At 35.5% G+C, this 142,005-nt stretch overlaps 12 protein-coding genes and 1 non-coding gene across 22 annotated transcripts; 8 read left to right on the top strand and 5 right to left on the bottom strand.

Moving 5' to 3' along the window:
• Nucleotides 1-19,586: 19,586 nt before the first annotated feature.
• Nucleotides 19,587-22,165, top strand: LOC113695597 (cytokinin dehydrogenase 1-like). The gene is made up of 5 exons (XM_027214723.2): nt 19,587-20,364; nt 20,656-20,783; nt 20,872-21,132; nt 21,228-21,490; nt 21,577-22,165. The coding sequence occupies exons 1-5, from the start codon at nt 19,704-19,706 to the stop codon at nt 21,896-21,898; spliced, it is 1,635 nt and encodes a 544-aa protein (XP_027070524.1). The 5' UTR covers nt 19,587-19,703; the 3' UTR covers nt 21,899-22,165.
• On the bottom strand, nt 22,104-27,264 carry LOC113695598 (uncharacterized). Of its 4 annotated transcripts, none has more exons than XM_027214725.2 (3): nt 27,064-27,221; nt 24,159-24,258; nt 22,104-22,898 (listed from the first exon to the last, which is right to left on the bottom strand). In XM_027214725.2, exons 2-3 carry the CDS (start codon nt 24,187-24,189, stop codon nt 22,510-22,512), a joined length of 420 nt encoding a protein of 139 aa, XP_027070526.1. In that variant the 5' UTR covers nt 24,190-24,258; nt 27,064-27,221; the 3' UTR covers nt 22,104-22,509. The 4 variants fall into 4 exon arrangements, with proteins under 4 accessions (XP_027070526.1, XP_027070525.2, XP_071911586.1 ...); XM_027214724.2 differs by having other exon boundaries at nt 22,300-22,898; nt 27,056-27,264; XM_072055485.1 differs by having other exon boundaries at nt 22,300-22,898; nt 24,159-24,196; nt 27,064-27,172.
• A 4,580-nt stretch (nt 27,265-31,844) lies between these two features.
• Nucleotides 31,845-44,566, top strand: LOC113695382 (uncharacterized). 2 transcript variants are annotated; one of them, XM_027214462.2, is made up of 11 exons: nt 31,845-34,884; nt 35,115-35,354; nt 37,753-37,882; nt 38,293-38,445; nt 38,571-38,797; nt 38,883-38,952; nt 39,521-39,727; nt 41,195-41,433; nt 42,835-42,913; nt 43,004-43,147; nt 44,135-44,566. In XM_027214462.2, the coding sequence occupies exons 1-11, from the start codon at nt 32,111-32,113 to the stop codon at nt 44,306-44,308; spliced, it is 4,437 nt and encodes a 1,478-aa protein (XP_027070263.1). In that variant the 5' UTR covers nt 31,845-32,110; the 3' UTR covers nt 44,309-44,566. The 2 variants fall into 2 exon arrangements, with proteins under 2 accessions (XP_027070263.1, XP_027070264.1); XM_027214463.2 differs by having other exon boundaries at nt 31,873-34,884; nt 38,317-38,445.
• Nucleotides 44,567-47,995: 3,429 nt separating this feature from the next.
• LOC113695385 (eukaryotic translation initiation factor 3 subunit E) lies at nt 47,996-53,464 on the bottom strand. The gene is made up of 8 exons (XM_027214465.2): nt 53,078-53,464; nt 52,195-52,349; nt 51,392-51,619; nt 51,177-51,298; nt 49,783-50,002; nt 49,180-49,322; nt 48,464-48,601; nt 47,996-48,335 (listed from the first exon to the last, which is right to left on the bottom strand). The coding sequence occupies exons 1-8, from the start codon at nt 53,283-53,285 to the stop codon at nt 48,233-48,235; spliced, it is 1,317 nt and encodes a 438-aa protein (XP_027070266.1). The 5' UTR covers nt 53,286-53,464; the 3' UTR covers nt 47,996-48,232.
• Nucleotides 53,465-60,710: 7,246 nt separating this feature from the next.
• Nucleotides 60,711-66,519, bottom strand: LOC113695383 (eukaryotic translation initiation factor 3 subunit E-like). Its single transcript, XM_027214464.2, has 8 exons — nt 66,135-66,519; nt 65,252-65,406; nt 64,450-64,677; nt 64,235-64,356; nt 62,836-63,055; nt 62,233-62,375; nt 61,178-61,315; nt 60,711-61,049 (listed from the first exon to the last, which is right to left on the bottom strand). The coding sequence occupies exons 1-8, from the start codon at nt 66,340-66,342 to the stop codon at nt 60,947-60,949; spliced, it is 1,317 nt and encodes a 438-aa protein (XP_027070265.1). The 5' UTR covers nt 66,343-66,519; the 3' UTR covers nt 60,711-60,946.
• A 310-nt stretch (nt 66,520-66,829) lies between these two features.
• Nucleotides 66,830-71,300, top strand: LOC140009554 (uncharacterized). 4 transcript variants are annotated; one of them, XM_072055481.1, is made up of 6 exons: nt 66,830-67,142; nt 67,457-69,158; nt 69,261-70,359; nt 70,494-70,577; nt 70,681-70,874; nt 70,961-71,300. In XM_072055481.1, exons 3-6 carry the CDS (start codon nt 69,603-69,605, stop codon nt 71,021-71,023), a joined length of 1,098 nt encoding a protein of 365 aa, XP_071911582.1. In that variant the 5' UTR covers nt 66,830-67,142; nt 67,457-69,158; nt 69,261-69,602; the 3' UTR covers nt 71,024-71,300. The 4 variants fall into 4 exon arrangements, with proteins under 4 accessions (XP_071911582.1, XP_071911581.1, XP_071911580.1 ...); XM_072055480.1 differs by having other exon boundaries at nt 66,832-67,142; nt 68,765-69,158; nt 70,467-70,577; XM_072055479.1 differs by having other exon boundaries at nt 66,832-67,142; nt 70,467-70,577.
• A 6,859-nt stretch (nt 71,301-78,159) lies between these two features.
• Nucleotides 78,160-78,231, top strand: TRNAT-UGU (transfer RNA threonine (anticodon UGU)). Its single transcript has one exon. It is a non-coding gene; the product is annotated as a tRNA-Thr (tRNA).
• A 407-nt stretch (nt 78,232-78,638) lies between these two features.
• Nucleotides 78,639-82,554, top strand: LOC113697535 (alpha carbonic anhydrase 4-like). The gene is made up of 7 exons (XM_027217197.2): nt 78,639-78,920; nt 80,577-80,794; nt 80,929-81,035; nt 81,210-81,312; nt 81,454-81,615; nt 81,721-81,774; nt 82,338-82,554. Exons 1-7 carry the CDS (start codon nt 78,818-78,820, stop codon nt 82,410-82,412), a joined length of 822 nt encoding a protein of 273 aa, XP_027072998.1. The 5' UTR covers nt 78,639-78,817; the 3' UTR covers nt 82,413-82,554.
• A 2,596-nt stretch (nt 82,555-85,150) lies between these two features.
• Nucleotides 85,151-88,731, top strand: LOC113696470 (alpha carbonic anhydrase 4). Its single transcript, XM_027215880.2, has 7 exons — nt 85,151-85,485; nt 86,368-86,591; nt 86,675-86,781; nt 86,935-87,037; nt 87,746-87,907; nt 87,997-88,050; nt 88,553-88,731. Exons 1-7 carry the CDS (start codon nt 85,395-85,397, stop codon nt 88,625-88,627), a joined length of 816 nt encoding a protein of 271 aa, XP_027071681.2. The 5' UTR covers nt 85,151-85,394; the 3' UTR covers nt 88,628-88,731.
• A 2,829-nt stretch (nt 88,732-91,560) lies between these two features.
• On the bottom strand, nt 91,561-95,195 carry LOC113697329 (calcium-binding protein CBP-like). Its single transcript, XM_027216908.2, has 5 exons — nt 94,542-95,195; nt 92,532-92,578; nt 92,253-92,428; nt 92,121-92,139; nt 91,561-91,957 (listed from the first exon to the last, which is right to left on the bottom strand). The coding sequence occupies exons 1-5, from the start codon at nt 95,095-95,097 to the stop codon at nt 91,853-91,855; spliced, it is 903 nt and encodes a 300-aa protein (XP_027072709.2). The 5' UTR covers nt 95,098-95,195; the 3' UTR covers nt 91,561-91,852.
• A 6,723-nt stretch (nt 95,196-101,918) lies between these two features.
• Nucleotides 101,919-114,908, top strand: LOC113695483 (chromatin-remodeling ATPase INO80). The gene is made up of 23 exons (XM_027214600.2): nt 101,919-102,276; nt 102,566-102,656; nt 102,926-103,307; nt 103,746-104,181; nt 104,343-104,543; nt 104,705-104,815; nt 105,292-105,719; nt 105,879-105,987; nt 106,072-106,152; nt 106,276-106,448; nt 107,196-107,321; nt 107,609-107,770; nt 107,862-107,919; nt 108,484-108,714; nt 108,848-108,994; nt 109,845-110,402; nt 110,497-110,754; nt 110,870-110,977; nt 111,815-111,909; nt 112,000-112,156; nt 112,782-112,979; nt 113,115-113,270; nt 114,222-114,908. Exons 1-23 carry the CDS (start codon nt 102,229-102,231, stop codon nt 114,498-114,500), a joined length of 4,593 nt encoding a protein of 1,530 aa, XP_027070401.1. The 5' UTR covers nt 101,919-102,228; the 3' UTR covers nt 114,501-114,908.
• A 747-nt stretch (nt 114,909-115,655) lies between these two features.
• Nucleotides 115,656-120,905, bottom strand: LOC113697059 (S-formylglutathione hydrolase-like). Of its 2 annotated transcripts, none has more exons than XM_027216490.2 (7): nt 120,614-120,905; nt 119,410-119,527; nt 117,821-117,868; nt 117,375-117,571; nt 116,950-117,048; nt 116,795-116,860; nt 115,656-116,114 (listed from the first exon to the last, which is right to left on the bottom strand). In XM_027216490.2, the coding sequence occupies exons 1-7, from the start codon at nt 120,758-120,760 to the stop codon at nt 115,935-115,937; spliced, it is 855 nt and encodes a 284-aa protein (XP_027072291.1). In that variant the 5' UTR covers nt 120,761-120,905; the 3' UTR covers nt 115,656-115,934. The 2 variants fall into 2 exon arrangements, with proteins under 2 accessions (XP_027072291.1, XP_027072292.1); XM_027216491.2 differs by having other exon boundaries at nt 116,042-116,221.
• A 6,658-nt stretch (nt 120,906-127,563) lies between these two features.
• On the top strand, nt 127,564-132,141 carry LOC113695267 (probable glycerol-3-phosphate dehydrogenase [NAD(+)] 1, cytosolic). Of its 2 annotated transcripts, none has more exons than XM_027214293.2 (6): nt 127,564-127,718; nt 128,438-129,095; nt 129,792-130,013; nt 130,762-131,009; nt 131,507-131,646; nt 131,842-132,141. In XM_027214293.2, the coding sequence occupies exons 2-6, from the start codon at nt 128,438-128,440 to the stop codon at nt 131,963-131,965; spliced, it is 1,392 nt and encodes a 463-aa protein (XP_027070094.1). In that variant the 5' UTR covers nt 127,564-127,718; the 3' UTR covers nt 131,966-132,141. The 2 variants fall into 2 exon arrangements, with proteins under 2 accessions (XP_027070094.1, XP_071911579.1); XM_072055478.1 differs by having other exon boundaries at nt 127,605-127,718; nt 128,376-129,095.
• The last annotated feature ends 9,864 nt before the right edge of the window (nt 132,142-142,005 follow it).

Below are 142,005 nucleotides of genomic sequence, written 5' to 3'. Positions count from 1 at the left end.
TATCATTCAAGTCTCAAGAACTGTTCCGACAAGAATCATTGAACCTAAACCTATCTAAGGTATCTAGGCTAAGGAAAAAGATTGCAAATATTATATGAAGTGAAGCACATGGTCGTCTTTGCATTTCTTCAGATATTGATGTGGAAAGACAACGACTACTCATCAGCAGATCTACACATCTATGCGTGTGCGTGTGTGCGTTTATGGGAGATTGGCCACCGAAAGTCCTGAAACAACGACTTGTTGAGGCAAGGGTTCTTTCAAGCGTGCCCTTGAAAAAGCCATTTTCTGAGGACACCTTTTCCTGAACTATGAATCAGCATAGGCTTATCTTGTTCATACCTTTAGATACTAACTTCATGATCTCTCTCTGTGTGTGTGCGTGTGTGTATATATATATATATATATACACATGATTGACACATTAAAAAGGGTTTGATAAATAGCTTGATTGCGTTCATCTGTTAACTAACTTATAATGAGTTGAGTGGTTCAAAATCTTATTAATATGATGTCTAGCTATAATTCTTTGACAAATTGATATGGGGTATTTTGTCGACTTTTAACACCTCCTCTTACACGGGACTTGATATTGGACAAGAGACTGAATGAATTAATTGACATGAGCTTGAGGTATGGTAAATAAAACCCTAGAACATTCGATCCGGGATATTTCATCTTGTGCGTATCTTAAGATATTAACTTCACGATTGATAGCTAGATAAAAAGATACCGAAAATGAGTCTTTTTGCTTTTTGGAGAATTTGTGTAGTTTAGGCATTAGTGTACCTTAGCTAGCTGGAGATGAGACATTTGATGCTTGATTGCTTAAATGTATTTATTCATCTATTATTATTATTATTATTATTATTATATATTTTATTATTTGATCTGATCCATGAAATTCACATGTTTCAAAATGACTGAAGGACATTGCTGCTAGAAAGTTGGTTTGTTAGGTACATATTGACTACTATCTTTGCATAGTCAGATCAAGCGGTTCAATTATTCTATGTTTGGTGCTGTTGGTTGTATTCTTGTTGCTTTTAGAAATTACAATAGTTAAAGCGGAAATAAAATATGAAATCTGATGCTAGATATATATAACGCAAGTGCGGTGCAACCCTGCAAGAATTAAAGCTTGGAATCAATATTTGTGTAATTTTTGTAGTAAATATGAAAGTTTGGTGTTTGTTTACTTTCATGAAAACTCTGGAATTCATTATTGTGTCTGTTCCGGATTGTGTATTAATTCTAAAAACGAATGATATAGATCACATAATGATTTTCAATCTTTCATTGCAACAAAAACAGACTAAAAACATGAAAATAAGATAAGCATGGGACATTTCAACTGGTTTAATACGAGACTGATTAATACATGCACAAGAAATGTATACTTAGGTTCTGTTTGATAAAACTGAATCTGAATTCTGAAATCTGAATACTAAAATAATTAATTTGCTGAATTTTAATCACTGAAAAGAAATATATAAATGTCTGAATTTTAATGCTAAACCTATTTATACTGTTTGATAAACATTTATAACCGAATGCTTAATAAGTCAAATTTGACAATTTTGCCCTTATATGTTTTCATCCAAAAAAGAAATAGAACCTATAAATTAATTATTTTAAAATTATTGTTAGGTATGTAAATGACAATATTTATTTTTTAATCAAATTAATATAAAAGATGAAATATATTATATAAGGAGTATGACGAAGATGTGAAAGTCATTAAAAAAGGAGAAAAGAGAAATAGAAAACCCTTAGATAGAGAATATCAGGTTGTTTAATTAGATAAGAATTTTGAACATAATTAACAAACAAGGGTAGATTTGGTAGATAAGATAAGGTAGTTGAAGTAATTCTATTAATTCTTATTAGAATTAAGCATTCAGTTAGGATTCTTGTGCTGAAAAAATACATACAATTTCAGCAGATGGATTTTCATTTATCAAACACTCAAAACATCTGAATGTCTGAAAAAGTTTAGTTTCAGCACTTTTTAATGTTATCAAACAAACCCTTAATTGTATCGAAGTAAAAATTGACTCCTTCATTAGAATTGCAATTCATGAAGCAACATCAACTGCATCAAAAATCAATTGGAAATGGTGTTGAATATTATGTTCCTGATTCATATTCTAAGGGTCACACTCAAATTGCCAAATTAGCTATTCTTTTTGGAGGACCAATTTAGTGAAAGATTGTTTGGCAGAAAGTAACCCCAATTTGGCAATTAACTTTTGACTACATTGTATTTGATGTAACTCTCATTTCTGGCTGCATCAATTATTCCTCATTAGTTCCATTTAAGTAATGCTAGCATAAAACTTTTTTCCTCATTCTATTATTGCTATAACTGACAAACAAATGAAGAAAAAAAATCTGCTAGTATAAGATAATTGATTACCACAATGTTACTTTTAATTTGCTCCACCCCCAAAACAATCCACAAATATAATTTGCTTCTGATTGTTAGAAAATAAAAATGATAGTTTATAACTCAAATATTCAAAAACGCCTTACTTTACTCATCATTGATATTCCTAATTATTTTTCTTCTCTAAAATGGTAATTAATATAAGACATAATGCTTCATCATATATAAACAACTAAATTCTAACCACTTAGGTACAGTGGTGTTGAACCCTCGTATAGGGCTGGTTTCCAAAAAGGCTTGTTTTACTCATTCCAGATTTTCTCCATCTTCACTAAAACCAGAAGTCTTGGAAAAAAAAAACAAAAAGTTTTGTGAATGGCTCTACAAAAGGTGTATAAATTAGACTGAAGAGTTGGAGGTAGACATTAAAGAACTTGCATGATATCTACGTATGAAAAAAAAAAAAAAAGAGTTTTCTGCATCTACACAAGTTTCTGTTTTTAATTTGGGTTTTAACACATAAATGTGAGTTTTTTTTATTTGTTTATTCAATTTGACAAATTTAATCGGCTTCTTGAATCTTAGATGGCTATAGTATAACCTTGCTTCTATGGAATTTTAATATTTTTAAATAATTTTTATGAACTATTATTTTCTTTTGAAGATACTCAGATTCATATGTAACACAAAAGACTCCACCAAAGTTCTATTTCATAAAAGTACTATTACTTGACAATATATACGCATTAGCCCTCTTGATCATATGATTTTCCAAAGCCAAAAAAAGCAGTTAAGATCATCTCATGCAAGAACTTACTTTCTGATCTGGTTATCTTTACTTTGATAAATGTATCTTCGAAAATGGAATACAGAAACATGCGTATGGAGAAACTAGTCATCTGAGAAATATTTCTCTGGGTAATTAATCAAAACCATCACATATATATAAGTAAATGTTGAGTTTCGCTTTTATGTCCAAAGACATCTCCTATTCTTAGGCTCTTCAAGACTATATGTAAGCATGTAGACAGACCAGGAAAAAAGAAAAAGAAAAGAAATCAACCCATTTATATATTGTTCATATGTACATTATTTTCTTTTTGAGCATATATAATATCCTGAGGAATTCACAAGTAAATTTAGGATGTCATCAGAGGTTTTTTTATTTAAAAAAAAAAAAAAAGTTCTGCAATACACATTTTTCAGCATGACTCATGCTGTGGAACTTGTGTTATTACCTCATTCATTCAAGTTCTGTGCCTAAATCTTTTTTTCTCAAATGACAGGATATAAAGCCTGCATGCTTTTAAGGTTGGTGCAGTGGTCAAGACACATGATGTTCTATGTCATGACAAGTCATGTCCTCATAGGGAATAGACTATTCCAAATAGATTTGCAGAAGTTTTGACAAATTTTGATAGCCCATCATCTAACAACTTCCTTGCTTTCCCTTCTGAAACATTCAATCCACTTCCTGATTGTAAAATGCAAGTTTTAGTTCTTCAAAAAAAAAAAAAAAAAATTGCAAGTTTTAGTACTAGCTACTTAGGCATGTTAATCAGATACTGTTCTAGTGAAAATACTCAAAGAAAATGTCAAGTTCGTAGGGTCCGTTTGTTTCGGGTGAAAATGTTTTCCAGGAAAATATTTTCTTAATTTCTCGTGTTTGGTTGCACAAAAGTTACTGAAAATATTTTCCTATGTAAAATATTTTCACTCATCTTATGGAAAACAACTTCCCTTCCAAACTTACTGAAGTTGTTTTCCGAAATGCATGCATCCCGCCTGTAACATGTTCCAAACTTACTGAAAACATCTTGTAGTATGTTCTTTTTTTTTTTTAATGTAAACAGGAGGATTCGAACCTAAGATCTCTTCCTTACACTCCCTCCCCCCTACCACCCAACCCAACCCAACCCTCCCCCTAGTATATTCAAAATAAAAAAAAACCTCATCCTACTCATCCTATGCTAGTAATTAATTATGTATAATAGGGACATTCTTTTTCTAGAGAAACTTTCAGCAGTGAGAGTGCAAGATATATGTCATAATAAGCATTGCATGTGATTGATATTTGACACTAAATGGCCAGCAATTTGTTTATTGCTTAAGGAGATATTTTTTTATTCATATATACATTTCTCCAAGATTTTTTAAAGTTAAACAATGAGATAAATTTTCTTATTTTGCATGGGAAGAAGTATGTAGTTATAATGTGTATAAAGTTAAGATAGAGATAAAAGTGAAAATATTTCAAAAGTTAAACAAACACCAGAAAAATAAAGTAAAAAAAATATTTTCAATAAGCTAACCAAACACCTGAAAATGATGAAAGGGAAATGATTTTCATGGAAAATTACTTCCACGGAAAATATTTTCCTAAGGAAAATATTTTACTTCCAACCAAACAGACCCGTAATGTTCTCAATATTGATGCAAAGTCACAAAATCACATAAAATTATTGGACTTAGCCAACCCCTAAGGCATTCATTTGATGCCCATCTCAAAACATATATACATGAATATCACTCGGATTGAGAATAGTGATACAGCTATATATGACTTTTTAAACGCAACTACCGAACTTCAACCTGAAACCATAGATATAATGTAATTTTCAAGAAGTGTAAGAAATGATAATAGGATGCTCAAATTGGGAGCGATTAGAGTTTGCATTTTGTGTTATTACTAGAATATAATTGCGTGCTTAAAAATCACTGGCTGCAAAATGATTTTAAATGTGCAGTACAAACTTGCTAGTTTCAGCTTGTAGAAGGATATGTGGAAGAACTTCTCGTCATCCTTCAATGAAATGATTGCAGTTTTTACTTGAAAAAATATAGCGCTTATGATATTCTCTTTCACTATCTTGATGCCTTCTCCAATTGTTTGCACAAAAACAACGATTTGGAAAGGGAAAACGTAAAATCAAAGAAGGGTAAAGTGCATCAATGGGGCACCAATAATTTATCTAGGGGAACTTCTGTCATTTCTCAGAAACTCTCTAATGCAAATTTGAAGTGACAAAATAAAAGAAGTGCAGTTGGTAAAATGAAACTTTAGATAGCATGTGAGCAAGATTTCTGAGAAATACCAAAAATACTTCAAAGCTGAGCGTAATTGTGTATCTCAAGTGCAACAACCTCCGCAAGAGATAAAGAAGGTAAAATAAAGAAAAATGTCAAAACGATATATATTTAGAAGTTAAATCTGTGAAGTATTACAATAAAAGATAATTTCAGTCCACAAAATCAAGTTTTGAAATATTTTGACAACCATGCATGGGTGATTGACAAGATATCTTTTTTAGTAGTGAAATAAGAACTCGAACTTGAGCCTTTTACTTACGCTCCTTCCTCCCCCTTCCCGATACCATCCAACCATTTTTTCCTCCCCTTTCCCCCCGCCTCACCCCAAAAAAAAAAAGAAAAAAAATGTCAATTCACATGCCCTTTGGATTTTTTATTTTTATTTTTGGAAAATTCACCAATCCTTTGAGATGAGAACTGAAAGGATTGTGTGCAAAAGTCACCACCAAACTTTGCACATTTGAGCAGAAAAAATGGAACCTCAATCATGCCCTAAAATCACTAAGTGGATGAGGAACGATCTGCCTATCTAGCCTGGTGTAGAGTACTTATCGTTTCTCTTGACTTTAAAACCAAATTCTTGCAACAAAAAAGCCAGCAACTAGCACATGGGCTATGAGCCTATGACAACGAAACTCACTTACACTCCCAAAATGCATAGTTCCCCTTTCAAGTTAACACACTTTTTCTAGGGCTTAATGATCATTTGTTCAAATCTCTGTCTTTCCTTTCTTGATCAATTTGCTGATCATTCATTGGTGGCTGTTCAAGTGAGCCATCTGTGAGAAGGATTCAGACTATGTGCATATATACCTAAATTGGGTAGCATAATTGGACAAAACAAGTTTGTGTTTCTACCTAGCTCCAAAAATGGTTTTGGCCCTCTTTTGATATGGACTCTTTATCAGCTCCGCAGTACCACTAACCTTGTTGATTTGACTCCAAAACCAAAAAGGTAACACGAAGAAAGGAGATTATTGATGAACTTAGCATGTGGACTTGACCAAATTTTTTATCCATAATTCAAGTCTGTCATGTATATTACCAACTGTACATTTTCTTTTTTTCTTTTTTTTTTTTAAAAAGGAAAGCTAATTTTCTGCAATTCAATTTTGATACCTCGACAACATTACATCAAAATAACTCGTTACCTAACATTGTAAGAAAAAAAAATCTAAGTATTTTATCCCAATTCAGTTCATATCTATCTTTTTTGTCATGCTTATATGCTACTTTCTCCATTTTGCATATTAGTAGTCACCACCAGACTAAAAATTATACTTTATACGTGCATTTTGCACCATGAATTATCCTTCATTTGCATCTAATCCCATCAAAATGTATTCTAATTACATGCATGTAGTGATCAGTAGCTTGCACCAGCCCCAGTTTTGCTGGAGTTTATCTATAATGCTTGCAACATGAATTCGCTAATGCAAATTACATGCATGTATCCACTCATTGATCTCTGCATTGGTTTATCACAAATTTTGACCTATTGCAGCCATGTCGAACTAATAATGTCCAAAATCAGCCATTTTTGCCTCCAAATAGCGTTTGCAACAAACACTTAACTACAGCTGATATATATAATTTGTAGACAATAGGATTTGGGATTCTTTGTGATTTCATCCCTCACTATAATACCATTCCACGCCCCACTAGGCAACCATTACGTTAGCAAACATGTAATTTTCTGCTATATAAATCGTCTGGGATAGACTTTGTTTCTGCCAAATGACGCAGCCAACACTAGTTGCGTCCAAAGTCCTGAACCTCATTAGTGAATCGCAGTAAACGTGCTAGCTTGTTGCATCCATTATTCCATGCAGGAAATTGATCTGCAATTTGAGCTACTGTTATTCTTGTATAGTATTCTGTCCCAAAAGTGGAATTACATTTGGTATGCAGAAGAAGGCGTTGCATTCCATTAGCTTAAGATTTATCCAGACTGTCTAAAAGGCGTTGTTTTAATGTGGTCCTGGCTGCTTTTACCTTTTGCTTTTATGTATTCAATTTAACAAGAAGGAAAGATTATGGACAAGATTATGGACACGTTCAACAATTTGTTTACTTTTCAAAGTTTTCAAAAAGACACATAATTTCCTTCATGAATGTTAAAGAAAGTTAAAGCAGATGAGAACACAAGGCGCCAAACAATAATTTCAGAGGGTACATGCTAATCTTATTTTGATAATTAAGCAGTTAATTTTTCTTTAAAGCTAAAGTCACTTGGTCCCTAATGTTTACTTTAATCTAACATTCAACAAAATAACTAATATACCTTATTCATTCATTGATCCGCAATATGATTCTTCACTAATGCACCCAATAAGGCAAATGGTATTACCACACTTGAAAAATTTTAATGCCACAGAAATTCTAGTATTAGCTGTGACATATACCCTTCAGTCAACCTTCATCATCTTAAAGTAAAATTGATCACTTTTGAGAGTAGTTAAGCAAGTTTGCTATGACATTAAAATTTTTAAGCTTCTTTCAAGTAGACAAAGAAACCATTCTCTTTTAATAGTCTTCAAATGACTGAAATCTTACATGACAGATTAATGAATGTGATATACCTTTATAACTAACAATTTCTGGCGTTATAGTTAGGAGCTGGGCACTTGTCAATTCAGTCGTAATGTCTACTAGTATATATGTTTCAAATTGTAAGCAAGCCAACCAATACAACGTTGACAAACAAGGAGGAAGCAGCATAAAATGTTGACAACATGAGCACTCTTTCATAGGTACATGCAAAAAGAGGTCCCTCATACTAGTATTTGGCTATGGACAAATGGACATGATTGAAGTAGAATGTAAGTATGTTGGGGAACAAGATAAGAATATCAATTCCTACCTTTTATAATTTCTGGTTTAGCCTCATTTGCCTGTTCCCTACTTGCTTTCTATTCCTTTAATTCTTCGGGGTTGAAAACAAAAAATAATCCATGTAAAGTTCAAAAGCCCCAAGAAAATCAATGCTATGTGGTCATGGTGTGGCTATTTTTGCCTGACAATTTGGACCCATATGCATAAATTTCTCCTCGTGATTGGTTGGAATTCAAAGTTCATTAAACCTGCGAATGTCACAAAAGATACTCAGATAATGTGGCCCTCAATTTGTTAATGATACTTAATTCATCGATGTTTAATTGCTTGACCTAACTCACTCAGTCCTGTACTCTTTGTTTCCTTTTGCCCTCAGACAAATACTAATGGCTTGAGCTACCTGTCATCACCTCCTTTTTAATGCCTCTTCACCTCCAACAGGCCAAGCAAAAGTCTGCAATTTATGTGTTGTCAGAAATAAAAACAAGTGTTCAATTAAGTTGATCAAATGTATTTGGCCTGTCCCCTTGCAATTTGAATTGCAATAGAGGATGATAATCTCTCCGTCTCATTGAAAGTGCCATACTTTTCATTTTGGGATGTCTCACAATATTTGTAATCTTACCAAAATCAAAGTTACTTTTGATCATTTTTCGAATATTATCTCCACTTTTATTTAGATTTCATACTAAATTTAAATTTGAAAATTGAATTTTTAAGGATAATTTTGGAAATAAATCCACTAACATTACCGTCAAACCCTTATTTTTTTAAAAAAAATTGAAATTCTGAAATGCGGTAAACAATTTGGGATCGAGGGAGTAATACATTTTGGCATTCACCATTGGCAAGGAGATATGTGGCATTGCATTGCGTAGGGAGAAAAGAACGGGACACCGATACAGTCACCAACTTTTAATATCATTATGGGCTTAAGCACCTTTAACTCGCAACTGATCATTTTCTATACCAAATTTATCCTCATCCGTAGGCTCACCACCCACAATCCATCATAGTGAAATTTACCCGTCCCTTTTCAAATAAACCTTGTTTCTTGCACCCCTTGCAAGTTTTCTTTCTTTTAAGTTGGCTTTTCTTCCTGCAATTAGAATACGGTTCCTTTTTGTAATTTTTTTGAGGTATTGTTTGGATTACAGCTTTGTAATAAAAATTTTTACTTTTTTTATGAACATATTTTTCAATCACCTTTTTATCTTATATACATTAAATCATTACAGTATATTTTTTTCATAAGAATAAATAACAAATTGCATTTTCCTCCATATTTCTCGATAATTTCTCATACCAGAAGGGAAAAAAAAAGAAAGAAAACCAATTGTTATTAATAAGAAATGAAGAAGGAAGCCAAAGATGGGGTAAGTTTGGTATGAAGAAAATGATGGCTTTAGGGTAAGATAGGGTGTATACATAGCGTGTGTGCAGAGCTGTTAAACGAACCGAGCTGTTCGGTAGCTCGGTTCGTTTCGGCTCGTTCGTGTTCGTGAAAGGCTCGTTCGAAATTTTAAACGAACCGAGTTCGAACGAATTTTTTTGTTCGATTAATAATCGAGCGAACACGAGCATGTTCGCGAGTTTTAACGAACATTCGCGAACATGCTAAACGAACGTTCGCGAACACGAACATGTTCGCGAGTTTTAACGAACGTTCGCGAACATAGACATAATTATCATTTAACAAATTTTAGGGTTAATTTTATGGCTGGACTTTTATATTTAGAGGGCAAATTTCTTTGTTTTATTTGTTATTTTTATGTTAATGTTAGTTATATAGTTAATGAATAATAGAATTTAGTCACTTAGTGCTTTAATTATTTTTTAGAATGATTAATAATTTGCATGGCATATTTAAGGCATAAAATAATTTGGATTCGAGCATTACGAACATGTTTGCGAACAGCTCGTTTATGTTAAACGAGCCGAACTCGAACTCGAACTCGAATACGAATTTTACTTAACGAACCGAACACGAACACAGGTTTGGAGTTCGAAAATTAACGAACGAACACGAACGTTGTTCGAATTGCTTAACGAACAGAGCTCAAACATGAGATACTCGGTTCGATTCGGTTCGTTTACAGCTCTACGTGTGTGTATTAGTATTACTTGAAACTCGATTAAGTTCAATATATATGCTTTTGAAACTCGCATATATATATAGATTTGTCTTAATTAAGTTCAAACTCAATTAATATGATAGAAGTTAAGCTTAAATATTGACCGATCGAGCAAACTCAAAAGTAACTCGATTTTGCTGGAGTGGTTTGCACCCCTAGCTAGCTTTTTTGTAAGCAGACAACATAGTTAGTGTGCATGTCGACATAGCTTACAAAGTAGCTATCTAAGGCAAAATCAAACATCCATTAGTACTGCACAAAAGATAATATAAATGACAAGTACTAATGGGGCTCATGTTTCCTCTTTGTACACTTATGCGACACCAGTACATCTTCATTGAGAGGCAATCCAAGAAGATCTTTTTAGTGTTTTTTGCTATTTGATTTTTGTTAGCTCGGTCCAATATGCAATGAGCTAAAAGCCACAAAGTTAGAATAAAATTCTTTTATTAATAATATTAATGATCTCTGTGTGGAATAACAACAACTGGGCAGGCTTTATTCCCAACTCAAATAATGAGACGAGTGAATTTGGGTGCAATTGAAGATACCAAATATTGAGGTGCACAAGAGGAGAGACCTTTTAGCCCTTTTCTCTGCTTTTTTTAATCATACAATGTGATGCATGCAAATGAGAAGATTGGTCGTGATTACTTGAAAGTGCTCAAATAGGGAATTTTGTAGATATTGAAGATCCAAATATGGAAAGTAAGCCTGCCCATGAGATAGTTCAGCCACAATTTAACGTTCAAAAACACAATTGTTGCAATTCAGAAGCAAATTGCCTCTCTTATGATAATGCTCTTTCAATAGGGTTTTTACAAGTGGCACTCAGCTTTGCACCATATATACCAAATCCAAAAAGATAAGAGCATATTGGTCAAGCTAGCGTATATATTTTACAGTGTACAAATTAATTGTTCTTTTTTAGCTTTGAGGACATTTTAGGTGAAGCATTTTACCTAGTGTACGTGAAGATCAAGATAATACAAGAGAAAATTGTGGGGATAATCTTTAATTGCCCAAAATATGTAGATATACATATCTCTATTTCAAACAAGAAAATAAATAATCAACACATTTGATCTATCTCATTTTAAAATATCCTTGAGATTTATGCATACGATTATGTGCACGTACTATTAGTTCTTCTCTTCTGTTTGAAACCTGAGGAACATAGACCTTGATTGTATAAGTTTCTTTAGAGATTTCTATGTAACCTTTTGTTTCATGTCTTTTACTAGTTCTTGGATTTATTAATTACAACACTTGTCTCATTATCTCGTGGTATTTTTTTTTTTTTTTTTTTTTACTTAACACGAAACAAAATTAACCCTACTAAGTGACAGGGAAAAGTTTGATTAACATTGAGTGATAGAAGATTTCGTTCCCCAAAAGCTGTAGAAAATTCGTAGCCACGAATGAGTGCTTTGTTTGCTGTTCCATGACCGGAAGAAAAGGTTATAATTTCCAATCTAAGGCTAGCTAGTTGGCTAAAAAGTCGTCATGTTTGAGATATAAAAATGGTCATTAACATTCAGTATATAATTAAGCAGATTGGATCCTGTCGTTGCATATTGCTGCAATGAACAACAGCCAATCAAGCCTAGCTGCTAGCTACTTGATAGGGTGACCTTTTTTATCGTGGTCACACAATGATGTGAGCTGATCAAAATGGACAACCAAGGCACAAGGACAAGAAAGATTTTGGAATTTCATAGGTTGGTACTTTTATCGGATAGTATGTGTTTGACTAGAAGATTATTTGGAAGACTGTTTGAAGTGATACTGTGATTTTTTTTTTAATGACGGAATGCATGCGAGATAAAACGTGATTAGAATACCGTTTAAGCCTTCTTTTTGACAACCATTTTTTTTACGTTACCCGCGCTCTATACTCGTGTTCTAAGTTACGCCTGTTAATTAAGCAAGATGCATTTCGATTGGAAAGCATATTTATGATATAATTAAATAATTTTTTTAAAAAATAACATGACATGATATCCAAACAAATAATAAACAATGAAAAATGTAAAACATAGGAATTGAATTTAACATGCTATAATGGTCAAATTAATGGTAACAATGGCAATTTCTCATCATTAATTATTAACCATGAACAACACCTCAACATTAATTAATTAATTAATTACTTGACATGCTTCCACGATTGTATTTTTTAGTTTCCGTCTCTGACTCCTTCAAGATTGTTTGCTTTGAAGCATGATTCATCGAAAATTGAATATTTATTTTTGGAGATAAAGAATTAGCTTAAAAGTTGATGAACCGGCCGCTTCTACATGTAATTCATTTGACTTTCATTGCTAATATTATAGTATTCCTTTCCTCTGTACTATATATATTATTTACTAAAGAAGAAAACAATTACGTTTTTAATTCACCAATACTTTAAGTGAAAGTCTACAATCTGATACTGTTCCCAATCTTCATCCCTTAGACCAAAGAGTGGCACCCCTATTCCCCGTCAGATCACCTCTTCTTTTCTCCGCAGTGGATTCAATCATGCAAAAAAAAGTCCCTATTCATTGGTACCATTTCAGGAAGTTAAGATGATGACACCTAGATACAGGGCAAAAGGACTGTCCCTGGACAGTTCACAGCCAAGATTTGATTAAAAAAATTGTACGGTCCAGATTTTATATTGTATCTCGATTTTAACAATATGTGTGGAACCCACAAAATTTTGTTCTAACAACGCCGTGTGCAAAATACACATAATTGCTAGGAACGGTTCCTACCCGTGGTCCATGATACCTTGTTAATTGGCATCAACAACCTTTCTTTTTTTTTCTTCTTTTTTTTTTATCTTCACATTGCCTGCTAAGCTACACATTTTCCCCAGGCAAAAGTAAGATGTCAAATTGTAGGAAGTAGTCTAACATTTAGAGGGCTTTCTTCAAAGACTTTGTTCAATGCTTTTTTCAGTTCACGTGTTAACTTGCATAAAGATGCTTTTTCTTCATACTATCATAGATAAGGTGAATATATTACTATCTCAACAACAAGGTATATAAAAAAGCAACCAAAAAGAATCTAGGTTGAGGGTAGACTTCAAGAAGTTGGTCCCTTTGTACAAGTTTGATATATTGATATCTATACATGTGAATATTTACAAAAAAAAAAAATATTATAATCAAGATGGCTTGCAAATAACTACATTGAGAATTAATTAGAAGTCCTTTATACTGCATATTAATTTGTGGAGGATTTGTTCTGAAATTTGACGAGTAAAGACTTTTAGCTTTTGATGGTTCGATGTTGTTTGGCTATGATCAATAGAAATGTGACCAAGAGGGTATATCCTTGTACCATATATACATCTTTAAATCTTCATTTACTCCATTTTTGTTGAGTAGCAGGGTCTATGAAAAGGGGAAGATCTTAGGGCAATTATTGCCCACGGTTACTAGAAAGTCGACACCATACCTTGCCTGCCGCACATGCATGCTCCTCTTTCTGAAGACCAAAGGGAGTACGTGATAATCAGAACTCATGAGAAAGAAAGTCCCCTCCTTTCTGTTTGCATTTCATAAATTTTGTTTCTAATGAATTATGGATGCACACCAATTATATATGGTAGTAAAAAGCAGATTGCCTCTGTGTAAAACACTTCTTGAGCTATCATGTCATAGCAAAAGCAGAATGGTCCTTCAATAAAAATTTTCGGACCAAATTGGTCCCTATACGGCAGTGCAACCAAGAGAATACAAATCTTATCACCACTTTTGTGCAACTATTTCTTGAACACTTCGCCACATAGGGATCAATTTGGCTCAAAAATTTTTATTGGAGGACCATTCTATCCAATTTCTTAAGCTAGAGAGCTCAATGTGAATTAGTAAAATAGTTCAAGAACTAACTATTTGGAAAAATGCATTGATCCGCTTGGAATGCTATTTTCAGGAGTTTTTTTTATGAAAAAATATACTGCAGCGATTTGATGTATATGAAATAAAAAAGTGATTGAAAGATGCGTTCACGAAAACTGTAAAAATTTTTCTGCAAAAAATCACAATCTAAACTTAAAATATTTTCCTACGAAAAATCACGATCCCACCGCGATGCTTCTTTGTCCGGAAGGCAACAAGTACAACCATTCTACAAAAGTGTGTAACACGTTGAATCGACCATAACTTATAGTGAATTAACTTGTACACTATTACATAAATGTAATATTCAGTTAGTGTTAATAATCACCCGTACATGTCAGTTCTGTTTTAAGTTACATGGGGTACAGTCCAGACCGTAGTTTGTACCATTGGCCCGATTGTGGCTGTACTAGATCCTTATCCTCTTTGCCTTACTCCCACAATGTCCTTTTTCAACCTTCAGAATTCTATGCAAATTTTAGAAGTGGTAAAATTTTCACTACCCATAGCAATAGTAAAAGGAGTAAAATTCATCATGCAAGAAACAGCAATGGTATACACATATATTAGATATAATTATGCTTTCTTCTGTTTCTTTTTTTTTTTATATACTTAAAAGTTTAGTAGGTTCCATTCTAATCACCACCGTGAGTCAGAATATGCTTTCGAAATCACAGATCGTTTGCAGATATAATGATGCTTTAAGAATTTAGAAGGAGCATCATAAAGTGTTCATCATGAGTTGTTATTGCTGCTAAAGATATAATGCTGCCAAATAGAAAGAGGATAAGTCAACAAAACTTTAACAAAATAAGGAAGCAATCGGAGTTTTAAAAGAGGATTATATGCATGCTTTTGACGACAAAATTTTCTAGTAGAAATACTTTAATTGGAGAGGTCAAGAGGTGGCCAGCAGGCACGATGAAATGAACCATTTTATTAGCATATTCAAATGAAGCAATTGAACACAAATGAAGTGCACCGAAAGAACATTGAAATTGAATAATGCTTAAAAATAAAAATTGGCCTCCAAAAATGGCTGCAGATTCAAATCAATGCATTGCAAGTGCTGAAGAAACAGAAGAAAATGGAGTAATAATTTCCACAATAGTCTTTTGTTGGACAAAGAAAGCAACTAAAAGACTTATATAATGCAGAATAATTTTGGGGGTTGTCCCAAGTGCTGGAATCCTAGACTCCAAGACCAATCGAGTTGATAGGCTATCTTTTTTAGTGTTTCCCCCATTCAAACTGTCATCTTCTTGTCCACTTCCATTCCTTCTTCATTTTTTTTTCTTTCTGTGCCTTCAACTGTCAAAAGCCCCGATGGAGGGCCAAAGACCACAGGCCCCTACATGATCACCAATGCAAACACAAATGTCATCTTGAATCAAATTGTTTCATTTGACCAAAGATCCTACCACGTCTAAGGCGCTCAAGATATATGTTTAATTAAAAAAGGTAGTTTAATTCATTCGTCAAATATAGACCATAATGGTACGTAAGATAAGTTAATACTATCATAACTACAATATCCATATCTATACTATATATAGCGAGAGAGTCTCTTCTTTGGTGTAAACAATTCATTATCACTTAATATTATTATAAAAAAAATTCCCTCTAATTTAGTTTTCAAACTACTCGAGTTTTTTCTTTTTATCTACCACTAGTATTTTAAGAATTCAATGATTATTTTGTTACCAAGGTTTGTATCCAACTCCATGAGCTACCAGAACAATTAAGTATGGTAATAGAAATTGGTAACCTTTCATGTATTTATATCAGAAAGAGAGTCTTACAAAATAAAATAGTAAACATGAACGAGAATATTAATGTAACAATAGGTACTCGAACCAGAAGTTCAAGCTCAACGAGGGCATGCAGAGCTCTTGTTTCTTGCTCTGGTACGTGTTTAGCATTCTTTCTTTCTTTCTTTGTTTCTTCGCCAATGGCTAGAACATATTCTTATGCTACATTAATTGTTTCAATGTCTCTATTTATTCTCTACGGTGCAATTATTACTGACAATTATAAAGACTCTTGATCCCTACCAATTGGTATGACTGCATATGTACATACCTAGTTGAAAAATATTTTTCTTACAAACTCACAAATTCGCGCCCACGCACAAATGTAGAGCTGCAAATGAGGTGAACTGAGTCGAGTTTTGGCCTAATCAAGCCAAACCTTAATTTAATTTATCGAACTCGAACTCGAACTCGAACTCGATGAGCTGATAATTTTGAAACTCGAACTCGACTCGAATTGAGCCGAGCTCGAGTTCGAAAAAATAAAAATAATTATTTTATTTTAAAAAAAATAAATACAATAATATTTTTTAATAAATAATAAAATATTAAGGATATTTATGTAATTTTACTATTAAAATAAAAAATATATATATATATATATACTCGAGCTCGCGAGCTAACGAACTTAATATTTTGAATTCAACTTTGACTCGATCAGCTCGAGCTCGATTCAGGCTCGATATTGATCGAATTCGAGTTGAGCTTGAATCGAGCTCGCGAGCGGTTCGATTCGTTTGGATCCCTGTATGTATATATGTATGTATGTATGATCAGAATAATTGATGCCAGCTTTGTGGGAAAAAACATATTTATATGTTTTTTTTCCATCTTAGATGTGCATTTATAAAAGAATGGAGAGACATTTTTGGGAATATGCTAATCAGATGATACTATCCTTAATCCTAACAATACAAGGCAGACTTATTCTTGAATCACTGTCCTTACCCATAGTGGTTGAAATGAATGGATTTGTATGATTAACCGCCACTATTATTAATTATATAGACAACTATTCTTTTCTTGCTTACGAATTACAATATACATTTGTCTGCCAGAAATTTGTCAAATGTTAAACATGTCAAGATTCCTTGGTAGTTTATAAGCCCTTTGGGCTTAACTATACGTCACAAGAAAGTATTTCCTCAGGTTTCTTTAGAACTGCATTAGTTTTTAAGAATTAGATGATCATCCACCAATCTCGTACCACTTCCTAAAAACTGGCTTTATACAGACAACAAAAGAGACCGTCATAAGTAAAAAAACAAGGCAACCTCCACAAAAGTATCCTTAATCAAGCAATTACCCTTTGAATTTTTTTTTTTTTTTGGGAACTGCATTTAACCAATCAAGTACATGTAATGAAAGGACCATACCTGTCAAGAGCTAAAGACAATAATAGTTACAGAAAAACACCATGATTGTTAATAGACAAAGCAGCTTTTTGAAAGATTTTTCTGGTTTTGAACATGCCAAAGTAGACAAACTCCAGGCAAGGTAAACGTAGTTAAATTACCTTCCTGCTGATTTCTTTTTTCTTTACTGTTATCCTTTGATGAGTACGATATTTTGTTGTTACTGCTATTTGGTAAATACCTTTCTCTTGAGTCTTTGGCTATGTAGAGTTGCTCCACATTAGTTCACAATTTCTTTTTCGACATTATGAAAGTGAGTGTTGTTGCATTCAAATCCCTTCATTCAATGCCCTCAACTGGCCTCCTGGTTCCCAGTTTCAGGATTGAAACCATGTTCTGATGGAGGTTTTACGCAAAGAATATTCCCAGACTAGTCAAGGATGCAGGCATAAATTATAGAAAAAAGCAGACAAATTCATCTGAATGTCTTGCACACCAAAAACAGAAGCACAAGGTCAACAAAGCCAGTATTCTGTCATATTGCAAACTTGCCGAACTTTCCTATCCTGTGTCTCATTGTATATGCTAATACAATACAAATCTCTAAAACAGATGGCTCATTACAAAATGTTTTTAAGCCGAATAGTTGTCTCCGATTCCCATTTTCTGTCAAATATAAAGAATGTGTTCTGGTTTAATCTTCTTCTTCATTCATATGATAAAGTGTTACTATCACAGTGTAGTTGCAGCCAATCTGACAGACTTTTACCCCACACCAATTAGGACTTTCTTGGAAGTTTTCCAAAATCTAAAGGGGCAATCTGGGGTTGTCCTTGAATAGGATTTGATTTATCTGGATGGTAACCATCTGAATGAACAAGCATCTCAATCAACATTTATGTTTGGAATATAAGGAAGAAGAATGTGGACCTTACTCAGGCCATTGATGGAGAAATCAACTTATGATCCCATATCCATATCTCAACTAAAGATCCCGTGTCTATATCTTGGATGATGCTAATTCCCATAAACAATGTTACTCCAAAAAAAATGAGACCCTCCAACAAAGTGAAATAATTATAACCCTTTGAAGGAATTATGAACAGATTCAGCACAGGACCACCACCAAACTTGAACTGCATGGCACGTAGTAGGGGCCGCACCATCTTTTGCTCTCATAAGAGGAACTTACTAAATCCATTCTGAAAAAAATCTGACACTCCTACTACATCTAGCTGCAAAGCCACCAGCTTGACTTAAAAGGAAAAGGGTTTTTTTTTTTTTTTTTTTAAAAAAAAAAAAGAAAGAAAAAAATAATATGAAAAATCAAATAAATCACTGTTCTCCACAGGAAAATAGAGGTCATAATTTTGCAAGATAATTAGTAAAACAGTAAGTAACGAACCGAGTGTACACTTAATCACTGGTTTAAAATTTAAGTATTTGAGAATAAAAATCACAAGAATATCCAGAGATATCCCACATCTCTAATGTAGGACAAAATGTTGGCCTGTGTGTGTAACTTAGTAAGGGGAAAAAATGAGAATTGAGAAGTCAAAGTTGTTTAATTTTATTCAAAGTGGGGACAAAGCAACCAGAAAATTAACTATTACTGTACCACTATTACTATCAATGTCCATTGCACATAAAATAAACTTGACTTTATGGTTTGTGCTGCTACATGGACACAACATACAGAATCGTCCTCAACCAAAACTGAAGTCACAAGGCTTACCAAATGTGCGCAAAGCGGCTGTTTCCATACTAACTCAGATATACCAATTTTTGCTCGATATGGGATAAAGCCCCAAAAAAGTTTTGATGAGTACTTAAACTCAACAAAGTTTGCTGCAACTCTTGCGAATATTGAAAAGAATATACAAGATCCTCTTTTCCACGGAAACTTTTCATACCCAAAAGAGAAACCAATGGAAATTCCAAAACACCCCATTGCAAATAATGGATGGTACTGATAGGCACTTTGGCCAATGGCTTCTGTTGGAGGTACATCCCTGCTTTTTCTCTACCTCTCTATATATTCTTAAGTCTCTCTTCACTTTGGCTACTCTCCACATCTCTCTTAGGAAGCAAAAGAAACACAAACGAAAGAAATCAGCTTCTCTACTCCTTCCAAAAACCTTTGCCCTTTGCCTCCCTCCTCTATCTTCAAAGGTATAGAGATATTTTTAGAGGTCATCATGAGTTCCTATGCTAATGGCTTGCTCAAATGGAACAAGATTTTCCTCGCGTCTCTCATACTTCTATTGACCAGTTTTACAATGAACAAGAATCACCTGTCTTCTAAACAAACTCTTGCCAAACCTACTGCATCTTTTCAATTGGGTTCCTCGACCATCCGTTCATCACTGGAACATTTAAAACTAGATGGGAATGTCAGTTTTGATAGCATAGATCATGCTGCAAAAGATTTTGGCAATAGATATCATTCTCTCCCCTTAGCAGTTATGCACCCACAATCAGTTTCTGATATTTCCTCCACCATAAAACTTGTCTTTGCTATGGGAGGCTCTTCAGACATCACTGTTGCTGCAAGAGGTCGTGGCCACTCCCTGGCAGGACAAGCACAGGCCAGAGGAGGAGTGATTATGAGTATGGAGTCGCTTCGGCACCCAGAAATGCGTTTTTACCCCGGGAAGATGCCATATGTTGATGTTTCTGGTGGTGAACTTTGGATTAACATCCTGCATGAGAGTCTTAAACATGGGCTAACGCCGAAATCCTGGACAGACTATCTTCATCTCACAGTTGGTGGCACCTTGTCTAATGCTGGGGTCAGTGGCCAAGCATTCCGGCATGGACCACAGATAAATAATGTCCACCAACTAGAAGTTGTCACAGGTATGTTCTTGCAAGCAGTCTTATTTGCTCTTAAAGACTTCTACGACAAAACAGGCACAAGTTACCAGTCTACACCGGGCTATCATATCTGATTTAGCTTTAATGCTGAATTGCTGATTGAGTTTCCATTCCTAGCACTCCATGATTTCATTGTATTAAGGTCATACGATGGATGCTTAATATTGTGCATCGTCCAACCAGCCCTTAAATATTCTCTCTTTACAAATACTTAGTCCTAGTGTGTGAAAAGCACGATTTTTCGGAAAGCCTTGACAGTGATTGCTTTTGTAGGTACAGGAGACGTGGTTAGGTGTTCAGATGACGAGAACTCCGACCTGTTCCATGGAGTTCTTGGCGGATTAGGACAATTTGGTATTATCACACGAGCAAGAATTGCTCTTGGACCAGCTCCGACAATGGTAAGAATCTTCACTATCGTCGAAGATCTTTCCAAGACTACCACTATAGGTTCGTTCATAAATTATATTATGTTATCTCTTGTCACAGGTAAAATGGATAAGACTGTTGTACTCAGATTTCTCCATATTCACCGAGGATCAGGAATTTCTGATATCTTCTCAGAACTCTTTTGACTACATAGAAGGGTTTGTGATCATAAACAGAACTGGATTGGTCAACGACTGGCGATCTTCTTTCAGTCCGAAAGACCCTGTTCGTGCCAGCCAGTTACAATCTGAAGGAAAAGTTCTATTCTGCCTAGAAGTAGCAAAATACTTGTATCCAGAAAACAACTATGACGTAAATCAGGTAACACATTTCTGAGCCCATACTTCCAGAGAGACACCAAATATGTGGTTATCTCAGTATGTTCACAATGACCGGTTACGACGCCTATCTTGCAGAATATTGAGACGATATTGTCAGAGTTGAACTACATTCCTTCAACACTCTTCCAATCAGAGGTCCCTTATGTGCAATTCCTGGACAGAGTCCATATCTCAGAGATGAAACTCCGGAAAAAAGGTTTGTGGGAGATTCCTCATCCATGGCTGAATCTCCTAGTTCCTAAGAGCAAGATCCATGACTTTGCAGCAGGAGTGTTTGGGAACATTATCAGAGACACTAGCAATGGCCCGATTCTCATCTATCCAGTGAATAAATCCCAGTACTTTCTCCATTCACAACCTGATAGATCTTTTGAGAACGATGTTTTGATTCTCTGAACTAATATCACGTGTCTGTGCATTTCAGGTGGAGAAATGGAACATCAATGGTCACCCCCGAGGAGGATATTTTCTACCTAGTCGCATTCTTGTCCTCTGCCATTCCATATTCCACTGGAAAAGATGGTTTAGAACACATTCTCAGCGAAAACAAAAGGATTTTGAATTTCTGTGCAAGTACTCAACTTGGGGTGAAACAATATCTGCCCCAGTATAGCACACAGGATGAGTGGAAAGCTCACTTCGGCAAACAGTGGGAAGTCTTCAGCCGAAGGAAGTCCACCTATGACCCTTTAGCAATCCTTGCTCCCGGTCAGAGGATTTTCAAAAAAGCAGTTGCCTTTCAGTGACAATGACCTTAGGATGATTGATTAGAGCTTTTGAAGTGGATAGAGTACAAGACATGATGCAGGGGTAAAGCTTATGTGTGCCTAGCCCTCTCCAAACCGCACTTTGGCAGGGGCACTGTGCACTAAGCTTACCCCTTAACATCTTGAGGCAAATAGGGTGCTAACCATCAACGTGTAAATAATCTTGTAATTTTGTACAAGAACCTCAGCAAAGGAGCAGTGACTATCTACCTTGTATTAATAAAGAGCGCATCAAAGCACAGATAACATCTGAGCATGAACCCCAAGCTAAATTAGATTCCCCTAACAAAAAAAAAGAAAAAGAAAAAGGGAGCCTATGCGCTCTAGCACATTACAAAAAGGAGACCCAGATGAGACCAAAACAGACTGAGAAACAAGTGTGGACATAAAAGCATTTTTCTGAATGATTAGTATATCTTTTCCAACCATAACGATAAATTCATTGTTGCTAGAAAGCAAATAAGATGTTTGAAGAGAAAGCGGGTCAGGGTTGCATGAACACCATGTACACAAGTAATCACCAGGAACTAGGTCAGGTGTAGGAGAGTAAGCACCACAGTAACTCCATATGACATGCCACAGCTAGAGAATTACTTCTGAGATTCCGTCCAGCCCAGGCCAGGTCTGCTGGTCTCTTTCTGTGGTTCTTCATATATACGGGCATCAAGAATAGAAGCTTCAAAGTCAGTGAAGTCACTTGCAACAGGAAGGAAACTATTTATATCATCTCTAGCTCCAAAGCCCCCTGCCTGCATAACATCTTCAGCTGAAATAGAAGCCTCCATGTTTACTTCCCCTGGAGTTTCTGTATATGCCGTAGGTATATCCTCCTTTATATTTTGCCCAACTTCATTCTCTGCTCTGGAGACTTGCGGATTATCTCTTTGGCCACCTTGTTTCTCTTTTGAACCTTCTACTGTATCCAGCTCTAAATGAGCAGATCCAGCAACCTGACTTTTTGTGCTTTGGTTAGTACTACCTGTTGCATTAGGATTGCGATCAGGTTTAGTTCAAGAGGAGATAAGTGTGTGCAGCTAATCTTAAAGGGTTTAACGTCAAATGCTAGTTGTAAAGTTGCAGAATTATAATCAATTAGATTAGCAAAAGCTGGAACCAGACAAGGCAAGGTAATTAACAACCGAAAATGGCACCATGCAGATGCCTGAAAATGAAAAGAAAATTATGAAGCTGATTTAACAATTGTTTGTAAACTTAACTGCAGTCCTAAAATCTCTGAGAATCATGGATCCACAAAGAGTTTGTCAATTAAGGTTGAAGCAAAATTGTCATATCAGGCCGAAGTCTATGGCTACCGAAAATAGTTTAATGTGCAGGCTTCCGGTCAGTTAATATGAACAGCTGATGAAGTTGAGACTATAACATTCCAGCAATCGCAAAAATCAAAACCAGCATAAGGGCAGCTTTACAGCTACCAAAGCGATACTGTATTTCAAATATGTCCTGGTTCATTCTTTGCTTTAATTTAAATATTGACCAAACAGAATGTCGAGCCTATGAAGACATTTAAGGACCATCAATTGCTCACTTGCTAAAGTTCAAAATAGCTATGTTGCAGCTGATATAGCTAAGTCTTACAACATGGGAGTACTTAACATCAGCTTCTGATCTAATCTGCTCTGCCCACAATTGTCAATTGATGACACTTCCTATGATCAGAGTCTTCCCCATTAGCTTAATTTCTTGGTTGAAAAGGATCTTTTCCAGAATCAAATCTAGTTACTCGTTAGTCAAAGAAACAATATCATTAGACAAAAGTTATCAACAGTTTTTGAAAAGAACCTGTCAGACGTTTACACCTGTTAAAACAAAAAGGCCAAGAACAGATACTAAAACTACGAAATTGTATCTGAAGAACAATGACATCCAATAAGAATATAAAATAGTAAATAAAAGCTAAGTATTAGTTCATCAAGACAATGTGAAGTCAATATCTCAACCAACCAAGACTATTATCATGCTTTTCACACTATTATTGTCAAGGGTCCATGAGGAATAAGCTTCATTTTCAGATTCAGTATTTTACCTCCCTAACTTGAGACAACCAGCTTTACCAAAGTCAGAAAGCAGATTTCCAAAGAAAATTTGCCTTTCCGTTGAACAATTTTATAAAAGAGAAGCTGTTCGATGTATGCGAGAGAGAGACAGATAGAGAGAGAGAGAGGTGAGGAGGTATAGAGTGGAAGTGAGTCAAATAGGAACCTCATAGAATAAGTATTACCTTCCACATCTCTGAAGGAGACATGCTCCATGGTTGATCTGTACTTGCAGAAGAAAAAGGGACACGATCCTAAGTTACTTTCACTCGTCCGTATGATGTACTTCATAACCAGGAAAGACAACAGAAATTGTTAAATAAAGCTTATCATCAAACGAAAAACTCTTAATCGAAAGAATTAACAATATATTGAAGACAAAACCAATGGCATCAACCTATGCCTAAATGCATGAGTCGAAGTAACTACCAAGGTATCAATGAAAAGTTTCAAGGATGCGGGATTAATAGGAACATACTCAGTGTAAAACAATTTTCTGGCAGTTAATTATGCACAGAGTATACATAATCAAGCAGGTAAAAAAAAACTGATCACCAAATGCAATGCAGTATGAATGAAACTTCCGAATCCTTTTAAGACAAATGGTGACTTAAGAGACATAAAAGTTTTCAGTAGTCTGGAAAACATATGATTTGGCTTGCTTTATGCTGCAACTCTAAAATTAAAATTGGATGTGATGTGGTTGGACAAGTTCCCACTTTTTCTGAAGCAACTCAACAACTAGCTTTCGTTGTTTCAGATTATATGTCTCAAACAACTTTCTTCTTTAAAAGTAGAGGTAATCTTCAAATTTTTTCATGTTCTGAGTTATCCAATGCTTTTAGTCTCTCCTTTGAATAACTTCTCCTCCTTATTTTATTGAAGTTCGGTTTTAGGAACTAGGAGATCTCAATTTCTCCTTCAAATAGCTGTTTGTCCTTATTCATTGGAATTCCATTTTAACTCTAGGAATTCTTTAGGCTGTATCCTTAGGAAATACTTTTCCATTTACACCTGTTTGCTTTCAGTTTCAATTAGTCATCTTAGAATTCCTCACTTTCGTTATGATATTCAGTAGTATTTTTGGATATCTTGTGCATTGAGTAAATGAGCATGGGTTCTTTCATATTGGCATCCCTAGTCCCCCTTCTCTAGTGCCTCAAATGGACTTTCCTTGGTCTACAAAAGCACTAAAAAACCTTAAAATATGTATCATCTCTATGCATCTAACACCTAAAAAAAGTTTGGGAGTTAAGAATTTTGAATCTATGTACCTTTCCCTATCATGAGTTAATACTTTTAATTAAATGCATTGACATGTGAGAGGAACTATGTTACAATTTTAACTATGTCAAAGTGCTAGCTAGGTCGCAATAATGGGAGACTTATCTCCATTAGAAAGCCTTCATTGCTTTTATCTTGATCATATCGTGTACGGATGGAGACATCAGTTTTGAAAAGCAAAAGGACATAGAAACTGTGGTAGGCTTGTCATTAGTGACTGTTTTTGTTTATCCTTATATCTTCATGGTATTGAAACCTGTATTCACTCAAGTTAAATCCGCCATTTCGCGTGGGGAGAGCCTTCAAGATGAAAAAACTTCCAGAAGTGTCAAGCTCATGTTTTGTTGTGAAAATGCTCTATACCTGCCAGTGGGTGTTTCATGTTAGAAAGCCCTCAATCATGGTCTTGCAGTCTGAAGAGATTGTCCATACTCATTTGAATTTGTTTTGCTTAAGAGAACATTGGGGTCATCCCTAGCTTCAGAAAGGAAACGAAAAACTGCTTACATCTGATTACAGGTTTGATCTTTATGCTTGTTCTTGATTCATTCTTAAAAACATGTCTAAACCAACCATGTAATTATCATGGATTTGCCATACGTACCATTATAGTATTAGTAGGTTTTGTTCAAACTTCTATTCAGTTTTTGGCAGGGACTTTTAGAAATAATTCTCAACGACCTGATCATTGCAAATTGTTATACAACATTGAAGAGGACAGGAATGTTGTAACCAAGAGAATTAGGTGGTGTAACACTATCCAATACTTTGACTATGAGACTTGATCATTTCTTTGCTGGGATGATATTAAGTTTTTAGTTTTTCCCATTTTCTTTCAGTTTTCCCTTAAAAAAAAAAGACCCCTTATCTACAATTCAGTAGATAAAATGAGAAACTTCAAAAGAAGAACATCAAAAGCAACTTTAAAACTACTCATATGCCACAAACAAACAGAAATTTGAATAAAAAAAAAAGATCTAATTAATGCAAAATCTCCTTCTTCATCTACAACATTTCAACTTCAAACTTCACTGGCTCTCTACACAAATGGACAAGCCAACAGCAATATTTCTTCCCTCTTTTGCTGACAGTAAAATTTCTTGAATGCACAGAAGGGTTTTTTACCAAAATGAACGTGCAAAAGCAACTCAATATGCTTAAATAATGTTTCAGTTAACCAATTGGAATGAAACAAGTTTCGGTCTAAGGATCTGAAAGAGGATCTGCAATCACCTAGAACTGATATTGATTACAGCTCCCTAATTCCATTACTCACATTACTTGTCACTTAAAAATACTAGCACTTCTCCCATACAAAATCAATTATACAAGCTTTTGAATTGTTTTAGTCCCTCAAGTTATTTGACAAATCTCTATCCAAAGTTACTTCTCTGGAGCATGAAGAATCAAAAAATGCTTCTTCCAGAACATATGTGGATTAAAGAAGTTAAAAGGACTAACATAAAAATACTAACTTCACAGAATCACAAGTTTGTCAAACTAGTCAAGCTACTCATTCCTACAGTGGCAAACATCAGTTTTAAAAGCAGCTGTTGCCAATATCACTAACACCCTTCATTTTTCAGGAGCTTATTGCAACTTATAAACGCAGCTACCAAATATATCAATTTGAAATCAATTCAAGAAAACAAATTCTTCCTCCAATATTGACAACACAGAAGAAAAACAACCAGTCATTCAAATGATCTCATTATATATATGTATCATGCATAGGACTGTATTGAACATGATCCCAGTAAAACATGGCGAGAATTAACAAGAAGGGAAAAGTAAGTACCAACATACACTGGAAGATAAAAGAATGCTCTGCCAGGCACTGTTCTTGGAAACTCCAGGAAAATCTGCAAAGTTCTACAACTTTTTCACCCGAATTTTCAAACATGTATGATAGTGTGATTTTAGAGGTGTTGCAAAGTGCAGAAAATAACGTGTATGAGACTTGTGTATGCCACGTTACACTGGCGTTCCATGCCACGCTGCTGATTGCTGATTTCTCATCAATTCTAGGAGTTTTTGGTGCGCAGGCTTGATGGGCTCTGGACTATATTGTCGGCTCTATCTGCAGGAATGTTGAGCCTCCTCCGTTCGAGTGATTGGATGATAATCGGTTGCAAGATGGGTGTCTTGGACAATGGGCTTTATGTGTAAGTCTAATGGACTTAAAAGCCGTGCCATTAAGTCTCTGGACCCAATAACTGGTTTAGTCCTAGTTTCTAAATCCCCATGGATGTGCATGCAGGCTCATTTAAGTGTTTTGGACAGTAGATCATTCGTAAATATTTATTTGTTTGCATTGTCAACCTATTTTTTAATTATATTTTCATTTTACATATATCACATCAAAAAAATATTATAATATTTTTTTTAAACTATTCCAAATAATCTACTATCCAGACACAAAATTCACATGCCGATATTCTAGGAAAGCATAGTAAATGCCTAAAAAAAACAATACTCTAATAGATATAAACCGTAACAAAATTATGTAAATCTAGTTTTGGCCTTCAACTCACGTAAAAATATTCAAGTCTGCTTGTTTAATAAAGTAGTTTGATAAAACTGAAATCTGAAATCTGAAATTTGAATCCATTAAGTTATTAAATTGTTAAATAGTAAATATAATACATTTGAGTGCATATCACATTCAGTGATAAGTTATTCACTTATCACTTAATTTTTGGAGTAAGTTTTGTTTAGAAAATTCAGTGCCATTTAATTAATTCAGATATTCAATTTTTGATTATCAAACGGTCTGAATATATTAAGATATGAATCCATTAAGTTTAAATATTGAATTGAGTTATTAAACAAGGCCTAAATCTCCGCTTTTTTTTTTAACCCTTCCGCCTCTCACTGCACACTTTCTATACAATCAATTGCGGGATTTGACTAGTTCAAATCGCCACTTAATTGTCTCCAACAATAATAAATAAAACTATGTAAATCTCGTTTTGGCCTCCAACTCACCTAAAGAAAATTCAAGTAGGCTTGTTCAAATCTCCACTTAATTGTCTCCAACAATAAAGAGGTTCTAGTACTATTTGTAAGGCAATGTATTAATTCGTTCAAGTATTGTGTAATACATGATAAAGAATTTGAAAAAATAGGATTGTGAAAGACACTTCAAATTTAGAAACAATTCTTAGCCACTATTTTTTCTGCGTGTATCGCCATTTTATCCCTTGTTCCTAAAATAAAGGCATTTTTACCTCTTGATTTGTAGATATTGTTGCCTATTTCTAACATGTCTGGCGATACAAAATTAAAGATTGAGAGAGTTGCAATACATTTGTAATTCTCAAAATTCTAGCATCTGTTGTGTTAAAATGTGGTTAAAATGTGTTTAAACTTTTTCAAAAACATGTTTCTCAAACTCATCCAAGTAGAGCGTTATTGAAAAATTCACGTGATATGGCTAAAATCGTTATTAATATGTAAATTGGGTCTACCAAATTATAAGGTTGGTTTTTTTTATGAACAGTAAAATCCATTAGCAAATTGTTAGAAAATGTCTAGCACAAATTGATTTACATCTCTGCCCTGGTAGCATATTAAACATACACTTGAAATAATAGATCTGCAATTTAACAACAGATACAACAGATATGAATGATTTTGAATAGATTTGAAAATACAAGAAATCTTTAAATCGTTTTCTAATAAGATAAATTGCTGAAGTTTCCTCCCGTGCATGTTTCAACCGCCAAATCTGCTAATCAACGATTTCAAACTCCAATAATGATGATAAGGTCTGTTGAGATAGTCCCAAAACTCAAACTCTACCTTTGACAACCAAATCTGAAATAAATTGAGATCAAATAATAAAATAAGAATAAAAGCAGAAAATTCTCACTAGACACTTTTAGGAACAAACAAAAAATTCTTACTAGAAATTCCTAAGAGAAATAAAGGACTTTTATTAGGAGAAACAAATGACTCTTACTACAAACCCCCTAAAAGAAATTTTATTAAAAAACACGATAAAATGAAATTCATAAGAGGGACACCATGGTCTCCCGCCTGAAGAGGAAAGCCTTCTGAGAAAATGAGAAGAAATAGAAAGAAATGAGAGGTAGAAAGAGAAAATTGATGCATAAGGATAAATTATAGGGTTGGTAATCACAGAGTTGATTGCAACAGATAATTGAAGTTGCAAATTTGTTCAACTCTAATTTCAATTGCAGAGATTAAAGCATGCAATTCCCCTTGAAAGAAAATGTGAAATTGTGCCAATTGTTTCTACTAGATATAAAGTTAAATGAAAATTCTGTCTATATTACCATTGATTTTATTTTGAACCTCAATTTATGAATTATAATAATGTACTATCCATTTTTGGATAAAAATGACAATTTCATTTCAATTTCTACACTAATAGTAGTAAATGCATCAAATATGACACGAATCTATATAGATTTGAAAATTAAATGATGCAATAGATCTCTAAACCTGTTATAACACTACTACTAACCCATTCATTCTGCTTTCTTTCTACGCTCAACTTTCTCTCTATTGTTCTTCTTCCATATGAGGGAGATATTGATTTCAAGTCAAGATCTCCTTTCTTCTCTGTTTTTTTTTTAATGTTAATAAAACATTTCCTAAGATATCCTAGCGAGAGTTTTCTCCTTTCTAGTGTTTATCCTAGTATTTATTAGTGATCTCCTATATGCTGTCCCAATGGAAGTTTTGTTTAGAGTTTTGTTGTTTTTTTTTCTCAAATCTAAGAGTTTTTCGGATCTATATATTAGATCTGAAATTTCATGGATCTTCTAATTAGATGCTAATATCAGTTTTGAACTTGAACTAGTTTGATAACATATTTGAGGGAATAGACATGCATAGATATTTATGGAGCAATTCGTGTAATTGATCATATCTGATGGTTTGCTATTCATAGTATAATCTTTCTCATTTTATAATTTTGTTAAATCTAATGATTTTCAAATCAGATATATCTATGACTTTTTTTTTTTTTTGAGGAAGGTCAACTACATTAAAAAGAAGAAAAATATTACAGAGAACAACTGGAGAATAGGAGGGATAAGAGTCTACCAAAATAAGCAACGTGTTCTTTGTATTTTTCAGATTAGATATATCTGTTTGTGACATGTTCTTTATATTTTATGCCATTAGTACAATTTTTTTTGTTAAGCAAATTATGTTGGATAATTTATAACTAGTTTATTACTAATATTGGCTTCTTTTTTTATCCAAAAAAAAGATACAATAGATATGAAAAACTATAAAGTTAATCATAACGTTGAAACTTCAATAATATCTTCCATCAGATGGATGTCACTACAATTCAACAAATCCGTGTCCATGTCTTTAATCTCACCAACTTAAAAAAGATGAAAAGCGAAAAACACTTTTATAAGAATATCGTATGAGAGAATAAAATTCCCACTAGAAAAATTTAGAGGAGAAGAATTCAAACTACACAATCCTAATTTATAAATTGAAATAATTTTAGAAACCTTCCTTGAGGTTTTTTTTTACTAACCTCTCTAGAGATTTATAAAATTACATTGACCTTTCCTGACAATGTTGTGGACCCAATTACTTACATCATATAGGGAGAATTTATTCATATACCCTAAGACATTATATCTTATTAGAAATTAGTATTTGACTATTGAGTAATTAGAGTACTAATTAATGAAAACAATTGTTAGAAATTTCTTTAATGGTGAACAGTGACTTACAATTACAAAAGAACCAATTGATATACCAAATAACGCCATTTTGTGATTGATAGAACCTCCCAATGACAAAAAAAATCTCATATTAAGAGAGGTTAGTGTGTTTATTTTACTAATATAATCGTTAATATAATTTTTGTTGCTTATTTGTGTTATCTAATATATTGAATTGTTGCTTATTTGTATAATAAATGTATTTTTGACAAATAAATAATATATTGAATGTAAACTTTTTGAATAGTTGAACGTGCATGTTAATTATTTCCAACATTTAATTGTTTTCACTTTTTACGAGTACAACTTTTTTATGGAATAAAAGTTTCATTCTCTTATTAAAGTATTTTTTTAATATACCCTAAAACTTTTTTATGGAATAAAAGTTTCATTCTTTGTGACATGTGAGGGACTATGAATCAGATTATGTAAAAATTTGATTTGATAATTTTGCCATTAAAAAATGATCACATGCAAGTCACGTGGTGGATTCCGACCAAAAACTAGTCAGAAACCTAGGTAGAGACCAAATTTGGTCAATGTGAATTTGTAACAGACGTAAACTTACACTTTTAAAAGTGATGGGCGAAAAAAATCATCTTGTAAAATATGAGGAACGTTTCGAACGATTTTCCCTTATTTTCAAAACTTTTTAGATTAGTATAATTTTGCAAATTCCAAGAAGGCTGGTTAAATTGTCAGAAACCTCCTTGAAATTATCCCTTACGAAAATCCTCACACATTACTCGATTTTCATTAATTTCGTGGACTGAACATTACAGGAAAAAAAATGTGACTCTGTAATTTTAGTTCGAAATTCCCGGCGCAACGTTAACTTTCCACTCCCGGCCACGTTTTCAAACTAATACCTCATATTCCTTACCGTTCTCTTTCACACACAGCCGCTCTCACCTCTTTTCTCTTATTTCTTCCTTCCAATCAAAGCAAAGCAATTTCCTCCAAGAAAAACACCACTATCTGAACTGAACTGGAATTCCCAGAATTCTCTGAAGAAGCCCCAAATCTGCGACCAACAGAACCTGGAAAACTCGTTGCCACTCCCTAGAAAATTTTATTCCTGAAAGTCGTTATGTTGCCGGAACCCTAGAATATTTCCACCAGTAATCGTCACCATGTCTCCAGCAGCTGCAGATGTTTCACATCCAGTTTCCACATCACAACCCTTTTCTCAAAACCCTAACCCTAGCTTCCCGGGCAGCAATGGTCCGTGCCAACAGCAATCAAGATGCTTCAATTTTGATGATAAGGATTCTGGTAATTGTGATCTCAGCTTTGATTTCTCTAAAAAGGGTTCGGATTTATCAGGCCAGCAGAAGCCTCCGAGGATCAGGGTTCCGGTGAAGAAGAAACGGGGAAAGTTAACCAGTTCTGAAAATAAAGATTTTGGAAATGTATTGCGTCCGGATAGCTCAAGTCGGGCTAATGAAGCTAGTGTAAGTAAGACTAGTAGTTGTGATTATGTATTTAATGCTGGTGTTGAAAGTGGGAAAATGCGTTTTGTTTTTGGTGCTAATTGCCCTAATGTGTGTAGCTCCGGGTCGAATTTAAAGAATTTGGATGAGGGTGTTGTTTTTGGAGCTAATAAGACTCCCTTACCGTCGAATTTGAGTAGTGGAAATGCTGGTTCTGTGATTGGAGCTAATGAATGTAGTTCAAGTTCGGGGTTGAGTGGTGGAAATGGAGATTCATTGTTTGGAGCTAATAAGAGAAGCTCAATTTCGAATTTTGATAATGGAAATGGAAGTTTTGAGTTTGGAGCAAGTAATGATAGGCCAGATCAAGAAAATCGAGGTGTTATGTTTGGAGGTGAAAGGAGTAGTTTGCCGCCAAATTTGAATATGTTTGAAGCTGATAAAATTAGTTCCATAGCAAAAACGTATAATGGAAGTGTAGGTTCTGCATTTGGTTCTACTGAGAGTGGATCGACTTTAAAATCAAGTTTGGGAAATGGGAATGCTTTATTTGGTGCTAGTGGAAGTAACTCAGCAGTTAACATGAGTTTGGGAAAGGGGAATGCTGAATTTGTTAACATTTCAAGTGACTTGAAATTGAATTCAAGGTCAGGGCAGGGAAATGCTGTATTTGGTGCCAATACAAGTGAATCAACATTAAGTTCAAGCGGGGGAAGTGGGAGTTTTTTCTTTGGTGCTAGTAAAAGTAATTTAAGTTCCACACCAAATTTGGAGCAAAGGGAATTTAGCAGAACAGCGGGACAGTCTGAAGCTGATGAGTCTAAGATATTAGATAATGGTAGTGTTGTTTTTGGTGTAAAGCAAGGTGAGTTGGCTTCGGATTCCGGCGTGAAGCAGAAAAGTTCTAGTAACACTAGTTCCACGCAATCAGCTGCTATTGATTTTGGAAAATTTAGTAATACAGGTTTTGTATTTGGCACTGACTCGAAAGTTGGTGGGAAAGAAGATCGTCCTCGTTTTGAGCCTGGGGCTAAGCAAAATGCTTCAAAATCTAATGCAGAGGCGGACAAGAGTAAAGTTAGAAGACGTACAAGGAAGTTGGACTTTGTTGCCCGGAGCAATAAAATTAGAGACATGGGAAATGAGTTTCAGAAAGCTGACGTTAATGGTGTATTTCTGTTTGGTAATAGTAGCAAGGAGAAACCTAGTTCCAGTGGAAGTAATAGTAATAGTCATGAGACAAACCGGTTGGATGGAGAAAGTGCTGAAAGTGGCAATGCCTCCATGAAATTTCCCTCTGATGCTATCATGTCCAATTTTAAGTTTGTGATTGGGAGCAGTTCCTCTCCTGGTAGTGCTGTTTACAAGATCCCTCTGTCTAAACTCTTTGACGAGATGAAGGGCTTGAACATAGACAACACTAAAGGTATAAGTGGTACTGACAAGGTCAAAGTAGTTGATGGTAATTCATCTTTCACTACTGGTAACTTGTTTGTCTTTCAAAGTAAAGGCCAGACTTCTAATCAGACATCGGATTCGACTGAGAAGGTTTGCAATGGAAATATTCCTCCTCAAGACCAGACAGCATATGATTCCGATCTTAAAAAAACATCGTTCTCATCTTCAAACTCATCAAGTGCCACCATTCATGTCCAGCAAAATGGATTTGGTTTTGAAGCACCTCCTGCTCCTAAAATTGAGAATAAGGCCAATCTTGGTGCTACTACCACACCTGTAGGACCAGATGCATGTTCCAGAGAATTTAAGAAGTGGAATACAAATGAATCTTATTCTTTCGGGACAAATCTATTTTCTGGGTTAGGGAAAAAGTTAGAATTCTCTGCAAATAGTAGATGCTTGAGGGACAAAAGATCGAAGAAGACAAGGGGGAAGTCCAGGCAGCCAATTCTGGCCAAGCATTTGACTGAGCAGGATCGTATGTCCAAAGAAAGCAGTTCCCCTAATAATTTTGAGTCTCCTGGATGTTATTCACCAATGGATTCTTCACCTTACCAGGATACTACAGCTAATGCACGGGGTTCTTCACACACTTCTACTGGGACTGAAAATAAAGAGGAAAATGTCTCTGGTGCAAGACAAGGATTTGATATCAATGAAGTTGACAAGAAATCTGGAAAACAGGATAATGTCAGTTCTAAAGTTTACTGTGATGACAAATCATCTGCCACTTCCTCTGCCCAAGATGGCTTATCAGCAATAAAGCGTCAATACAGGAAAAAATACAAGTTGAAAGTTGGTGATGGGCTGAATAGAAAAACTACAGTTCAAAAATCTGATTCTTTTTCATCCTCGGTTCAGTTTTCTCCAAATGCTTCCAATTCATCATGCATGGGTAAAGCACAGGTTCAAAGTGGAGTTGCTGCAAAGCCTCATAATAAACCTGATGGACAATGTGCTAAGCAGGATTCCACTGAGGGTGTCATGCATGAAGAGTGTGAGCAGTGGCGAATGAGGTGCTTCTTGAATCATTATAAATCACCTTTTCATGTCTATGAAATGATTGACATATTCATCTTGTCCAACCTTTTTCTTCTGCTACAAGATATAAATAATCCATGTCCATTTTGATCACTGATCCATCCTTTTTTATTGCTCATTTTTTTCTTCCTTTTGGTTTTGTGCTGTATGTTCCCAAGTAGTTTCATATGAATGTCATTTTTGAAATGTATCTACTTAATGACAGGGGAAACCAAGCCTATAAGAGTAGGGATCTGCACAAAGCTGAGGAATACTATACAAAGGGCATAAATTCCATTAAACATAAAAATGCTTCCGGGTTCATCATTGAACCGCTTTTGTTGTGCTATAGCAACCGTGCAGCGACGCGAATGTCTCTTGGAAGGATGCGAGAAGCCCTGGAGGACTGTAAATCTGCTGCTGCTTTAGATCCCGGATTTCTCAAAGTAAAACTAAGAGCTGCAAAGTAAGGCTTCTCAGAAGTGCTTGTTTCATTCTTCTTATGGATCACTTTTTCCTAATATTCATTCTTAAAATGTAATTGGTATTATTGGTTTTTTTTGTGTTGTTGCACATAAATTCGTGTATCCAGTCTTGCATGTCTGAACTTACATAGATACTTTTGTCTTAATTAAAAGTTGATAACTTTTCAAAAGAGGTCCATTTGTCTTGTGTTCTGAAAGCCCCTAACATGGACCAGTAAGATCAATGCCCTTAATTCTGGAGCTTAATGAAGTATTTGTGGGTTTAACTTAGTTTACATTTTAGTTAAGGCTTTGGGTAATGTAGCATAATACCATTAGCAATTGATGTGCCATGTTTTATTGAAATATCTGTATGCTTAGTTCTGCCACTGCATTCTAAGCTTTCATAAGCTGACAGAGAATCATTAAGAATAAATTGGTACTCAGAACAGGATTGAGATGGTATTTTTAGGTTTATATTATATTGTCTTGTTGAGTAATCAGTTTTTAAAAGGTTTCATGTCTTATGTGCATGGTTTTGGTTTTTATTTGGGTGATATGAGGAAAAATCCACTGAAAAACCTAGCAATGGGCTTGTGTCCATAGTTTTCAGCTGCCGTGTTTTGCCGTTTTGCATCCGTTGCTGAATGGCTCAAATAATTTTCATTTACAGACTCTGAATAAACTCTTTCGTAGCAAATCAGTGTATGGGCTAAGAAAATTTAATAAATTAATGTCTAAGAAAATATTAAGGACTAATCAACATCTATGTTAAGGAAATTTGGTGTCCAAGTTAAACAAAAAACTTAAAGGAGTTTACTGCAGTGATAGACTTTAGCGAACTTACCTAGGACGGTGCCTCTTTGCCAGATTATGGGAATCAAGACTAAGGACTAAAAAGGTTTCCTGCAAATGATAAATCTGTGCCTCATTGCCAGTTTTAAGGAAATCAAGATTCCTTAGTTGAATTGTATTGTCTGCAAAATTGGCTCTGATAAATTGAATCTTGGCAAACTAGCACTTCAGCGTTGAAGGATCTTAGACCCAGGTTTTTCTTATTGTAGTTGATTGTGGCCACTTGTCTTGCCCTGGTGTTTTACCGTGTAAAACTGATAGAAGAATGATTGTTTCATCCATTTGTTGACCTGTGGCTTATGTCTCAGATGGTTGGCTGCAGAAATGCACAAAACTGAAATGTCGTGCTTTATGCCTCTTCAAGCATGGAAATTGAGCGTATTATATTATAAGGGTTTTAAGTCCGTAAGTCTTAAACTTAGAATACTTTGTGGTTAAGAGATGGTCCTCCTCTTAACTGACTAAGTGCTTGCTTTTTTAAGATAGCCATGTAGACTGGTAGTTGCTGGATAATGGATACAATGTTCTTATTTCATAGCACTGTTGTATCTCTGTAAGATCTGACGGAGCTCATCTTATTAGAAGCTTGTTTGAGATAAATTTACACACGAAACAGTCTTAAGCTTATTGCATACACGACATTGTAACTACCATTTGTTCTTTAATTCAGTTGCGCATTTGAGGTTTACTGTGGATCTCTGTTATTGAATTGCTAAACGAGCATTCTTTATATTATGGCCAGGGGTAAGGCAGATTCCTCACTGTTCTTAGTTTATTGATCTGGTAGATCATCACTGGGGATAAGGTAAATGCTGACAGATGTTTGTGGCGGTCTGAGTGAACTAGGGGTAATGACTCATATCTTGCATCGAGGGGAAGCACTTATCTGTAAATGATCTCAAGCTTGCTAGTTTATGAGCCTAGTCATAGGATTACCTCTTAGGGAAATCCCAAGCATTGAGGTTGCATCATGCTTGTAGTTCTACCAGCAATCAACCATCTGATAAGTTATTCCTGGGTTTTGGCCAAAAAATTCCTCTGTCAATGATTGACGAGTTAGTTGATTGATTGCCTTTTGTCTCATATAATTCTGTTGTCCATCCGATGAGTTGTCCTATGAGATTTTGCAAATTCCTTGCTGTCGATTGCGAAGGAGGTAGTTAACTTATTGCCCATGTACTTTTCCTGTTGTGGCAACACTGAGACATAAATGTGCATGTAGAGGAGCTGCAGTGTGATTATTTTCAGTCACCCTTCAGATTATGTATGACACTCGTAGGTACAGGTTGATGGAGATATTTGTAAATATTCTATAATTAGAAAGGTGTTACATTTGAACCTAGTCTTGAAGAGAACTAGGATGACCTGCTAATGAATGATGTTTTTTTACACATTCGAGTTACATAATTGGGAAGGCAAGGGTTAGAACAGGCTAGGGAAAAATATTGATTAATCCTGATGATGTACTTGAATATTAAGATGGTGACTGTTCAATTTTTTTGTATTTGTGCTAGTAATTCATTGTTTAAAAATTGCATCTTACAGTTGTCATTTATTACTCGGCGAATTCCAAGAGGCTATGGAATACTACAATAGTTGCTTGGAGTCTGGGAATGATGTATGCTTAGATAGAAGAATTATAATTGAAGCTGCTGATGGTCTACAAAAGGCACAGGTAACATATATTTTCTTGTTCGATGGTACTATTTTATGTTTTGGCTATAGCATACAAACTTCATTAGGTATTCTTTCTTCTTTTCTTTCTGAAAGAGAGGGGTGGGTTGTAATGATTATGGATGGTGGATATATGTGGTGCTTTTGTTTGTTTGGTGTGTTGATTATTGAAAGTCAGAAGAAAAGCACCACAGTTTAGTGAACGGAAATTTGGAGCTGTATTTATCCCTTTTATTCTCTCTACATGATGCAAGATGTGCTTTCTAGTTGTGTACATTTGCATTATCCATGTTCTCTTAAGGGCAGGAAGAGTGGGTGTGCTCTCTATTTGTTTGTGTTTTCAGCGATACAGTTGTATGTTTCAGATTACATTCCCATATCGTATTAAGTAAAACTTTTTAACCCTTGCAGAAAGTGTATGATTATATGTGTCAGGCTGCTGAACTTTTGCAGCAGAGAACTTCTGATGCAGCAAACTCTGCTCTTACTAAAGTTGGTGAAGGTTTATCAATAAGCTGTTACTCTGAAAAACTACTTGAAATCAAAGGAGAGGCTCTCTTCCTGGTTTGTTGCTTCCCTAATACGTGATTTCCTTAGGCCTGTTTTACTTTGTAAATTGTGTATTCTCATGATATTGCTAATTTGTAATTTGGCCTTTACATTCGCTTATTTGTGTATTGTGTGGTTAGTTGCGGAGGTATGATGAGGTGATTGAACTGTGCGAGCAAACTCGTCTTACTGCTGAAAAGAACTTTAGTGCTATTGACCTTGCAAATGATGATGATACTCAACGTACAAACTGTGTGAGCCTATGGAGGTGGTGCTTGATGTCCAAGTCTCAGTTTCATTTGGGAAGGCTTGAAATGGCTCTTGATCTGATTGAAAAACAAGAGAAATTAACATCCACAAGTTACAGGTACTTCTGAATTTTTATATAAGAGATTTTCTTTTCCAGTTTTATGATTAATATTCTGGTGGTTGGTTTGACTTGCATTGTTTAGGCCTGCAAGTGTGAATTGCGGATCCTCTATTCCTCTTGCTGCTGCTATACGTGAACTTCTACAAAGAAAGGTACGCAACCTTTCACTTTTGGTTGTTTCCCCATCTAGACACTAATTTCTTTTGCTTAGAATTATAAGCTGTTTCTTTTTCACAAATATAGAAAAGGAAAATGTTAACAATGTTTATTCTGGAGACCTCGTTTTGGTGGATATTTTTTTTTTTAATGGGGGCTGGGGGGAGGTTCCTAGTTTTTCTTTTATACTGGAGACATAGAAAATGCCAAATGTCACTTATTCTTCATATTGGAGACTTCTTCTAGTTATTCTTCTTTGAGTGGTAGCTTCTGAAGGCGCTAGGAGTGCTCTAAATGTGAATTACTTCTGGTGTTAATATCAGCAGAAATATGTACTTGATCCATCCTTCATTTTGATAAGTATGTTAACCTCTTTGATAATTTTTGTTTGATTCAGAATCTTGGATGGAGTTGGCTATGGGTTTCCTGTGTATAATTGCTTAATCATGGCTTTTCGTTACTTTCTGTCTTTAACTGATTGAGTTCTAACTGACTTGAGTACTTTTGAATGATATGCAACCAAACATGTCTGAAAATTTTATACCCATCTCGTCTTAACAATAGAAAGCGGGAAATGGAGCTTTTCAATCTGGGAAGCATGCAGAGGCTGTAGAGCACTATACTGCTGCTATTTCAAGTAGTGTTGTCTCACGTCCTTTTGTGGCTATTTGTTTCTGCAATCGAGCTGCTGCCCACCAAGCACTGGGTCTGATTTCTGATGCCATTGCTGATTGCAGTCTAGCAATAGCACTTGATGAAAATTACTTGAAGGTTAGCCTTTTTTAAGTTAGGCTAGGATATAGTCTTTTATTTGACCAAAAAAAAAATTACAGTTATTTCTGTTAGTTCTCTTTTATCCTGGCGTCTTTTCCTGGCTGTTTTTCTTGTTTGAGAAATATGCTACTTGATTTTTGGAGTAGAATTATGCTACTGGCTTTTCAGATTTGCTTGACTATGATTGAGATCACTCCGATGATGCATATTGTTTGTCAAAATTGCTGTATTCTATCGCTTAAATTTCTCCTGTAGTTGATAAACATAGGAGGTTAATATCTTCATAAGAGGTATTAATAATAAAGTCTTAGAATGCTTAATCAGCCAAATAGTTGTTCCTACAATGCTGAATTTTGTAAAAGACCAGCTTAGTACTGCTTGAACTCTAAATGCTAGAGAAAGGTTTGCTTCTAACAGCCCTTTCCGTAGCTTTTAGAATAACAGAGTCTGGACTTTACATCTTATTTTGCATGTGGAACAAGTTAGTCACTTAGGCATGGTACTGCTACATTTATATTCTCTTATTAATTGCTAAAACAATTACATGATTAGCCGTTTCAATTTGAGATGTCAAATTGTTACTATCGACCAAACCTTTTTTTTAATAAAAAAAGGGTAAGGTGGGATGGCACACTCAATATTTGTAATGCAAGAAGAAATTAAGAACATACAAAGAAGCAGAAGGCTGCTGCAATGACATATAACATTAGGATCTATACTATGATTAGCTGTGGTAATTGCAGTCAGCAGATTGCTCCAAAGCTGTGACTATGCTGTCAGCACCTTTATCCGTATTTTTCTCGAACTTCACTCTGATATCGAAATATTATAAATTCTTAACGTGGTTAATCACTTAAAAGGTTATGGGAGTTGATGCTTATCATCTCTAGTTATGCTCCAGGTTCTCATCTTTCGTGAACTTGCACTCTAAGATTAAAATGTTGTTGGTTGTTTAAGTGGTTAATCGCTTAAAATAATTAATGGCTATCATTTTTGGTTATTCTTGAGGTGCTCCTTTGTTTTACCTATCAACCTCGGGATCCCAAATGTTGGCAATCGAAAAGTTGGGATTCCAAGTTTTACATCTGTGCTTCATTAGATACACTTGTCTTTCAATGTGTTTTGTTTCAGTCAGTGGGTTTCTTACCTAGGAAGATTATGGGAGTTGATGCTTATCATCTCTAGTTATGCTCCAGGTTCTCATCTTTCATGAACTTGCACTCTAGATTACAATGTTGTAGGTTGTTAAAGTGGTTAATCGCTTAAAGGTTAAAATAATTAATGGTTGTCATATTTGGTTATGCTTGAGGTGCTCCATTGTTACCTATCAACCTCAGGATCCCAAATGTTAGACAATTTAAAAGTCGGGATTCCAAGTTTTACATCTGTGCTTCATTATATACATTTGTCTTTCATTGTGTTTTGTTTTAGTCAGTAGGTTTCTTACCTAGGCAGATTTTGCAGGCAGTTTCGAGGAGAGCCACTTTGCATGAGATGATTAGAGATTATAAACAAGCAATCACTGATCTCCAGAGTCTTATATCTCTTCTAGAGAATCAATCACAGGTAAAGGCTCAATCATCTGGGAAGCAGGATGGATCAAATGAAAGCAACCGGAAGGAGCTAAAACAAGCTCGCCAGCGTCTTTCCTTAATTGAAGATATGGCCAAGAAAGGAACTCCCATGGATTTTTACCTCATACTGTGAGTTCTTTTTGTTTTACCTAAATTTTCTTCCTATTACAAATGAAACCTCTCTCTTTATTACATGCACACATGCATGCATTCATATATATATATATATATATATATATATATATATATATATATGTATGTTTTGGGTATAAATATGCAGAGTCTCTTGAGACGTTCAGAAATCTTTCCTTTACCATGTTCCAGATATTTTTCAATTTTGCCTCAATAAGCTTTTATTGTTTTGTATTCCTTTTACCTTGTGGCACTTCTCGGGTCTAATAAATTAAAGGATTTCCCACGAAGCCCCAATTTACTTTTGTGTGGAAAATGTTTATGCAAGTACAGAAAACACATCCTAGAAATTTATGTAGTTGCATGTTCTAACTAAATGGAGAAAACTACAATTAGACTGCCAAGCCCAAATTGGAGGTTACGGCATCTCTTCATTAGCACGTCACATGGTAGATATTTTGCAGCTTTAAGCTCACTTGCCTTTTTCAAGGTTACAATAAATTCCTAAATCTTCTGCATGCTTCATTGTTCAGATCTTGTGGATCAGTAAGAAAGTTGCTAAAGTGGTTTGTTGCTTGGTCTTCTAAAACTAAAGGAAAGCGGCATGGCCCAATTTACCCATCTTGTATTTTACACCATCTTAGAAAGAATTATGCTTCCTTCTGCTCCACCGTAATACTCCTGAAAAGCTGTGAGAAATGGCAGTGTTTAAGATTCTTATGATGTAAATGGTGGTGTTGTAGATTCTAATCCAAGCAAATGGAAACGTTAAGAAGAATTATGCTCCCACAGTCGCTTGTAGGATATAAATGGTGGCGTTTTAGATTCTATAGAATGCAAATGCAATAATATCACTGAGAACCTATACACTATATATACACATATCCTCAACCATACTGTTTATTGGCTGGAAATTTCATCTACGTATCATTTGTGCTTCTGTTGAAAGACATCCAATGACTTGTCCGCTTTGGTGAAAGATCTGTAACTTCATTTCCAGTAAAAAAAAAAAAAAGATTTTTCATTATGTTTCAAATGCACCCCAAAAGAAAAAGGCAGTTAATTTGTTCCTTGCCAAATGATTTTTTGTAGCAGACTTGTGTATATTAGTGTCTTCTTTTATTTTTGTATTTTGGAGGTCAACTTTTAGGTGTAGCCCGTGGGGGTGGTTATGTGTATCTTCTTGTCTCAGTTTGTGTCTCCTGATGTTGCCTTCAAAATTTGAGTCTATAAACCCCAATTTGTAGGTGTATCCTGTGGGGGGTGCTTATGCGTATCTTCTTGTCTCAGAGTCTGCGTCTCCTGATGTTGCCCTCAAAATTTGAGTCTATAGACCCCAATCTTCACCTAGTGATGCTTGCATGACTCTTTGGCACTTAATGAGTTCTTCACTCACAGGGGAATTAAAGCATCTGATTCGGAATCTGACATCAAGAAGGCATATCGAAAGGCTGCTCTTAAGCATCATCCAGACAAGGTCTTCAAGTCATTCTGTTTTTTCTTTGGCTGCATATTGGTTGGAGGATTAGTATTTTCATTCATCTGCTAACTTTTTGTGCTAATATAGGCCGGCCAGTACTTGGTAAGGAGTGACGCAGGAGATGATGGGGCAGGATCATTGAAGGACATAGTTGAAAAGGTTCATGAAGATGCTGACAGGTTATTCAAAATAATTGGTGAGGCATATGCTGTACTTTCGGATCCCAACAAGGTAGGCCACTTCCATATATATTAGATAAGCGTGCTTTGGACTGAAGTTTGTCTATCAGTAGTATTCTCGTGAGATCTCTTTTCAGCAGTTCTATCGTTTCCTGGAGAAACTGTTCTTTCATATCCTCAGTCTCCTTTCAAATGGTAGTGGCCCAATTTAAGTACACAAGTCCAGATGGCATTATGATTTTAACTAGATAGGTGTCCTTATATTGAAGGATCTTTATATATGTATAATATTAGGAAGGGTAGAAAATCTCAGCGGCCACTAAACAATTGGTCAGATCATCTTTTGGCCATCAAACTATTTTTGGTTAGTAATTGGCCACTAAACAACTTAATCAGTAAACTTATGACCATTTAGTCGATAATTGCTCTTAATCTGTAAAATTAGCAGTTAATCTGTGAAATAGGGTTGCGTAGTTGTTGGACAACATTACCCCGTACTTTGTCACGTGTACAGCTAATTTCACAGATTAAGAGCAATTATCGACTAAATGGTCACGGATTTACTGATTAAGTTGTTTAGGGGCCAGTTACTGACGAAAAATAATTTGATGGCCAAAACATGATCTGGCCAATAGTTTAGTGGCTGCTGAGGTTTTTTGCCCTATTAGGAATGGCTACTCTGCTGCACGGTAGGCATAATTGATCCTTATGAAAAAGAATTGTGAGATTCAAGATTTACCATCTTCAGGAGCCTGCCTAGCATGAACTTGTACATTGTGAGCTATAGCTGGTCTATAGATGATGATTGAATGCAAATAGTGTCTATATACCCTGCTACCTTTGGTAAAAATTTAATTGCAGAACAGTTGGTGACATAAAACCTTTGGAATAGTATTATGATGTTCAGAAATAGCACTTACGCACATGCTTTGGAGGGCAAAGAGCTTTTTATCGAATTATTGTTCTAAGTAACCAGTTATCAGGGCTGGTATCTTTACACTTTCATGCCGAATAACTTACACCACTATTGCTTGTGCAGCGGTCGGATTACGATTATGAAGAGGAAATTAGGAATTCTTACAGTTCTCCATATGATAGAGGGCACTGGTCTGGGAGGCAATCTAATTTTTCCAGTTCGTTTGAAAGAAGCAGAAGCGGGCGATCTTGGCATGACACATGGAGATCATATGATAATTCACATTCTAGATGGTAAAAATGCAGTGAAAGGCATCTTTGATATCCAATCAAGTTGATTCAGGGGTTGAGGATGGTTGACAACATCAATAGCTTGGAATCATTGGACTTGATCATCATACAAGGACCAAGGTGGTGGTAGTCTGAATTTGGATGTGGCATCGTCTTGTATATTTTTATACTAGAATTCTGACCTGTTAAGATTTCATATCAAAATATTAAAATTATTGTTGTTGAAAAAAAATTTATTTCAAAAGAAGAGGTTAAAAGGTGAAAATAGTATCTCACTTTTGCTGCCAATCTCTATGAAAACGTGTTACTTAAAACAAAAGTAAAGGACAACAAATTTTTCACTAATGGAAGGTATGCAATGGCACGCTCACTAACTTGGAAAATTTCTTAAAAATTATTGTCACTTGCCTGTGAAAATTTGTCCCATCTTAAGAAGTTCATTTCTTTCGTCATGTTGTACCTAAGAATTTAGTATATTCTCAAACTATTTATGATTTTATGAATACCAAAAAAAATTAAGTTGTACCTATGGTATTAGTATTAGATAGCATTTTGTTAAAATAACTACATTTAAAAAAAAAGGAAAATAAAACATCAAAAATAAATAAAGGATACCCAAATAATATAACAAAAGGTCCAAAAGATAAAGTTAAACACATACGTCATTACCTTTCTTCTGGTTTCTTCTTGGCTATCTATCTCATGCTTTTAACTGAATTTTCTTGCTGTTCTCCCCTTTCCTTTTGCTATACTTTTCTAATCCCCTTACTCTTACTCGTACTCCCGTCTATTCCTCTTCCCTCACCTTTGTCTTATCTCTATGTTGATCCATCCCCCATACCTTATGGATAGCTTTGTCTTTACCCTTATGTCGACTCATCCCCTCTACCCTATAGATGTATTCGTGTGGCTTTACTGTCATTATAATTTCTATATTTTATCTTATATTTTTTTATAGGTGTAACACTGATAATGATTTTAAGTAATCATTCTTTTAAACTTTAGTATAAAAAAAATTGAATGCGAAATAATGTTACAAATTGCTTTGATTTGTTGAACTCATTTCTCCATATTTGATACTATATAAATTCTAAACTAATTGCTATTGCTCCTTTATAAAAAATGTACTATATGTGAAAAAATTAAGTAAACTAACATAGGAAATAACCATTTTAACATCATAAATTGATAATAACAATTCATCATTTTCTAACAATAAAGGTCAGTCATTTCGAGACTTTCTATTTACACTTAATAAAAAAGTGATGTATAAAGAGTCCTGATAATAAAACTTGGGTTTAATCCCAATAAATCCCTTCAAAAAATATTTTTTCCTCGCATTACCCCTTGAATATTTTATTGAACTAATTCACTCAATGTTCTTTTACCATTTTCCCAATCATGTATAATTAGATCAGGGAGTCCAATTTCTGGCTGCATGGTGTCGTGAATTGACCAAATTATGCATAAGTTTTTAATTACTAAAATTTTTAAGTACTTACTCTTGATGAAAAATTTTCTATTTGGCTGCTAGACCCAATTGTAACTCATTGTAAAATTGAAGAAATAGTACAGGTAAATTGGTTCAATTGAACATTGGAGGGAAAAAGAGAAGAGGGGGCAATGTAAGGAAGTGGCACTTTCCAGGAGTTTTATTGGATTCAATTCTAACACATATAATATGAGCAACATTAAAAAGAGCCTCTACCAATGAACTATCAAGAAAGGTCACACCTGCATGCAAAAATTCCTTTCAAGGCATAGCATTTTGTATTTTAGCCTCTAACTTATCCTTTTTTTTTTCTTTCAAAATAAAAAAAACACTATTTTTTTTGTTTATACATTGAAATTGGTACCGTACATTTAATCTCTATCATTCAATTAAAAAAATACCCCATCTTCATCACTAAAAGCGCATTTTGCACTTTATCTTCTAACATTATCTTTTTTTCCTTTCAAGATGAAAAAAAATATTTTTTTTATACATTAAAATTGGTACCATACATTTAATCTCTATCATCCAATTCAAAAATACTTGTTCTCCATCATCCATCATGAAAAGCACCCTGTTGTTACCTCTGTGATAAGAAAACTAAAGTGTCTTGTATTGAAAAAAACTCTTACATCTTCGATTTTCTTTTATTCAAGTCGGCCTAGTAAATTGAGAAAAGCAATCGGGTAGATATTAAAGAGGAGCTGATCTTGTTCATCTCCTCCTCCTCCTAATAACATGAAGAGTCTTATTTATAACTGCCTTAGTCATCATGAGCTCTTCAATCCCTGAAGCACACACAAACCAACAACAATGATGATGCTGCTAATCACACCACCAACAACAAAACCAAGCAGCTAACAACGGCCCCGTGCTGTAAAGGATAAAGTCTTGCGGTTGCAGGGATTCCTGCTTTGAATTGTTGTGGATTCTGGCTTTTTAATTATGTCTGGTTATGTAACCTGTGCTTTTGTTAACTTTGTCACCAGACCAGGACAAGAATCCAGGCATCAAAACCTTGTCCATGTCGGTGTCTCATCTGGATTCTGGACGTGTTCAGTTCCCATATAATATAACAGCAAATTGGACAACAGGAGTAGAGGTTAGCAAATCCTAGTGATGAAGGGACGGACTCCAATGCCATGATTCTGAGGTGCCCCGGCCGTGTTCTATGATTTCAACGAGTTTCTTTGCATGAAAGAAGTCCCGGCTTTTCATCAAAGTCCAAGAAACCAAACAACATCATTCATTGCAGAACCAACCAAAAAGCATGGTTACAACTTACAGGATGGTCTAGGCAGCAACCAGCTTGCTAACGTAATTCTTGAAGATTTGGGGTGATGGAGTGGTGGATTTCCATTTCCACGTCAAGCTAGGGGTTGCGGAATCATGACAACCACTATAATATAATGGGACCAAAATATTTCTTCTTTGTGGTACTTGATTTACTTGTAGATTATCATTGATTTTTACAAATAATCTTTTTTTTTTTGGTATTTTTTTGCTGTAGGCATGCATCAATCTCGGTACTCGATTAATTTTTATATTAGGGGTACCTACAAATATACAATGCATGCCATAATACCCCAGACATGGTGTTAAATTCATACTTCTTGTGCCGTCGTAAGGTTGATTTCTCCAGTTTTAGAACGTAGACCAAAGGGGCAAAGTGACGGATCCTCCAGTTTAACTTTTGCCTAATCATTACATAATATTTAGTAAAAAAAAAATGGTTTAATTTTAGTCTGAACGTAAAATTTTGTCAACTCATATGACTAATATTCACAACTATACTAAAATTGTACGAGTTTGCTCCAAAAGTTATAAGAATTATACAATAATTACGCTAAACTGTCAACTGGAGAAGTAACTCTGATTCTAAAACTGAGAGGGCCTAAAGGAAAAGGCTTGATTGAAAGTCAAACAAAAATTCTCACATCACCAGCAAATGTCTCTTAAAAATTGAACCTGAATCTTGGGCACTTCAATAATGTTTCATAACTAGGTAATATAGGTGTTATCATCTTTAGATTGTCACCAAATGAAATAATACTATAGTTGAAGACTGAACAACCCACAAATCAAAATATAGATCAGAGTCTATGATTGTCCCACACCAGGGCAACCTTTATGGCCACTGATCAACTGGCCTATTCTGAAGAGAAAATATTGCTAGGGGAACACGAGGACTTTAGACATTAATTGATTGAATGGTACCAACATCAAATTTGAAAAATTCCAGTTGTGACAATTGATAATTAAGGATGTATATTGCGAGCAGTTGTGACTAATAACCGGAAGCAGCTACACAGGGTTTACGAACTTCCAACTGCCTTTTAAGGAAAGAAAAGACATTGGATACATTAAGCATTTCAACAAGATCCAAAACTCAGCAGCTAACAAGACTTAACTCAAATGTATCAGAAATTTAGACAAGGCTCAGCGAGCTGCCTGCTGTGTTTGAGCGTGTTCCAAAAGTTGACTGACTAACTTGGAAGTACGCCCGGAAAGAGCTTTGGTATGGTCAATGAGCTGCTCATACCTGCAAGGAGGCAAAATAATGAGGTGATAAGACATGGTCATGAAAACTTAAAAAGGAGATGATAAAAATCGGTTGAAAGCAGAAAAAATATACGCATCAGAATGCTAGTCTTATCTAGCAGAACTTACACATTAGGCTGGTTTGGTTCCATCAGAACGGTTCCTGTCTTGGAATCAATCTTGGCATCAAGTTTCGAGGTTCTAATAAGATTCACTATCCATCTCTCCGCTTCCTCATAGTTCAAATTTAGCTTCTCAGCAAGTACTCTGCCACAATTAACATATGAAAATTGGAAGAAAAAAAAAAAAGAAGATGATTCAGAATCCATCAGAGATTAAAACAAACAGATGCAACTCGAAAAGCAACTGATCATGAGATTTCTTTTCAGAACACTCCAAGGTTCAAAACTCTCGTTCAAAGCACACATCAACTGCACAAGAGTCTCAAAATAAAACATTATAGGTGGAAACCCTCTCCTCTTTCGGTTATTGTAACAACCACAATAGGAGGACAATGTTGACTTCCGAATTGAAGGTGAAAAGTCAAAGTTCTAAAGTTTTCTTCCTAAGTAAATCATCTGTGAAGTCCCAATGGCTACGACCACCAACCAAAACAAGTATAAAGAAGAAAGCAAAACGCATTGCAAGCATATATATACGCTACACAAAAACGTCACTACTCTAATTATCTAAGTATACAGTGCAAACATTCATATCTTCATAGTAAGACGACAGTCATGGAGATAGACACAAGATAGGGAAGCATGGAGCATGGGAAAGAACCAACTTAGGGGTCATGAACTCTATTAATCAAGTGAGAACAACAATCAAAATCATACACATACCCCATGTCAATCCGCTGATGAATACGGCAGTAGGTCTCAAAGATAAAAAGCCGTGCATTTTCAAGAAACTCATCTCTCAGTGGAACTGACGCAAAGTTGCCTTCCTCAGCCCGTTTACCAAGGAATGGATCATTTAGAATAACCTGCATGTAGCATCTACGTCTGTGAAAAGCATATTAAGAGTAGCTGGGTAACTGATATACACATTCTTGATGTTGAACTGCAACTTGACAACATTACAAATGTAAAAGAGATCATTAAATTAGTTTAAAGATCAACTTCCGGGAGATATTGAAAATAAAAGTTGCCCATTAGAAAACATATCCACATTGTGTTTTGTCTTTTCCTAGAATGAGTTAGCACCAGTCATGCCAAGTCAAAAAACAAAGACAACTGATAAATCAACCACCGATAATAGGTAACAACCCTAAATGGCCTAAAGCCTGAAAATATAAACATAAAACAAGTAGTTGATATACTTGTGCAAACATTCCCTTAAAAGCACAATGACAGACAAGTATTTGATAAACCATATTAATAATAGGAAACAAACTTAAGACGACCGACAATAACAGGATACCACATGGTGTATGCAATACTTACTTCTTCACACTCTCTCATCTTTTGTTGAGCTGCATCAAAGTCATATTTGACGTATACACATGCCAAAAACTCTGTAATGGGATCCTCATATGAATACTGTTCTTGCTGAATAACCTTTATAAAATCTTTGAATTGAGGTCTTCTCCTTTTGTTAACAACAAATGCAGTAGCCAGATAACGTAAAAGATGGGGAGCACTTGTTTGGATGGCATTTAAGTACCTGAAAGAGAATGCTTCATGATCAATGAACCGCTCGACGAGAACACAAGTTAAAGTACAAGGAAATAAGAACTTTCAGCACCAATTTACTCAAGGATAAAAACCAAAAGACTTCTCTGAAAGTCGATGTCCATTAGTTACCGCATTGTAGTTAAAACTATGAAATTAACCAGCTATTCTAACACCAAATATTACTCAAGGAGGTAACCAGCATGCTTTTGTCCATGCTAGTCAGAGTTAACCAAAAAAGCAAGGATTAACTTGCATGTTTTATTTTTGACAAGACAGTAAAGCTATCAATTTTAAAATATATTTAGACATCATCTCATACATGATCATGAAACACAGGATGACCTTTTCCCTTTTCTTTCTTCTTCCTCTTTTTTTTTTTTTTTAAATAAGATTAACGAGGCCAAACCTTGAGATGTTTTGGATTTGCCTATTACGATATACAATTGTCATGAGTCGAGACACAAATATTTCTTTTCCATAGGCCCATCAAAAAGAAATCCTCAAAACAACAGGCTTCAGCATATTTGATAATCTATCATTTTAATGGAGCTGCAGTGGACTAATAGAAAGGCCCTTTGATGGATACCTAATCCGCTTAAAAGGAATTCCTAAGCCCATGACATGCAATAAGATACAAAAGAGGAGGAAAATTAAAAAGTTCAGTTGGGACATCAAAAGATACTGAGACATTTAATTATTATATGAGGAATGCAAATACCCTAAAAATCCAGGTACGAAAAAAAAAGATGGCTGACATTATTCAAGAAAGTCTTTAGTGACAGCAAGGACAAAAGCAAACCCCTCCCAAAAAAAATTAATCTGTGTGCCTGTGGTGACTCTTGTTTGTATACATATTAAAAAAAAAAAAGTTTTCCTGTACAACGGCCCATATAGATATGTATACATATCAGGTCTGTCTTCGTAAATGTTGAAACTATAAAACTTTATCAGGTCTGTCCTTGCCAATAGATTGACCAGTCGAGCAACAGCCATATACTTCTATAAGCCACACATAAAATTCAATGATGTAAATTTCACACTTATCAGCTTGACAACTCAATTAAAAAAGAAATAGAAAACATAGACATGTAGCTAAAACACAAAAATTTAGCTCATATTGCAATACTAGTAAATAAAAGCAACAAAAGCTAAATCTGTCATACTTGTCCTGATTAAATAGGTCAATGATCTGAGTTCTCCCATTGTCATGGTTAAAGAAGATGAACAGACTCCAGTGCATTAGCCATATTCTGTTCTGAACTTGATTCAAAGGAGATGAGAAACTCTGCATGATAAAATAGCCACATCTATAATCAAATAACTACTAGTCAAATCAACCAACATGTACAAATAATGCTTTGAAATCAACAATCTATACCTTTGAGTCAATGATTTCCTTCACACGGTTAAGTTCCTCAAGTGCAATGTCCCAATTCTGCATGAGGATTTCAGCCGCTAACTTCCCCCATAATGCACTAAGGCTTCTTTCACTGTTTGTGCACAACGTCCTGTACAGATACAGATAATCAGCAGCACCAGAGTAGTTTCCACATTCAAACTGAAACTTGGCATACTGATACAATGCCTCTATTTGTTCTGGACCAATCTGTAGGACAATGTGCCAACAACATTGATTATTAGGGATGGTAATAAATAAACTTCTTCACATTAAGAAAAAAAGGCAAATGGAAAAGTAGGAAATATAAATCTACTTTTTGAAAAAGCCACTTGTTAGGCGAATATAAATCTCATTAAAATGCACTGACCCAGCTGCCCACACCCACACGCACGCACAGAGAAATAAAGAGAAGGAAAAGACATTCACAGCCACAAATTATCTGCTTATGCTTTTATCTCCAGAAGTCAGTGATATTTTTGATTCATTGATGATTGACCATAAAAGCAAGCAGTCCATTATAATGAATGATCATTGAAAATTATATCAAATGTACATATCAGTCAAAAAAGACATTCCATGCTATATACTCATCCTATCAGTCAGAAACGAAATCATCTTCAGCATGTGTCCCAGAATTGCTCTTTTTCCTCTGTTTGTTCACCTTTGATTTCCAAACCAAGTAATTGCATTCCAAATATTATAACGCTAATTACACTTCTGTACACGGTACCAGCTACAGAATGTAGAGAAGAGGATCAAAATCATCTGAAAAACAAAAATACCTGGTACCGTTCATTGAGCATCTGGAGATTATACTGCTTTTCAGCCCTTAACTCCTGATATGCGTTTTCATTCTGCAAAAAACTAACCAAAGGAGATGCTCCCTCCTCCAATGCTTTCAATCTAGCGACAACCTCAGCTCTCCTGTCCACCATATCTGAAAACACCAAAAGTTTATTCACCAAAAAAGCAATCTCAAACAAGCATTAAAGAGTATGCACTGATGACCAATAAATTCCAACCATGAACTCTATTAATCGTATACACATGCACGCAACTGCAGCCCCCTCACAAAACCAGATATAGAATATAAAAAGGCAAAATATGATATCCAACAGCAGGCAAATCCCAAAAAAAAAATCCCAATTACTGATTACGTCAAGTACAGTAAAAGGACCTTGAAACCACTGAAAACAAATGGGAAGCAAGAGAGCCCGTGATAGTGGCAGCCACCCTTTCTTCAGAAGTATTATTTTTCCTCTATATTTATGTCAAATCCCAGAAAAAATCCTTAAAAAACCAAAGCTTCCCTGGTTCTCATACCATACTACCCCCTCCCTATACACCTACCCAACCAATGTCTTAGGAAAAAATCGAAATTGTCAAAGCAGCCTAGCCCACCTAGCATTGCATCTTTAGCTCCTCACAACCGTATAATTCTTCCGAACAAGAAGCCTGAATTTCAAACTAGGACAAATCAAAATGCACACCAAAAGTCACTAAAATACAGAGCAAAGAGGCAATTTTTTACCTAAACACAATAAACCCAAAATCCAAAATCCCAATTGAATTAAAAATAATTAAATCCTCACCCACATAAAAAACACAAAACCCACATCATATAACCCCAAAAAAATTAGAAATTTAGACCATTTAAATGTATACCTTGGGGTACATCTTCTGTATGGTAAAAGGCCCTGTGAATATCCATGGCATAATCAACCATATTGGTCTGGTTAAGCAGCTCTAGCTTAGCCCTCAAGATATCTTGATCAGGGTAAAGCTGCCTCTCTTGCAAGAACTCAAGCAATGGAAAAACCAAATGCCTGTCCAGATTGGGAGCGATTCTGGGCGTCAAGTCGTAGTTCGCCATCCCGCTTCTTTTTCTCTAAACTTAATTAATAAGAAAATAACAATAATACAGAAGAAGCCTCTGAGCTTTCCTCTTCTTCTTGCTCCTTCTTCTTCTTCTGGGCTCTTTGTTCTTAGCTTTGAGAGAGAAGAAGGAAACTTGCTCCAATTGCGTGACGATATTTATTATATCTCATTCCTGTGTTTTTAGGGTTCTGAAGCTTTTGGAGTTTATTGCCAAAAGGGAAAATCGCCAATTTAGTCGCTAAACCTTTTTTTCCGTCAATTTAGTCCCTATACATTATTTATAGCCAATTTAATCCCTAAACTTATATTTCGGTTCCAATTAAGGAGCTTAGCAGCGGCACCACCGCATAATTTCCATCGGCTTCCCAATCTAGCAACCCAGAAGGGGTACTTTAGGGACTTCCACATTCTATTTTCCTATTATTGTGAATCGGGCCAGTTTATGCTTTCCAGCCAGGTGGAAAATGCTCCAATATAAAATGCTCTAAACGAGCATAAATTTCTCCATGTTATTTTTGGCCGGCGTCAGCATCTAACATTTTCAGTTGACCGATGGAGGAGTGGACTTTGTACCGATCGTCGTCGGAATTGTAGCCGTTAATGGGGCATTGCTGCACCAAAAGTGTTTCAGTCTCAGTCCACAAGATCGACGATCCCATCGCCTTCTTCGATGGTCACCCCTCTGTCACTGCCACTTCCGCTGGTAACTCGGCTACAGCAGATCGTCGCCGGAAGCCCAAGGCCAGCAGTATCTCCGGGCCCACCATCGGCCAATGGTCACTCCAATAAGAGCACGCCAGCTCATTCCTTCGCCGCCAGCCCATGGCAGAGTCCTTACCTTGTAGGTGTTCGGCCTTCTCCGTCGCAGGCGAGAACTCCAGGGAGGAAGCTCCAGGGAGGAAGTTTAGGTGGCCATTCCCCCTTCCTTCGCTGGCAAAACCCATCCTGTCCGAGATTTTAAAGCAACAAGGGGTGCCGGCAAAGCCGAATGAGTGGCCGATACCTGAGCATGACGATGGTGGAGCAGCAGACAGTGAAGGAAAAGAAGTGGAAAAAGAATTTCATTGCCAAATATGAACTGGGAAAAGAAGTGAGGCGTGGACATTTTGGACATACATGTTGGGCCAAAGGAAAAAAAGGAGAGCTCAAGAATCAGGCAGGATGATGAGGGGCTCAAGGCTGGTCAAACACAAGTTGCACAAGTCATTCAAGTACCAAGTGGTCCAGTCACAAGAGCTCGTGCCAAGAAGATGCGTGAATCTTTACAAGCCCTTGTGAGTACAATCCAAGGCTGCATTGGAGATGATTTAAAGATTATTGAAGGCTTGGAGAATGAAGATTCAAAACTTTACACATTGCTCCAAGTAGAAGACCCTCCAGCGCCTATTGCTAGTTAGGCGTGCCTCACCTAGCGGTCACGCTTAAGGAAGAGTTAAGTTAGTTGTATTATTTATCTTTTTATATAGTTAAATATTAGTTAAAGTCAGCCAATTATGAACTTAGGGCTGGCCTAATCCTTGTCATTAATTGGTAGGGTTAGTTTAGTCAATTTTGGGATTAGGGTTAATGCTTGTAAAGGCTATAAATAGCCATACTTCCTCCTTGTTAAGGGATTCAGAAATTACATGATTTTTGTGAGTTTATTCACTTTTCTCTTCCAAGAGAGCTTTGCTTGAATACTTGAGAGTTTTCTTGAGTTATTCAAGTTGAACTTATCAATCAAGTATACACCTTGATTGTGGCGTTCTTCTATCCAGACCGTTGGTTCACTAGATCGTTAGTTGTTGGGTTGAGATTCTTCTTAGTTCATCAACTCGGGGTTTAGAGGGGTCATACGTGCCGCCTTTTCAACTTGATTGTTCGTCTAGATCCGCGCATTCGTATCACAGGAGCTGTGAAGATCACTTCCAAAGCTAAGGTGTGCGGTATATCTTTACAGTTTGCACCACTTCAAAACTCCTCCCTTTTACATGTGTGCTGATTTTTCGATTTTGCTTCTTTATTTTCTTTATTTCCGCGGACTATGGGCTCTGTTCCTCGGATATGGGGAACATGGGATTTTAAAAGATGATGATGAAGATGATACAGGGGATTGAGAATCAGTGTTCTGTTTGAGAAGACAAATTGAGAAGATTTGTGATGGCTGGTGAGAGTAGTAAAGTTAACCGTGCAAGGATAAAAATAAGATGAAAGTCAAAGAAAAATATCAAAGTCCCTAAAATACCCCTTCTGGGTTGCTAGATTGGGAAGCCGATGGAAATTATGCGGTGGCGCCGCCGCTAAACTCCTTAATTGGAATCGAAATATAAGTTTAGGGATTAAATTGGCTATAAATAATGTATAGGGACTAAATTGACAGAAAAAAAAGTTTAGGGACTAAATTGGCGATTTTCCCTTGCCAAAATAACTCTTCTTCTAGAATATATATTCAAAGTAACTTAATTTTAAAACTTATTACCTTTGTGATCCTTTTTTGCCACTTAATTTTAAAACTTATTACCTTTGTGATCCTTTTTTGCCACTTAGGCTGGATATGTGTCAGGATGAATATAAAGACGTCCTCCATTTCTCTTTCTCATCTAATATTTTCTTCAATTTTCTCTATAAAGCTTCCCACATTTTTTTCTTTCGTTATTTTTCCCTTGTCAAACATAATCTAAGAAGTCAATCTTTATATTAATAGCATCTAAAAAATATGTTTCGCAAGTCGATAATCTTAAGGTAGATGAAGATTATTTTCGTCTTTTCAAAGAGTAGGAAGGATAACATAAACAAATATGATAACCTTGAAATTTTTGTAATTGATTACAATTTTCGTTGCAATTTTTGGTGCAATTTTTGTATTTTTAAAATTATTTTTTGAAAAAATATAAATGCAATAGGTTTGATACATTTAAAAAAATTCGGAGACCAATAATAGTAAGGTCAATAATGGTAAAATTTATTTCAGATAATTATAAGAAAATTATAAAAAGTTATGCAATCTTCTTGTGCCTCTATAATAAAAAAAATTAAAATTTTAGTTAATGTTAGAAACTATAATCTGGATTAGAACTTTCCTTTCTTGTTATTCTACATGGCAATCAGGATAATTAGATGGAAACAATAATATCATTATGGTAATAAAATTTGAAAGTGAATCACATTGGAAATATATTTTAGTAAGAGTGTTATTTTGACAAAAAACTCGAAGCTTTTGGTCATTTTGGGTAAATTCTGAATTGACCCCTATATTTTCCCGTAATTCTCTTTCGAGGACATAATAATGTCGGCTTTGCCCCAAGGAGGTGTAGTCCAGTCCAGAAAATATGGGCTTGAGAGAGAAGAAGGAGAGACAGTCAAAAAGATGGGCTTGTTCTGTTCATTCCTGTGTTTTTAGGGTTCTGAAGCTTTTGGAGTTTTGGAGTTTATTGCCAAAATAACTCTTCTTCTAAAATATATACTCAAAGTAATTTAATTTTAAAATTTATTACCTTTGTGATCCTTTTTGCAACTTAATTTTAAAACTTATTACCTTTGTGATCCTTTTTTGCCACTTAGGCTGCATATGTGTCAGGATAAAGATAAAGACGTCCTCCATTTCTCTTTCTCATCTAATATTTTCTTCAATTTTCTCTATAAAGCTTCCCACATTTTTTTCTTTCGTTATCTTTCCCTTGTCAAACATAATCTAAGAAGCCAATCTTTATATTAATAGCATCTAAAAAATATGTTTCGCAAGTCGATAATCTTAAGGTAAATGAAGATTATTTTCGTCTTTTCAAAGAGTAGGAAGGATAACATAAACAAATATGATAACCTTGAAATTTTTGTAATTGATTACAATTTTCGTTGCAATTTTTGGTGCAATTTTTGTATTTTTAAAATTATTTTTTGAAAAAATATAAATGCAATAGGTTTGATACATTTAAAAAAATTCGGAGACCAATAATAGTAAGGTCAATAATGGTAAAATTTATTTCAGATAATTATAAAAAAATTATAAAAAGTTATGCAATCTTCTTGTGCCTCTATAATAAAAAAAATTAAAATTTTAGTTAATGTTAGAAACGATAATCTGGATTAGAACTTTCCTTTCTTGTTATTCTACATGGCAATCAGGATAATTAGATGGGAACAATAATATCATTATGGTAATAAAATTTGAAAGTGAATCACATTGGAAATATTTTTTAGTAAGAGTGTTATTTTGACAAAAAAACTCGAAGCTTTTGGTCATTTTGGGTAAATTCTGAATTGACCCCTATATTTTCCCGTAATTCTCTTTCGAGGACATAATAATGTCGGCTTTGCCCCAAGGAGGTGTAGTCCAGTCCAGCCCAGTCCATTGGATAGGACATTGCTTTGTGGACATTCTTTTCTTGCAAATACTTCATGAACCGTCTTTGTGGACTATTTTTCATCATGTTACAAAGATATGTCATAAAGTTTGACGTATGAAATGAATAATAAAGAGCCAGTGATCTATTATTTGGATTCCCTAGAGCTGCTTTTCTTGCAAATTCTTGGTAAATCTTTGTTTATTCCTACCTTTGAATACAATTTTGTTCCTCGATCCTTGTCGTCACCTTTGATACTAGACTAGATCAGATCAGATCAGACCTTCAAGAGGGTGCTTTAGGTCACTCAATCACAACATTTATTGTAGAGTTTCATGCACCATACATACAATGAGTAATTATACTTCAAATATTTGTCAAAAAGGATTATGGTTTGTTTAAAGTGAGTATTCGGATGGAATTCAGGTATTAATATATTTTAAAAAAATTACTAAAAGTTAAATAAAAAAAAGTACACAAATATAAGGTTACATAATAATGATTTGTGTGCACGTTTACATGATAGATTAAGTATAATTTGAACCTACTAATGAGTGTCTAATGGACACCTGTTTTAAAAATTCCGACAATTATTTACTTTGCAAACTCCAAATCCAATCGTGATAAAACTACTAGCAGCGTATACATGGACCTCATGCTTCCCTCTTTCCCAAACGTCTTAATCTATGAATTCACATCACATGATAAAGTTCTCCAATATTTATGGAAATGGGGTAATTATGAGAAATGATAGTTGTTTGAAATCGTTTATTCTTCTTGTATTCTCATGATATTGCTAATTTGTAATTTGGCCTGTACATTCGCTTACTTGTGTATTGTGTGGTTAGTTGCGGAGGTATGATGAGGTGATTGAACTGTGCGAGCAAACTCTTCATACTGCTGAAAAGAACTTTAGTGCTATTGACCTTGCAAATGATGATGATGCTCAACGTACAAACTAATTGCTATTGCTCCTTTATAAAAAAAAATACTATATGTGAAAAAATTAAGTAAACTAACATAGGAAATAACCATTTTAACATCATAAATTGATAATAACAATTCATCATTTTCTAACAATAAACGTCACGTCATTTCGAGACTTTCTATTTACACTTAAAAAAAAAAGGTGATGTATAAAGAGTCCTGATAATCCATATGGCATTATTGAACTATTGGATTCATAATAAAACTTGGGTTTAATCCCAATAAATCCCTTCAAAAAATATTTTTTCCTCGCATTACCCCTTGAATATTTTATTGAACTAATTCACTCAATGTTCTTTTACCATTTTCCCAATCATGTATAATTGGATCAGGGAGTCCAATTTCTGGCTGCATGGTGTCGTGAATTGACCAAAATATGCATAAGTTTTTAATTACTAAAATCTCTTGATGAAAAATTTTCTATTTGGCTGCTAGACCCAATTGCAACCGACTGTAAAATTGAAATAGTACAGGTAGATTGGATCAATTGAACATTGGAGGGAAAAAGGGGAGGGGGGCAATGTAAGGAAGTGGCACTTTCGAGGAGTTTTATTGGATTTAATTCTAGAACTTATAATATAAGCAACATTAAAAAGAGCCTCTATCAATGAACTATCAAGAAAGGTCACACCTGCATGCAAAAATCCCTTTCAAGATATAGCATTTTGTATTTTAGCCTCTAACTTATCCTTTTTTTCCTTTCAAAATAAAAAAAAAACACAATATTTTTTTGTTTATACATTGAAATTGGTACCGTACATTTAATCTCTATCGTTCAATTAAAAAAAACACCCCATCTTCATCACTAAAAGCGCATTTTGCACTTTATCTTCTAACATTATCTTTTTTTTCCTTTCAAGATGAAAAAAAATATTTTTTTTATACATTAAAATTGGTACCATACATTTAATCTCTATCATCCAATTCAAAAATACTTGTTCTCCATCATCCATCATGAAAAGCACCCTGTTGTTACCTCTGTGTTAGTAGAGCACCTTGATCCCTTATCCACCACCACTCCTTCCCCATTCCTGTTTCCACTCTCATTCCCCCAACCCATCACACCACCAACAACAAAACCAATCAGCTAACAACGGCCCCGTGCTGTAAAGGATAAAGTCTTGTGGTTGCAGGGATTCCTGCTTTGAATTGTTGTGGATTCTGGCTTTTTAATTATGTCTGGTTATGTAACCTGTGCTTTTGTTAACTTTGTCACCAGACCAGGACAAGAATCCAGGCATCAAAACCTTGTCCATGTCGGTGTCTCATCTGGATTCTGGACGTGTTCAGTTCCCATATAATATAACAGCAAATTGGACAACAGGAGTAGAGGTTAGCAAATCCTAGTGATGAAGGGACGGACTCCAATGCCATGATTCTGAGGTGGCCCGGCCGTGTTCTATGATTTCAACGAGTTTCTTTGCATGACAGAAGTCCCCGCTTTTCATCAAAGTCCAAGAAACCAAACAACATTATGCATTGCAGAAGCAGCAAAAAGCATGGTTACAACTTACAGGATGGTCCAGGCAGCAACCAGCTTGCTAACGTAATTCTTGAAGATTTGGGGTGATGGAGTGGTGGATTTCCATTTCCAGGTCAAGCTAAGGGTTGCGGAATCATTACATAATATTTAGTAAAAAAAAAATGGTATAATTTTAGTCTGAACGTAAAATTTTGTCAACTCATATGACTAATATTCACAACTATACTAAAATTGTACGAGTTTGCTCCAAAAGTTATTAGAATTATACAATAATTACACTAAACTGTCAACCGGAGAAGTAACTCTGATTCTAAAACTGAGAGGGCCTGAAGGAAAAGGCTTGATCGAAAGTCAAACAAAAATTCTCACATCACCAGCAAATGTCTCTTAAAAATTGAACCTGAATCTTGGGCACTTCAATGTTTCATAACTAGGTAATATGGGTGTTATCATCTTTAGATTGTCACCGAATGAAAGAATGCTATAGTTGAAGACTGAACAACCCACAAATCAAAATATAGATCAGAGTCTATGATTGTCCCACACCAGGGCAACCTTTATGGCCATTGATCAACTGGCCTATTCTGAAGAGAAAATATTGCTAGGGGAACACGAGGACTTTAGACATTAATTGATTGAATGGTACCAACATCAAATTTGAAAAATTCCAGTTGTGACAATTTTAATTAAGGATGTATATTGCGAGTAGTTGTGACTAATAACCGGAAGCAGTTACACAGGGTTTACGAACTTCCAACTGCCTTTTAAGGAAAGAAAGGACATTGGATACATTAAGCATTTCAACAACATCCAAAACTCAGCAGCTAACAAGAATGAACTCAAATGTATCAGAAATTTAGACAAGGCTCAGCGAGCTGCCTGCTGTGTTTGAGCGTGTTCCAAAAGTTGACTGACTAACTTGTAAGTACGCCCGGAAAGAGCTTTGGTATGGTCAATGAGCTGCTCATACCTGCAAGGAGGCAAAATAATGAGGTGATAAGACATGGTCATGAAAACTTAAAAAGGAGATGATAAAAATCGGTTGAAAGCAGAAAAAATATACGCATCAGAATGCTAGTCTTATCTAGCAGAACTTACACATTAGGCTGGTTTGGTTCCATCAGAACGGTTCCTGTCTTGGAATCAATCTTGGCATCAAGTTTCGAGGTTCTAATAAGATTCACTATCCATCTCTCCGCTTCCTCATAGTTCAAATTTAGCTTCTCAGCAAGTACTCTGCCACAATTAACATATGAAAATTGGAAGAAAAAAAAAGAAGATGATTCAGAATCCATCAGAGATTAAAACAAACAGATGCAACTCGAAAAGCAACTGATCATGAGATTTCTTTTCAGAACACTCTAAGGTTCAAAACTCTCGTTCAAAGCACACATCAACCGCACAAGAGTCTCAAAATAAAACATTATAGGTGGAAACCCTCTCCTCTTTTGGTTATTGTAACAACCACAATAGGAGGACAATGTTGACTTCCGAATTGAAGGTGAAAAGTCAAAGTTCTAAAGTTTTCTTCCCAAGTAAATCATCTGTGAAGTCCCAATGGCTATGACCACCAACCAAAACAAGTATAAAGAAGAAAGCAAAGCGCATTGCAAGCATATATATACGCTACACAAAAACGTCACTAATCTAATTATCTAAGTATACAGTGCAAACATTCATATCTTCATAGTAAGACGACAGTCATGGAGATTGACACAAGATAGGGAAGCATGGAGCATGGGAAAGAACCAACTTAGGGGTCATGAACTCTATTAATCAAGTGAGAACATGTCAGGCTCCGAGCTAGCACTGCCACAATGGCTTCAATAGTCACCGGAAAGGATAACAGAAATAGAGGAAAGAGAGAAAGGTAGGTAGAGGAAGAGAGAGAGGGAATTAACAGAAAGAGGGAAATATTGGAATTTGTTGATTTCAGACAAATCAGATCCTAACTGCCTATTACAATCATTCGGTGGGTTATTTATGCAATTAAGCTTTAACCGCCTTTATTTACTACTAACTGTCACTTAGTTGAACGACACCGTTTCTGGTGTCTGTGCCCTGCGCCTACCAAACGCTAAGCAATGTGAATAAAACGACAATAGCTAACTTCTGGGTTCCTGACAGAACAACAATCAAAATCATACACATACCCCATGTCAATCCGCTGATGAATACGGCAGTAGGTCTCAAAGATAAAAAGCCGTGCATTTTCAAGAAACTCATCTCTCAGTGGAACTGACGCAAAGTTGCCTTCCTCAGCCCGTTTACCAAGGAATGGATCATTTAGAATAACCTGCATGTAGCATCTACGTCTGTGAAAAGCATATTAAGAGTAGCTGGGTAACTGATATACACATTCTTGATGTTGAACTGCAACTTGACAACATTACAAATGTAAAAGAGATCATTAAATTAGTTTAAAGATCAACTTCCGGGAGATATTGAAAATAAAAGTTGCCCATTAGAAAACATATCCACATTGTGTTTTGTCTTTTCCTAGAATGAGTTAGCACCAGTCATGCCAAGTCAAAAAACAAAGACAACTGATAAATCAACCACCGATAATAGGTAACAACCCTAAATGGCCTAAAGCCTGAAAATATAAACATAAAACAAGTAGTTGATATACTTGTGCAAACATTCCCTTAAAAGCACAATGACAGACAAGTATTTGATAAACCATATTAATAATAGGAAACAAACTTAAGACGACCGACAATAACAGGATACCACATGGTGTATGCAATACTTACTTCTTCACACTCTCTCATCTTTTGTTGAGCTGCATCAAAGTCATATTTGACGTATACACATGCCAAAAACTCTGTAATGGGATCCTCATATGAATACTGTTCTTGCTGAATAACCTTTATAAAATCTTTGAATTGAGGTCTTCTCCTTTTGTTAACAACAAATGCAGTAGCCAGATAACGTAAAAGATGGGGAGCACTTGTTTGGATGGCATTTAAGTACCTGAAAGAGAATGCTTCAGGATCAATGAACCGCTCGACGAGAACACAAGTTAAAGTACAAGGAAATAAGAACTTTCAGCACCAATTTACTCAAGGATAAAAACCAAAAGACGTCTCTGAAAGTCGATGTCCATTAGTTACCGCATTGTAGTTAAAACTATGAAATTAACCAGCTATTCTAACACCAAATATTACTCAAGGAGGTAACCAGCATGCTTTTGTCCATGCTAGTCAGAGTTAACCAAAAAAGCAAGGATTAACTTGCATGTTTTATTTTTGACAAGACAGTAAAGCTATCAATTTTAAAATATATTTAGACATCATCTCATACATGATCATGAAACACAGGATGACCTTTTCCCTTTTCTTTCTTATTCCTCTTTTTTTTTTTTTTTTTTTTTAAATAAGATTAACAAGGCCAAACCTTGAGATGTTTTGGATTTGCCTATTACGATATACAATTGTCATGAGTCGAGACACAAATATTTCTTTTCCATAGGCCCATCAAAAAGAAATTCTCAAAACAACAGGCTTCAGCATATTTGATAATCTATCATTTTAATGGAGCTGCAGTGGACTAATAGAAAGGCCCTTTGATGGATACCTAATCCGCTTAAAAGGAATTCCTAAGCCCATGACATGCAATAAGATACAAAAGAGGAGGAAAATTAAAAAGTTCAGTTGGGACATCAAAAGATACTGAGACATTTAATTATTATATGAGGAATGCAAATACCCTAAAAATCCAGGTACGAAAAAAAAAGATGGCTGACATTATTCAAGAAAGTCTTTAGTGACAGCAAGGACAAAAGCAAACCCCTCCCAAAAAAAAATAATCTGTGTGCCTGTGGTGACTCTTGTTTGTATACATATTAAAAAAAAAAAGTTTTCCTGTACAACGGCCCATATAGATATGTATACATATCAGGTCCGTCTTCGTAAATGTTGAAACTATAAAACTTTATCAGGTCTGTCCTTGCCAATAGATTGACCAGTCGAGCAACAGCCATATACTTCTATAAGCCACACATAAAATTCAATGATGTAAATTTCACACTTATCAGCTTGACAACTCAATTAAAAAAGAAATAGAAAACATAGACATGTAGCTAAAATACAAAAATTTAGCTCATATTGCAATACTAGTAAATAAAAGCAACAAAAGCTAAATCTGTCATACTTGTCCTGATTAAATAGGTCAATGATCTGAGTTCTCCCATTGTCATGGTTAAAGAAGATGAACAGACTCCAGTGCATTAGCCATATTCTGTTCTGAACTTGATTCAAAGGAGATGAGAAACTCTGCATGATAAAATAGCCACATCTATAATCAAATAACTACTAGTCAAATCAACCAACATGTACAAATAATGCTTTGAAATCAACAATCTATACCTTTGAGTCAATGATTTCCTTCACACGGTTAAGTTCCTCAAGTGCAATGTCCCAATTCTGCATGAGGATTTCAGCAGCTAACTTCCCCCATAATGCACTAAGGCTTCTTTCACTGTTTGTGCACAACGTCCTGTACAGATACAGATAATCAGCAGCACCAGAGTAGTTTCCACATTCAAACTGAAACTTGGCGTACTGATACAATGCCTCTATTTGTTCTGGACCAATCTGTAGGACAATGTGCCAACAACATTGATTATTAGGGATGGTAATAAATAAACTTCTTCACATTAAGAAAAAAAGGCAAATGGAAAAGTAGGAAATATAAATCTACTTTTTGAAAAAGCCAATTGTTAGGCGAATATAAATCTCATTAAAATGCACTGACCCAGCTGCCCACACCCACACGCACGCACAGAGAAATAAAGAGAAGGAAAAGACATTCACAGCCACAAATTATCTGCTTATGCTTTTATCTCCAGAAGTCAGTGATATTTTTGATTCATTGATGATTGACCATAAAAGAAAGCAGTCCATTATAATGAATGATCATTGAAAATTATATCAAATGTACATATCAGTCAAAAAAGACATTCCATGCTATTTACTCATCCTATCAGTCAGAAATGAAATCATCTTCAGCATGTGTCCCAGAATTGCTCTTTTTCCTCTGTTTGTTCACCTTTGATTCCAAACCAAGTAATTGCATTCCAAATATTATAACGCTAATTACACTTCTGTACACGGTACCAGCTACAGAATGTAGAGAAGAGGATCAAAATCATCTGAAAAACAAAAATACCTGGTACCGTTCATTGAGCATCTGGAGATTATACTGCTTTTCAGCCCTTAACTCCTGATATGCTTTTTCATTCTGCAAAAAATTAACCAAAGGAGATGCTCCCTCCTCCAATGCTTTCAATCTAGCGACAACCTCAGCTCTCCTGTCCACCATATCTGAAAACACCAAAAGTTTATTCACCAAAAAAGCAATCTCAAACAAGCATTAAAGAGTATGCACTGATGACCAATAAATTCCAACCATGAACTCTATTAATCGTATACACATGCACGCAACTGCAGCCCCCTCACAAAACCAGATATAGAATATAAAAAGGCAAAATATGATATCCAACAGCAGGCAAATCCCAAAAAAAAAATCCCAATTACTGATTACGTCAAGTACAGTAAAAGGACCTTGAAACCACTGAAAACAAATGGGAAGCAAGAGAGCCCGTGATAGTGGCAGCCACCCTTTCTTCAGAAGTATTATTTTTCCTCTATATTTATGTCAAATCCCAGAAAAAATCCTTAAAAAACCAAAGCTTCCCTGGTTCTCATACCATACTACCCCCTCCCTATACACCTACCCAACCAATGTCTTAGGAAAAAATCGAAATTGTCAAAGCAGCCTAGCCCACCTAGCATTGCATCTTTAGCTCCTCACAACCGTATAATTCTTCCGAACAAGAAGCCTGAATTTCAAACTAGGACAAATCAAAATGCACACCAAAAGTCACTAAAATACAGAGCAAAGAGGCAATTTTTTACCTAAACACAATAAACCCAAAATCCAAAATCCCAATTGAATTAAAAATAATTAAATCCTCACCCACATAAAAAACACAAAACCCACATCATATAACACCAAAAAAATTAGAAATTTAGACCATTTAAATGTATACCTTGGGGTACATCTTCTGTATGGTAAAAGGCCCTGTGAATATCCATGGCATAATCAACCATATTGGTCTGGTTAAGCAGCTCTAGCTTAGCCCTCAAGATATCTTGATCAGGGTAAAGCTGCCTCTCTTGCAAGAACTCAAGCAATGGAAAAACCAAATGCCTGTCCAGATTGGGAGCGATTCTGGGCGTCAAGTCGTAGTTCGCCATCCCGCTTCTTTTTCTCTAAACTTAATTAATAAGAAAATAACAATAATACAGAAGAAGCCTCTGAGCTTTCCTCTTCTTCTTGCTCCTTCTTCTTCTTCTGGGCTCTTTGTTCTTAGCTTTGAGAGAGAAGAAGGAAAGACAGTAAAAAAGACGGGCTTGTTCTGTTCATTCCTGTGTTTTTAGGGTTTTGCTTTTGGAGTTGGTAGTTATAAGTCTCCTGTGGGATCTCAAAGGATACCGGCTTTTAGGGTTCACTCGGGGTTTAGGTTTGTAAAAATTAACGTAGGTCCCTTGAGTTTCGAAAGAAAAAAAAAAAGTTTTTGGAGTTTATTGCCAAAAGGAAAATCGCCAATTTAGTCCTCAAACTATTTTACTAAATCCGATTTGGTCCCTCAACATTTTATCGCACGAATTAAATCTCTTAACTAAAATTATTATACCAATTAAGGACCTATACGGCGTCGCCACCCAAAACATATGTATCTGTATAGAAACCGACGGCGAGGCATGGGCAAATTTGGAAGTACACATCCTAATTTCCACGGGAAGCAAGACAGATCCCATTTTGCATCTGAATTGGGGGAAACCTGTGAAATTAGGGATTTTCCAACAAAATACCCATTTTGCATCCAAATAGCAGGCAAAATTTGGGGCTTGAAACCGATTCAAATTACCAGCAATGGAGGGTGATAAGATGACGAAAACAGAGCGGAATGGAGAAATTGGTTCACGGGCAGCACAGGAAAGCAAGGAAAAGGTCGAGGATGAAAATTCCGACGGAATGGCAGCGAGGATTTTCGGTAAGTGTCGGCCTGCATGTGCGATGTTTGAAGTTAATTTTTTTGCTAATAAGTTGAACTATGTATCTGGTTGTTGAACTACAGTTGGTAGATTTTGCTTTTTCTAATTTAAATGATAGGATTTTGGTAGATATGAGTTGTGGGGTATGTGTAGTGGACTCTCTTGTTATTTTAGTTTCGGTGGTCCCTTTGCTGTGAAAAATGCACTATATTGTTGTTTTCATGCTACCTAATTGGGTTACAGAATAGTGACCGAGCATGTTGATGCCTAATTAAAAATTTTTTTTGTCTTTTATGCCAAAAAAAAAACACAGGATATGAGCTGAACTGCTTTACACTAAAAATATATTACGGTGGGGTATATTTTGGACCACCACAAGAAAAGTATGTGGGGGGAGTATGGAATCATTTGAAGGTGTTGTTGCAAATGTAGTTAACAAGGCACATCTCCATGGCTTTTGCACTCTTGTCGGATGTGACAAAAATGTGAAACTGCTTTATAGAGTTCCTTGTGGAGATTGTAGCTTCAAACTACGGAATATAGAAAGTGAGGATGATGTTATAAACATGGCATGTATTGGGAAACAAACTGGCATGGTTGAGGTGTACTCAGTGTAGGAATTTCATATTAGATTTATTGATAGTAAAGTAGGCAGTTCTAATGTGGATATTGGAGAGGCTGGTATATCAAATGAAAATGCTTTTTATGTTGACATCACATTTGAGGAGTCTACCACATTTGAAGAAACCACGGTGCCAATTGAATTAATGGAGGAAGAAAATGGCTATGGGGTTGAAGAAGATGTACAATCAGATTCTACAGAAAGCGAAAGCTTGGTGGATAGTGATTACGACTTTAGGGATGATGAAGATGATGTGATTTTCAAAAAATCTGTTGTCGATGCTTATAAAGAGCTTGAAAAAGCAAAAGAGACAGCAGAAACAGTTGTTGATGAGAGCAAGAATGAAGGCAGAAAAAATGAACAAAAAAAGCCTGTTGTTGGAGGAGCATTTAGACAGCAAAATATTCATGATACAACTACTGACTTCAAGTTGTACCATGAAGAAAATATTCAAGTGCATGAAGAATCAGAGTCAATGAATTCTGAAGAGTTAAATAGCAATAATGAAACCTCGGATGAAGATAGTTCAAAGAGGAGAAAGCCAAGATACGTGAGGTTTAGACCTGAGCATGATATGGTTGATCCAAAATTCTTTGTTGGGCTGTTGTTTGATGATAAACAGATATTTAAACAAGTTGTTGATTTTTATGGAGTTAAATGGGGTAAACATTTTAGGTGGGGTAAAAATGACGCGTCTAGAATGCGAGCTAAATGTAATAGTGCAAATTGTGGCTGGTTCATTTATGCTTCAAAAGAGGTTGATAGTGACGCTTTTGTTATTAGAACCATGGGACCATCTTGCAATTGTGGTAGGACTTTTCATCACAAGCGTGCCAATTCAGGTTTCCTAAGTAGACACTATATGGACTTTCTTAGATTAAATAAGAAAGTGAGTGTCACAGAATTTAAGGAGAATGTGCACTTAGAGCTAAATGTGAATATCACAAGAGACTAAGTGAGTAAGACCTTTATGAAAGCAAAGCTTTTGATATATGGCAGTTACAAACAACAATACACAAAGCTGTGGGACTACTGCGAAGAGTTGTTAAATTGTAATCCTGGCTCAACGATACATATGGAGACAACGGTTGATGATATAAGTGGTAAGGAAAGATTTCAAAGGATATACATATGCTTTGAAGCATTGAAAAAAGGCTTCAAAGCTGGTTGTCGACAATTAATTGGTTTATATGGTTACCACTTGAGGGGTCCACATCCAGGAGTATTGTTGACTGCTGTTGGGATTGATGCCAACGACTATATCTACCCCATTGCATATGCAGTAGTTGAAATTGAGAATAAGAGCTCATGGAAGTGGTTCGTGGAGTTTTTGAAACATGACTTGTGCATTCATGAACAAAAAACATGGACTTTCATCAGTGATAGACAAAAGGTAATTACAATCTTCTTGTGTTTCGGATTACCTAGGTTGCAATTAATGATAATATAATACGTATTTTTTTAAAAAAAAAATTGATGGTTACACCCTTAACAGGGATTGGGGTCTGCCATTCATGAAGTCACTCCGGATGTAGAGCATCGGCATTGTGTAAGGCATCTACACAATAACATGAAGAAGTCGCATCCAGGTGAAACAATAAAAGCAAGATTTTGGGCTTGTGCAAGGTCATCATACATGCGCAAATTTGAGAGTGAGATGGATGCTTTAAAAGATTATGACTACAATGCTCATAAGTGGCTGGTGGACAAAACAAATCCAAGATAATGGTCAAGATCACATTTTAGAGAAACAACTAAGTGTGATATCCTACTGAATAACCTTTGTGAGAGTTTCAATGCTGTGATCTTGGAAGCTAGAGAGAAACCAATCTTGGGTATGTTGGAGACCCTTAAAATTTACCTCATGGATAGGATGCGGATAAAAAGGGAATGGATGAAAAAGAGGACTGATGTAATATGTCCAAAGATTCAAAAAAAGCTTGAAAAGGCAAAAAATGAGGTTGCCTCCAATATTGCTAGACACTCAGACGACAAAAAATTCGAAGTGCAACATATCTACAGTGGAATCTATGTGGTTGATGTCGAAAGACGCACATGCACGTGTAGAAAGTGGGAGCTCACGGGATTGCCCTGTTGCCATGCAGTTTGCTGTATTCCACTAATAAATACCACCCCAGAGGACTACGTGCACAGCTGCTACTTGAGAGAGGCATATTTGGCTGCGTACGAGCCAGCTATTGCTCCATTACCAGGACCTAATGCTTGGAGGGATTCTGGTAAGATCCCGATCCTACCACCAAAGAAGTTGAGACTTCCTGGTAGGCCAAAAAAAGCAAGGAGGAGGGAACCAGATGAATCTCGAAAGAGTAATAATGGAGTGACTAAACTGTCAAGAGCTGGAGGTACACTAAATTGCTCAAAATGTCATGAAAAGGGACATACGGTAAGAAAATGTCCATTGGTTATACCAGCTGAGCATTTAGTTGGCCATGGCATTGGAAGGGGTCCTTCTCTCAGCAGCAACAAATGCAGCAAATGTCAGCGGTATGGTCACAATCGAAGAACATATCCAACTAGTCATCCCGAGGGCCACTCTGATGTTGTAGGGGCTGACTTAGACCATAGCCAGGCTGGTATATGTCATCTTTTATATATTTTTAAACACTGCTATTCTGCCAAAATATTGCTAACAACCTTTGCTGTTTTGTCTAACTTTTTAAATTTTTTCCATATCAATAAGCACAACTAATGGATGAACAACCTGTAGCGGATGAACAACCTGTAGCGGATGAACAACAACCAGGTGAAGGCTGCCATGTGGACATACAAGCTGTTGTTCATGAAGAAAATGGTAAATAAATTTGATGGCATATGGTTAATCTGCGAAAAGTTATGTTTCAGTGAATTTGAGGACATATTTAAATTCAATATTTTTTTCATTTCTTGCTTTGTAGTTTCAAGTACACATTCTGCTGAAGTTGTTGAACCGAAGAAGAAAATCAAATGCTACTTCTGTCGAAAAGTTGGGCATAACAAAAAGACATGTCCAACTATACAAGCACAAGGTTGGAGATTAAGGAAGGCAAAAATGGATACTTATGGTCCGTACGTTGAATCGATTGGAAAAAAACGAAGAGCCAAGCAGAAAGTAGGTTTTTTAGCATCAATATGAACTTAACATTTGCTTTGCTGCTTAAGTCATTGCATTCACCTGTTATTTTTTATTATATGCAGGCTCATAGACTCTTAGATGAACCAGATGATGCCAGTCAATCAGGAATAACACAACTTGACTAGCCATGCATGTGCGATGAAGAAGCTCCACTTTTTGTATAGCTTTTGTTAATTTTGTGCTGTGGGTCAGTCCATATAAGATGATAGAGCATGACTGAAATTTATGGTGCTGTTGTCATGCGGGTCAACCCACATTTTGCATAGCTTTTGTTAGCATGGTTGAACCCATAATTGTGTTTTAGCTTTTGTTAAGTTACAATTAGCTTCTTTAGTGAACGAATGCTTTTGTTACTGGATGGAAATGTACCTGACCACATGTATTCATGCCTTTACTTTTATATATTGTGTATGTATCAAAATGGTTGTTTGGTTGGCAGGTGAGATTGTTCATTTTTAAGGCAAAACTCTGTCGAAATTTTTTTCAACATTTTAACACAATATAATGTTATGATAACCAGCAACTATGGGGCCAAGAAAATTAACTTGACATTCAATAAAAGGGGCTAGCTGATCTCAAAATTTTCCAGGTCTAGAATGTTTACTTTTAGTTTCAAAGGATGGAGGACCACCTCAATAATCACGATGCTTCTTTTTAAAAAATATATATATATATATATATAAATATATAAATTTTTAGCCTCCTAAAATAAAGAGAAAAGGGTCCCAGCATACTTTCTTTTTCTTACTTGGAGCCCGGAGGATATGCTTGCAGTAGCATTTCGGCTACACAAAGTCAATAACAATTTATTTTGAATAAGAGGTGATATTTTCACTTCTCAATTACCCTTTAGTATTCCTTGAAGGCATTATTATTTATTAAGTGAACTGGAATGCAAGAAGCTAAAATGAAAATGTGAATAATAATTCCCTTTTGACTCTTCTGATAAACAAAAATTAAGAGTGCCTATTGAGATAAGCATTTGTTTTAGAAATTTTTATAACACTCAAAGGAATTGACTGTTTGCAAGTGGTGGTGAACCCAATTCCAATCAAGAAGCAAACCAGCAGAGTAGATCATATCTGATAAATTTCTCCATCACAACAACAAGAATAAACAAAGGTACGACAATACACAAAGAACATTACATTGCACACCAACTTGGCCTTGCAACTACGCTATTTATAATGCAACATTTTGAGTCCTAGTGCCACAGGCTTTCTTCTTGCATTGTGAACCCATACTGCCATTAATAAGATACAACCTCCTATCAGTGCCAACATCAACATCTGGGCTTTTTTTCTCAACCTTTGAATTTCTATCCTCATTTCCTTGTTGTCTCCTTCAGCTTTCCTTAGTTTCCTTAACAATTTAGAAATCGTGTTCTTTGTATACTCTGGTAAGGGCGGATCGTACCATAAAAAAAATTTGCAACAATGAGCAGTCTGCATTCAAAATTAATCCATCATTAGTAATAAAACTTAAATAAATACACCCTAACCATTACACAGATTATTAAAATTTAAGCATTTGGGTGGTCTCATTACACCGTAATTTTGACATCTATGGAACCTTCTTGACGGATTTGCTGCAGTCCAAGAAGACACTATTCTGCAGGATTCTTGACAATGGCACTTCACGATTTCGTCTCCATTGTAGTATTCAGCTTTTCCTAGGCTAGATCCTCCGAAATATGAACTTCCATAAGACTCCTTCCTTGAAGATCGATTTGTAGCTGAGCTGGACGATCCGGCATCCAAATTTCTCCATCTGTTATGCATTTCAAAGGATGAACTTGAAGACATTTTAGTTGTAACCTTGAATTTTTGAATCGGTTTCAAGCCCCAAATTTTGCCTGCTATTTAGATGCAAAATGGGTTTTGTGTTGAAAAACCCCTAATTTCACAGGTTCCTCCCAATTCAGATGCAAAATGGGATCTGTCTTGCTTCCCGTAGAAATTAGGATGTGTACTTCCAAATTTGCCCCTGCCTCGCCATCGGTTTCTGTACAGATACATATGTTTTGGGTGGCGACGCCGTATAGGTCCTTAATTGGCACAATAATTTTAGTTAAGGGACTTAATTCGTGCGATAAAATGTTGAGGGACCAAATCGGCTTTAGTAAAATAGTTTGAGGACTAAATTGGCGATTTTCCCTTGCCAAAATAACTCTTCTTCCAGAATATATATTCAAAGTAACTTAATTTTAAAATTTATTACCTTTGTGATCCTGTTTTGCCACTTAATTTTAAAACTTATTACCTTTGTGATCTTTTTTTGCCACTTAGGCTACATATGTGTCAAGATAGAGATAAAGACATCCTTCATTTCTCTTTCTCATCTAATATTTTCTTCAACAAGAATAAACAAAGGTACGACAATACACAAAGAACATTACATTGCACACCAACTTGGCCTTGCAACTACGCTATTTATAATGCAACATTTTGAGTCCTAGTGCCACAGGCTTTCTTCTTGCATTGTGAACCCATACTGCCATTAATAAGATGCAACCTCCTATCAGTGCCAACATCAACATCTGGGCTTTTTTTCTCAACCTTTGAATTTCTATCCTCATTTCCTTATTGTCTCCTTCAGCTTTCCTTAGTTCCCTTAACAATTTAGAAATCGTGTTCTTTGTATACTCCGGTAAGGGCGGATCGTACCATAAAAAAAATTTGCAACAATGAGCAGTCTGCATTCAAAATTAATCCATCATTAGTAATAAAACTTAAATAAATACACCCTAACCATTACACAGATTATTAAAATTTAAGCATTTGGGTGGTCTCATTACACCGTAATTTCGACATCCATGGAACCTTCTTGACGGATTTGCTGCAGTCCAAGAAGACACTATTCTGCAGGATTCTTGACAATGGCACTTCACGATTTCGTCTCCATTGTAGTATTCAGCTTTTCCTAGGCTAGATCCTCCGAAATATGAACTTCCATAGGCCTCCTTCCTTGAAGATCGATTTGTAGCTGAGCTGGACGATCCGGCATCCAAATTTCTCCATCTGTTATGCACTTCAAAGGATGAACTTGAAGACATTTTAGTTGTAACCTTGAATTTTTGAATCGGTTTCAAGCCCCAAATTTTGCCTGCTATTTGGATGCAAAATGGGTTTTGTGTTGGAAAACCCCTAATTTCACAGGTTCCTCCCAATTCAGATGCAAAATGGGATATGTCTTGCTTCCCGTAGAAATTAGGATGTGTACTTCCAAATTTGCCCCTGCCTCGCCATCGGTTTCTGTACAGATACATATGTTTTGGGTGGCGACGCCGTATAGGTCCTTAATTGGCACAATAATTTTAGTTAAGGGACTTAATTCGTGCGATAAAACGTTGAGGGACCAAATCGACTTTAGTAAAATAGTTTGAGGACTAAATTGGCGATTTTCCCTTGCCAAAATAACTCTTCTTCTAGAATATATATTCAAAGTAACTTAATTTTAGAATTTATTACCTTTGTGATCCTGTTTTGCCACTTAATTTTAAAACTTATTACCTTTGTGATCCTTTTTTGCCACTTAGGCTACATATGTGTCAAGATAGAGATAAAGATGTCCTTCATTTCTCTTTCTCATCTAATATTTTCTTCAATTTTCTCTATAAAGCTTCCCACATTTTTTTCTTTCGTTATCTTTCCCTTGTCAAACATAATCTAAGAAGCCAATCTTTATATTAATAGCATCTAAAAAATATGTTTCGCAAGTCGATAATCTTAAGGTAAATGAAGATTATTTTCGTCTTTTCAAAGAGTAGGAAGGATAACATAAACAAATATGATAACCTTGAAATTTTTGTAATTGATTACAATTTTCGTTGCAATTTTTGGTGCAATTTTTGTATTTTTAAAATTATTTTTTGAAAAAATATAAATGCAATAGGTTTGATACATTTAAAAAAATTCGGAGACCAATAATAGTAAGGTCAATAATGGTAAAATTTATTTCAGATAATTATAAGAAAATTATAAAAGTTATGCAATCTTCTTGTGCCTCTATAATAAAAAAAATTAAAATTTTAGTTAATGTTAGAAACTATAATCTGGATTAGAACTTTCCTTTCTTGTTATTCTACATAGCAATCAGGATAATTAGATGGGAACAATAATATTATTATGGTAATAAAATTTGAGAGTGAATCACATTATAAATATTTTTTAGTAAGAGTGTTATTTTGACAAAATCTCGAAGCTTTTGGTCATTTTGGGTAAATTCTGAATTGACCCCTATATTTTCCCGTAATTCTCTTTCGAGGACATAATAATGTCGGCTTTGCCCCAAGGAGGTGTAGTCCAGTCCAGCCCAGTCCATTGGATAGGACATTGCTTTGAAAGAGCCTTAAGAGGTAGATTATCTTGATATTGGGCTTCATAGGCCCAATTGTATCTGCCAACACTCAAGCCTCAAAAAGAGGAATCTGTAGCATGCCAGGCAGCTAATCTAAGTTGTGACTTGACAAGCCGAAGATATATACACCTTTTTTTTTTTTTCCAAAGCTTTGAAGAAACCTTAGGCCTTGTTTGGATTGCCATTTTCCCTAAAAAAAATTTATTATATTTTTTGTGAACATATTTTTTAATTACTTTTTTTTATCTCATATGCATTAAATCGTTACAGTATATTTCTTTACAAAATTTTCAGAAAATAGCAATTCAAACGGGTTTTTAGTTTTGGAATTTTAAATGAGGAGGCACCATTTTTGTAAATCACAATATTGAGATGCTCATAATTTACATGAAAACACTGACTTTTTTTTTTAAAAAGTATGCAGACATATTTTCAAGTATGATTCAACACATATCAAATATAGTTCTTTTGTTTTTCTTATTGTATTTGGCTAAGATTTTAATGTTTACAAAAATGGTTTAGCATAGAATTGATTGATTGTATAATTGGAGATCCTACTTCTGACTCAGAAGAAAGCCATCCAATTTGTTTCTAGAATTTGAAAAAGTAATCAAGTCATACAATGAATCATAGTGAAATTTCAATCAAGCCCTAATTGTACTAGTAGAACAAAAGTACACAAGATGGCATTATGAAATGTTTGGATAGTTCACAATTATTTTCTTTGCTACGCCTTTCACCAAAAACCCTCATTTTTTATGCAAACGATTCTCAGTGAATTTTGAAGATTGAACTCAAAAGTGGGAAAAGTTAATATATATAATCAATTTCTACAACTGCTATTTGGTATTGAACAATCTGCACACAAAACTAGGCTGTCATGAAGAAAGGAATAATCCACATGTAGTTGTCCTCCAAGTGGATTGTCAATGTTACGTTGCTAAATCAGTGACTGAATGATCAATAAAATTAATATCATGAACCAAAAAAGAAGAAAGAACAACCTGATCTTTTTTCTTTTTTTTTTTTCAAATTCCCTTCTCTTTTGTTTTTGGTTGAGGTTGATCTTTTTGGATTCCCTGGACATTCTTTTCTTGCAAATACTTTATCAACCGTCTTTGTGGACTATTTTTCATCATGTTACAAAGATCTGTCATAAAGTTTGACCTATGAAATGAACAATAAAGAACCAGTGATCTATTATTTGGATTCCCTAGAGCTGCTTTTCTTGCAAATTCTTGGTAAATCTTTGTTTATTCCTACCTTTGAATACAATTTTGTTCCTCGATCCTTGTCGTCACCTTTGATACTAGACTAGATCAGATCAGATCAGACCTTCAAGAGGGTGCTTTAGGTCACTCAATCACAACATTTATTAATGTAGAGTTTCATGCATCATACATACATACAATGAGTAATTATACTTCAAATATTTGTCAAAAAGGATTATGGTTTGTTTAAAGTGAGTATTCGGATGGAATTCAGGTGTTAATATATTTTAAAAAATTACTAAAAGTTAAATAAAAAAAAGTACACAAATATAAGGTTACGTAATAATGATTTGTGTGCACGTTTATATGATAGATTAAGTATAATTTGAACCTACTAATGAGTGTCTAATGGACACCTGTTTAAAAAAATCCGACAATTATTTACTTTGCAAACTCCAAATCCAATCGTGATAAAACTATTAGCACAACGTATACATGGACCTCATGCTTCCCTCTTTCCCAAACGTCTTAATCTATGAATTCACATCACATGATAAAGTTCTCCAATATTTATGGAAATGGGGTATTTATGAGAAATGATAGTTGTTTGAAATCGTTTATTCTTCTTGTAGTCAATGTATGCCATTAACTATGTTGAACGGTTGAAGCCGACCAAATTTAATTTGGAAGAATAATTGTGATAATATTGGACAAAACGTTTTCATGGCACTTGGTCATAAAACTCATTAATGAGATCTAGTAAATTGCATTATATATGTTCTCTTACAAAATCTTAAAACACATGTTTTTGAAATAGACGTGGAATAACTTAATAAGTTTCACAACAGAAGAAGGACATTCCAACTATCCCATTTCCATTTCCCAACAGGGGTTGGTCCGAGTGGTAAGCGGCTCGGATTCGCTTAAGCAGGTATCGTGTTCGAGTCCTAGTGTACGCAGACACCCCTGTTGGGAGACTCACCCACCATAGCCAGATGCGCGACGCGGGTCGGGTCCGGATTAGTCGGGGCAAAGTTTCGGATACCGGACGGGCAACCAAAAAAAAAAGGGAATTTCTATTGAAGGAATGACGTACATGAGAGAAACTCAAGAAAAGTTGAGAGTTAAATCTTTGAGGAGACTGAAAAGTCATATGAGAACTCAAGAAAGAACGTTAATTATGAAGTACCATGCAAATACTCAAAGGGTTCAAAGGCTTCACGTTTTCTAAGTACATAGTAAAACCACTCTAGCGCAAGAATTTCCTCAATCTGTCACCTCCAAGAAAGAACAAGAAACCCTTATGCCGTTTTGACCCACAAAAAAAAAATCTCCATAATTCTGTTGGATTTTTTTTTATGATTTTCTCACTAAATTCCAACTTCCAATCAAGTCTGAATAAAATAAAGAAATTGGCAAGCGGATATGGACAGGCATTCCAAGAAAAGGAGAAAAAAGAAAGAAAGAATCTATATATCAACTAGTTGAAGTGTCTAGCACGGGAAAAAAAACTAGTTGAAGCATCCAACTTTTTATTTTTGCCTGCATAGGTATAAAATTGATTTCATCATCTGGTATGCCAAAAGATAAATTTGGATACGGATAAATAAGCATTGTTAGGAATCTAATCAATTTGGAAATGGACCGAAAAATTATATAGATATAAATAATTGGGGATACTCTCAAGCACCGCCCCTATAGCTCAGTGGTAGAGCGTCAGTCTTGTAAACTGAAGGTCTGTAGTTCGATCCTGCATGGGGGCAAATCTTCTTTTGCTTGTATCCCTCTGCTCTTCGACCTTCGTTTTCTTCAAGAAAGAAAAGAATCATTCTGTTTTTGCCTTTGTGTGCATTGACAGAAAACTTGCCTGGTCACCGTACAAGGAATACAACTTTAGTCTAGCCCATTATTTAAACATTCTTCCAAAAAAAGAAGGTAAGAAAAAACAGACAGAAACATGAAAGCACTACAATCAATTTCTGTTCCTAATTTCTTGCCGTCTCGAATTTCACAATCCATATATCAATGTCACATGACCGTTAAAAGACTGTTTGACTTACTCCCTTGAAAACTGACAACCAAACGCTTCGAATTTTGAGTCCGAAAACACAGTATCCAGTCAAAATGCTTCCCTGATTCTCCTATAAATATTCAACATTGAGATTGGTATATAACAGCACTTGTTTGTGTCAGTCTAGCTGCCTTGTTTCAATGACTCTTCTTCTTCTTCCTTCTACAACTTGATTGCTTACCAGATTTTTGGCTGTGGGGCTGTACTTGTGCCTCGTGGGGTACCTATAACTTAAACCAAGATACACAAAAGTTCACACGCTGTTACACATTCTCATCATGGCTATTAAGCAGAAATTCATACATTTTTTCTTCACGTTGTTGTTTCTTTCATCCCATCTTCTTCTGGTCACCTGTAAGAATGCTGATGATTCTGAAGTTGGTATGATCTCCTTCTTCTTTCTAGTCTCTTTCTTCTTTGTAGTCATAGGCTCATAGATTGCAACAGTTTTTTGGGAACGGTTGTATATCTGTGCTTTATAATAATATGGCATTGCATTTTGATGTTTTTTACTGTCCTCTGCCTGTAAATTAATTCCAATTTGTTTTCTTGGTTGAAGATATGTTTGAGGCCTTGAGGTTTCTGAGACCCAAATCTTTCAGCTGCTGGTTTCGTATTCTATTGCTTTTGTCAAGTTCTTATTACTCTTTTGAAATCTGATTGCACTTTCTATCTAATAATTTTGTCAAGGATGCATCAGATTTTGGTAGCTCGAAGTACGTAGGATTACAACACTTCTTAGACCCCTTTGGGATGAATTAAATACACCTAGTGATTTTTAACTCTCTGCAACATGTGATCTAATCAAAATAATGGCCGGATTCTCAACAAGTTAGTACATTTAAGACAGAAATATAACAAGGGATTTTGTCAGAACATGCTAGATATTTCAAACCTCCCTTGGCGCCCTAGAGAAGTTTCTCCAAAATACATAACCTGACAAATTCAAGGGGTCAAACTTTGATGAATCCTTGCATTAAGATGGCTAACGGATTCTGCTGAAGTCGGTGGAAATGCTCAATTGCTCGTAATTGGAATTTCTTGTTGAGTACCTGAAGTAACTTTGTCCCATGAAAACTTTAAAGTTTTACAGGATGAATCACTTGCATAAGGTAGTGCCGAATTGTCTACACTCAAGCAAGCTATGCATGGATCGGAATCGTATCTGTAAAATTGATTGGTAAATGTGGACACACAAAATAATAACTTGTAGTAGCAGCTTGATGACAAAATTACAGTTCATATGGCAAGAATGGACAAGGTAATTATCTGGATAGTGACACTTCTCTGAGTGCTGAGAACTTGGATGGACTAGGTTCCTCTCCTGTTGTCTCTTTAACCTGTGTAATTTTTTTTATTGAAACTTGTGCTGCACAAATGAGTTTGTCTAGATCCAAGATAATACTAAGCGTTTTCCCTCCCTGGTTCTTTGGTCGGCCTCGTGGTTTTCTCAAAAAGAATCTAAGGAGGTTGTCGATTAGTTTATACTGGAAAAGATTACAAGAAAATAACCCCCTGTTAATTAATAAGAATCTCTTCAACATCTGTTTCATTCACACTTGCTCTATTTTGAGACATTCTTTGTTATTCTACGCTTAGTTTATAGCAATTTGAGGACAAGGCTTTTCCAGTTTGTAGCAGTTAGTTCTGTTTCTTGATCTTCCTTATATTATAGCAAGTCTAAATGAGAATCCTATATTATTCTCTTTACAAAGCTTTGATTCAAAGGTAACATTCGCATCTGTCTGTTCAAACATTTATTTAAGTCTACTCCAAAAATTTAATGGAATCCCACTGATACTTGGCAACAAAGAAAATCCATTATCCCTCAATCTGCATTGTCTTGATGAATGATTTGTATTATTTATTGCAGTTAATTAATTTTGTTTATCAGTCTAAATATGGTAATAACAGAAACATGTAACTCCCTACGGAATGTGATTTAATTCCGACCTTTTCTTCGGAAGATCAATCCAGTTATTCCAGACCTTCTGACTGTTTTGAACTGTAATGGCATTTACATCTTGTGAAAAACAGAGGACGAGAGTCCATTCACCTATGAGGAGGGAACTGGGAAAGGACCAAAGAACTGGGGCCACATTGATCCACAGTGGCAAGTTTGTGACAATGGGAAATTGCAGTCTCCAATTGATCTTCTTGACGAGAGGGCGCAGATCTTCCCTGGTTTAGGGAAACTGAAGCGAGGCTATAAACCAGCTGCTGCTGTACTGAAAAATAGGGGACATGATATTTCAGTAAGCCATTATGGTTCATTCAACTCTTAGTACTTCATGATTTTTTCTTAGTTTCTTCGCCTTACCTTATGAGCTTCAATTGATTTTTCAAAGTTCTTGTGTTGCATCATCACTGTTTTTGGTGTTTTTTCCAGGTGGAATGGAGAGGTGATGCAGGAAAAATAGTTGCAAACGGTACAGACTACAAAGTGCTGCAATGTCACTGGCATTCACCTTCTGAACACACCTTGAATGGGACAAGGTTGGCATAAAGAAAAATTACTAGCCTTTGATTGATCAATATGTTTTCCATACATGTCCAGCTTCTCTAGTTACATGTTAAGCATGTTCCATGGATATATATATATATATATATGTATATATATGCGTCTTTTGTTACATTTAAGTTCATGAACCCCAATTTCTTTCTTGGCAGGCACAATCTGGAGCTACATATTGTTCACAGAAGCTCTAGTGGAGGCATAGCTGTGGTTGGAATTCTATATGAAATTGGCCGCCCTGATTCTTTCCTCGCGAAGGTAATTTCAAGTTTTTCCCTAATTCACTATGTCTGTTTCGTATGCTTTTTCTTTAACAATATATCACAGAAATCAATATGTTTTTAACAGTCATTAGAAAGGCTGCATTTTAACAGTCTCACTTTTCCTTTTCTCGACAAGTTGTTGCACCATATCAAGAGAGCAGATGAAGGAGATATTATTGATTTGGGGGTTGTTAGCCCAGGAGACATCAAGTTTGGAAGTAGAAAATACTATAGATACATTGGTTCTCTTACAGTTCCACCATGTACAGAGGGTGTTCTTTGGACAATAGTGAAGAAGGTTCAAAAGAGTCAGAAATCACCCTTCTTCCTTTCCTCATATGTATCTTACTTTTACATAAAGTGAATTCTTGCACGTACTAATCAACAAGTTTTGGATTGGTAGGTAAGGACAGTCTCAAGGGAGCAAATCAGAGCAATCAGAGATGTTGTGCATGATGTAAGGCCCTTTCACTTTGCAGTTTCAGTATCCATTTCAGCTAGCATGTTTGAGTGACAAAATAATCATGCATCCACGTAAATTTTTATGTTTTAGTTCTTTCTAACATTCTGTTTCGTTTCTTGATTTATGAGTGGCACTTATCAAGTGCTCTCTGAAGTTTGCATCTTTGTAGCATGCAGGATATTTTCAACAGAAGAAAACTTGGATTATGCATTTCTTTCTATTGAATTAGCTATTTTTCTTGAGAAACATATGTTTTCTATGAAGCATGTAAATTGCTGGCTGCTCACTTAAATCTTCATCTTTGCATCTGCAATTCTTCATCACAGTTTTAATTTAGCCGCAGAACATATAAAATCTTGGAAGGTACAGAAACAACAGTCATATACAAAAACAGAAATTCATTCACTGAGTTGACTACATTAAGCCATTCAGGCATTCTATTCCCTGGAGTTCAGTATCTTGATCCAACTTTATTGGCAATACAAGGGGACAAATAGCAAGATCTTTTCTTTATGAATCTCTTATGGATGATGCTTAATGTGTTGTTTTCTCCTCAGGGATTTGAAGCAAATGCAAGGCCTCTGCAACAGGAAAATGGAAGACAAGTATATTTGTATAGACCCATAGCTTAATACAAATTTGTATCACGTTTGTCTAATTAAGCACTGGTATTATGTTAATTTAGGACTGCACTAGACAACCTTGCCATCAACATTTCAGAAACTACATGATGGTAAGGGGTGTTGTCCTCTTCACAAATATGTAATCTAGTACAAGGACTTTCATCTTCTTCTGCAATCTCTTCTTATGTGATGGTGGTATTATTAAGAGTGCCCCCAAACTCATGTACATATACATATACATATACATATAGGTATGTATCTATATATATATATACATGTATGTATGTATATCACTACAAAAAAGTAAAAAATCAAGGCAACCAAAACTCATGGATTAAACTATTAGTAAACCCTCGAATTCAAACAAGTAAAAAGACTAATATCATCTGTAACTAGCACTTGCAGGCTTCCTTTTGAATAAAACTATCCATGCAGCTAATATCAATCAGTAGCCTAATTGTACTCACAAGTTCAGCCAAGTTCAGCTGAACAACGAACGAATCAAATTCGAAACAATTAAAGGGAAAACAGAGAGCAAAAGCAAAAGATCAACACAACAGAGTAAAGTATGAAACGAATGACAAAAAAAAAAAAAAAAAGCCTAAAATTGACCACCTCAAAGCCTTTGATTAGCTTTACTAAATAACAAAAAGACAAGCTTTTCAATCAGCTATACAGAAATTACATGCAACCCAATATTGGCTGATCGAAAAACGAAATCAGTAGCCAAAATGGCATCCACCCAAAACTATAAGCCAATTGGAAGGAGCTTCCCAAAGAATAATAACTTATACATTTCATAACATCAAATGTAATAGCAGCAGCAACAATAAACAAGAATTCAACTGACCAATGTCCAGTTTTTGTTTGAAATCAACTGCTGAGAATGCACTTCGAAAACCTCTCTTCTAACTATATATGGCTGCATGCATAACTCCAATGTTGCTTAAATCAGCAGAATTGCAGACACATACAACAGCACACCGCCGCTTAGCACTGCAACAATTTGAACGACCGATTCTGGTAGTGAAATGCAAAAAGACTGCAAAGCCAATTGAACTAATGCAGTTGCTATTTTTAGTTAAAAGGGCATTAAAGGAACCCAGGGGCCTCATCGTCAAAACACACCACAAAATCAGGACATATTACGATCAGACCAGAAAATAAGAAACCGTTATTCCTCCAAATTGTGAAAGAGGCACCCCCTGTTGCACAGTAACATCCTAGCAAAAATCATCAAAAAACCCACTTGTTCATACTGGGGCTACAAACGAGTCAAGTCGAGTCGAGTTTTGATCTAATCAAACCGAATCTTGACTTAGTTTTATCAAGTTCGAGTTCGAACTCGAGCTCGAGCTCGATGAGCTGCCAATTTAAAGCGCGAGCTCGATCTTGACTCAAATTCGAGCTCGAAAAAATAAAAAATAATAATTTTATTTTTTAAAAAATAAATAAAATAATATTCTTTCTTAATAAATAATAAAATTTTAGGAATATATATTTAAATATTTTTCAACTTGAGTTCGATTTGGTCAGTTCGAGCTCGACTCGAGTTCGATATTGATTGAACTCAAGTCAAGCTTGACTCGAACGGCTCGCGAGCGGTTCGATTCGTTTGCAGCTCCAGTGCCCACAGGGACACGAGTACTATTTACGATCCCAACTCTCCCCCCTTTTTTTAGTAGGGAAATGGTCCATTTCACTCTATTTTTTTTAAAGTAAAATTTTACTAGAATGATAATGTATAAAGAAGTATGTCATGATATCTCAATTTGAATAATGGTAGTATATATTGTCCGTGTCAGTGTTGTTAGATTCATATTGGATTGGCCGGTCCGACTGGTCTAATCGATCTTTTTTTGGAGTTGATTAGTAGTGTAAGATCATTGGTTAGTAGCACAAAATCGCTTTGATAAAAAATCAGTTAAAAATATCAAATATCAGGCAAACTAGTGACACAGCTAAATAACCACCGGCCCAAAGGCTGGTGGCCACCAACCAGCTATTAAGGCTTGGTGTGAACCCTTGCCTCCCACCAATTGCCACATTTAAAGTGGCTTGGCTTCAAAAATCCGGGCGGGTGTGTATTGCACCCGTCTGATCCGGTAATGGTTCAATCCCCTCCGAGTTACTCCTGGGCTTCCTTAGGTCCGCCTCCTCCTCCTTAGTGTAGGATAGATTAAGTTATACAACAATTGTGGTCTCCGAAAAAAAAAGTGACACAGTTAAACTGCTCGATCGGATTCTCAAACTTTTCTTTTTTGTTTTTTCCAAATATAATTTGAGTCACCTAAATTATAAAACTTTCATTGTCTAAAACTTATTGTCCAACAATTGTCGTTTCCAAATATGTCTAAAACTTATAAAAATAATTATAACATCATGCTAATATCAGTGGGCTTTTTAAAACGGTCCAACCAATCTGACCAATTGACCTCTAATCCAATAATTTAATCGAGTGCTAGTTGCTCGAAATTTAACAACATTGGTCCCCGTAGGAAATACGAATCTTCTTTTAGTTATTCGAGTTCAACTCACAAATATAATCATTTAATAATCAAAACCTGGTTTACCGATCAGAATTAATAATTAGCTCAATTGCATTTTCGCATCACGAAGTTTCGATGCTATTTGATGTTGATAAAAACTGCCCTTTACATGGACATTCTTCCACAAAGAAAGTAGGGAAAAATGAATTAATCGGAGGATATGACAAGTCAAAGACCGTTTGACTTGCATTCTGGACAAAATGACCAATAACATCATACAATCCAAAATTGTCCATTGATTCACCGATAAGTATGCCAGATTATTATGATCACTTTTCTAGTACTAGACAACTATTGTATTTAATCAATCCTGCTGTCTTGTTTCAAATACTATTCTTCTTCTTCTTCCTCCTTATGAAACCTTGATTGATCACAGATTTTGGCAGTGGGGTTGTGGGAATAACCGAAATAACACCACTAACGTACCATCCCGCAATCACTCATGGCCAAAAGGCAGAATTTCGTATCATTTCTCTTCATTTCATTCCTTTTTCTTCTGGTCACCTGCGAGAATGCTAATCCTTCTGAAGTTGGTATGATGTCTTCCTCCTTCATAGTTTTTCATTTGTTTTTCCTTTCCTAGATTAACCTTTTAGATATACATGCATGCAGATTTTATATATGTTATGAGCTTTAAAAGCATGCAAGTTAATTTCTGGTATCTTTTCCTGTAATTTCTATCGCAACTTATTTCTTGGTTGCAGATGCTATTGAGGTGTTGGGATTCACTTTTAAGCTTCTGTTTTGTGATCAACTCATTTTCTTGAAATCTGACGCCATATCTTTGTCAGTTTTGTTAAGCATCCATCAAATTTTGTTAGTGGTGGATGGAATTTGCCCATTAGCTTAAATCCCCAAAGCACAGATGAATTAAGCATGCCAATGTGTGCCCGTTCATTCTCAGCAATCGGTAATCTAACCAAACCAATGGTTACAATACTCTTGGCGCATTTAAGACAGATATAAAACAAGCGATTTGATGAAATTTTAACTGTGCATTCGAGATTACAATCAGTTGATTGTGTTTTATCTTTGCCCTCTCATGTGCTAAACCATGTTTCATGAGATTCCTCAGTTATCTTTATAAGATTTTATTCTATGACATTCAACAATGTAAAATAAATAAATAAATAAAATAAATCAGCTATTCTCTCCTCAAACCATTCATTGCTGGATTTTGGACCGCTTAGATTGGATAGAGTTTGTTACGCTTATTTTAGGAATTGCGCATGATTCCGAGTTTAGGTTAGGTCCGTTTAGTTTCTTGCTATAACTATCAAAATGTTAATGAAACCGGTAAGGGTACATGCCAAATGCCCACCATTACAATGTTGTTCCCCCGGTATAACCTCCCCTGTACCAATAAAGGGATCTGCAATCTTCTAATCTGTATGAACTGACAATGCATGGGGCAGAAAAAAAGGGTGAGGTTCCATTCACCTATCAAGAAGGAACTGGGAAAGGACCAAAGAACTGGGGCCACATTGACCCACAGTGGCAAGTTTGTGACAATGGGAAGTTGCAGTCTCCCATAGATCTTCTTGATGAACGGGCGCAGGCCTCCCCTAACTTAAAGGAACTGAAACGTGCTTATAAACCAGCTCCTGCAGTACTGAAAAACAGGGGACATGATATTATGGTAAGTTTCTACGGTTCGCTCATGTATTTAGTTCATGTTTCAAGTTCGTGATTTAGATGTAATATTCTTGGTGTTTTTACCAGGTCGAATGGACAGGCGATGCAGGAAAAATTATTGTAAACGGTACCGACTACAAAGTGCTGCAATGTCACTGGCATTCACCTTCTGAACACAACTTGAACGGGAAAAGGTTGGCATAAACAGATCAGTCCATCGATATATTTGTTGACATATATGTCTAACTTCTTTAGTTATACGTTTGAGCTTGGAGTACTTTTCATGGAGAATAGACATTTGGTGTTCTGTTACAGTAAAGTTCATGAATTCCAATTTTTTTTGGCAGGTACAATCTAGAGCTGCATCTTGTTCATAAAAATTCTCTTGGAGATACAGCTGTGGTTGGAATTCTATATGAACTTGGTCGTCCTGATCCTTTCCTTGCACAGGTGATTTCATGTGTTTCCAACACTTCAGTACGTCTGTTTCATTTGCTTTATCTTTAATCATATTTCTCTAGAATCTATATCTTTAACAGCATTATGAATAATTTCCACATTTAAGGGCTCATTTACAGCCACAAACTAGTGGAGCAATCAAATTTGCTAGCTTCAGTTCTGACAAATTTACAAAATATAATTGGTATCTTTTCTGAATTATCACCCTTGCGAAGAAGCAATTTCAACCGCGTCCCTATAGGAAATAAGCTAACAGGAATCGGTCAACGAGCTCCTTCTTTTTCGGGCTTGGGGACATTTTTGTCCTGCTTGTAACCAAACAGATCGAAGGACACCTCAATCTAATTATAATAGGTTATGAATCTAAATATTTTCTTGCTGTTTTGCAAATCAAGAGCGCATTTGAAAGATGACTACAGGTAAGCCCAGGTGCAAAATACTATTGCATTCGCTAAGGGAATAGGGACTGCATAGGAGGTGTGTCAGTAGATTCAATGTGCAGATACAATAATGTCAGTTATAAATAAGGTTGCCTGCATGTAGCTGTTTGGAACTTTGGATAGCCCAGAGGTTCCGGAGCTTCATTCACTTGTTTCAACTATAATATGCAAAGGCTAGTCGAGTTCATCTTTGTCTGTTTACACAGTTTTTGGATGACTGCATTTCAACAGTCTCACTTGAATTTTCTTTCTCCACTAGTTGTTGCACCATATCAAGACAACAGAAATAGGAGGAGCTGTTGATTTGGGGATTGTTAGCCCACTGGACATCAAGTTTGGAAGTAGAAAGTACTACAGATACGTTGGTTCTCTGACGATTCCTCCATGCACAGAAGGTGTTGTTTGGACAATAATCAAGAAGGTTTGAAAGAAAAACCCTTATTCCTCGTATGCATTAGTTTTACATATCCAATTTTTGCGCCCAATAATCAACAAATTTTGGATTTGTAGGTGAGGACAGTCTCAAGGGAGCAAATAAAAGCAATAACAGATGCTATGCAGGATGTAAGTCCTTTTTACTTCTCGTTTCGGTATCGATTTTATGACCAGCATTTTATATTGCTCTTCAGGTTCTTCTCTTTCTTAATTTCCCATATGAAAAACTTAGTAAGAGCTTTCTGAAGCTCATGCATGATCATGCTAACAAAAGAACACTCACATTGTGCATTACTTGGAAAACTTCTCCGGTAAAAAATGTTTTCTTTGAAGCTGGTAAGCTGCTGCCTGCTTGCTTACATCTTACCCGCCCTAACATTTGCTGAATGTTTAATCTCCAGACCTTGTGTCACGACTAGTTCAACACATCACAGATTTCAGTGATTTTCATAATTTAGTCACAAAACATATGGAATCAGTCATATAGAAGTCCTTCAACATAAAGCCATCCTTGGCGATTGAGATCTTGATCCAGCATCATTGGCAATATGAGGGGACAAATAGCTTGTCTTGGTTGTTTATTCCATGTCATTGCAATTCTCTTATAGATGCTCTGTTGTTTTCTCCTCAGGGATTTGAAGCAAATGCAAGGCCTATTCAACAGCAAAATGGAAGACAAGTGTATTTCTATAGACCCAAAGCTTAATACAACTTTCTTGAAAATAGTTATTGATACAACTTTTGTTACGGAAGCTAAACTTGACAAATATGTATTGGCATTTCGGTAATTACATACTGGCAGAGGTTATCGCCCCGATTACATGGACTTTCCTTCTTCTCGTCCATCTCTTTTTCTGTGATGGTAGTACCTTTTCATGCTCTTTATTATTTTCGTTCTTGTGAGCTATGAGGCTGTTTACAGCACTAGTAGATTATATAATTGCGCTCAAAGCTTTCAAAAGCCCATCCATTAGAGGCAAGATTACGGACAGCCACAAACATTACACGAGCATGAAATGGTAGAAAATTTCCCCCGCCTTAAAACAGGGCGAGGGACGAGGCACCATACACCCGCCCCATCCTCACATATAAAAAAATTATATATATATTTATATATATGTATTTATTTAAATTTATAGATGTATGTATAATACATATATATACACAATATAATAATTTAACTATAATCCAATTCTTTATATTTAATAATATAATTAATAACATAATTGTGTATCTCTAATGACTAATAAGTAATAATCTATTATTTAATAAGGTAACTAAACTAATAGTTCTATATTATCTATTCAGACTAAGTGACACACAATTGTGAATTGGTCCTATTACATCTCAGTCGGATGCTTTAATGTTATTTTCATGGTATTAATAGGTTGTTAATCTTCTTTAGTTATTAGTATTTGTAACTCGTTGAATGATTTAAGATTGAGTACTTGAGTATGTCTTTATTGAATATTTTGAGATAGAATGAATGATAAAATTATCCTATAGATGAGCAAATTGTTAAATATGATAGGTTGATTTCTTCCCTCGCGGGAACCGTGGGGGAAACTGGGCGGGGGCGGGGAAAGGATCCCCCATCCCAACCCCACCCTATTGCCACCCTTAGCTACTACTACTATGTCCAAAGGACTATCTACATTTAAAAATCCAAAGGACATCACTTTTTTCCCTGGACTTGAACAATGTTTTTAAATCTGGACCAAGGAGTGAATAAGAAGTGTTCCAATTCGTGGTTTTATCGCTTCGATCGATTCAACTTTAGTTCAAAGATTTAATCATTTTTTTAATTTATTTTAGTATTAAAAACTTTCAATAAAACTGAAATCTTTGTTTTAGAAAATAAAAATTTAGTAAAAACTGGTTGAATTTCTTAACTTTTACCGATTTTTACTAGTTCAACCGATTCTTGACCGAATTTGACCGACTCAATTCAATTTTTGAGTTAATATTATACCTAATCAAAGGCATGGCTGATTCATGATTCGATCGGTCCAATAGGCTAGTCTAGTCCAATTTTTAAAACATTGGTAATGAATAGTGATAAATAGTTAAAGATTGAGTAGAGTGATGTGAGGCCCATCCTAATTGATTTATATAGATTTATATAAGAGTAAGACATATGGGTTCACTGGAATCTTTTCAGCGCATTTACAGTTTTAAATTTTCATTCAAGTAAAATAGAAACTACCAGACTTCATAAATTAAAGATCTAGAGCTCAAATTCCCTAGAGTTCAAATTTCCCTCGTCTCTTTTCTTACTTCTTAAATTCCATCTTTCCCCTATTAGGGGAAAAATTGTAAAATGAACACTATTTTGGGACAAGAAATAGCATCTTGAATCCAAGTATTAAATCAACTATCTCTAGAGTAGTTGGTAACCAGGGAGAGGTTTAAGATTCTCCTTGGGTGTAGGTCAAAGAATCAAATCCCTTGACATGCATTTTTCTCCAAGATTTCCTAGAAAAATTTACCAACGGGTGCATCTGTCTGATCCAGTGACGATTCAGTTCCCTTCAAATTTTTCATTGACTCCTTTGACTCCATCCCTTCCCCTTAGTGTAGAGTAAAAGTAGGAGTAGGTGTAGAATCTATCGCGTTGGAAAAAAATCTGAGTATTAAGAAACAATTTTGGTCGATCTATCAAAATACTCCCCCCTCCCCCCCCCCCCCCCCCCGGGGCGCCAAAAAGCCCTACCTTTTTTCTTTTTTTGGATATAAGTAGGAATAAGGGAGGCTTACGGCATTTTAGTAATAGCGTACTAGTTGTTTGGCAAGGTAGCGGGTTAAAGTTGGCTGATATCACTTTTCATTTTGGGCACCGAAAAAATGAAAAGGTGGAAATTGTTTGAACTTCCGTTCCCTATACATAGCTTAATAGGTTGAATTGTTGCAATGTTCTTGGCACTTGCAGAAAGGAATAATACTACTGTTTTGAGGGCTCACGGTCTTGCGATCTGTGTCTGAAGGTGCTTGTAAACGAAGCACAATCTTCAGACGTGCACAACAAAGCAACACAAACCGCAGACTCAACAAGAAGTCCAAGTCTGCAGGCTTAACAACGTTGGCCTAAATCCACAATTTTCAATGTAAAAACCAATAGCCGCACGATAGAAGTGTACGGGAGGAAAACATTAAAGCTATCCGCATAGTTCCTATTATGGGTTTTGTGCTTTACCAGTGTAATACAACAGGGATAACTTCAGATACCTCTCCCGCAGTTTCTCATAATATCACTCGTCTTCTTGAAGTTTTTAAAATCTCACTTACCTCCCTTAAATTGACATTTTTTTTTGTAACATTTTAACTCATTTAAAAGAAATACAAGAAAGATAAAATTTTTGATCCAATACTACCCTTATGCTATCTTACCTATGCAATTTATAACAATAATAAAAAATAATATTAAATTAAATTTTTATAAGGTGTAAATTTTTTTATGTAACTATTTATTTTAGTTATATCGGAATAAAAGCAAAATTTACAACTATAAAGAGATTATTTTAATTTTCAATATAACTTAAATTACACAATAAATTAAAACATATATTCCTAAAAAAATCTTGACTTCCTTAATTTCCCCACCCACCCCACCCCCGCTCCCCCCACAACACAAAAAAAAAATTCCCAAAAAAAAAATTTTTAATTATGGCTCAGCAACCATAGGAGCAGTTTCAGAAAATTACAGAAAAGTTATACAGAACAAACTACATCCGGCGAAACACAACACCCCCACAATTACAAAATGCTATACTACGTAACCCAAACTTCAAAGCATAGAATTCCCACAAATTAGTTGCAAGAAAGTTTAATAACCAGGTAGTAAACTACATCCGGCGAGATTATCCAACAAAAAAAAAAAAACTACATCCGGCGAGACTAAGGAGTTAGTCTCGAGGAAATCCTTTGCACATCTCTATGCAATCAGAAAAGGCAACACAGTCAACATGAACGACTCGTAAGTGAAAGTTGCTGAGCCAGAGTACGAAGTATCCTTCTCCTTGAATTTCTCCGTCAGTCCCTGCACACGGTTCAATCATCTCAACTCACATGATATATGAATGTTAATACTAATTTCAACGTCATCCTTAATCGGTTAACAGTTAATAAGGCGAGCAATCAGCATGTAGCAAATGAAGAGGCAAAACTGGAGAGGGAATAGATGTTGTATAGAGCTGACGCACCTTTACGGTGAGGCAGCACCTGACCAAGCAGAAAAAATAAAAAGCAAAAACATTAGAAGACATATGATAATAGAACATATAAATCGTAGTATGAAAAAGAAAATATGGAGCACATAAAAAATGTGAACATACTCGATGAAATTGTCGTATTCAATGGCATTGCTCTTTCCGCCAGTTTTATCAAACTTAGACACCAGCAATTCCAAAACCACAGGTGATACTGCAAATCCCAGGCTAAGTAAGGCCTCTCTCAATTCTGAGGAATCAATCTTGCCACTCCTGTCCCTATCAAACCTTTCAAATATTGCCTGCACAAGCAACAAATAGACCGATCTCTATCAGATATCATGCAGAGGAAGATACATTCATCACATTAGGTGTGATTATGGAACTAAAAGCACATCAACTCACCCTCCAATTCTGAAGACTGTAGAAAAGTGAGGTGAACTCCTTGGGACCTGTTTTCAAGACAGCAAATCAAACATCAAAACTGCACCATCTTAATAACCAACTTGAATTTGGTCACAAATATTTTGGAAGAACAAGTCAATCTAATCAAAACACGGTAGGAAATTGTCAAAAAAATCATGACCCAGCTTGACCACTTAGAAGAGTTGAAATAACTAAATGTACACCATCAGCAGACAATATTTCAGCTTCCTAGTTTAAACAACTACCCAAAAAAAAAAAGGACAAACGCCAGTCATATTTAGTATAACTTGCAAGGCTGCCCTGCAAAGTTCATAAGACTTTAAATTGCCACAGAAAATGTGGCCAACAGAAATTTTAATATCATGAACACTCTTGTTCCTTAAGCAACATCATGACAACATCGGCAAGCAATTTCTTGTCCTCCTCTCAACAACCAGAAAACAAGGAAGCAGGAACAAGATGGATTTCTTCAAAAGATTAATACACAGGAAATATATCGCACGCAAAGAATCACATATTTTCATATCTGAAACAGAATAGTCATGCACCCACTAGAGAAGAAAACTTTTTGCTGCCAAGAGCAGGGAACTTAAAATATTACGGCTCATGCTTTGCCATTTGTCATCTTACTATACCATCTTATTTAGCAAATTTACTTCATCTCAAAATCTTTCCAATCACACATAACCTCTGATTATTTCCGCCAACACTATGGTAGTCAGGGCTTGAAGCAGGAAAAAACAAATTTGACGTCCCAATAAGAAGAACATCTAATATCATTAAACCCAAAAAGAACTCAACAACAACAAGAGGAAATAAAATGAAGAACTACCAAAAATGAACAGACCAGCGCATATCTTAAGAATGCAAACTATCAACCTAAATGACAATATGTATTCTAGGTGTAAAATTCACTCTAAGAGACTGACTTTCGTTGTTTTCTTGCATTTTAATTCTATTACTGTATCATGTGTTTCTACTTTGTACTGTTCTTTGTCTACCTTGTAACAAGTATATCAGCGGATAGACATGACATCCTTCCACAACATTACTGTTTCCTGACCTTGACAAATGCAACCTCCCACCCTGAAATCTCATGAAATTCTAAAATAACTGCCATTTTGATTTCATGCCCCACGAGTCTGAATGTTCCTTTTCATAAAATAGCCAAAACAATGTACAAGATTTTTTACTCAAGTGTTAAGCAGATAGATATCAAAGAGTTGCCACCACAGTCCATCACTAAGCTTAACCCCTGGTCCAAGAATAACAACTCCATTACGAATTGCAAATAAACCCCATACAACCCAGTGCCACGAATACATATTCTACAACCATCAATAATAGCCGCACAACAACAACAAAGAGCAATCAATAAATGCAGAAATGACATAAATTAATGATACGTGTAAAAATCACCAAGACCAGGTCCATTGGCCAACTAAACCACCCGCAAAAAGATAAACAAGTTCAATAATAGTCCACAACAAATTTTTTATCCAAACAACCACTCCACTGAGCCTCTAAGGTTTCAAATCCCAGTTAAACCCAAAAAGTCAAACAGCAAATACTTGGAATAGACCAATTCAACAAGACGAGAAAAATCCCATTCTTTTCAGATAATCTCGTGAACGTCACAAACACAGCTCCTTAAACCCCCCACCCACCCCCCAAAAAATAAACCCCCGGCTTTTCTTTATCTGGAGATAAGTCTGTCGTGGTCAATTGCTGGCTAGTTCTTTACGGCTAGACCAAGGCTGGTATAACACATCGGACAAGCAATGTTTTTAAACCCGGACCGTTGAGTGAACCGGATAGGCTTCAGGTTCACGGTTCACGGTTAAATTAACACCTTCGAGTCAATCAATGACTTGAACCATTAACACTAAAATTTGTACGGCACAAATATACAGCACAAATGCATATCGAAATGGATGTAAAAAGTACACAAAATAAATTTAAAAAATTAACCAAGAAAAGAAATTATACCAATTTTTCGAGCATTGGAATTGGTAAAAAGATACATTAGAAGATGAACAGTCCTCAAACTGAAGCTCTGATTGTACGACGAAAGTGCCTTCTGGAGCTCCTTATCATCAATAAATCCACTCCCATCCTGATCAGCAATTTGGAAGCAAGCAACGATATTGGGATCAGTGCCAGGCGGAAAAGCGGAGGGGACCAAAGCCGCAAAAGGGCTGCCATATGGTGGCGGTGGAGCTGGAGCACCGTAGGGAGCGGAGTGCGGTGGAGCTGGAGCACCGTAGGGAGCGGAGTGCGGTGGCGCTCCTGCTCCGTATGGGGCGGAGGCGGAAGGCTTGTTGTCCTTGGGAGGCTTTGCGGGGTCGGAGGAATAAGGTGGAGCAGACGGGCCGGAGTATGGGGTGGCAACTGGTGCGTACGGAGATTGTCCCGGTGGTGGTGGTGCTCCATAGGGTTGGGCGGACGGTGGTGGGGGTGCTCCGTAGGGTTGGGTGGAAGGCGGTGGTGGAGCGCCGTAGGGCGGTGGTGCACCGTAACCGTAATTATGAGGGTAACCCGACATTTTGGCTAATTGTTTTTGGGAATTTTACTATTTTTCAGTTTCTCGGAGATGCAAGAAAAGCTGAAGGGGGATAAGCTGAATTTATACAAAGCGGAACAGTTGTAAATTGTAATGCACCGAGTACGGTCAGATATTTTCCCACTTACAGTGGCAATTTCGTAGTAACACCCAACTTCGACTCCCAAATTACATTTTCGTTTTGTCTTTTACCGAATTTGGATTAAATACTGAGCCCCCCCCCCCCCCAAGGGCCCGTTTGGATTACGATGATTTAGAAAGGAGTACTCTGATACGAGTGTTTTTAAGTTAATTACAAATTAGTTTTCTTATTTTACGAAAAATTAGTTACTAAACACTTTAGATGAACTTTTTAATGTTTAAAAGTGCTTTTTTTTTTTGTTTAGTAAATGCATCGCAACTCCAAACGAGACATAAGGAGGCCGATCTTGCTTTCCATTTCCCTTTTTACTTAATGAGTTCATTATAGAACTCTTAACATTTTAATTAATGCACTCTGACTTGTGTTTGGATATCCATTTTTCCGTAAAAATTATTTTATTTATATCATAATATATTTTTGATAATTATTTTATACTTTATCAATTTGTTTTATCTTGCACTTAATACATCACAAAAAAAAAGGAGTTATGGCGTTGATCTAATAAATTTTTCTAAGTAATCTTCTATTCGAGCACAATCTTCATCCCCTTGAATTTCATAGCATAAAAATGAATCTTGCTCATATGGCGAAGCATCGTCCATGCATAAAATTCTAATTTGTTACATAAAACATCTAACTTCTCTAATCTTTTTTTCCTTCACTTGGTTTTATTTTCCTGGGATGAGCTGGGTAAAACAAACTTCAAATTATTATGCAGTAACGTTTGGGAAAAAAAAGAAAAGAAAATACCAGGCAATAAGGTCTTACTTACTAATAAGTAAATCTTAGTAAAGAATCCATAGATATTGACTCTAACATAGTTGACTATCCATTTCATTTGATACAACACGGCGCTAAACTCGGTTTGAAATGTGGGCAGCAATTCTTAAAGTCCAAAATTGCACTCAACTGACCTTTTTTTAATTCTTTTCTTGTCATTTGGTTCTTATATTTTAAGCAAATGTATTTGGCAAGTAGCATGACGGGAAGACGTGCGAGGACATTTTATAATTTTTTAGAGTCTATATATCTTTTACAATTCTTGCATCTTGACCTCCCATATGATTGAAGAGATACCTCCACCAATGCATTGCTTGAAAACATGTGCTTGCTTATCTAAAGGCCATCTACGATGAATTACACTTTATTTTGAGAGTAATACGTATGTATTTCATTTTTTATTATATTATCTCTCATCTCTCATTATAAATTACACTCTAAAGAGTATAACAATATGGATTTACAATTAAATCATACGCATGCTCGTACACACACATATATTATTTAATAATTCACTATATATATTCTGTAAAATTTAAAACTTTTAACATATTGTAAAATGGTAACCATAATCGTAGCTATTATGCGTGTAATGATCATGATATCGCATCATGGTTATATGAAAGCTCGTAACAATTGCGGTTTGCCTTGTTCCTCACCTTGCTTTCATATTGCGGCTTTGAAAAAAGAGATTCAGGGCTACAGATAAGATTAAGGCCATTGGGTGCTTGTTATTATACATGCAGAGTTCTTGTTCTAGCAATAGTTGGATGATAGAATGAACCATATTTTCTTTTCATGTTATATAACTTAGGAGGTGTTTGCATCGCATTCTGGAATCGGAATCAAGAAGAGAAATCTGTATCAGAATCATAAACCCCACTAACTGTGTGATTATGAATTTTAGTCATTCCTCCTTTCGTGTCTGGTTGGAAGTGAGATGGGATTTATTTCATTAATAAGTTAATCAATTTGAGACCCAAGATACAAACCGATAATGATAGGAGAAAGAATTTAGCATTTTCATTCCTATTAATTAATTCCTACGTACAATAGCCTACAAAAAATAGCTACGAGTATCATTAAACCTGATATCCATTTCTGCCCTTCATATCCACTTACCAAACAACCCCTTTGTGTATAGTGTTTGGCACAAAATACAACCAAGTTTATGTCTGATCTATATTGGGTTGAAAAGACATGGATTGAAGAATTATTTTCAAGATGCATTTATTTACACTAACTTTAGTTGCTTCAGTTGATCACAATTGGAGGAGGCGTTTGATAAAATTGAAATCTGAAGTTTAAATTTTTTAAATTATTGAATTATTAAGTATTATATATAATACATTTGAGTGTATATCACATATTTAGTAATAAGTGAATAGTTTATTATTTAATTTTAGGTTGATCACAATTGGAGGAGACTAAGGGTGCGTTTAATAAAACTGAAATCTGAAGTTTAAAATTTTTAAATTATTGAATTGTTAAGTATTAAATATGATATATTTGAGTGCATATTATATTCAGTGATAAGTGAATAATTTATCACTTAATTTTGGGGGGCGAGTTTTATCTAGAATATTCGGTGTCACTTAATTAATTCAGATGTTCAATTTAAGTGTTGAATCGAACTATCAAACACAGTATATATTTGATTATTCATTAGGGTTGCAATCTTTGTCCTACAGAGGTGCGCTACCCATTGTGAAATACGTGATTGAGGAGTTTGTGGATCCTTGGAGTTTGTGGATCCTTCACTGCTTTCCTTAGACGTTTAGGCTACCCTTTAGCATTTCTTGATGAGCTTATGATCTATGTTGTTTAATCCCGCTTAGTTCCATTCTTTTTTTTTGTTTTGTCAAAACCGCTTAGTTCCATTCGGTTGTATGAAATCATTGAGTTTACGCACTTTGAATTTGGTTACAAGCTTTGCTGTCAAAAATAAATTATGAGAGTCCAGTTGCATGTCCAAGGCACAGTTTAGGCTCAAACCAGGATGTTAGTTTGTCTATTTTGGTCTTTATGAATTAGGTGTTTTTTTAAGGTATTGTCAAAAATTTTATTATCTTATTATACATAAAAAAATTTAGTATTATGCTCTGTTATTTTCTTACTGAATTTAATTGAACACATGAAACAAAAGTCTTTGGAAGTAACAATTGAACCAAGCTCCACTCCAGAAGTTCTAACCACAATTACTCAAACTCAAAACTCTTCTGAAGAAGCTCAACTGCCAACCAAGAAGTACTGTACTTAGAGAAGCAAAAATCTAATCGTGTCCTTTTTCATCCCTATGTCATCTAAAGGATTGCAAAACTGCTGCCTTAGCTATTTACTTACCTCTCAAGACTACGACTTTATCTATCTATCTATCTATCTCAAGACAACGACTTATTACACCTTATTTACATATACTGATTTGCTTGCATAATCAACACATTTTTCAATCATCTTTCTATCTCACATATATCATATCAAAAAAGTGTTACGGTACTTTTTTCATAAAATTATCTCAAATAATTTACAATCCAAACACAACATTAACTCTCAATCTAATCTACAACTGTTATAATTCTCTCAACTGTTTATCTACTATAATAGTATGCAATGTTTTATCTACACATAGTATGACATTTTTTACTACCATTAACAATATGCCCTACCTAGGGGAAAAATAAATTGTCCAACATTACCAAATTATGGGCCTTCTCCCTAGTATAGAAAATATGGCAAACCCAACCTATTAATGTGCCTGTATATGTATCATGACCTTATTTTCGAATTTCATAAAGTCAACCAATTTAAAACACTAAAACTGTAGTAGGACCAGGCCAGCCTAAACTCGGCTCATCCGGTCTAAAATAATAGGGCCAAACCGCGTGTCTTATTTGGCTGGATAAAATTCGGCCCTAAATATGAACCTAATTTAATTGTGAGTTGAAGGTTTAACAAGGCTTAGCTTGACTAAAGCCCTGCTCATGTAATTATTTATAAAAACATGTTGGTTGTATATATAATAAGGGTAAATCTTTTATGTATTGTAAGTGTATACACTAACAAGTTTTGATGTATATCACATATATAAAGTTTGGTGTTTAAATTTAAATTGAGATAATGTAATATACATCTAGACATGTAGGTGCAGATACTGGTAATGTATGAAAGATTAATTCATATAATAATGTCTATAATTCAATAATTGTATATAATAACATATGCATTATAATTTTATTTTAAAAATATGATGGTAAATACATAATTACGTATTAATTGTAATTTTGGACGCAACCCGAAGTGAGCCTGAAGTCCCAATCTATTCACCTGTTGAGTATAAGCCTCATTAGATGAGTCTACTACCGAAACGCGCAGTCATTTACCCTTTTTTTTTTTTTTCCATGAGCCGACTTTTAGCTCGTAAAGCCCAATTGCCAGCCCCATTAAAAACTTTATAATTTGCCAAATTTCTTTAATTTCTACACAATATTTGATGGAGCACTTACACGTCTTTTGTGCTTCGACAAACAATTTAAGGGGATAAAATAAATTTCAAGATTAATCTTTTATACATTAACAGTGTATACAGAATCACCATTTGATACATGACAACTCATCTGCATTTAAAATTACATTTCAAATTTTGCTCATGTGTCATGCATCCAACCATGATAATGTATGCACTATCAGTGTATATAAGATTTGCTCTAAATTTCACAACAATTAAATTGAAAGTTTAATTTCTATGCAAAAGTATATAGAGTGCTGCAAATCTTGAGGCTGCTACTCTCTTTCTCACAAGCTTTTTGTCTCCGTTTGCTCTTCACAACCTCACCTAAAAGAGCACAGGGATTCTTCAAAAAACAGATGAAGTACAGGCTGTTCTTGGGAAATTTCATTCAAAATAGCATAGGTTGAATTCCGATAGTTTTTGGAACACACTCTTAACACCAACAAAGTTCTGTGTCAACACAAATTGGTTTAGTTGATGAGAACGGATTACTTTTTCACAAAAAGGTTGTGTGTTCGATTTCCATTGTTAATGTAAGAGTTGCGTTGATAGAACCTTTGTAAGCGACCTATAATTCTGGAGTCATATTTTGATCTGTGATGGTGAATAGAGTTGAATCCACCAAAACCTTTTTCTTTTACAAAAAAAAAAACCCAACAAAGTTCTGCTTTGTTATGAAGTGTTTTTATCATTTTTGGATGGGAAAGTTACTCCCAAACGTGAGAAGATGGAAATGGTCTTTATATGGAATTTCCACTTAAACCCTATGTACTCAATTTGCACTTCGCCAGAACAAGAAACAAAGTCGGTGACTAACTACTCAAATAATTGAATTACTGAACTTAGCTAAAATGGGATGCCTTAATTGATCGCCTCGTTCAGAAGTAGTGCTTGAAAAAAGGTCATGCAAATTGCTAGAAAGAGTTTTCATAACATACAAGGTATGAAGGTATCACAGGGTAAAAGGAGTATTAGACGGTAAGATGAGAGGGATTGAAATATAAGGTACGAGGGTTTCGCCGGAGGATGACTTGGATGGTAAAAAAAGAAGGTGCAGGATAATTTCCGTGCTACTTGAAACAATTCCAACTTTCATCGTCTGCTTTGAGAATTTCTATCTTTCCAAGTGAATCCGTGTCTGCACAATCACAAGATTAAGGGTCAATTGCAAAATACTAACTGGTACATATCAACTTGCCATTTGGTCCTCAAAATAATTGCAAAGCTTTTTGTGGCCTTAAAACTTTCCTGTCCTACCCTTGAAACGGGTGAGGATAAAGTACATGAAGCTAAATCCCAATAAGTTCAAATGATAAATCCAGTCATATGCTAAAAGGATGGATGAAGCTATTGAAGGTGCTTGAAATTACCAACAATCAAACTTCCAACAGCTTCATAGCAGAAATCACCCAAGAAACACCTTTGGAGGTCCCTTTTTTTTTTTATCAAGAAATTCGTCCTGTCATATGCTAAAAAGAGTTTTTGAATTGCTTCATTAGTTGTCTTCCATTTTGTGAGCATGCTTGAATGAATCAATAGTGGTTGACTGAAGCAACAGGTGTAGAAGTTTATCACAGATTTACAAGAAAATTTATATGAGATTTTCACAAATCATATATTGCAGTAATTATTCTAAAACTTTTTTCATGTGATCTTTTTCTATCCGAATAGTATGAGATATTGTAGAATGGTATATAGCCTTTTAGTATGTTAGAATGTGAAGTGTCCATAACAAAACAATGAAAAAAAAAAATTCAATGAGAATGGTTAAAGTGTAAAGTAGAATTAATTATAATTATGCTCCTATGTTTTAACACAATGAATATAAGTAATTTCTTGGCTCTATTTTAATTATTTTTTTTTTCAACAATCGGAATTATTAGAAACCCTCAACAAAGTTAGATTAACACTCGGAGGTAATCGAAATACTGGCTCTATTTTAATTATTTGCTTTAACAATTATAACATGTTAATATCTTATATCTACATCAAAATTAGATTCCTTTATGATTTGAAACTAATCCACTTTTTAATGAGTTTTTTTTTTTAAATTATGACAAGGAGGTGTCAATTGGGAAAACTTACCCAAAAAATTAGGAAAAAAAAGAGGAAGGATTTCTGTTGCAATATACAGTATTTGGATCGAGAAGAGGTTTAAATCGTCAAATCAGATTAATTTTTGATATGAATCGGATGATCAAGATCTAGTTAAAATGTATCTGATAATGCCTACAGCTCTATGCCTTTGCTCATGATCCCATGTGACGGGAGTAGCATTTGACAACACGTCACGGCCGTAGCTGATCGAAGCCCGATCACTTTCCTCAACCCATCCAAGAAACAGAAAAGAAAAGCTCTCACACACAAACACACACATACACACAGAGTAGCGCAGGTTAGCCTATAGCACCGTACCCGGTGCACGTTAGCACGGACCAATGTTCTCCACCTCTGCGTACGCCCCTTCTTCTCTCATCTTCTTTCTCTCCCCAAGACCACCCTTTCCCTTATCTTTCTCCACTATCTCCTCTAGGGTTAGGGTTCTCGCTCTTTACGACGTAGTTCACAGCCTCCTCATCTTCTTCTACTGCTACTTTTACTACTATATCTTATTCATTTTTCATGCCCCAATGCTCGTCATAAACCTGGGGCTCCGACCCTTATTCTTACAGCAGAATAGCTCATGGACTCCAATCGGCGCTTCTCATACTCCAATCTCTTCAATCTTGAGGTAATTTTACGTGGGTTTTTGCTCTTCTCAAATGGGTTCTCTTCGCTTTTTTCAATTAACTACTCTATTATTCTCTGCTGGGATTCATTTTTTTTGGTGGAAAGTTTAGTGCTTTTTGGTAGATTTTGTTGGTTGGTTAATTTGGGTTGGTTGCACTTAATTTATATGGATTTAATGTAGCTTGAATTGGGTTTTTCTTGAATTCTGTGCTGTCCTTTTGATTTCCTAGTTAGTTATGATTTTCTTTTTCTTGATTTTGTTTGTGATTTTTTTTTGGGTTTTGTTGTAGCCGTTGATGAACTTTAAACTGCCTCAACCAGATGATGATTTTGATTATTATGGAAATGGTAGTAGTCAGGATGAGAGCAGAGGTAGCCAAGGTATGCAGTTTAGCTTACTAGCAGCTTTTCCAGTTGTTTTCAGTTTTAACTGTATCTTTTGGTTCCTCGTTTTATGAAATTCTTTCTTGTAATTATAGTTTGATACTGCATTGCAGCCAAAAGTAGTTGCTTTAGCAATTTGTTTCTTTTTTTTATTTTTTATTTTTACGTTGATTAAGGATAGGTGTTCCTTTAGCAATTGAGTTTTGGAGAGCTGGAGTGTGAACTTAATATTTTTTTTATGTTATTTTTACGTTGGTTATGGACAGGTGGAGCAATGGGGGAGCACAGTAACGGAGTCATGTCACGGAGGGAGTTAAAGAAGAAAAGGCGAAGTGGGTATAGCAGTGACGACGAGGACGGAAGTTATAGTAATCATATATCTGAGGAACAGTATCGAACTATGCTTGGGGAACACATTCAGAAATATAAAAGGAGGCTCAAGAATACCTCTCCTAGTCCTGCATCAATGCGAACTGCGGTCCCGGTTGTGAAAAGCAGTTTAGGACTGAATAATCAGAAATTGCCGAATCACCAGCTGGGGGGGTTGCATAGATTTGAGTCAACTTCAGATTTTCTGAATGTTAATCATTCTCAGAAGTTTGGGAATTTTCACGGATCAGATTTTACACCAAAATATGGTGCAGATAGGTTTGCTTTCTTTCTTAAGTCTTTCTGATTTAGAATGCTTTTAAGTTTCCTTTCCTTTTGTGGCTAAATTGTATTGAGTCTCTGACATTCATAACCTTTACCAATTTTGTCCTGCAAAGTTGAATCTGTTAAAGTCCTTAAGTTTCAGATTCATCTGAATTCTGTCTACATGATGCCAAACCAATATTAATGATAAAGGGAGCAAATCTGTAACTGAAGTTGATCGTAGCCTTGAGCTTATTCTCTTCAGAGATTGACTAAAAGCCTAGTAACCAAATGAATAGCTGTTGAAAACCACTGTACTCTAATCTAAACTGAACAAAATTGCCAAACAGATGATTTGTTTTAATTTACCTCTTCTTTTTCAGTTTGGACTAAATTCATTGCAAAGGTCTTATTTGAGAATACTCAAACGTGTAACATTCAAAATCTATGCAGATTAGTTAGTGAACCTGGCTATTTGGACATTGGAGATGGCATCTCATATAGGATCCCTCTCCCTTATGAAAAGTTGGCAGCATCGTTAAACCTGCCAAGTGTGTCAGATATCCGCGTTGAGGAATTTTATTTAAAGGGAACCCTTGATTTGGGATCTTTGGCAGCAATGATGGCTTCTGAGAAGAGATTTGGACTCAGAAGCCAAGCAGGGATGGGTGATCCTAAGCCTCTTTATGAATCTCTACAGGCCAGATTACAGGCTCAGCCTGCTAATACCTCAGCCCAGAAGTTCAGCTTGCAAGTTAGTGATGCTGCATTAGCAGCATCCTCCATTCCTGAAGGCTCTGCTGGAAGTATACGACGATCTATCCTGTCAGAGGGTGGTGTTTTGCAGGTTTATTATGTTAAAGTGCTTGAGAAAGGAGACACTTATGAGGTGAATGCTGACATACAATTGTGATAAATTATATTTTCTCCTTATCCAACTTCTCTCCTGTTTGGGGTGGTCTAAAGGGATGGGGGCAATGATTTTTATTTAAGTCCTGCGACCTGCCTTCTATGTGTATTTCTTATACGGTTGAACGTGTGGGTTTTCAGATTATTGAGCGTAGTCTGCCTAAAAAGCCAAAGGTGACAAAAGATCCTTCGGTGATTGAGAAGGAGGAGAAGGAGAGGATTGGTAAATACTGGGTGAATATTGTAAGGAAAGACATTCCAAAACATCAAAGGAATTTTAGTAACTTCCACAAGAAGCAAATTACTGATGCTAAGAGATTTGCAGAAGTTTGTCAAAGAGAGGTAAGCCATATGAAAGAATTTTCCCTCAACTTCTTGGTAATTTTCTCCTGTTTCTTGTGACAATAGGTTAGTTGGTATGATTAGATCAGTTCAGCATTTATTGTTTCTATCGACAACTGTTAGTCATCTTTGCTGAGTTTCAGTGGTCTGCTTCTTTTCAGGTAAAAATGAAGGTTAGCAGGTCACTTAAGTTGATGAGGGGTGCAGGACTTCGCACACGGAAATTGGCCAGAGACATGCTTGTATTTTGGAAGAGAGTTGACAGGGAGATGGTACTTTGCTTCCTTATTTACTTTTCTTATGTAATAGTTGGTCTTTTATTCTTTACATTGGCAAGAAGCGGGGAGAATATAAGCTTTAAAAATGAATGAGAATGGATATAGGAGAAGGCATGGTAGCTTTCTGAGGTTATCTGGTTGTTTGTCGGTCACATTTAGTTTTATTGACCTTGAAATTGCATGGTTGTTGGATAGTATATATACTAATGTCTTTTTACTGGAGCCACTTTGCTATAGTCAGTCTATATCTTAGGATGACATAGGGCCTTAACTGCTATTGAGAAGCTTATTTAAAATCTGAGCATGTTTATCATCAAAGAAATCCTTAAAGAATGTTAAGCCTGTAGACTTGTTAGCGTTGATATTTTTATGCTTTGTTAAGTTTTTGTAGCTCTGAAGGTCTTACTTCTCTGAAAATATCTTGACCAGTGTTTAGGCTTAGTTTTCTGACCCAAAATTCTTTTCCATAGGCTGAAGTTAGGAAAAGGGAGGAAAAAGAAGCTGCAGAAGCTTTAAAACGTGAACAAGAACTACGTGAAGCTAAGAGGCAACAGCAGCGGCTCAATTTTCTGCTTTCACAAACTGAACTTTACAGTCACTTCATGCAAAACAAGCCATCTTCACAACCAACTGAGGCCTTGGCTACTGGTGAAGAAGAATCAGATGATCAGGAAATGCTGACTTCTTCAGAAGCAAAGCTTGATGAAGAAGAGGACCCTGAAGATGCTGAACTGAGGAAAGAGGCTCTGAAAGCTGCTCAGGATGCAGTTTCAAAGCAAAAAAAGATGACATTTGCATTCGACAATGAATGTCTGAAGCTGCGGCAAGCCGCTGATATTGATGCACCTCTGCAAGATGGATCGGATACGGTGTCTGCTAACATAGATTTATTGCACCCGTAAGTTTCAGCACTGTTGTATGATTTATATTTTGTGTATTTGTGGGCCAATTTCTTACCCTGTCTGATATGGGCAGGTAAAAGGACAAAATTTCATCTTGTTTGATCGCAAACTTCTCTTTGTTAAGTTCTGAAATTCTCTTTGTGAATTTATTTTAGATCAACAATGCCTGTAGCTTCAACTGTGAACACACCAGAGCTGTTCAAAGGTTCACTCAAAGAATATCAGCTCAAAGGCCTCCAGTGGCTTGTAAATTGTTATGAGCAGGTGAGAAGATAACTCTTGCAGTTTTGGTAGTATTGCTTCAAATTTTGAGGTTTTGGTTGTAGAAAGTTGACTCATATGTCACAGGGTTTAAACGGTATTCTTGCTGATGAGATGGGCTTAGGAAAAACAATTCAAGCCATGGCTTTCTTGGCTCATTTGGCTGAAGTAAGATATATTCTTCTTCCTCTTTCTTTTTCCTTTTTTTTTTTTTTAAATTTATTATTTATTTATTTATTTTTAATATCTGTCAACATGGAATGTTTTACTCAAATTGTTCATGTTCTACAGGAAAAGAATATCTGGGGACCTTTTCTGGTTGTTGCGCCAGCTTCTGTCTTGAATAATTGGGCTGATGAAATTGGACGTTTTTGCCCTGATCTAAAAACTCTTCCATATTGGGGTGGACTTCAAGAGCGAATGGTACTTAGGAAGAACATCAATCCAAAGCGGCTTTATCGGCGGTAATGTTTCATTGACAATAGTTATTTTATATAGCTTTTGTCCTTTATGAAATCTTTAATCCAGAAGTGATGTTTGAATGAAGAATTGACTTCTTTGGGTACATGTAACTCTGAATTCAAGAGAAAGTCCTATAGTCCTGACTGTTGGTAGAACCTTACTCTGAATGGAATGAATGATCATGGCTAATTGTAGATTACTGTCAATGATGTCCATTTGAAGACTGGATTAGTTGCTTTATGCTTAGGCCATAAAGGACCAAAAGACTGATTGGTTAAAGAGAGAGTAAGATCAAGCACGATCGGATCTGGCAGATGGTCCACTGAATTGTGCAAGAACCTTCAAGGCTTCAGGAGAGGGTGGAATGCATAGTTTCTTGAAGTGAACCACACACTTTTGTGAATAAGAGTGCAACTATATGAATTAACAGTATTTTCACTTGCATGCAAACATCTAAATTAACAGATATTTCAATTGATTTAAAAACTTTAATGGAAAAAAGTATGCAAGGCAGCAAACATTGAAAGTGCATACTACTATGGCATAACAATTAACAGAAAAGGGAGAACCATAAAGCAAAAATGGCAAACATTAGTAACACTTAAAGGTTCACATGTTCTGAAGCATTCACCATTCATAGACCATGAAGCTCCTAGTTTCAAAGCTGGAAGTAACTCGTGCTATATGACACCTGCAGATTACTATCTCCATTTTCTCTTTTTATACTGATTCTTGACATTTTAAAACAGGGATGCTGGATTTCACATTCTCATTACGAGCTATCAACTCCTAGTTTCTGATGAAAAGTACTTCCGACGTGTAAAATGGCAATATATGGTGTTGGATGAGGCTCAGGCAATCAAAAGTTCTAACAGGTTTGAAAAGTACTCTACATACAGACATACAAACATAGGAAGAAAAAGAGCAAGAGCAGGGAAAGCCCTTTGATATTTTGAGTATGCTATGACAACAGATAGGAGCTGTTATTCGCAATAGTCCGTCTTTGATGCTTTTAATGATTTTCACAAATAGCCTTGCTATCTCTATTGCGAATATACAAATTTTAATGGTTGTTTTGTTTATTGCTATATTAGTATTGGCAGGATTGGGGGGTGGGTCCAAAAAAGACCTCATCTAATCATGTTGATATTTGACTTGGCAGTATAAGATGGAAGACGCTTCTCAGTTTTAATTGTAGAAACCGCCTGCTTTTGACTGGTACTCCAATTCAAAATAACATGGCCGAGCTATGGGCTCTCCTTCATTTTATCATGCCAACCTTGTTTGATAGCCATGAACAATTTAATGAGTGGTTTTCAAAGGGGTATGATTCCTTACATGTTTCCTGTGCCTGTATAATCAAGTTATGTAGCAACAGAATCTTGTCTTAATTGATCTTTGTCATGTATGACCAGAATAGAAAATCATGCAGAGCATGGTGGGACATTGAACGAGCATCAGCTTAATAGATTGGTGAGTGTTCAAACATATGCAAAATCATTCTAAGCCTGATTGATGCAACAGCAATCTAAAGAGCTTATACTTTTATTTCTCCAACTACCAAGTCTATGAGGAATATGTCTCTGTACCAAATGGGGTCTGTGTCTTGTGAGGCACATGCATTGCATCTATTTTTTTCAGTATTGAACTGTGTGAATGAGATGCCCTCTTTCCACATTAGTTTCTGTCCTATCCAATACTGTGATTCTGCTTTCCATTCCTGATTAACACTCTTGTTGGTGAATGGTCTCCAAAGCTTTTCTTGCATTCTGTTTGATTGTCATGTTGCCATTGATGTAAAGCTACTACTAAATCAAATAAACTTGACATCATATTTTCAAGTGAACCTTTTTTATGTTTATTTTGGAATTGTGCTTTAATGACCCGCATATTGAATCTTTTTCTTGTTAAGGACTTTTCTGGTTTAAATATGTAAACATGCTTTTGTGTATGAGTTGCTTTGACTTGATTAATCTGTGGTTGCTTGGTTTATCTTTCTTTGGCTCTTATTCTTCTTGTCATGTTCTTTGTGAACAGCATGCTATTTTAAAGCCTTTCATGCTACGGCGGGTTAAGAAGGATGTGATTAGTGAACTTACTGGCAAAACAGAAATAACTGTGCATTGTAAATTGAGTTCTCGCCAGCAAGCATTTTATCAAGCTATAAAGAATAAGATATCCCTAGCTGAGTTGTTTGATGGCAGTCGTGGACATCTAAACGAGAAAAAAATTCTGAACTTGATGAATATCGTCATCCAGTTAAGAAAGGTAATATGGTTCTGGCTTGGAGCACTATGTTGTTTTTTGTTGTATTAAGGGTTTTTAGTTGAAACTTATTTATTAAACTTGATGTAACTCTCGTGAATTTTGAGAATTGGCCTCCTTTTCTTTACAATGGCAGGTGTGCAACCATCCAGAGTTGTTTGAGAGAAATGAGGGTAGTACGTATTTTTACTTTGGAGATGTTCCAAATTCTCTTCTTCCCCCACCTTTTGGGGAGTTGGAGGACATATACTATTCTGGTGGTTGCAATCCAATTACATACGAGGTATTTACTAAATATGAAGTAACTTGGTTTTATTATTATTTTTTTGTTTTTGTTTTTCCTGGTTTAGATTCTTCTTTTCAAATCCCATGTGAGCTAATTGTATTAGAGAACTGTTGCTTACAGGCTTAATGCATTTTTAGAGCTAATTGTATTAGAGAACTGTTGCTTACAGGCTTAATGCTTTTTTAGTCGTTCGTCATGATAGTGGACATATATATTGTACTTTATAAGATAATAACAGGTGCTAAACCTGTAATGTGATAGATAACTGACCCTAGTCTGGACCCTGATTTTAACATGTCATTGGTTTAGAGGCTGATTTTACGTATTTTTCATGGAATCACCTGATTTTCATTGCGTTATGGGTTGGATGCTTTAACTGTTGCTGGTAATCGTCCATTTCAAGTTACTGTCCCAGAATCCCTCCTCTATTCTCCCCTTCTCCCTTGCCCATAAAGAAAAACAATGAAAACCCAACGAAAGAGAGAAGGAAAGAAGGAAAGATGAGGTCGCAGATAGATGAGAGGAATTTAGTTTTTTCTGTTTCCTAAAGGAACGTCCTCTCAGTGAAAGGGTTGTGCATTTTGTGTACTCAAATTATGTAATGTTGATTGAAAATATGCCTCTAATTGTGCTTGGTGTTCTTGCATTTGATTAGAGAGAGATTTATGTATAGTTCATTATTTTTTTATGTATAGTTCATTAGAGAGATTTATGATTAGTGAGAGATTTATGTATAGTTCATTATTCTTTTCATGTTATATTTCTGTATTGTTCACTAATGTACTCAAGATTTTCATACCTTCCTAATGTGCAGTCCTGACTAGATTGTCTTTTGAATTCTCTTCAGATACCAAAATTGATCTACCAGGAAGTTGTCCGACAATCTAACACATGTTTCTCAGCTTTAGGTCAAGGTTTTACCAAGGAATTGTTTGAGAAATATTTTAACATATTTGCCCCTGAAAATATATATAGATCTATGCTCCAAATGGATAAGAACCTTGATGGTTCTTTTGTACATAATGGAACTTTTGGATTTGCCAGTTTGGCTGATCTAGCACCTTCAGAATTGTCACTATTGGCAACTGGTACTTCTGTTGAAAGATTGTTGTTTTCAATAATGAGATGGGATAGGCAATTTATAGATGGAATCTTAGACCTGCTTATGGAGACTGAGGAGGATGATTTTGAACTCAATCAAATTGGGAGGGAAAAAGTAAGAGCAGTCACACGAATGTTATTGTTGCCACCTAAATCAGATACAACTCTGCTGAGAAGACATGCAACTGGTCCTGAGGATGCTCCATTTGAGTCTCTAGTCATGCCTCATCAGGATCGGCTTCTATCCAATATCAAGCTTTTACATTCAACATACTCTTATATCCCAAGAACCAGAGCTCCTCCTGTAAGTGCTACGTTATATATTGGTCGAATTTATCATTACATTGAGTTGAAATTCAATCTAACACATCTTTGTGTATCTTCCTTGCTTTTGTTAGATAAGTGCCCATTGCGCCGACAGACATTTTGCTTACAAAATGCTAGAAGAACTGCATCATCCATGGGTCAAAAGATTGTTAGTTGGTTTTGCACGCACATCAGATTCTAACGGCCCTAGGAAGCCAAATACTCCTCACCCTTTGATTGAAGAAATTGATTCTGATCTACCTGTTTCACAGCCTGCCCTACAGCTGACATACAAGATCTTTGGTTCCTGTCCACCAATGCAGCCCTTTGACCCTGCTAAGATGCTAACAGTATGACAAAATCTCTCTATTAGCACACTTCTTTTAGGATATAAATATCCTTTTAAAAAGGGGCAGGTAAAATTTATTTTCATCTCTTTAACATTTATGTTTTTAAATCTCTCAGGACTCTGGAAAGCTTCAAACCTTGGATATATTACTGAAACGCTTGCGTGCTGAAAATCATCGTGTGCTTCTTTTTGCACAAATGACAAAAATGTTGAATATCCTTGAGGTAATTTAATCTCCATTCTATTTTTTGTTCAAATTATCACATATTTCAGATTTGTATTGTGCATGTGATGCTAGAACTCTCTGCATGGTTTGCTTGCTTGATCTCTGGGCTGCATTACCTGACGTGATATCAGTTGATGATTTTTGAGATTATGACTTGTTTCAAGTGAGGAGATTTTTTTTTTTGGCAGCACCTTGTAATTTTATTTAACCCTGTTTGTTGTTGTTGTTGTTTATAGGAAATAGATAAGAAGAAAAGGCAATTCATCTAGTTACCTCCTAGGAGTTGAACGCTGTAGAAACCGTGTATGACTTATAGCACACAATTCTGGGTTGCAACTTTTCCTGACAGTCCTTTGAGGAAGGATTTTAACTTCTGGCTAGCAAAAATATCAGGGCCAAAAGGGTTTTCTCTGAATTGGTTAGTTCTCATAAAGGATGCCCACGTTTGTCATACCCATTTTACTTAATCCTAACGGAACTTAATACTAGCAGTCATAAGTGCAAGGATAAATATTGCCAACAGTGTATATCCGCAAAGTAGAATGTTGTATTACGTAGGCCTGTTTACTGGACAGGATTAGTTTTGAATGCTTTTTCTATTAGCATTACTAATCTTTTTCTCTGCCCAATCAAATTTTTGGCTTTCAAAGGGTTGCATCAAGTCCATTTTTTACTAGTGAAGGTTTTATTATCATGTTGATAAATAGGTTACAGAAGTAAAATGACAGTCTGTATCATTCTTTATTAGAAGTCTTTATCTGCTTATTAAAGAATTAGAGGTGGGACTGGACATTGATTGTGTAAATTTTGGTGTTGATTTTTACCAATTTTGCAGGACTACATGAACTATAGGAAGTACAAATATCTAAGGCTTGATGGCTCCTCCACAATTATGGACAGACGAGACATGGTTAGGGACTTTCAGCATCGGTATGTGCTAATCAAGTCATAAGATTCGTCTGTCTTCTTTCATGTGAAAACCCTGTGATTGGAGACCAAAACCTTACTATCCTATTGTAGGAATGATATCTTTGTGTTTTTGCTGAGTACAAGAGCTGGTGGGCTGGGTATCAACTTGACAGCTGCTGATACTGTGATATTTTATGAGAGTGATTGGAATCCAACCTTGGATCTGCAAGCAATGGATAGAGCTCATCGGTTGGGTCAGACTAAGAATGTTAGTCTCCCGTCACATTTATTTCTCCATTATACATTTGTCCAGGGAAAATAAATGATCTCCTGATCATGACATACTGTTTCAGCAACCAAAAACCAAGGAGGAGCAACTGTGTGATATCTTGATGGAAGCTGTTTTCTGAGAACATTATATGAAAAGATTTTGCTTTTTTGCTTGCTAAAAAAAAATTTAAAAACCCGACTTTTATACTTGATGCACGTGTAAGGTTAACTTGCGTGTAGTTTGTGGTTGGATGTAACTGTTAAGATTTTTTCTCGAATAAATCTTTCTATTAATTTATATGACATTTATGTGTTGTGTGTGCATAAGTTTGATTACATCTGCTTTCTAACAAATGGAGTCATGTAGATCTTTTTAAGATGGAAAATAGTCTTTTAAACATTCCATTTTACCGGGATACATCCTATTTCTATTATTTTCAAATCTTGTTGAAATCTTCTTGTATTTTCTTTACATCCGCAATGAACTTCTTGATTAATTGATATTTTAAAAAATTGTATTATTGATTGGTAATAGTGTTCATCCTTTATTCTACTTCTCATGGCTTTACATGTTCTATGTTTTGTTAAAGATTCTTATTGTGTAAGTGATTCGTTTCAACTAGGTTACAGTCTATCGGTTGATATGTAAAGAGACAGTCGAGGAGAAAATTTTACAGAGAGCTAGTCAGAAAAGTACTGTGCAGCAGCTTGTCATGACTGGTGGTCATGTGCAAGGTGACCTTTTGGCTCCGGAAGATGTTGTATCCTTGCTGATTGATGACCCTCATTTGGAGCAGAAACTTAAAGAGATCCCATTACAGGTTCATTCTGAGTGAAGCTGTGCATCATTTGCTTTTCATAGCTCTTGATTTGATTGATTATTAGACATGAGGTTCCTTTGCATTTGAATTATGTGTAGAGTTAGTTGAACACTTGTTCTGTGTTCCACTTGTCAGGCTAGAGAAAGACAGAAAAAGAAAGCTGGAACAAAGGGCATACGCATTGATGCAGAGGGTGATGCCTCTTTGGAAGAGTTCACGGAGCTCGGATCTGAGGGCAATGAGTATGGTGCCACTCCTGATCCTGAGAAAGCAACCTCCAACAATAAAAAGGTAAACATGGTTTTCTTATTTCTGCTTCTTCTTTATTACTCGCTATTTGAGATGGGATTTTTCTTTTTTTGAGTGAAACTCCAACTTATATTTAACTTTTTTGTTAGTTGTGATACTTTAGCTTTTCTTTTTTATTATATTGTATCTCATGGAGATTAATAATTAGCAATAGAGCTACAAAATCTATATTGTTTGGTTCGCATGTTCTTACTTTTAGGTTTTAGCCGGACTCTAATATACTCGAGTGATAGATTGTTTTTCAGGTCTTCTTTCCTTTAGCCAGGCCCAAATACGCTTGAGTGATAGATTGATTCGGGTCTTCTTACTTTTAGCTACACCCATACCTGAGTGGTATAGGTCCAAAAGTCTAACCAGTTCATTATGTGTCCATTACTATGTTTTTAAATCAACTTTGGATCGGGGCCTGGGCTAGTTCATGTAATAATGTTCTACACTTAGTTAAAGCTTTATTTTCTGTTCGGGATTGCACTTCATGGCTTAAGTTTTAAATTAAATGTGTTTGAAGTGTATTTTGGTGGTTTGAAGTTGTTAAAAAATGCGACTAATTTCTCTGTCAAACTATTGTATTACCAAAATGTTTGGAAAGAGCCGGGGCATACGAAATGTGGACAAGGAACTTCTATGCAGACGAGTACGTTTTGTACATTGGAAGAGGTCGAAGCCTTTTAAAAAATTACCGAAATTAAATAGAGCAAAGGATCACTATTTGGACATGTTGCAATGTAAAAACCAAAGTGGATCCTTTTTTGGTTAATTACCATCATGTATCTTTGTGCGGGCTTCTCTCTTCTTTGATGTAGGTTGAATACCAATTAGCTTTTGGAATATGTGACTCACACTAGTCATCGTCTACACTAAAACAAATATTTGCTCCATGCTGCATCTCAGAATATGTGCGTCTGTTTTAAATCTCAAGTACTCTTCATGCAGAGGAAAACAAGTGACAAGCAGACTCCAAAGTCTAGGTCTGTGAAAGGATCATCGCCTCCTAATTCTGCGTCAGCGGACTATGAGTTTGATGACCTCGAGGTGAACACTGAGGTACATCATCAGAGACCAAAAAGGTTGAAGAGGCCAACAAAGAGTGTCAATGAGAATCTTGAACCCGCATTTACTGCCTCCCCTAATGTGGTTCAAGAGGCCGATCAAAACCTCCCCGTGTCCGAGCTAAATTCTGGTGGTTACAATCACTTGTTGACTGGGCAGTAGTATCCATAGGGGATCATCTTCATTGTCAAGCTGCAGCTCTTTCTTGCAGCACGAAAGCAAAAAATTTGATGTGAGAGGCGACCGGAGACTCGGGCTTCCCTTAATGCGGCGTGCTGCTTGCTATAGCCGGACCTGATAAAAGCACCGAGGATTTTGTAGCAGCGCTGTACAGATTAGATTATTGGGTAGGATATTTACTTCCTGATACCTTGCTATTATATATGGAAATATAGAAGATGTATAGTAGGGCTCATCCTTGTCTCGTTTAGGGGCTGTAAAAGCATTTTGGTAGATGGTAGAGAACTGAATTTTGTAACCAGTCCAGTACTCGTGCTGACGAGCGTTGTGGGCATGGAAACTCCCATTTCATACATGATATATTGAATGAAATCCAAAAATCTGAGACTAGGCTCTGATGATGAGAAAGTAGATGAGCGTGTAAGGTCTTTTTGAGGCATTTCCGGGCAGCACGCGTGCAAACCTTGGAGACAAAAATTTGTGCTGGCCTTTGGTCACCAATGCTGCAGCAATAGGGCACAAGGCAATGTATTTGCATATTAAATTAGGGATTATTGGCAGGTATATTTGAATAATAGATTAGAAAGGAATTCAGGAACAATATCTCTATATGAATTATGTGTTTCTCAAAAATTAGTACTGTACGTGAAAAACTTGTCATTGTAATTATCTTTTTGGGCATTTTTAAAATTTAAAATTTTAGTTAGATGTTTTTAAAAAAATTTTTTAACTCTCCTTGCCATAATCATCCACGAGTACCACATACCACCAGCTGCCACTGTTTCCTCCTCCCTCTTCTACTCTTCCCTCCTCCTTCCTCCTCCCCGTTCCTCCCTTCCCTCTCCGTCCTCGTGACCAACATCTTGGGGGAAGGAAGGAGAAAGCGGGGGTGGTTATTTTTTTGACTCTCCTTGCCATGATCATCCACGAGCATCACACACCCCCAACCGCCACCACTCCCTCCTCCCTCTTCCCCTCCCCGTTCCTCCCCTCCCTTCCCGTCCTTGCTACCAAAATCTTGGGGAAAAGGAAGGGGGGAGGGGGTGGAAGGAGGAAGGTTAAATTTTGGAATGTTTTTAATGTGGATTTTAAAAATAAGTACGTGGAAAACAACGCGATCCATACAGAGCCATTGAATTTTGATAAAGCTCAGACAGCACCCACAAGCTTTTCATCATTACACTCGACTAAAAATGTAACAAAAGGCAAACCATTTAAAGTCAAAGATCAATATAACATATTAAAGGCATATTACTTCCCCCCAAGTTACTCCTGCACGGCCCATCCAAGTGTGAATAGGTCTCCAAGGAAACAATTTATCGGAAACCAAGTAGCTGAGCAACTAAAAGCTCAGAACATTTTGAAATTAAAGCCAGGAGACTTGAAAGCTTCACAAACTATACTTGTGTCATTACACTACAGACAAAGGGCTTGAGCATGGTGTCGAATATGATCATCGATAAAGGTGGCAATGAAGTAGTAGGAGTGATCATAACCAGGCTGCATACGCAAGAGAAGTGGAACAGTGGCACTCCTGCAGGCTTCTGCGAAATTGTTTGGCAGCAGCTGATCATGTAAGAATTTATCATCCTCTCCCTGAAAAAGGTCAAATTCCTGGTTAGGAAATCACTAAAAACTCTCTCATTCGTCTCTTTCCCACACAGCTACAACAACGAAAGACCAACAAATTTATCATCCTCTCCCTGCATGCGATGTGATTCAGTACAGCATACTTGATCAATGGAGCAGCGGTTCCCTATGTCTTAACATGCAAGATACAAGGGGAAAATTGTCGATGCCAACAGAGAGAAGCATGTCAACATGAATAGAAAAAACCTTCTACAAGCACCACTGCTAAGCTCTCGAGCTCATGTCCAAAATGCTATAAGATATCTTGCAGCCAAGAACTCAAAATTATCAATTGTTTTGGTTTCTTTTATTCTACAAAGAAATGTGCGCGCTGCTAACAAAATCAGAAGACCATTCTTGATGTCATCCTGATAGTTAAAACTCATAGCTCATAGAGTGGTACATTAATAATTATCCGCATATTGAAAGTGAAGTGCAAAGTTCAATATTCACCAAAAGAGGCACAGCCAGTGGGACCAAGTCTGAAGTGGTAATTGTAAAATGCAACAGGAACAAAAGGAAAAGATACCCGACTATTGTTTTTGAGTTCAGGGTGCACAGTTTCTCGGAGAACTAGAAAAATCAGAAAGATAAAAGTCTGATATATTTGTGCAGAATTAATTAAATGACAAACATTAAGTTGTTACCTGATCAATTAAAATGGTGGCGGAAACATCTTTGAATTTTGATACAAGCAAAGTGGCATCATATTCCTGCACAGTTACAGTAGCAATAACATCTAAGATGTCAACTTAACAGCAATTCAACATGTCATTCCAAAGGGTCACGCTCAAGATTGTACCTCCCAGTCAGCTTTATTTTCACCCAGGTAGTTTGTGAAAGCTTTCTGGCCCCAGGGACAGTTCATAGGATTGACAATTGGTGCAAAAGCTGAAACAGACTGAGAGAATGGAGAAAAATATCAATGACAATAAAGAATTCATTAACAGAGTGATAGAACATAAAATTGTTCTCTATGGTTAGGAGAACACAAAGAGAACTGGAAACGGCAGTAAATTTCAGACATTTTTTGAATTTTTGTTTATAGGATTAACATCTGAAGGCTCATAGAGCTCAAATTGGTACAAGAAGACCTGTCATTCATTAACAAATTCTCTCTTGCAGCTGTAATGTAGAACATCAAATTCCCAAGAAGTGTTTTATTTATTTATTATTATTATCATTATTTTTTACTTCACAGTAAAGCAATATCACAAAAAAAATTACCTTATATTTTTCCAGATTTTTCAGGTAAATTGTTAGTGCTCCATGACCACCCATAGAATGACCAGATATGGATGCTCGAGATGTATCAAGTTGAGGAAAGTTTTCACTAAGGAGAGTTGGCAATTCCTTGACAACATAATCATACATACGCCAATTCTTCCACTTATCTTGCTTTGCATTCAAATAAAACCCAGCACCTGTTTTCCAGATATATCAACTAAATTTTCAGCAAAACACAGTAAAATTCAATAGAAACTCAATGCTTAAACATAAAGCAACAGTTGCAACAAATGAAAAACCCAGGAGATAACACAAATATAGTGCATCTTTTGACAGGGCATAAATATGTACAACATTCTCTCTAAATTGATGGCACTAGTGCATAAGAAATCTAGGCACATGATTCTGAGCTTTTTATCATCAAGAACAGTGTCACTATCGCATACCAACACCAAAATCCCAGCTGTCAGATTCCCCTTCGACATTTAGGCCTCCTGTAACAAACAGACAAGAGATGTTAAAAATCTGGCTTGTACAATCAACAGAAGTCTCAAGTGTGATATCACTTCAAATGCATATTTGTCACCTTTGTCTTGCTTCTTTAACATAAAGACTATGGCCCAAAAAGCAAAAATGGCAATCATATTACAAGCTTTGTACCTTTAATTCAAACAAAAACACATGTTAACATCTATAAGAATGCAAGGCCTTTTTCCTTTTCTCTTTGCCTTTTCTTTCTTCTATACAGAATATTCCCCAAAGGTGGCCACAAAGTCCTTGCAATCATTCCAAGGTTAGACTTTAATATTGTGCAGCAATTAAGATGGAGGAATTTAGAGATTTCATTTAAAACATGCAAACCAGGCAAATTTTTGATCTCTTTACTGCAGCTTAGATTAGAAAGACAAGGATGCATAGATGGCAAGTAATGAAGATACTTCCTTTATGAAAGACCCACTTAAATAAAGCTTTGATTACAAAAAATAAGACGCCCTCTCGAATTGTGGAAATTCACTTTTAGCAATCATAAATACTACACAGTGAATATCTGTAGCCTTTTTTTTGGACAATAATTTGTCGCCTTAGCATCTGAAATGTTTCTTAGAAAATGCATAATGCTTATGCACCCTCTGAAATTTAAGACAACAATCTTCCTGTAAACTTCAATATGTCAGTGGAGCTCTAAAGACTTGTACATACGTTAGCTATTGCTTGCTTCAAATTCTAGTGCAACTAGAACAGGTTCTGGTTAACTTCTTGGAGTTCCTTAGATTAACAAGCATATGTTGTCCCCTAAGTCTTAATTTATTAGGTCTCTTTATTGCCATGGTGTTGGTTATCTCAGTTCACTTGATCTCAAGTCCACCCAACTCTGAAAGTATTCTGTGCTGAATACCATAGACTTCTAAGAATAAAAGTATTGTATTTGAACTTTTGGGAAGAGGACAGTTGTGTGAAAAGCAAATGCAGGAGGAAGAAAGACACAGTATAGGAGGTTGCTGCAGTTGCCAGGAGCGAAAGTGATAGAGAAAGGTGGGAAAGGCAGAGAACACGGCTGACCAGCACTAACAGAAGAGCTCAATTTTATAAAACAAAACATAGATTAATAGGAAAAATTTTATAACTTAAGCAAAATACAGAGGGATTGCTGTTTCGTTTTTTCCCTGTATGTACTAAAGTTCCCCAAGCATAATGGAGAAAAACAAACTTCATGACACACAGAAGGACCAAAAGTTTCTTATTTAAGAAGCTTAACATGTTATTTCAAGCAAATAATAGTTTGGTGGCCAAAAGTGTATGATGGATAAAGTTTAGTGGTCCCTTAAGTCTTTGACTTTTTCTTTAAGTCCTAAAACTTGTCTTTGCTCACCTTTCATTCACTACACCATGTATAGGCCTTCGCAAGTGCTTACATGCAGCCAAAGATTTGGAATTTGGGAGGGAAACTAAGATGACATATTGAGGATTCTTCCATTATTGACTAATTCTTTTATAGGATATTCTGAAAAGTATTTCGACATAAAAAATGACTCACTTGGAGATGTATCTGGAGCAATCAGAGCAACACCTTCAATTGAAGCAACTCTTTGAGCACCAGACTTGATAATGAAGTTCTCATCTGAGCATGTAAGACCAGAGAGCCAGTAAAGCACCTGGACCAAAAAGTTCAAACAGCATCTCAGTGCTCTGTGGGATGATTCCAAAATTTACATCACAATGAATATCAACAAGAAAAAATATCTTAAGAACTTGTAGAGTGAAAGAGGTTTAGCACGTATCCTGTCAATCCAAATAAAAGTTCACATTAGCCCTTTCAACGTTATGTCTTGCATATTAAATCACCAAACTTCTACCATAGGTGAATTAATTATAGTTGATATTGATGCATTGATCTCATTCATATTCTCTTAAACATTTCCTGCGCTGATGGTATATACCAAACAAATCAACAAGGTTGACCATGTAAAGAAGTGTCTCCAACAAAAGGTTCCAGACTATATGCAGTAAATCACCTCTTTTCTTTCTCCACAGGCATAAATGTTTCTTTTCAAATGCAAAGATGCATTCTTTTAGACAAAATGAGTCGTCTAGCAGAATGGGTAGGAACGCTACATACAACATGACGAAACATGAAACACCTTCTCATAGGTCATCAACTAAAAACTACAAAAGAGACTGCCACTAGTAATACCAAGTGGTAAGACAAAAATTTGTATCATAATGCATATCTTATTAACGAGTCTCTTAACACATAAACAAACAGTAAGTATGTATATGTGAGCGAGATTGCATTCCGATATACAGTAAACCAACAACAATCATCATATTCAGAAGCATGAAAGAAAACTCAATTCTGCCTGACTACTCGAATATTCAATACAAGAAATCTATCCAACACCAGAAACACACAAGAAAGAAAATATAAGGAGTAAATAGTTATTTATACTAAAAAAAATTAACAAAAAGTATCAGAAATTATGACATTATTAACCCACAAAGAAAAACAATAACTCAAAAAAGCATAAAAGAACATTCTTTTTCTTTTCAAGCATTTGGAATCATTGGATATAACAGACAAATTTAATAGGTAAAGGCTGAGTCTTCGCAGAAATTGCAGAAGTAAAATCCTAATGGGGAAATCATGCAGATAAAGAAATCTTGAAAGGAAGTAAGAAAACGGTCTGTTCAGGAAATCAAGGTTTTGGGGGAGGGAGAAGAAGATAAGGAGAGGGACTTACAGGGAATTTGTCAGAAGGGTTAGGAGAAGGTGGGAAGTAAATTGAGAAAGTCATGGAACATCCCAATGTGGGGCTGAAGTGCCTGTATCTCTTGTTGAACCCATCAAACATCTTTGAGCTGCTGATTTCTGTTGGTTTGGAATCCATTGTGGAGTCAACAGTGAGTTCGCTGATTGCTCTATCTCAAGACGAAAAGGGAATGGAAGTCAGCTAGTTTGTGAGTTGAGGATAGAAAAGAAAAGAAGAGAAAGGGTAAGTTATGAGAGAAAAGGAAGGATAAGAAAAGAAAGAGAGGAGATTTGGGAGTTTTGGAAAGAAATGGAATGATTTTGGATATATATATCAATAAAATTTTATTCAAAACCTTTGTGAGGATAAAATGGGCACTTTGAAAAAATTTTGTAAGCTTCCATCAGTTTTTCTTCGCTTTCCGCCAGTTTTGGTTAGAAAAAATTTTGCACTGTAGCGGCGCTTTGGCTTCCCTTCAAGATCCGTTCATTTCTTTTCTTTTCCATCTCACTTAAATGTGCCAAACGTAAGAAAGTCCACCTTTCCCTTCCTTTTTTTTCTATTCCTTTTTTGAAATCTGAACTCCCAAACTAGCTACACTGATGTTTCAGACTCTGTCTCTCGCTGTTAAGGCTCAAGGTAGGGCTGCAAACGAATCGAGCCGCTCGCGAGCCGCTCGCGAGCGGCTCGAGTCAAGCTCGAGTCGAGCTCGTTATTAATCGAGCTCGAGTCGAGCTCGAGCCGGCTCGAGTCAAACTCGAGCTCGAGCTCGAGCTCAGAATATTAAGCTCGTTAGCTCGCGAGCCGGCTCGCGAGCTTGGGTATATATATATTTTTTTTTATTTTTATTTTTATTTAATAATAAAATTACGTATATTATATATATATTTTTTTATTTTTTATTTTTATAGTAAAATTACGTATATATCCTTAATATTTTATTATTTATTAAGAAAAAAATATTATTTTATTTATTTTTTTTAAAATAAAATAATTATTTTTTATTTTTTTTCGAGCTCGAGCTCGAGCTCGAGTTCGGCTCGACTTGATTCGAGTCGAGCTCGAGCTCGAAATTTGCCGGCTCGTCGAGCTCGAGCTCGAGCTCGAGCTTGGTAAAATTTAGTCGAGGCTCGGCTCGATTAGCTCAAATCTCGACTCGGCTCGGCTCGTTTGCAGCCCTAGCTCAAGGGACGGAGGAGAGGGACTGAACTGGAAATATGTAATTACAGAATGGAAAGTAACAAGGGAGCATAGATTGTTGGGATAATATCAGAAACAAACCCTATCGTTTCTCTTAATATCACTTAGCGCTCTTAAGGTTTAAAAAATACCTCTTATCTATCTTACTTTTGTTATTTGTGTAGCAAAATTTAATAAAAATCCCAAACTACTCTTTAGCTAATTTTGCTAAATAAAAATACTCTTAAATAGCTTTGTTTACTCAAAAAAAAAAAAAGAACCACCATCTAAAAAAAAATCTTTAGTTGTACCACCACATCACAAAGTTATAGTCCATAACAATATAAATTTAAAAAATAAAAAATATTTATAAAGAAATATACTAGCACCAATTCAATTTTATATACTCAAAACAGATTTCTTATGAACCTTTTTTTTCTTCAATCTCTTTTCAACCCATGGCATAAACCTTTAAGTTGTACTAAATTATTATAAAAGTCAATTCAAAATAAATAAAGAAATCATACCCCACCTTATCATAATCACAAAAAGAAAAAGATAATTAAAATTCAATGTATTATAATTTATAAATAAAAAAATCGCACAGTCATCTAAAAAAAAAGTAAAAGAGAATGTTAGAGAAATAGGAAAGAGAAGAATGTGACTTTTGATTTTTTTTTCTTTAATTTTTTGAGTTCCATTTATTTGATATATAAATTATGTACCAAGTTAGGGTTAATATAATTATTTTATAATTACGAGACAATGTAAGTGATATTTTTAAAATCTTAAAAGTACTAGATGATATTAAGAGAAATCTCAGGGGAGATTTCTGATATTATCCCTAGATTGTTTTTGCTTGCAAATGGATAGTTTCGTATGATCAATTTTAGGCTTAAATACGAAAATACGATGCCTCTGCAATTAGGCATGAGTAGCAAATAATCTCAATTTTCATGTACTCATAGAATACACAGGTAGACTCCATCAAACACTAATTTAAAATTTTCGTCTACACAAACAAGAAAAAGACCAATATACCATGGATAATTAATACAGTGCCAAATTTACTTTTTCATCGCCAAAGGGGATAAATCTCATTTCAAATTTACCATTCCATTAGAAGAAAATCATAATCATGTGACGAGAAAACATGCCATTTTGCAAAATTTGTTTGACATGTGTGATAAAAATGTCATTTCACACAATTTTCTAGTACTTCATACACATCTTAATTTTCTTAAGTTGACCTTATAAGAAGGAGGGGTTAGATTGGATGGTAACGTAAGAGGAGGAGGTTGTAAATTTAAAACCTTCCACTTAAAAAAAATTGACCTTATATATATTTCTTGTTTTTGTGCAAAAAGTTTATGTATATGCAGTTCTAAGAGTCGATATTCTTTTTTGTAGTATTTTTTTTAATATCTTATTTGTGTTATTGTTATTTTGCCATTTTTTAGGATTAGAATTTTATGTCTGTGTAGCCAAATAATAGCAAGAATTGAGCAGTTTTGGCTTCATATCGGAAAGCATCAACAACATAACATGAAGCTATTAGGTACTAGCAATTTTCAGAACAATTTTTTTTTTTTTTTTTGGTTATCAAGGAGAGCTAAGCAGCTCAGTACATAGATACTAAACGTGGGGTAGTTACTCCCGCAATATCCAAGTTCATCCATCTCCGAACTATATCCGGTGAACTCTGTAAATGATATAACCTGACTCCTTATTGAGGCTATCTTTAGCTAAACAATCCGCACTATTGTTTCCTTCTCGCCAAATATACTATTATTGTTTCCTTATTGAGGTAAATATCTTTACCTCCCATTCCTTGTGTCTCTACTGATCAATTTGTTTTAGCAGACTAGAGTAAGGGCTCAAGTGAGGTGGCTTGTCCAGAAGCAAAATCGCAGCCTTTGAGTCCGTTTCGACAATTTTCAGAACAACTTTATCCTTATGAGAAAGTGTTCTATCAAAGCCATTAATTACGCTAACAACGTTGAGGGTATTTTTATGTGATATATATTTATTAGTCTTCAAGAAATATTGTGTGTATTTTATGAATATAGAGGGTATTTTTTTTTTGAAGGATATAGAGGGTGATTTACTTACTGCTCATTTCTGATTGCAAGGAACATTTCGTATTTAACCCTAACTCTGATCGCCTCTGTATCATTTGGAGTCTCTATTGAAGAATCATTTGGCATTATGGTTCCCTTTATAATTACACCTTTAACAAATTTTGCCCTAGTCCATGTCCTTGAATTGAGTGCCCGATGCCCTGAAAGTGTATTCTTCTTTATTGGAACGCCACAAGGAGAGTGAGCTTTTTAAGGTGTATTATTTGAAACTTAGTAGTATTTTCCAAGAAATTATGAGAATTAATTAGCAAAAGATTATAAGAAATAATAGACATTGTTAGGAATGATAATGAACCATTTATGCCCAAAAAAAAAAAGCAAGGAGATAGCGTTGGGGTAAGTCTTCCTCAATCTTTTTTTAAAAAAAAAATTTTCTAACAAGATAAGGGTGAAATTTAAGAAATGAGGAAGGAACAGATAAATTACTATCCAAAACTTTTATGAGTCTGAGACGTCAACCAGGTTTTCCCTCAATTCCCCCCTCCCCTTCCCTCCCAAAAAAAAATCAACAAAACTTTGTGGGTATTCATTTCTAGTCGATATGAAATTTGTTTAAAAAGAATTCCTTTCAAATGTTTGAATACATATTAATTGTTGAGCATAATAAAATAGTCGGAAATCTTTACACAACGAATAAAAGAGATGGTGCCCCTCCTGGGCAGCTCGTTTGGTCACGACAACCCCTTGGAAGTCGTTGTCCAACTCTCCTACCAGGGATCGAGTCCCAGTGGTTATCGTGTTCGAGGAGACGGTGCCTCTCCTCCCGGGTCGGAGTGGGATTAATCGGGCTCCGTAAGGATTGACCCGGACACCCACTCCGTCAGCAAAAAAAAAAGAAAAAAAAAAGATTGTAACATATAGAGTTTAACACTCCGGATGCAAGGAGCTAGCTAGTAGTCCTGGTGGAAGAGTCTATTAAGGCAGAAAAGAACAATTGCACTCAAAAGTCAAAAAAGGGACTCAGCAATTGACGTTGTTTCGGTTACTTAGATAAAGTTTCTTGATGTTGGGTGCGACCTCTAGCGGACGCTTAGATTTAATTTCATTTGACCGGACTAGTGACTGACAAATTAAAAACAATTAAGCATTTCAAATCAGTCTTTAACTCCCTTTTAAGAAAAAGTTAGTCTTTAACTTCTACTTCTCTAATGATTTTGTTGCCTTTTCTAAAGATTTTGTTGCCTAATCCTTCTAGGACACGGCCCCAATAAAATCTCCACCTACTTCACCTATTATTCACCTATTATCAAGCAAGACAAGCTATTTAAAATTGATCCCACGAAGGAATTAAAACACGGGCATATCTGTTTTATGGATTGCTCTCAGGGCTGCCAATATTCTGGTTTTTGCTCGAGCTCATTATAGTTCATATATATATTATATATATATATAAGTAAATATTATGTACACTGACAGTGTATACATTATCATCGTTGGATTCATGACATATATGCAAAAGTTGAATGTCAAATTTAAATTTTGACATTTTGTATAATTATTATTTATTCAACGCTGATAGTGTATACATAATTAATATAGAAAAATTAATCATATATATATATATGCATACATTTTAGTAAGTAGGAGATTTTAAATTCATGACCTTCTGCTTACAATCATGCGCACGTTTAGGGTTGTCAACGGGCCGGAATTCATTATTCCGGACCCGGACCCGAATCACTATGCAGATCCGGATCCGACCCGTTTACCCGACGGGTCTTTTATTCTATGTTCCGGATTCGGATCCGGCGGGTCCCGGATCCGAATCCGGGTCTACCTGAACAAATTTACCAAAATTTATAATTTCTAATAAAAATGAGAAAAAAATATATTTGTAAACTAATTTCTAACTAATACAAAGAAAAAACCAAATAAGAAAAGAAATCAAATTAACTTTATTAAAATACATCACCCTAATCAAATTATATTGATAAATATATATTTTTTAAATTATTAATTCATTTATATCCGGATCCGGGTCTAATACGGGTCGGAATACTATATTCCGTATCCGACCCGTTTTTTTGTTTGACAAAACGGATCCGGAATTAAATCCCTACCCATACCCGCAATAATTTCACGGATCCGGGTCTAGACCCGACCCGTTGACAGGCCTACGCACGTTACTGTCCAACCTAACCCTTTTCCATAGAACATGCTTATGCTTAATTTCAGACAACGAAAGACAATTATGAATTTATGTATGATCTGAGTTCTTGTCGTCGAAACTTGGATGTAAACTCAGACCTAAATCCTACCTAGACGGCCATGACACGCACACATAACTGCAAATGTAGGCATGGACATAAATGAAGCATTTGAAGGAATGAGAACTAACTACTTAGTTGATACATTCATCAGTTTTGCTCTTTGCAAATGGTGAGGCGATTGATTGCCAAATTTCTTTATGGCAAATTTGGACCATTAATTCATGAATATCGCCAAATTTGATAAAAATTGAGCTGTGAGCCTGTGACCGACCCCATATGTAAGTGATTTATGGACTTTGTCGGTTCGCCACGTATGGAACCAAAACTTTATCTGACAACTACTAATAGCCTGATCTCTACGTAACTTCTAATTCATCGTCCAATAAATATTTGTGTGCATCATAATGCTAAACAGTAATCTTGTGTGCTCCAAGGCCTCCATTGGTCCCAAAAATAGATAAAATTCTGTCCCACAAAACTAAACAATGATAACTTCATCTGAAATTTTATCATGCCATATATATATATATATATATATATATATATATATATTATTTGTCTACTTTTACCGAAAGTGAGATTTAAAAAACGAGAGAGGGAAAATAAGAAATTGAATCTAAAAATTCTAATTTCTGGAATCTCGACCTTAATCAAATGATAATAATATAGTACAATATGTTCTTAATAAATACTACTAGTCGAAAAATGAGTCAATTTCTTAAAAAGAGAGAGAGAGAGAATTGGCAGTAAACTATGACCTTGGTGTTTTGATTACCAATATGCCAAGTAATTGGACAGTGGAAAGAAGCCTTTATCATCCGATTGAATAGAACAAGAAAAGGAAAAACAACCAACGGTGACATTTGGCTGTTGACCACCACAAAGACCGTAAAAGTAGGAGTAGATTTCGAATCAGGTTTCGAATCTCGGCATCCATTGATTCCCAATGATACAATTGGGTTTGTTTCCTTTCACATAGTGTAGAAGTAGGAGTAGATGTAGGTGCAAAAGATTGGAGAGAAGGATAAAGGGCAAAAAAAAAGAAAAAAAAGAAATCCTCATTGTCCTAGAAAGCCCTCAAGTCAGGTCACTACCTTCCCTCCAATTTAATGACCGTTGGGGAAGTTGGCAGCTCCTCCTCATCAAATCTTTAATGTCATGGGGTTGGGGGGCACCCCTCCCAATTCAACAATTTCCATCCAACATTTAACTCTCTTTTTCCCTCACTACATTTATTAGCACTAAAAAATTTGTGGTACATAATTTATAAATGAGCACATATTTTGGTAAGAAATTAACGTAGAAGTTGTATATAGTTTCCATAAATTTTCTTTGACAAATCAAATTTCAGTTTCATGAACTTAATTGGATCATGAGATTCTTGTTTCAGAATACTAATACATTACTCATACACATGCCATTTTCATGTTTCTATCTCGCACGAAATTCTTTAGCTTACAACAAAGGTTGCAGGGTCTACATGACTAGAGGTTTTTAATTGATTGATATTTTTCTTATTCATTTTCTTGAGTTTTGATTCGGCCCTGCAGCAATCAACAACTGAAGGTTAGAATTCTTTTGCTTGCTTTGTTTATTCTTGGTTTTATCTTTTTGGTAGATGAACTAACTCGGGCGGATACTACAAGGCTGCATTTATTTTACAGCACAATTTTAGTCAATTATATATGTCCATTCACTGGTTACCAAGAAACTTGCATAGACAATTACATCATTCATTTGATCCGGTTTTGTCACTTTTACTTGGTCTAGAAGAAGTTTAAATACAATAGAATGGTTGGTTTGAAAATCTGAGTGGAGGGAGATGAAAGATTAGTTCTGATTTAGGTGAAAATCCTACTAGTATAGAATCTGTTCTGTTCTTATCCTGACCATCAGGGCAGGTCACTTCTTCAGAATTTAATTACTGGGATAGAAAGATCATGGTTCATAGTATAAAATTTTGAAGTGTATTCCAACATAAGGATTGCGCAGTTGAGAAGACTTGTGCATTTGTAGTTGGATTCTTGGGTAGAACTAGACTTTCATGGAATATCTTGTTTAGGTGAGAAGAATCAAATGAGTTGGGATTTTTGTGATGCAACACAAGAAAAATCTCATTGTTAATTTAAGCCCCTGATTGTTTTATAGTAGTAACAAGAATCAGATTTTGGACCTGAAAACAAAGGTTAGGTACCATTTTGAAGCGCTTCTTCATACCCGTAGGTTTTGATTGGTTCTCCACATTACCCTTGTTCATTAATTGTGCTAACTTTGGTTGAGGAAAGATGGTTGGAAGTATTGAAGTGGCGAATCATAGGGTGCATTTGAATGGTGCAATACAGCATCAAAATGGTTTTGAAGAGAAGCTTGATGAGCTTCGACGATTGTTGGGCAAGGCTGATGGTGATTTGTTGAGGATTGTTGGCGTTGGAGCAGGTGCATGGGGTAGTGTTTTTGCAGCTTTGCTCCAAGATAGCTATGGCCAGTTCAGAGATAAGGTTCAGATCAGGATATGGAGAAGGCCAGGAAGGGCAGTTGATAGAGCCACAGCAGAGCGTTTATTCGAGGTAATCAACTCAAGGGAGGATGTATTAAGGAGGTTGATCAGGCGATGCGCATATTTGAAGTATGTTGAGGCAAGATTGGGTGATCGCACACTGTATGCTGATGAGATTCTAAAAGATGGCTTCTGCTTGAACATGATTGACACACCACTCTGTCCTTTGAAGGTTGTCACTAACTTGCAGGAGGCTGTTTGGGATGCCGACATTGTGGTGAATGGATTGCCTTCTACAGAAACACAGGAAGTGTTTGTGGAAATCAGCAGGTACTGGAAAGAAAGAATAACGAAGCCGATTATTATTTCTTTGGCTAAGGGTATAGAGGCTGAACTGGATCCTGTTCCTCGTATAATAACCCCTACGCAGATGATCATTCGTGCAAGTAAGAATGCCCATCTTTTAATTCGCGTTTTTTAATCATCCTTGAATCTTTTCATCATGCAGGTGTGTACTTCTTTCAAACATTTGTGCTTATCAAATTTCTAACAATAATACAGACAGGTAAAATATGAAACAGTTATAGAACTAGAATTCAGTTGAGAAATGAGAATCAATATAACATTTTATTAATCATTCCAATGTAGCAAGTGCTTCAATTACATGCAAAGGAAGGCTCAGTGGGATATTAATCTCTGGGATTTTCTTTGCTTATATAGGTTCAGTTTAGATGAGATGATTTTTAATATAGTTTGTTAAGGTATCCAGAAATCCCCCAAATATCAATAGATCTCAATGACATCCGTCTCTACTCAAGGAAAAGCACATAAGCATCCTGAGCTCAAGAAAGATTTGTTTACAGAGACGCAAACTGTAATTCCTCGAGTGAAGTAGTTTTCGGAAACTTGATCTACCATGTGTGCATGACACACATCATAATTAGACAATAATATGACAGCCAGCAGTGTGCTTAAAATGAAGACTCCTTTTGCTTCTAATTCGACATGCTTTTCCATATCATTTCAACTGAAAAGTGTTGGAAATCTAGGGTTCATATCTTCAAGACAACTGAATGTCACCTTTCATACTTTCTTATCCATGGGGTAAAGTTTTTATATATTCGACTCATATCTGCCTCTAGGTGGAGTACCAATAGAGAACATTCTCTATCTTGGTGGACCAAACATTGCCTCAGAGATTTATGACAAGGAATATGCTAATGCTCGAATTTGTGGCGCTGAAAAATGGAGAATAGCACTCGCAAAGTTCTTGAGGCAGCCTTACTTCATTGTATGGGACAACAGTGACCTTGTCACACATGAAGTTATGGGCGGCTTGAAGAATGTTTATGCTATAGGTGCAGGTAAGTCTAATTTCTACAATGATTTCGAAAAAGACTCGTCTAACTATGATCAAACTTTTGATTGATCTTTTAGCTATTCTAGAATTCATTTATCCCTAGAAAAACCAGAAGAAATCCAAAAAAAAAAAAAAAAACTGTATGGTTATCCAAGTCTCCAGAGGTAGTAATTGCTCACTCTCTCTTTTTCCCTGTCATTGAAGTTTGTAAGCCAAAAGAAAACAGGTATCACAATCATCTGAGATAAGACACCAATTATGTTGTCTCACTCAGGAAATTGAGTTCTATATCTGCAACATTTTCTGATTATTGGCATCCCCTATGATTTTGTTTATGACTTGAAGAATAGCTGCAGTGGTCAGATGCTTTTAGCATGTGACACCAATTATGTTGTCATTCACACCCTGAGCAGATTGAGTTCTGTCTCTGCAACATTTTCTGGTTATTGGCATTCCTTAACATTTTGTTTATGACTTGAGCAATGGCTGTAGCAATCAGATGCTTTCAGCATGCATGCCCATATATAGAGGGACAGTAGAATGATGAAGAAAAAAACTGGCACCATTTTATCTTTTTGATTGGGAAAATGGGAAGGAGTTTTGGCTACAGAGTCAATGATTTGTAACATAATTGAGCAAAGGATTCTGCATTTAGTTCACTGTTGAATAAATTATAATCCTTCTCAGGTAGTAAATTAAAATAGCAGTTCTCTTCTCTGGATTCAAATCCCGAGTTTTCATTTTCTCCTCAGGAATGATTGCAGCACTAACTAATGAAAGTGCTACCAGCAAGTCAGTATATTTCGCACATTGTACATCAGAAATGATTTTCATCACCCATTTATTGACGGAAGAACCAGAGAAGCTTGCAGGCCCTTTACTCGCCGACACTTACGTAACCTTGTTGAAGGGGCGCAATGCCTGGTATGGTCAGATGATAGCCAAGGGAGAATTAAGCCTGGATATGGGGGATAGCATCAGCGGCAAAGGGACAATTCAGGTATATTTTGTCTCTCTCTTGTACTCATAACAGGAACTTGATATAATTAAATAGCTACGTTCACTTGCACTTAACCTGGAGGATATTCTTCTCTCTTGGTGTTTGGGGAGAAAACACAACATAACACACTATTCAGAATGTTCATGCAAATTTTTGAAAACAACTCTTAATTCTCAAGTATCATTAATTTTCTTTGATGTGAATTTTTGAAGTAAATTCATTTTTGGTTATTTGGTAGTACTACATCTCAGTTTATTAACATTTCTTCCATATCTTTGTAGCTATGTAACATCATAGGTAGCTCATAATTAATATTAAATGTACCTCCAAGAATAGACGTGACGATTTAAAATTTAAGCATCCATAACATATCCATTCATATAAACACAGTAAAATAGCCTGAGAACTTCCAAATAAGGCCTTGAGGGTGTATTTTCAAGCAATTGGAAGCCTTCAAACTTTTATGAACTTGTATTATTAGTTTCTACTATTTTCAGGGGGTCTCTGCTGTGGGGGCATTTTATGAACTTCTAAGTCAGTCTAGTCTAAGTGTATTGCATCCTGAGGATAACAAGCCTGTTGCGCCAGTCGAGCTCTGCCCCATCTTGAAGACACTGTACAAAATACTAATAACAAGGTAATGGTTTTGAGAAACTTACTGAATTATCAATGCTGCTTAAGCCTAAATCTGGGTATACTTCTGAGTTTTCAAGTTACATACTGGGAATTATTATCAAGCTGAATTATTATCCTCGATACGGTAAAGAAAAGGTCGAGTTTTCTGATCATAGCAAATAACGCTATTCTGCTAATGCTTATATTGTAACTCCAGAGAACAAGGAGTACGGGCCATTCTTCAAGCACTAAGGGATGAAAATCTGAATGATCCCCGGGACAGAATAGAGATTGCACAAACTCATGCTTTCTACAGGCCCTCGCTTCTTGGGCAGCCTTGATCTGCAGGGCGACAAATTAAAGAGTGACTAAAGTTGAATAAGTGTATAAATTGCTTCGGATGGCATTTAGAATATTGTCAATGTGACCTCTTCTTTTGAACTTATTTTTTACTCTGGAGTCAAATGCAGCAACATGCACAATGCAATTTGCAGTGAAATACTTCTTAATCAGCAAATTCCATACTGAGATTTCCTAGATGCATACAGAACTCTGCAGAAAGCCATAGCTTCCAGGTTCTATTTTTAGATTCTATGAACTGTTACTTCTGGATGCTGATGATTATCCCAAATCCACACACATATTGCAAAGGCAATCACACTTTTCAGCCCCTAGCCATTTTTATTTGCAGCACTTGGTCTAGATAGCAAAGTTGAACTTCATAGTTATTACATACTTTGTTTGATGAAATTTAAGAACCACAGAAAGATGCTTGCAAGCTAATTATGCCGTAATTGAAGTGAATATTACTCCACCATCTACTTTTAAGTTATGCCCCTAATAGGACTTAGGAGGCAAACAGAAAAGCTATCATTCCTCTCATATTCACCAAACAAGTCAAAATAAGTTTCTTGGTTCATTTAACTTAGTCAAAGTAATAGCACTAATATACACAAATAAGCTTTAACAATACCTTTCAACTCTTAGTTTACTTAGGAGTTCTAGCTTCTAGCATGAAGTACCATATCCTCCAAGTTCGCCAAAGCTTCTTTCAATTGATCCTCTCCAGCATAACTTGTATGGGATAAAGTCGTATCCTGTAGAGTCATCTTTGTGATGGATGGAATTTCCAGACCTTCAATCAGTTCTGTAACGGACTGTCGGATCAACCATTTTCCTCTTTCCTTGAGTTCCTTCAGTTTCTCCTAATACGGCACCCCCAAGGCGGCTTTTACTTCATAGATATCCATCAACGCTTGTATTATTTGTGCAAGACAATCCTTCATGTTCTTGAAAGTCTTTACTAAATAATCTTCATCGACCTCAAGCTTTTGAAAGTCTTTCAATGTATTCCTACAACCGAAATATGAAAGTGCTAAACACTTCCCCAATTGTCTCAGGAAAGCAGAATTGGTACTGAAATCCCTGTGGCACTTTGTAATCTGTAACAACTCGCTTAAACCGAATAATTCTAAAATAGCCTTTGCAAGGTTGTCTTTGCTTCTGACAAATCTAATCCGCCTACACCATCTTCCTCATCCTGCTTCTGCTCAAAGGGAAACCAATAACCCGTCATTCCAAGCTTAAAGATATCAGTTAAAATGCTGTTAAACCGTTTTATAGTTTTGCGAAGTTTGTAAATGTACTCATGACGTTTAAATTGATCAGAAAAGGAAGGACTGACAAAACCAATTCCGAAAGAGGTTACTAACTCCTTTGCAATGTCTTCCAAGTCCATGCATGGGGAGTTTATTAGTTAACCTATACCACATTCACTAGCTGCGGTACTAAAAGTCCCGAGCATCTTAACTTCTGCGATCTCCTGCCTGTCTTCTCTTAACATGTGTGCATACCCCGCCACTAGTTCTCCCACAGTTGTTGCCAATATATCCCATATTTCCCTTGAGTCCTCTGCATACGTTTTCAGCGATGATTGTGATGTTGATGGCTCTAATTCCCCTTCTTTATGAATAATATCCATCTCAGCTAAGTCGCATATTTTTATTAATCACATCATCCATGACTGGGAACAAGAATTTATCCAGTGCCTCTCTCATCATAAAAGCGAAAGCCGATCATTAATGTTCAGAAGTGAAAGAAAGAAGGAAAAGTTGAAAGATTATGGCTAAATCTGTATCCGACTTGCACCTTTCTTTCAGAAAATGTTCCACGGCTTTGACAGGAACATTGTTAGTCTTGTGTTCCTCGATTTTTCTGACTTCTTTAGCATCATTCAGGCTAAATTCATCAACCAGGTTTACCAAACTTTTCTCAACCTTTTCATCCAGGCATGCCAACTTCATCACTACAGGAATACGTGAAATCCTCAACAACCATTTTACGAATACAACAACCCGACAATGGATCAAGAAATACTCCATCAGTAAACCAACCTTCTCTTCGAAAGTATGATAATCTTTATGATCAAGCAGTTGTTCGAAAGACTGTAAACTAGGTTCTAAACTACTACTAGAATCTGCATGTTCAACAGAACAATCAGTAGTAGTTGTAGTTGAGGTCTTCACCTTGGGAACAAATTTTGTAGCCTGTTTACAAGTATATTTGCATTTAGACCAACTTTTGCCAGTTTGAAACGAAGCATTTGGGAAACGAATATAGTTTGGATTTGCAAGATTTAGGGTTTGAAACCTGATTGGGGTGGAATAGGAAGCCAACTGAGGATTTGTAGTCGAAACCATAAAACTGGCATTTAGTTCCATCCCGCTAATGTTGTTTATGTTCTCCACGGACTAATATTTTAATACTAGGCAATTCTTATTGCTTTAACTAGTGTGGATTGAATCATAAGAGATGTAGAATCCTAAGTTCGGAAGGGTTTTTGCAGTGTGTTACTGAGTGGGGTTTAATAATGGTAACAATTCATGTTATCGAAATCTTTCTTGTAAAGTTGCAGTAATGGTAATCGAATAGTTAAACGTACCCAAAGATTTATATTTGATTCTGTGGACAGTAAAGGCACCGGACCTGTAATTATAATGGCAGCATATATTACCTCTGATGTAGTGTTGCATTTGGGAACCTCTATGTTCCAACAGAATAATTTGATGGTGTCACTCAATCATTCAACACATTAACTTGTGTCCTGAAATTTACTAAGTATTGCATTTCTATCATAATTTCTTTATGGCTTGAACCAAGATAAGGTCTGTTGTAGACCTGTTCCATCCATAGATGATCTCACAAGCATGCTTGTGAGATGGTCCATGGATGGAAAGGGTCCACATCAGAAAAAAGCTCAGCAAGAAGATACTTTTAGGTTGCAGCCCTTGAATTGTGTGGGTAGTCAAATTCTAAAAGAAAGTTAAGAAACAACACCTTAACCAAAGGGCGTCTTTACCTCCTAAATTATGAATAGAAAAAATTGCTTTAGCAACATCATACATAAACAGAGGTTTTACATTTCATCTGGAATTAAGAAAATAAAGCAGCTCAGGAATGAATGCAGCACTGACTGATGGAACTGCTGCCAGGCACCGGCAAGTCAGTAGAATTTGCTGATTGTACTTCAATTCATTTGGATGCAGAGTATCAGTTCATATCATTAGGAGTATAGTTTCATAGCTTGCAAACTTCCATGAAGATCATTAGGAGTATAGTTTCAATGGATGGAAGTCTTTAACTTTTCCCCAAAGAAAGACTTGGATGCATAATCAAAGAACTTAGAAAACCAAAAGGAAAGCAGGGAATTCATCTTTTAACAAACTTTACACTAGACATACCCCGGCAAAGTAATAGCACTTATCATGGGATTCAGAAAACTAAGATGAGCCAATTGCCTAGCAGTGGAAATCATGGGACTCAGAAAACTAAGATGAGAAGTAATATTATTTACCTCCTTCTGATTCTATGGAAATGGAATTAGATGGCTGTATGAAGTCTCATGAAAGTAGTGAACCTTCTTACTCTCCTTACCACACCAAAGGAAACTTGTATTACTACTCGTCTACTCCTTATTGTAATTGGGAGCAGTTTATTAACTTCCCAAGTTCTAAGTCAGTCCAATCAGAATTTACTGCATCCCGAGTAAAACAAGCCTGTCATCTTAGTTGAGCTCTACCGCATTTTGAAGATGCCCTATAAAACAACAAGGTAATTTTCTTGAAAAGCTTGCTGTTTTTTAAAAGGACTACTCAAGCCTCTGTAGTTATGGTCAGAAATTGATGTTTTGAGTTACACTTAGGATAAAAATCATACCTGAAAGAAAAGTCAGTTCTATTACTTGCGGCAAACTTTCTCTTCTGCTTATGCTAGTTTAGTAACTCCAGGAAAATGAGGATATGAAATCTGAACAACCCTTATGATTGAGTAGAAACAGAAACCCATGTGTCTCTCATACCTTCAGTACTTCTCAGACGCCCTTGAGCAGCATTGTAACGAATTAAACTGTAACTAAAGGATGAATAAGGGTATAGACTAAATCAGGTTGACCTTTGGATTGTCAGTAAAATCACTTCATTTATACTTTAATTCTGTGATATGAAAGTAGTAAAAATGTGATATGCTACTGTCATGTTTGTTTCTAAAGTATCATGATTTTGATGGGTGACTGAAGTGGACATGACAATTTTCTTGCGAACTGTAAAAACAAATCTCTGCAGAATTTATTTGGTCAAGGTTATTCTTGTGCAAAAATACTAGGCCTAGGATTGAAAGTTTCTCCAATTGATTCCTGGCAGTAGACAAGTTCAAGTCGACCTAGCAGCTATACATACATATAGCTTTGTGCTTTAGCTGCTCCAGTTGAAGCATGAATGCAGTTCCGGGGTCATGCAGTAAATTTACACAACTGAAATTCAGTGAAGTTCTTAGTCTCTAAGCCAAGGTTACATTGTAAGTTCTGGATGCTGATGTTTAGAGGTGGCAATACGGATAAATGGTTCATAATTGGTTTTGACTTAATGGATAGTGGATGAAATTTATCCAATCCATTTAGATCCATTTATTAAATGGATTTAAATGGATGGATCTAAATGGATTAAATAAAAACCAATTATCCATTTATAATCCATTTAAATATTATTTACTCATTGGAGCAATCAGTATCTCTGACTGTGAAACGATATATACATACATGGTAAAACACAAAACAGCCTTCTAAACATGGAGGAAAATAGAAACAAATAAAAATAGGTAAAGAGCTAATTTAGGTCGTTCTGATGCTTAGGTAACCTTCTTTATAGTAAAGAATAAGAAAACAAAAATCAACATATCTGTGCATTTTTAGGTCCTCTTGTTATCTCGGACCAGAGAGCTCCATGGCATAAGCATCATAGTCTTCATCCATTGTTATCATCTCAAACATGGCTGACTGGTCATAGACATTGTCATCATGTCCAGGGACCGTGGCATGGTGCAACCTGATTCCGGAACCATGAATGAGGGTGGGAAGGTTTGTGCCTTGATTTGTATAGTTATGGGAGGCTGCCCATTTTTCTGCTAGGCCCTCTCCTTCAAGCATTCGAACCACATCCGACATCTTAGGCCGGTGGGCGGGGAGGTAATTGAGCACAAAGTAGAGCAACTTAGAGCATCTCACCCACCTCAATCCGGTCACAGTTGATACCCAATTCTCTATCCACCAAAACTTCAATTTTATTTGGTTTTTAAGTAAATGGATATATATGGTTTTTATGGATAATCCATATAAATCCATTTAATTTAATGGTTTTACTTTGGTCAACCATTTAAAACCAACACTATAAATAGATAATCCAAATCCATTTAATTATGGATTATATGGATGGATAAATGGATTTCAATCCAAATTGCCATCTCTACTGATGATCAATCTACTCTAGTACGCTCGCATACAATCATGGCTCAAAGCTATGTTTTAAAACTCAGACCGGACCGCCCCGATCGAATTGGAACCAGCCAAGTGTCCGGTTTGAGTTACTCTAAAAACCCAGTCAAACTCGAAAAACTCGATTGTTCTAATTTCTTTATATTTTCTTGTTAAATATATTTGAAACATCAAATATATATGAATATACTTTTATTAATATTAACATGCTCTTAGGTACTTTACATACAATATTTTAATTTTTAAATAATTTTTATTTATGACGTCATCCGGTTCAACCCCGATCGAATCCGATCAGATCCATTGATCCTTGACCCCTGAGCTCGACTGAGTCGATACTCTGATCGAGTCTGAAAACATAGGTTCAAAGTCACGGTCGCGGTCGGGAACGTTCCACATCGATCTTGGTATATCGGTCGCGGGTTTAGTAAGACGCAAATTTTGAAACATTAAATATTCTAAAAATTGTTAATAATATAAAAAAGTATGCTAAACAATAATAATAAAAAATAGCAAAAGAAAATTTGTAAAATGTACTATTTGTATACATATTAAATACAATAAGTACTTTTAATCATTTAATGCAATGGCATCACAAACAAAATTAAAATAACACAGACCACAATTTTAAAACTAATAATTGCAAAAGTAATATTAACCATTAACAATACAAAATAAGAATTTATTTATAGCATAAAGTTGGAATAATTTCGCTTATTTCATCGTCAATCTCCTGTCAAAAACAAAAAGAAATCATATTAAATGAAAGGCAAATATGTAAAAAAAATATTATTACTTTATATTTTTGTACCTGTTAATATCAAGTAGAATAACGATATGGTTCAAAATTACCTTTATTTCTAGATGAACAGTAAAACAGATGTGGAAGTGGCATAGGACCTTGAGTAGATAGTGTAAAAGAGCTATTTGGTGTATTTATTGGATGTAAAGATTGACTAGATGTTTCATAATCATTAGACGGAAGAACTTCTGGATTGGAGATGAATTGCTAAATATGGTGGTAGCATCCAAACCCTCGATAGTTAACACTATCGCTACTACTATATGATGCAGTAGAATCATAACCACAAAATCCAATGCTATTGGAATCAAAAGAAGAACCGTCATGAGATTTATCTATTTCTTTTTCATAGTATTCACTACTATGAATGCTAGTAGACCTTTCAACTTGTCCAGATCCACCAAATGACCCATATTCACTGTAATAGTCAGGGGTGATTCCATATGATTGGTCGTAACCATATCCCAATTGACTAGTGCTCCAGTTTTGGATAGATTCATACTCATAGGTTGGGTGTATATCCAAATTTTGCATCTGCTTATCGACTTTTCTATATCTTTGTGACCCTGAACATTGGGAGAAAGTATCCTCACTCGAAAATTGAGTTAAATTATTGAGGAATTGTCGTTATGCTTCTATGTCAGAACGATAGTCATGATTAGTATCTTGAGTGGCATAATAATTATCTTGTCTTTGAACCTATGACATACCTCCTATTTGTTGACAATCTTGAATGTAACCACCACTGCGTTTCAAAGAATTGTCCCCTGCATTTCCATTGTCACCATTGTCATCATCATCATTACCACTGTCACTTTTATTCGAAGAGGATGAAACAATATGCTTACTGGTTTGTTTAGTCTTACTTTTCTGCTTCCTATTTGATGATTCAGCAACCCTTTTCTTATTTTTTTGGTAATATATTGGGACAATGTATCACCAAAATCATCATTGTCATATTCTTGATATTCACCACTTTCTGATTCAATTTGACGAATGCCCTTATCCAACCAATCCAGATTATCTTCAGGCAATGTGGATTGTTCATTTTCTCTTATCCAATCATCCAATATATCATCTTGATGAAAAAATGTGATATAAGTCAATTGGGTTGTAGAAATCATCAGTATCTCTTTGATGCATCAAAATTTTTCACCTTTAATCGCATATTGTAATGCACAAAACTAATTTATGCAATTTTTTAACTGCCAAACGGTTACATAGTTTTGTATGAATTAATGACCATATACTCCAATTTCACTCACAACCAGAGGATGTGCAGGTTTGACTCAATATTTTCACTGCAATTTTTTTTTTAGATTTGGCGCATATTCACCGTAGTTAAACCACCATTCATCTAAACAAACAAAGTAATAATAATAATAATTTATTATTATTATTATTATTTTAAGATTATAAAAATATTAACTTCATTAATATGATTTAAATATTTATATAAGTATGAATTAAGTTGAAATCTGGTAAATATTTCGATAATGCTCTTGCTGCAATAACACTTCCAAATCCTCTTTTTTTGTCAACAAAAATTTTGATCTACAAAAATAATATATACATTGGTGTTAAAATTTTAAAATTTGTTCATGAATATAAATAAATAAAATAATCAAAAGAATATCTTATTTATTGAATCAACTTGTGCATCTAAATTCGGCTCAAACTTTGCAATGATTTTTTTTAATCCTTTTCGAACATCATCCAGATTAAACACACAAGTTCCAGAATATTGAAAGATCGGGTTAAAAAAATATGCTAAATACAATAAAATCACAAAATTAGAAAATAAATAAATACATATATATTACATATTTAAATTGCATGTAATATTTTAATTACCTGCTGGATGTAAATCACAATGAAGTTAGTTGTACCATCTATTATCAATCACTTTCCAAATCTTTTTCCAAGATTTCACCGACTTTTGAATAGCCATTTTTGCTCTATCCTTTGCCTCGTAAATAATTGGCAATATTGGTTTATTATCTTTATCAATAGTTTTTAAAACTTTGACCAGAGGCTCCATTATTGCACACTCATTTCTAACATTTTTTCAAAACTTCTCTGACAATATCAACTCAGCTACTTAACAACTTCTGTTTTTCTCTTGGTAGTGTTATTGACCTCTGTCCATTTGTCTGAGGTGCATATTTTTTTCAGTTATGTAGAATGCCAAAAAAGACTTTCCATAGAAATGAATTCAGTTGCAAATCTAGTGATACCTGGACGTAGCATTTCCCTTTTTCTTATATATATCTTCATCAGATTCACTATTTTGTTGCTGTTATATATGAAACTTGTTATCTTCTTCCCTTGAATAATAGTTTCTTTTATATTATCTATCTTGCCAATATCTTCCAACATCAAATCTATACAATGAGCAGCGCAAGGTTACCAGAATAGATTTTTTCTTTTTTTTCATCAATAGTTGTACAGCTGCTTTCATACTAGATTCGCTATCTGTCACAACTTGCACAACATTGTTTTCTCCCACAGCCTCTACTACCTTGTCTGTTAACTTGAAAATATATTCAACAGTTTTCTTGACATTGGTACAATCAACTAAACTATGATATATCATATGCCTATCACAGTATACCATAAAATTTATTATTGGATGTTTTGTATGGATACTCCACCCATCACACATAAGTGTACAATCAAAAGTTGAAAATTTATCATAAATATCTCCAAGATATTTCTCAGGCTCTTCAAATTTTCCATCTAAATATTCATTTTCAATTTGATAAACTGAAGGGCTTTTAATACTAGTACTAGTTTTGACAATTTTATCAATCATCGATTGATAATAAGGATCGTCAGCTGCATGAAATGGTATAGCATTGAAATGAAAAAATTTTGAAATTGCTTTACCGTCTCTTTTTATATTTTCCCCTCCAAACATTGATTTGACTGATTTTTGTTTCGAAAGAAACATATGTGAGTTAATTCCTTTGCTTGTCATTTCATCTGCTTGTCAGACACTAAAATTATGTGGCAATCCTCTTTTATTTTCAAAAGTAGTTGGTTTTGAAGTGCTAGCACCCATATTTTCTAGAATTCACAATGTTTAACAAATAAAAAATGAATAAATAAATTACAACTTTATTTAATTATATTTAATAAAATGACATCAAATTTGTTATAATATTTTAGTTTACAAATAATACATGACATAAACATAGAAGGTCGACTTTCAGATACTGAATGCCTTCGTTGTTCATCTAAAAATTGCAAGTATTGGCTCTCTCTTATTGCTTGCTTCATCTGTTTTTGTCCAACGCCATCCTGCTTTCTTCATCAATTTCAAAAACGTCTTCATCCTCCTCATCGCCAACTATGTTGAAATTACTATACGTATTTTCTTGTTGCAGAGAGTTTAATATTTCTTCTTTTTTCTTTTTTTTTTATTGTAACTCTTTGAACCTTAGCAGCCTTTAGATGCATTTTTATTACATCTATAACTTCTCTTGGTGCCCTTGAACAAGTTTCAACTTGTCCTATGACATGATCGACATGTTCTTTCAACTTTGTAATGCCACCATGCATTACTTTTCTACAATAATTGTATCTCACAATTTTTCTATTCCCACCTATGGGTTTATCATATTCCCAATCAATATCCTTGCTCGGCATTGTAATTGTTACACGTATCAATATAAATGATTAATTCATCACAAAATAATTAAAGATATATGAAAAAAATACAACAAGTAGTTTAAAACATTTTATAATAGTAA

The sequence above is a fragment of the Coffea arabica genome, chromosome 6e, assembly GCF_036785885.1.
Source record: "Coffea arabica cultivar ET-39 chromosome 6e, Coffea Arabica ET-39 HiFi, whole genome shotgun sequence".
In the NCBI taxonomy this organism is placed as follows: Eukaryota; Viridiplantae; Streptophyta; class Magnoliopsida; order Gentianales; family Rubiaceae; genus Coffea; species Coffea arabica.
The sequence above is the reverse complement of the archived record's forward strand: the minus strand, read 5'-3'. Positions and strand labels throughout refer to the sequence as shown.

Excerpts from the sequence above, each read along its gene's own strand:
- LOC113695597 (XM_027214723.2), top strand. The coding sequence starts at position 19,704 with ATGAGTTCCTATGCTAATGGCTTGCTCAAATGGAACAAGATTTTCCTC. Across the intron at positions 20,365-20,655 it reads CCAACTAGAAGTTGTCACAG|GTACAGGAGACGTGGTTAGG; the intron begins GTATGTTCTTGC and ends TTGCTTTTGTAG. Across the intron at positions 21,133-21,227 it reads ACAACTATGACGTAAATCAG|AATATTGAGACGATATTGTC; the intron begins GTAACACATTTC and ends CCTATCTTGCAG.
- LOC113695598 (XM_027214724.2), bottom strand. The coding sequence starts at position 27,160 with ATGTTTGAAAATTCGGGTGAAAAAGTTGTAGAACTTTGCAGATTTTCC. Across the intron at positions 24,259-27,055 it reads TTATCTTCCAGTGTATGTTG|TACATCATACGGACGAGTGA; the intron begins GTACTTACTTTT and ends CTGGTTATGAAG. Across the intron at positions 22,899-24,158 it reads CTCCTTCAGAGATGTGGAAG|GTAGTACTAACCAAAGCACA; the intron begins GTAATACTTATT and ends CTAATGCAACAG.
- LOC113695382 (XM_027214462.2), top strand. The coding sequence starts at position 32,111 with ATGTCTCCAGCAGCTGCAGATGTTTCACATCCAGTTTCCACATCACAA. Across the intron at positions 35,355-37,752 it reads GTAAAACTAAGAGCTGCAAA|TTGTCATTTATTACTCGGCG; the intron begins GTAAGGCTTCTC and ends TGCATCTTACAG. Across the intron at positions 39,728-41,194 it reads TTGATGAAAATTACTTGAAG|GCAGTTTCGAGGAGAGCCAC; the intron begins GTTAGCCTTTTT and ends CAGATTTTGCAG.
- LOC113695385 (XM_027214465.2), bottom strand. The coding sequence starts at position 53,285 with ATGGCGAACTACGACTTGACGCCCAGAATCGCTCCCAATCTGGACAGG. Across the intron at positions 50,003-51,176 it reads GACCTATTTAATCAGGACAA|GTACTTAAATGCCATCCAAA; the intron begins GTATGACAGATT and ends ATTCTCTTTCAG. Across the intron at positions 48,336-48,463 it reads GAACCAAACCAGCCTAATGT|GTATGAGCAGCTCATTGACC; the intron begins GTAAGTTCTGCT and ends GCCTCCTTGCAG.
- LOC113695383 (XM_027214464.2), bottom strand. The coding sequence starts at position 66,342 with ATGGCGAACTACGACTTGACGCCCAGAATCGCTCCCAATCTGGACAGG. Across the intron at positions 64,678-65,251 it reads TGCTCAATGAACGGTACCAG|ATTGGTCCAGAACAAATAGA; the intron begins GTATTTTTGTTT and ends ATTGTCCTACAG. Across the intron at positions 63,056-64,234 it reads GACCTATTTAATCAGGACAA|GTACTTAAATGCCATCCAAA; the intron begins GTATGACAGATT and ends ATTCTCTTTCAG.
- LOC140009554 (XM_072055480.1), top strand. The coding sequence starts at position 69,603 with ATGTTGGAGACCCTTAAAATTTACCTCATGGATAGGATGCGGATAAAA. Across the intron at positions 70,578-70,680 it reads TGTTGTTCATGAAGAAAATG|TTTCAAGTACACATTCTGCT; the intron begins GTAAATAAATTT and ends CTTGCTTTGTAG. Across the intron at positions 70,875-70,960 it reads AACGAAGAGCCAAGCAGAAA|GCTCATAGACTCTTAGATGA; the intron begins GTAGGTTTTTTA and ends TATTATATGCAG.
- LOC113697535 (XM_027217197.2), top strand. The coding sequence starts at position 78,818 with ATGGCTATTAAGCAGAAATTCATACATTTTTTCTTCACGTTGTTGTTT. Across the intron at positions 80,795-80,928 it reads ATAGGGGACATGATATTTCA|GTGGAATGGAGAGGTGATGC; the intron begins GTAAGCCATTAT and ends TGTTTTTTCCAG. Across the intron at positions 81,313-81,453 it reads CTGATTCTTTCCTCGCGAAG|TTGTTGCACCATATCAAGAG; the intron begins GTAATTTCAAGT and ends TTTCTCGACAAG.
- LOC113696470 (XM_027215880.2), top strand. The coding sequence starts at position 85,395 with ATGGCCAAAAGGCAGAATTTCGTATCATTTCTCTTCATTTCATTCCTT. Across the intron at positions 85,486-86,367 it reads TGCTAATCCTTCTGAAGTTG|AAAAAAAGGGTGAGGTTCCA; the intron begins GTATGATGTCTT and ends TGCATGGGGCAG. Across the intron at positions 87,038-87,745 it reads CTGATCCTTTCCTTGCACAG|TTGTTGCACCATATCAAGAC; the intron begins GTGATTTCATGT and ends TTTCTCCACTAG.
- LOC113697329 (XM_027216908.2), bottom strand. The coding sequence starts at position 95,097 with ATGTCGGGTTACCCTCATAATTACGGTTACGGTGCACCACCGCCCTAC. Across the intron at positions 92,579-94,541 it reads TTCCAATGCTCGAAAAATTG|GTCCCAAGGAGTTCACCTCA; the intron begins GTATAATTTCTT and ends TCTTGAAAACAG. Across the intron at positions 92,429-92,531 it reads ACAGTCTTCAGAATTGGAGG|GCAATATTTGAAAGGTTTGA; the intron begins GTGAGTTGATGT and ends TTGCTTGTGCAG.
- LOC113695483 (XM_027214600.2), top strand. The coding sequence starts at position 102,229 with ATGGACTCCAATCGGCGCTTCTCATACTCCAATCTCTTCAATCTTGAG. Across the intron at positions 108,715-108,847 it reads TCGTCATCCAGTTAAGAAAG|GTGTGCAACCATCCAGAGTT; the intron begins GTAATATGGTTC and ends TTACAATGGCAG. Across the intron at positions 110,403-110,496 it reads CAAGAACCAGAGCTCCTCCT|ATAAGTGCCCATTGCGCCGA; the intron begins GTAAGTGCTACG and ends TGCTTTTGTTAG.
- LOC113697059 (XM_027216490.2), bottom strand. The coding sequence starts at position 120,760 with ATGGATTCCAAACCAACAGAAATCAGCAGCTCAAAGATGTTTGATGGG. Across the intron at positions 117,869-119,409 it reads TGCTCCAGATACATCTCCAA|GAGGCCTAAATGTCGAAGGG; the intron begins GTGAGTCATTTT and ends TGTTTGTTACAG. Across the intron at positions 116,115-116,794 it reads CCACCATTTTAATTGATCAG|GGAGAGGATGATAAATTCTT; the intron begins GTAACAACTTAA and ends GACCTTTTTCAG.
- LOC113695267 (XM_027214293.2), top strand. The coding sequence starts at position 128,438 with ATGGTTGGAAGTATTGAAGTGGCGAATCATAGGGTGCATTTGAATGGT. Across the intron at positions 130,014-130,761 it reads TGTTTATGCTATAGGTGCAG|GAATGATTGCAGCACTAACT; the intron begins GTAAGTCTAATT and ends TTTTCTCCTCAG. Across the intron at positions 131,647-131,841 it reads TACAAAATACTAATAACAAG|AGAACAAGGAGTACGGGCCA; the intron begins GTAATGGTTTTG and ends TTGTAACTCCAG.